The 144179-nt window shown below is 40.3% G+C and overlaps 1 protein-coding gene across 1 annotated transcript; it reads right to left on the reverse strand.

Moving 5' to 3' along the window:
- Nucleotides 1-31941: 31941 nt before the first annotated feature.
- Nucleotides 31942-110567, reverse strand: syt9a (synaptotagmin IXa). Its single transcript, XM_052152651.1, has 7 exons — nucleotides 110246-110567; nucleotides 69345-69795; nucleotides 61333-61885; nucleotides 50909-51029; nucleotides 47990-48161; nucleotides 44505-44634; nucleotides 31942-32497 (listed from the first exon to the last, which is right to left on the reverse strand). The coding sequence occupies exons 1-7, from the start codon at nucleotides 110391-110393 to the stop codon at nucleotides 32429-32431; spliced, it is 1644 nt and encodes a 547-aa protein (XP_052008611.1). The 5' UTR covers nucleotides 110394-110567; the 3' UTR covers nucleotides 31942-32428.
- Between the last annotated feature and the right edge of the window lie 33612 nt (nucleotides 110568-144179).

Genomic DNA, 144179 nt, shown 5'->3' on the forward strand with positions numbered 1-144179 from the left:
CTCTATTTGAGGGGCTGCATGATGTTAACCAATCAGAACAGTGGGCGTTTACATTGAAGATTTAAGGAGGTGCTTAGGGTAAAACCGAGCATTTTAGACAGAGGGTCAGTGGAACATGGATCATATATTAATAAATTATGACTGTTTTGGTGCAAAAAAAAAAAAAAAAACTTTACTAACATTGTCTCAGGTAAGATAAAACTATAAAAAAAAGAGCATTTCATGACCCCTTTAAAGTTAGGTGCTGATAATCCTCCTTGGTCTCTAATGTTTTGTAGTGTATGTAGACTTATTCTAGGGATCTTTCTTTTCCAGTTCAATGTAGTTATTATGCTGTTTAGTGAGTGAAACCATTTTTAGTGTGTTGTATTGGAATCACTGTGAATAAATAATTAATTTTGTGAAGTACTGACATTTTAACTGTAGCAATACGTCCTATGATGGAAAGTGGTAAATTCATCCAGCGTTTTAAATCATTATCTACAGTTTTTAAAGCAGGAATGAAGTTGAGGCTGAATAATTCTGAAAAGGTAGGTGAGATATGTAATATGTAATATTCCCTATGTTGAATTTGGTGTTTTGAAGTTTATAGTCCATGTCTTTTCTAATCAATGGTGGTTTTATTGGATGAGATTCCAATAATATTTTCATTATGTCTCACCGATGCAGCTTAAGGTTCTATGAATAGTGCAAAGAGTAATGGAGAGAGTCAACATCCTTGACTCATTCTGTGCTTCATTGGAATGATGACTATATGTTAACATTTGTAAAGACAGATGCCTTAGAAGTATTATATAATATTCTAATCCAATGAATGAATGATTTACCAAAGCCACATTTTTTGAAAAGGATGTTCCTGTTTAACTTATCAATGCTGTTTGTGCATCAAGTTAAATAATAATTGTGTTTGTGTATTGTGTTGTATGCATATATTCATGATATTGAAGTAGTGCCATGTGTTATATAAAGAGTGATATTCTCTGATGAAGCCTGTCTGGGCTGGATGAACAAGACAAGAGATTACAGATTCTAAGCACATCGCTATTGCTTTACTAATTATTTTCATGTCTGTGTTGATGAGAGATATTGGACGATAACTTGTACATAGTGATGGGTCTTTATGTGGTTTTAGTAGGACTGAAATTAGGGCTGTATTTATATGTTGTGGGACAGAGGCAGTATGTTCGATTTCTGATATAATTTTCATACAAAATAAGGGTGAAATAGTTCTCCAGAAATGTTTTTAAAATTCCAGTGGGTATCCATCTAAACCTGGAGCTTTATTGTTTGGCAGTGAAAACAGGGAATTCTTATAATCTTCTGCTTTAAATGGTTTCTCTAGCATTTCAATTTGAGATTGGCTTAATTTTGGTAGGATTATATTATTTTAAAAAAACTGCTGATTTATTTTTCATTTCACTGTTTCACATTAGTATATACATTTTTGTAAAATATTTGAAAGGTGTAATCTATGTCTTTTGCAGTATGTAGTATATTGCCTTCTGATTTTGTTTTGGTGGGTATGACTTTTTTTATTGTGTTTAAGTAAATTGGCTAGATATTTATTAGATTTTTCATTATAACATACTCTTAATCACTCTTTCTGAAATGGTATCTTTTTATGTATAATATTTTCCAATTGGTCCTAAGGATTATTTAATTCATATAATATTTGCTCATTCGGATTTTGTGCATAGGTGTTATGTTGTGTTTGGCGTTCACTTTCAAGTTTGCATTCTAATTCCTGTTCTTTCCTATATTTATGAGTATGATATAAATGTTCCTCTAATACTACCTGAGCTGTCTCCCAAAGTGTTGATGCCGAGATATCTGGTGGAGTGTTTTTTAGCATGTAATGGTGGTAACATGGGATGTGGTACCCGTGAGTTCCCTATTCATTTTGGGACAGGGAACATGGCACAAGGCGCCTACACGGGTTGCCAAGTTGAGGACACGCAACAGGAACGAGCAAACTGACAATGGCAAGCAATGAGTCTTACACTGTAAGTTGATCAGCTAATGTTTGAAAATTATAATTTTTATAACTCATGTCAATGTTAGTCGGGTCACGGGGGCAGCAGCTCCAGGATAAGCGGTTGAAGATGGATGGATGGATGTCAGTGTTAGCTAGATGTATTGCAGGCTTCCATTGCTGCAGCGTGACGTGTTTTCCCACTAACTTGTTTCAAATCTGGCAGCCCGTGGTGTCGAAATACTTTTAAGAAATTGGCAGTGATCACACAGGCCAAAACACAAACAGATATTCCAGCCCGGAACGGACATTTCAAAGTAGAAATGGCTGTAGCATTGTTTTCAGAGAAGCCAGTATTTCAAGTTAGCATGTTTCCTAATTCTCTGATAAAATATTATGATAATTGTATGCTTTAGTACAGTAAATGTGTGAGTACATCTTGCTCCTTTAAAACATACAAAACTTTTTTAAACTTTAAATACTACATAGTGATAAATCATGCAACATTTGATCTTTGAGAGTAAGATAAAAATTAGTGGGACCTTGTATTGTTAGTTTCAACAACAATAAATATCAAATATATAAATAACACCTCTTTGATGTAACATTAATAACCGGTGTCTTTAACTTCTATATACTAACATTAAAATACATAGAATACCAATGTATTTATTGTGTAACTACATTTTGCTCAGCAAAATTCTTGCAAGATTCAGATTTGCTGTAAATGAGGTTGAGGTATGGGTAGAGTTAGAGATTAGGGTAAGAGTTAGGTTTAGGATTAGGGGTAAAAGCATCTACAGATTAAATTAAATGTAGGTACTTTAAATGTAAGAGCAAATCAACAACACAAAATGTACATAATAAATGCAATGTATCTTAAGTGCACAGTAGTTAAAGACATCTAATATAAAGTGGGTCCCCAAAAACATTATGTTAAAACATTCACAACAGTAAATGTATTAATTCATTAATATTGCAGGGATCAAGATCAAAATTAAAAGTGCCTACCGCTCAAATTAAATCACACACACACACACACACACACACACACACACACACACACACACACACACACACACACACACACACACACACACACAGTGTGCAGTTTTTTTGCAGTTCTGTTTTCAAACAGCAGAGGGAAGAAGAATAAAGGAGAAAAACTCAAATGGAAGGGCCGTGCAAGTCAGTCCCTTAGATCAGTGTTTCCCCAACCTTTTTGCCATAAGTTCCTCCACATTATCATTCTTATTAATTAATTGATGATAATAATCAATTATATTTCAGGTATATCTTAGTTATAATGTACATTTTGCTTACATAGTAAATAAATGGCCTCTTATCAAATGCTGTTAATAATACACGAGGACCTTCTATTTTAGTAGATTACGAAAAAGGCTTGGCTCCACAGGGGGGCCACCCATTCACGAGTCCGGTACACCCTGACGGACCAGACACGTTTCATCCAGCCTGTGAGACATGTTGACGAAAAGTGCTGCAAGCAAATGACACTCCTGTTATAATGAACAGAGCTTTACACTGCAAGTACTCATGTGTAGAGATAACTCTGGGCTTTTGGGGCTATATATATCCTCTACATTTCAACAAACTGTGCTTTTGTTTGTTGTTGATAAATCCTAAAATTAAGGAGATTATATGGTAAATTGTCCAATTAGACTCTAATGGGATGCCCCAAACAGTATCTATCATCAGCCACAATGCCTTCTTTGCCTCATACATTATCTAAATGTAAAATATAGTGTCTAAACAAAGTCTTTAAATGCAATCAAACTCAAGGCTTTGTATAATTTTGGTCATATTTTTGCTTTTTAAAAATTACAAATTCTATGTATTCCATTAATAAAAATGTTGTCTTGGAATTGCATATATTTCATTGTATATATCTGTTTTATTATTGTTTACATGCATATTTTATATTATTTACAAGTATTCACATTGACATGAAGAACAAGAGCTAAAACGATACTGTCTCTTTAAGACTAATGATGGCAGTTCAGCTGGTGAGCTCATATTAACAAGAGAGATTGCACATGATTTCTTTGGCACATCCCTGCTGTTTGATTAGAAATAATGCTTCTTGTTTTTGAAAACAAATGCATATCAAATGGATTGCGTGTATCTTATCTTCGGACACAAGGAACGAGTCAATATAAACTTAGTCATTTAACTTTTGTAAAACACTTTTATTGTTAGAAAGGTCAAATGCGAGGAGACATGAATTGTCATGAATGTTGATGTAATTCACACCTGAGGAGTCAAAAGACATTCCCCTGGGCCTATCACTGAGGAATGTGACAGAAAGAGAATGAATATGAGGAGACTTAATGATCAAAATCAAGTTTTAAGTTAATAGAAGTAATCTGACTATACGTTTTCTTTACATAAAGACTTTACTTAATTTTAGACCTACACTACCGTTTAAAAGAAGTCTCTTCTGCTCACCAAGACTGCATTTATTTGATCCAAAATGCAGTAAAAACATTGTGTGAACTCATTTTACAATTTAAAAGAACAGTTTTCTATTTTAATATATTGTAAAATGCATTTTGTGATCAAAGCTGAATTTTCAGCATCCTTACTGCAGTCTTCAGTGTCACATGATCCTTCAGAAATCATTATAAGATGGTGATTTTCTAATATGGGCATATTTAAAAGTGCATTTTACTCATTTAACCTGAACACATGTTTGCAAGCACAAGCTTTGTTGATGATAATGAGGCAGCATAAACACTAGATAAAATATAATCTAAACATTCATATTATTTTTATACAGCATACAATTTAAATACCTGCTTTAGTATAAACAACATTTAAATGTAACTAAAACTTGCTTATTAGGACATATTTCAAATTTCAAAACTCAGAATCCTGGCTGGCAAGTCTGGAAACAGTCCCACAAGTAAAATATGTACATGTTTATATAAAATAGCATGTCAACTAATGAAAGCTAAATGACATACTCAACCATCCAGGAATTTCCTCGCCTGTGTATCATGCTGTCTTTCAAACGCACAGAAAAGTGAATGAACTTGATGTTTTTACGGCACAGTCGGGGGCGTTTACCATTTGCATTGATCGTCTCAGCACATTAGCGTATGAATGGCGCACTCTGCTGGTGGGAGTGATCACATTACAGATAATTAGATAGCCAAGTAAAAACTGTACATTGCTTAGTTTCAAACAGATTACATTGCAGTAGAATATTTGTTTTAAATTTGAATTGTTTTATTTAAAAGTAGATATTTTAAGCTTTCTTTAGACATATGTTTCATGTTTGTGTGATAAGTATTCGCGGAGTAAACAGTTCATTTTTGTGACGTTTCAGATATATGCTCGTGAACACAGAGACTGCTGAATTTTTCTTTATTTTACAAAAGCACAAGGATTTGTTGTTATTGTGAGTGTACACAAATAAATGTAGACCCTTTATAGTCTCTAATGATGTCTTACACTTATCTGTATGCCCCAAAAATTACAGAAAATGTTATCTTGTTTTCACTGTAATGACAAAATAAATCCAGCGGGACGTGCCGGCGCATCCGTCGATCCCAGAGGGTTAAAGTCATAATAATTTGCTGTAATTGTGATTTGTGTGAAAGTGAATAAATTGAACAGTTGTTGTAGAACCTGGACCAGTGACCAGGAAACTGCAGTAAAACAGAACAGGGCACGTAATACTTAGTTTGCAAAATGTAGTTATAGTAACGTTCATTCTAGGTGACTAGGTTGCATATGATTGGCACTGTCATGTGGGGCTCAAACAGTAGATTGGGATATTTTGCAGCTAGGATTAGGGGTGGGTCACACTTTCTTGTGCTTAGAGAGCCAAGCCTCAAAAAACTCCTGGAAATAACCACCAAGAATATTGGTGAGATTCTTAACATTGCACGCTTGTAACTGACAACATGAGAATAATGACGGTGGCAGGTGTGAGAAGCAGACTAATGGTAGCGTCTACTGGTGCTGAAGAAATATGCTAAATACCACTCAAAACAATAGAGATCTGTCACTTTGGGGTGTCTGTGAAATGTACAGCATAATGAAAGCTTTCAGTCGATTGTCAATAAATATCATATATGCATGATTTCAGATGGAAACAGGGACATGCACAGGGGGGTGGCTGCAGTGGCCCTTGCCACTGCCCCATTACCCATAAGGAGTTGCCCCTCTGAGAAAAAGAAATAATTTTACATGTATTTATCAAATGCTTCTAAAGTGACTTAGACATTAGAAATGTATCATATGCAATTGTTTTGTGTAATTATAGTCTATGTAAAATTTCGCTTTTTATTTTGTAGTACTGTTGCACATTAATCAGGTCTCCAGGCACATTTCTCTGTTTGCACCTTTGCCAATTAACTTATATATATATATATATATATATAAAATCCAGACCAGATTTTCATTTCAGTTATATTTCAGTTCATATTTCCTTTAAACAACCCATCAAACATTTATAGCAAGGATTAATCACATGGCCTGAGTCCAATCTGGCTCGTAGAAAGTTATTTTGTGCATTCACATAGATACAAACATCAGCCATAGAGACAATAGTAGTGTTTTAAAGAAGCTTAGTCAGAGTAGACGTCTGCAAGGGACTGCTGAATTTAGATCCCGTTCCTGCAATACTTGTTTCTCTAACTATTTTGTTGGCAACATAGTAATGTCAAAGAGAGAGAGATATAAGTCCTCTTTGTTACTCAAATGTAAGCCTAGAAATAAGAGTGTTAAATGAAAAATATAGGCTGAACTGATTAATAATTAACTGTTTAACACGTAAAAAAAAAAAAACACACACACACCAAAAAAAATGGAGACTTCACCCGCAAGCGGTGAGCCAGGTGTGGGAGAGATACTGGCAAGCTCTCGTGTCTCTTCGCATCAACCAAAATCGCTTACGCACTGTCATCTGAACCAGCATTTTTGGCATTCAAATTGTTTAATAGCTTTTTGAACAGTGTCTAATGACACACTGTCATTATACACTTAAGATTATATTATTAAAAAAAAGTCCACTGGAAAATGGCAGAATATTTTCAACAGCGTTTAATTACATAATTTCCATTGATGGTGAAGTCTATGGCATGTTATGACTCATAGCTCGTCATGCTGGTCAGACTGGTTTTAGAAGGGTTTTGAATACTTTCATTTGCTGGTCAGAGTGGTCTTAGCTGGTTTACCAAGCCTGGCCAAGCTTGTTCAAGATGGAAGGTTAGCTTGTCTCCCAGCCTGACCAGCTAAAACGTGTTAAAAGCCCATAAAACCAGCCAAATGACCAGTCTGTTTTGGCTCGGAAACCAGATATAAACCAGCCAACCAGCTGAGACAAGAGACATTTTTTTTTCTTCAGCAGGGACATGTGCTTCTTCGGTATTATCTTCACATCCACAAATTTACAGAAAGCAGTTGGCCTCTTGGCAGGCATTTGATTGAACATCCCCATAATCTAAATCAAAATGTAAATTTGCAATCATATCCTTGACTGCTTGTATCACCTCCTGTTGACATCTTTTATCCATCATCTTCAAACCTCGCAGATTTGGTGTAAGAAAGGTTGCTATTATGTATAGAAGTGTTGTCTTTTGTCTGATTTCTTCAGCTGTAACGCATAGACAGATGCAATTTCAGAGAGCAAAGAGACTATTGTTGCTCAATTAACCTCACTGACCAAGGAAGAACCAATGATGCACTTGGGGCTGCTTTAATAGTTTCCAAGTCGTCAGTTGCCTCTGGAAATGGATTAAGGAATGATATGAGAGATCTAACAGTGTTGATATTGCTGCACCCAATCTTCTGCTGAATTCGGTTTTGGAGCATTTGAGTTTTAAGCTTGCCCTGTTGCCTTGAATGTTTCAAATATGTTACCAACTTTTTGACATCAACGAGCAGCTGGCATTTCCATGAAGGCAGGACCAAACGTACTTGAAAACATCACATTGAATATGTGCACTGTTCAACTTAGTATTGTGAATTCTCATAGGGTAGAAACATTGTTGGCGTTCACGATCTGTGATTAAACTGAATTTTCTCAAATGGAGAAACAAAAAGCACTTTTAATTTAAGCTTGGATTGCTCATTAATGTAATGAAAAGTTGCAGACAAACAAGACTTTTTGCGATAGTTTTATGTCCCAATGTCTGCATTGCACATATGAACTTGAATATTATTGCTGTGGTTTTGTCAACATCCTTTCTACATAGATTTTAAGCCCTCACTCCAATATGTCTTAATCTTGTTGCTGGGTGTGGTAGTACCAAATGTTGGGCTAGCTGAAAAAAACCTTTTCCAGACACAGTATCGAATGGTCGAATGTTCTGTCGAAAGTCAACCAATTTTTCTGTGGTCTCTTTTTTGAGCTGCTCTGGTTCCTTAATGGGCTTTGTAAATGTCAGTTTAATTTGTCACTTTGTGAATAGGCACAAGTGGGTCATAAAGAGGGTCAAATAGACCTGATAGGGTGTGATTTATTTAATATTTTATCAAGAAAAAAAAACATCTAATTCCTTGATGTAATACTCAAAAATCTTGTTTGTCCAGTACTGGGGTAGTAACGAATTACATTTAATGTGGATTAGATATCCTCGTGCGATCCTGCGGCCTCATCCGAGGACTTGCAAGTTTGGATTCACTATACGCAATGGATCATTTAAATGAATTTAAATCTATTGCATACTGTTCAGGACACTCTACGGAGTAATTAAAAATTTTGGCGCACATAGTCACGTGACAAAAAACTATGCGCGTTGATTTCCGTGAACTTCTTCTATAGGCGCAGCACCAACAAAAGAAACCTCATAAAATGTTTTCACTGAAACCTGTTTGGTTGTAAAGAGTAGCGTCTCTAGTTTTGCTTGATATGCTGCTTGAAATATTTCAAAAATGTAAACATGAAGTACTCAGATGAGTGCTGTGGAGTGGTTTTCTTACAGACATTTAAAAAACTTTTTTACTTTTTTAATAACTTTTCACAGTAACAAATCTGTGGGTCATTTTGCTAAAAAAATTAATAAAATTCCTTTAACACTGTACAATAAGATGCAATTGCTTAACATTAGTAAATGCATTCCTATATATTTACTGTGCATTTTCACATTGAGAATAAATCTATTCATCCAAAAACTTAAATTTTTTTATTTAAATTGAATTAGGATGAAAATTAGGTTTAATTTCAAACTGTTCTGAGACCAGTGCAGGCAAATAGCACACTAGAGGTTAAGTCATTCACTAAATAGGGAGCAAGGGTGCATCCTATCAATTTCTTATGAAGCTAAGTGCATTCACTCCTAAAATCTGACCAGATTGCAGATGATGTATAGACCACTCAACATGTTTGGCAGACATGGAAAATGATAATCAGTACATTGATAATGTATCATTTTATTTTAGCACAGTGAATGGATGATTCTGGTCATTACTTTTAATCAGAATTATGTATTCATCATTCTAGGCAATCAGCTGTGATGTCTATAACATCTCAAAAACATGAATAACCAAAAATATTTTGCTTGTTTATTAGGTGCTACTAGTTACAAATCAAAAAATAAAATGAAAAATGCACACAGAATTCACACGGGCATCTCAGAAGAATAATCCAATTATCAAGTATTTGTAATTAAAATACATTACACTTTAAAATACTCATAATCAGATTACAGTTACTTTTGTATGTATTACATGATTATTGTTAAAATTGTAAAAAATGTTCATTCAAAATCAGCCTACTGCTGATATACATTTGGAAGTCTTTGAGTGTTTTCGGAAGTGAGGGGGAGGGTTGTAAAATTGCACACAGAAACCTGATACTAACCACTAGACATGTGTCTATAATTTCACAAAAGATGGAGCTGTCTAACTCAGCATGTGACCACTAAATTTACCAAATAATTTGACTTTTAAAGAGACACAGGGCCAAAACATTACTGTTATGTTAAACCTGCTTTCCAAACGTAATATCTTGTCCACTGCAAATGATTCCACATCAAATCTAAAGAAGCATTTTAAGGTGTGCTTGCATGTTTTCTCAACTTTACATCACATACAGTTTCAAACCAAATCCTGAAGAACACATTTTAATAATTTAAATGATCACTATGTGTGTCATATAAACATGCTTGCACTTGGCTTCAAAAATAAATATGCTTTTGCGATAACTTTTTAGACATTGTGTTTTTGTGACATTGATTCCCAAATATAACTGGTCTGGTTTTCCTGAAGCACTAAGTAGAACGTTAGTAGCACTTATGTAGTACTTAATCTCTTTGGCGTGTTTCACAAAAGCATTGTTATACAAGTAGTACATAAAATAGTTTGTAAATTATCGAGAGCTTTTAACCGCACGTAAATCGTAAACGTAAATTTAAAGTGTGATTTAAAGGAGTCTTTCCCTCTTATTCATCCTATTGCTGTGACGAGGCAGGCGAGGAATGAAGATCTATACGCAGCCTTATTAAAGAAAACACAGAATAAATCAAAACACAGGGAACCTAGCACCGAGCATAACAAAACATGCAAGAACTGACAACAGAAACAGGGAAACCAAGGGCTTAAACACAAGGGAACAAACAGGGGAATGAGGAACACCTGGGGAAACAATCAGGGAATGAGAAATAATCAGGGAGAAGCAATCAAGGACTAAAACTACAAAGGACTACAAATCTAACAGGAAACATGAACTAAACAAGAATTTCAACATAAAAGTACAAAAACAAAAGACAGCAGGGAATATGTGAAAAATTCTGAGGACAAAAAAATTACAGACGCGGTCTTAAACACTTACAAATATTAAGTGAATAAATGGGACAAAGAAAAGTGTTCAATGACAAAATTAAAAAATAAAGTAAAAAAGCAATGCATCTCAATGCAAGCTATAAACACTTACCCCAACATTAATATTTGGAGAATAATAAAATGTGTAAGCAATGAGGTTCTGTAGAACTTCCAAACCAGCATTATACTGCAGGTGCCTTGCTTCTGCAGCATCCTCTTGGCCCTGTTCCTGCTCATCCTGCTGTTCATTTTCCTCTTACTCCAGAGGAAGGTCCAGGTCTGCCCCATCCTGCAGTGCAATGTTGTGCAGCATTGCAGTTAGAACTATAACTGCACAGCAATTGGAAGGGGCAAACCTTAGTCCTCCAGAGGACTAATGAATGCATCAAAAGCACATTTTTCAACTTCTTATTGTGCACTCAAACACGCTGCGAGTACGGTGGAACTAAAGCGTCTAAAGCTCAGCGTCATTTTGTGGGTGGGTAACGGGGGTAAGTAGGTACATTCTAAGGGGGAAGCCGCTGTAACCTAGCAGCCACCTACCATGAAAGTCACCTCTCGCTGGTGTTGATGGCAGTGAATCCTTTCCTGCAGATGAAATGTTTTCTGTCAACAGGAGGCTTGATGATGATAGAGTGCCATCTATAGCGCCAACAACAACAAGGGATTTGGCCGATTGCATGGAAGCCTTCCACGACATCTGTCATTGCTTGACGTGTGCTAGGGAGCTTTATGTGTTCCCTGGCATGTTGCAAAAATCGTCATTCCCTGAGGGAAGGAACGAGACGTTGTGTATAATAAGTGGAGCCTCCACTCTCCGCTGGGTGAAACCTGTCGCAACAGCATGTCCGCCGTCGTGTTGCGGTTGCCAGGGATGTGAGTGGCGCGCAGCGACCTGAGTCGCGGCTGACTCCAAAGGAGGATATGGCGGGCCAGACATATGACAAGAGCTGCCTTGGCGATTTATGAACGCTACCGTCGCGGTGTTGTCTGAAGGGATCAAGACATGCTTGCCACGAATTAGTGGGAAGTTCAGTCTATAGGCATGAACTTCGAGAACTTCGTCCTTACCTCCAGGGTGAACAGACCAACATTAGTCCAGTTGGAGTCCTTAAAAGTGCTTTCTAGTTCAGGGTCACTTGTAGAAATAAAGCAACCTCATAGCCTGTCCGGACAAAATTGCTCGATGCTTTCACCATCTTAATTTTTTGTATTCAATGCTCTATGGAAGAATGCTTATGTTTCTTTACAAAGTGACATCGCCAACTATGGGATCACTTTATTTTGATGGTCCCAAGTAGATATTTAATGACTTATCAACTGGCTTGCTATAGCTAGTCAACAGTGTTTCAACAAACATTCAGTAGAATTTCAGTAGCCTGTATATCAATCTTTATTAGTGACCTTATAATGAACTGATGTTCTCAGCAATTATGTAATTAGGTCATTAATAGAGATCTATATACAGGCTACTGAAAGTCTACTGAATGTTTGTTGAAACACTGTTTACTAGCTATAGCAAGCCAGTTGATCTCACTTATAGTCAGTTAAATATCTATTTGGGACCATCAAAATAAAGTGTTACCCCAACACCTACAGCGTTTTTAGTAGTTTTCGCAGATCCGTGTGAACGGGGATCGTTTTGACAACGTTGTCGTCTGTATGCAAACATTTTCAAAAGCGCATTTCCATTTTTAGTACATTGGCGTTGTGTAAGCGTACCCTAAAACGGTGAATTTTTTAATAAATTACATTACTGAATGTGTGCTGTTAATGTCAATTCTAACCTTGGTGAGGAATTATTACGGGCACACTTATGTTACTGAAACTGTATTTGTGCCAGGGTAAGCTGCTGTTTGATAAGCCTCTTTTTTTAGCCAAGACATTTGTGGCCCCTTTATTTTTGGAAGATAAAATTGGCTTTTGGGCTTTGTACTGCCTTAATAAGAGCTAGTATTTATTCCCCCTAAAACCTACTTTTTTCTCCCCATGGTGTGACCAAAAGTAATTTTCAGAGGTCATGTTTTATACTTGTCAATGGCAAATGACATTGCAGCATGTCTTAATAGGATAAATGGACAATGTTCCAACCCCACTGTTTAATTCTCAGATGTGTATTACTTTTTTCTTCTGCAGACAGAAAACGAAGATTTTTTGAAGAATATCTCAGATCTGTTGTTCCTTAAAATGCAACTGAATGGTGATCAGACATTTGAAGCTTCAAAAATCAAGCTTAAACGCAATCTGGGAATAGTTTACCCAAAAATGAATATTTGCTCTTAATTTATTCACCCTAAGGCCAAGAGTTTCTCTCTTCATCAAAACATAATTAAAAAATTTTAGGATTTCATTTCAGGCCTCCTCCTTTAAACAATGCAAGTGAATATACTCCATTTTTTGACAGTCCAAAATGTATATTTAGGGAGCATCAAAAGAATCCACACGAAACCAGTCGATAAATAAAGTTCTTCTGAACCCAAACAATTGATTATTTTTAGAAACAAAACAATACTTATAAAATGTTTAACTACAAATGTTCACTTCCATACATCTCTGTGAAGCGCACTCATGAGAGGGATGACTTAAGCTTACTGCAGAGAACTGCACTGGTGCGACCTCAGCCACCGCTCCCCACCATGACCCACTTCAGGCTCGCCAAGTTGGGGCCAGAGGACGACCCAGAGGCGTTCGTGGAGCTCTTTGAGTGTGTGGTGGAAGCAGCGGGATGTCCAGAGTCCCAGTGGGTGGTCTGCCTGCTGCCGCTGCTGTAACAAACCCTGCTGCCATACCTCAGGTTCACCACTAGAGTTCATCATCACACGAATACTGACTGCTTCTGATTCCACACACCTGTTGCTCATACTCTCATTACCAACTGTGTATATAAACTCTGAACAACTCTGTATTCATTGCAAAGACTTGCCTTTCTTTGAAACTGCATTTCTGAGCATTTTATATGTGTATGTATATGGATATGGAATATAAATGTAAAAAAAAAAGGATCTTTGTGTATTGGTGTGGGTTAACTTAAAGGTGTAATTTATTATATGTATTTGGGCTGCTGTATATGTAATGTTTTTCTCTTTTCTGTATTCATATGTGTTTTCTAGATGTTCTTTATTTTATTGATTGACATTGGTTGGCATGGTCATCGGATGTGCTGATTGGTCGTGACATATTTAAAATTTGGTGCTGTTGCACTCTGTTGTAAATGACTGATGAAGGTCGAGTAAATTCTGATACTCTTTGCAAGACAGGATAGCGTGCAGGATTTTTTCCATTTCATTGACTTTGCTAAAGCTTGTGTCCAACACACCTATCAATTACTTCTCAGGTGTGCAAGGTTAGTTGTTCATTGAAGTTATTAAATATTGAAAATGCACAAAGAGTCATTTGTAATTTATTTAGATTATTTGGACATATACTGTATTAAACTCATCAATGCCTCAATTTTTGGGGAAGCCGTGCTTCCCGTGTAGTCTTCAAGCAATCACCACTGCTCATTACAAAGTAAATTTTTTGCATCAATATGAGGGCTAAGTCCAATCTTTACTACAAAATTCCACCAGTGTTCTCTTCCCTTCCCCCATGTCAGGCAAACTTAGGTTTCAGTTCCCTGGCAACAGCGAGGCTGAGCACATGCTGACACACACACACAGACACACACACACACATACACACACATACGAACACAACAAGGATGGTATCTGTTAGCCAAGGCAAGACACTGTGAATGTACCGGCATCACAGCCGTATCAAGAGCAGTGCTCAATAACCTACATCTCTGCATATAAAAGCAATCACAATACTGTTTCAAAGCCTAAATATATTCAGTATAAAGCTGTAGTAAAATATAAAGATTTTCTCATAAGAAAAATTCATTTGTTAAAACAGTGTTCTTACTCTTTCATTAAACAACCCTTTTTCAGCTGATACCAAGCCCTCTTATTTTTAAACCCCTCTCCTCCAACCACCTGTTGTATAGAGACTCCTTTTCATGATCCAATTATTTGGGGGTTGTCTCAATCAGCTCCCCATTTCAGTCAGTGCAAAGGCCAGGGTATTGGTCATTTCTACGGCTGTCCCATCGTCAAAATTATTGCAGTGCACTGAAAATTGTACTGTTATTAGTGATGGGAAGATCGGATAATTCTACTCACTTGGATCTTTGAATCTTGTTCAGCAAAATGTACAAATCTTTAAGTCATCTCATTTATTTGTCACGAGACAGCCACATAAGCTTTACAGGAAACAGATATTATTAGTTCTCATCCGGACTGGGTCTTCAGATCTGAGTTTTTTGTTTATTTATCATTTGTTCATTAGTCATACTAGGCTCAACATAGAAGACAAACAATTTGTTCACCAGTGACAATTACTGGTCTTTCATTAAATTATTCTCATTAGACCTTCAAGTTAGTATGTTGCAGTTGTTTATATCATGATCAAAATGTGATGATCAGTTACAATAAATGGCATTTATTATTATTATTATTTTTTTTTCCATGTATTTAAAGCAGGAAGTGTTTTCAAGATGATCTCTATACTCTATGTATAAAATTACATTAAAATGATCTTAGATGACTATAAGTAATTTCAAAGGGACATTCTGTAAGGCATACTTGATTTTGTTCTAGAGTTCAGACCAAGGACACAAGAAGGACATATATCAAACAACAATGGGAAGCATCATGAGGGGTGGAAAAAAATTATATTTATCCAAAAATCAATTCAATAGTCAAGTCAATAATATGCAGTTTCCTCATAGAAGATAAATGTTGTAAATGTATTATAAACGGTTTAGAACTGGGTTTGAATTGAATCTTGCTTTATGAATATGATACATGTGTAAGTATTCATTAATTTATTATCAATGAATTAAGGAATGGACTAATTAAGAACTAATGAAGAGCTAACGGTATCTATGACTGGAGTCCTATGGATTAATGTATGAATAATGACAACCTTAATTACATTTCCATACATGTTTAATATGGTAATGTTTAATATGGGAGTAAACTCAATTAAACAGGCATAAAAAGAATGGGAAGTACTTCAACCTTGAATTGAACAGGAATAATTATATATTTTAATACTTTAAAATACTTTTAGCTTTTTCCATATGTAGTTTCACCACAAACATTATTGGATGGCACAGTATTATTCCGCCATTATTTGCATGGATCATCCTTTTCAAACATAAACAAACATATTAATAACTGGTTGTGTACAAAGCTGATATATATATATATATATATATATATATATATATATATATATATATATATATATATATATATATATATAAATCTGATTAAATCTGCCAAGCATCCTGTTACAAAGCATATAAAGAAGAATGTAGTCACCTAACTAGTGTCATGCAGAACTAGTAATAGTAATAATATTATTACTTTCATTGGGCATGGGGAGCCTCCATGGTGCTTCGGCCTCTCAGTTCTTAACCGTCATTGAGCATTACCATGAAAGATCTGCAAGCAGCCAATGCCCAGAGTGCGCCTCTAATAAGTGCCCTGCCAGAAACAAACCCTCCACATTCTGGACAGAAAGTTAGCAAATTATATGCACTTGCTTTGGATGAAGTTCACACAACAAATTATTGAGTGTTTATGTCAACAAATGTCCAATAACAATAATCTTCATCATCATCATCATCATCATAATTTTTTTGATTTTTTTATGAAACTCATCAAGTAATCATGAAAAATAATTAAAAATGACCAAAAGTTCAGCATTGAAACCAGCTGATTTGAATAATATCTGTTTTGCCAACTGGCTCACTCACATGTGACATGGTGTTAGCTGATTGGTCCTTTGATGTGAAATCAGTTAGCCAATCAACTTGCGTCTCTCTCTATTTGAGTAACATTTACATCGCTTAGTTTTGCAAATAAGCAAGTTTCACTCCAGCGCACAGCAATATTTTTTTCTCTGAAAAATGCTATTTGCTCATTTGGTTACTTTTATCAGCTTGCATGGTAAGGCCTGCTTTTGGCCATGTCACATAGAAGCACATCTTCTAAAAGTAAGCCTTAGCCAAATCTGGCTGGCACACATATCTAGTCTAAGTCATTAGTTAAATAAGCTCTGGGCTTTCTTGGTTCAGCTACACATTATGGGTTAGGTCACTAGCTGTTTTAGCACACAGAAATGTAGTTCTTTAGCATTACACCATTTGGCCAGTGGGCAAGGCACACCTCCAATGACACTTTCCAATGACACAGTCAATCGCAGAATCAGTGTTATAGCCAATGATACCAGGAGTACTATATTAGAGCACATTAAAATGAGAAGGTGCTTTTCACTGCAGTTCACTGGATGTCGCAGATTAGCCAATTTGCTTGTTTACGTTCAATACTAGTTTGAGGGCGCATCACGTGAGGATTTTTTGTTTTGTAAGCCCTTTTCAAAAAGAGCAACAGGAGAGCACACATTTGAGTTTATAAATGACTTTATTAAAGAAAATGGAATTGACTGGAAGAAATGCTGCTGAGTTTGTACAGATGGCACCAGAAAAATGTCAGATCGACACAGCGGTAATTGCAAGTTTTAAAGAAGATGCCCCAGATATTAAGTGGACCCACTTCAGCATCCACCGCGAAGCCTTGGCAGTTCAGAAAATGCCAACTGATTTAAACTCTAGATTCCGCAGTCAAAGTTGTGAATTTGATCAAGGCTCGACCCATGAATTCACGTCTGTTTGGTGTGCTCTGTAATGAAATGGGCTAATGAAATTGCTACATATGGAAGTGAGATGGTTATCAAGAGGTAAAGTGCTCATGTGGCTCTATGAACTTCATTCCGAGGTGCACATATTTTTGCATCAGCTGCAGTCTCTGCTAGCAGGTCTGATTGATGACTCAGTGTGGTTGACAAAATTAGCCTATTTGGCTGAAGTATTACCACTTTGAATGAACTGAATTTGGGACTACAGGGGCTCAGTATAACTGTTTTTGATGTGCAAGATAAAATCATGCATATATGTACAAAGTTTGGTGATGGTAGCTCAAAAAGAATGTGCTTGATAGACCCTGAAAATGCCCATCTTCTAGGTGGCGCTACAGAGCCTCCCCTGCACGCCCTCTTGTCTCAAGCTAGCTGAGATCATTCCCAACATTGCAAGGCTTTACTCATCTAAACAGGCTCACCCCTCCCACTGAAATGGTGAGTGACCTTTAACTGTATTTTTATTGGTGTGTAAAAAGAAGATGGTTTATATTGTGCGGGCCCCTTTTATTTTTGTAATGTTTGTAATTGTTGGCAAAGTAATACATAAAAAAACACAACAATAATTATAATTATAAAATGTACCTGCAAGCAGCGCTGACGGTCCCAAGCACTACGGCACCATCGCCACCTGGTGGCTCTAGGAAAACAAAGCATGGTGGCCAAATGCATTTTAGAGGGTAAATATAAGAGGACTATTTCAAAGTCACACAAAGTGTCACACTTCCTGTTGTCAGTTGATAGCGCTATAGCATGAGTTATAAGGAACTTCCTGCTTCACATTTTTTCCCCTAAATTTATTGTCACCATGGCAACAATGTTTGCAATTTAGCATCTTGAATGTCTTGGCATAATGTTGCCTAAATTTGGTGACAGTCACATTTGGTATTTAAAAGTTCATGGCCTGTAATTTTCCAAAAATGCACATTCAGTCCAAAATGACTGACTTCCTGTTTGGAGCTAATGACTGTAATTTTGAAAGTTGTCTGGCTTGATGAGAACATTATACGTAGCAAGTTTGGTGATCATAAGAGAAACTGACCCCGCCACTTTTGTCAAAATGTGGCACTACAGAGCTCCTCAGCAACGCCCATGTGTTAACATTTGCCCAGGCGTAATGGCCGACAACTCTGATGTGTGTGCAAAATATCATGAAAATTAAGGCATAACAAGTACACCAAAAACATGTGAATATACATATAAAGGAATAATGACATTTAATGCATTGCCATGGCAACACTATTTAAGATATCAAGAATCCTTTCAAAATTTTAAATCTGCACTGTCTTGACATTATTGTAAATTTTTTTGAAGCAATTCAGGTTAACATAAGAGGGATATTTCAAAGTCTTTTAAAGGTGCCACACTTCCTTCCGACAGTTGGTGGTGCTACGACCATGACCCAAAATAGCCACATTGATGTGATCAGCATATGAGGCCAAACATTTGGCTAAATTTTTATGTAAATCACACGATGCAAACAGAAGATATGAGACACTTCGTTTTAACAAGAAATACTCTATTTCAAATTCCAGAGCATGCATTTTTCAAACAATCCAAAATGGCCAACTTCCTGTTAGGCAGAGCTTATGACAGTCAGTGAGAAAGTTGTCCAGCTTGATGAGATCCATATATGTACAAAGTTTGGTGATGGTAGTTCAAAAGGGATGTGCTAGATAACCCCCCGAACATGCCCATCTTCTAGGTGGCGCTACAGAGCCTCCCCTGCACACCCCCTCTCCCTCCACAACTTTGCCCAGCCCTAATGGCCGACCGCTCTGATGTCTGTGCAAACTTTCAAGAGTTTTCATGCATGTTAAGTACCCCAAAAGTACCAAAAACCTTGAAAAGAAGAAGAAGAATCCTTAGAAGAACAATAGGGTCTCCGCACTTTCAGTTTTCACTTTTCAGTCTCGGTTCAAAGTCCTGACCTTAACCCCATTGAAAGTCTTTGGGATGTGCTGGAGAAGACTTTACGGAGAGGTTTGACTCTCCCGTCATCAATACAAGATCTTGGCCAAAATTTAATGCAACTCTGGATGGAAATAAATGTTGTGACGTTGCATAAGTTTGTTGAAACATTGCCACGATGAATGTACATCATAATCAAAGACAAAGTGGTCCAATTTTTCTGATGTCAAACAAAAGTTAGTCCACTTGAGCCTTCTCCCACTCTGTCCATCACTCATTCTCACCTTTCTAGGGCTACAAGTGACATGGTGAGTTTTTTAGAACTATCTACAACAGGGATGGGCAACTGTGGCCACGTAACACCCACAGTATCTTTGAGTACAGCCCGTCAGACAATATTATATTGATTTTAGTACACTGAAAAAGTGTTCATGTGTAAATTGCATTCAAGCAGTGTGTTATTTTTGCTCTCTACCAGTACAAGTTGTTTGTTCCTGCAGTTAATTTTCGCCAAAACATGTTTTCCCAGTCGATATGAGAAACAATTTTTCTGTTTACTGAATTCACGGGGATACCCATGTTTGGGGTGTTTGGAGAAGACATCTGTCATTATAGCTTTAAATTTGAATCACTATTACACCAATGCTCACAACGAGAAATATGAGAGAGATATACTCTGTGACAGAAGAGCTGCTCTCATCACAGAATTAAATGGGAATTTACATTGGCAGTTAAACTTTATAACAAATCTGTGACTGTGCGATTTGATTAGGCTTGTTAAATATGAAATAAGTTAGAAACCGCAAAGACATTTACGATTGAGGTCTGTCAGATTATCGAAAATTCTTGTGAACAGTGAGAATGTGTTTTGCATTGAAACTGACTGTGCATATGTGTTGTGGAAGTGCTTTGTATTTAAGGTCTATTCACACCAAGACTGAATTTTCGGTGCAAATGTTCATTCCAAACAAGCTTTTGAATAGGACCAATAGTGCTATTCACACCGCATCTGACAAATGTCAAGTCAATTTGATTTGTATAGTGCTTTTCACAACACACATAATTTCAAAGCAGCTTTACAGAAGATCAGGCATTAACAGAAGATAAAACTGTAATGTCTATAATGGCTTAAAGTCATTGATAAAATATAATTGAGAATTGTGTTTAAAAATAAGTAATTAAATAATAATTGTATTAATAACCCCAGTGAGCAAGCTGCAAAACACAAAACTCCATAAGATGTTGGTTAATGGAGAAAAATAACCAGTTCTGACCCCCAGTGGGGCCCAGTTCTCCTCTGGCTAACAGCATGAATATAATGTAAATATTACTTATGTATAGTGCAATTCATAGTTTAAAATTATTAAACTAAGTAAATGTTAAGGGTCAGTGTTTAAACATCGATTTTGTAAGAACTATAATATTAATGGCCAATGTCTTTGAAGTCCATCCTGGATTAACTGCAGAAGTTCACATAGATGCAGTTGTCCTTGTTAATTGGCAAATCATCCGTGTGAGATCACTCGGTGCTTCCTGTTTTGTTTTTCTTGTGTGCTCACTCTTGGCGAGTTCAGACCAGAGGCGTCTAGAGTGACAAATCGACCGGAAGTCATTCATTTTCTATGGCAGCCAGCGTCTCGCAGCGGTGCGGCGCGTCTTGGGTGGTGTGGGCATCAGAGGATAGTTGAAGTGCGGGCGACATTATGGTAACGAGCTTTGACACGGTTCGCCGGCAACCTATTGGAATATAGAAGTGCTCCGCTCTAGCGAAGTCTAGAGAACACATCTGTGTAAACTTTGGTTCCCACCAAACATTAGTTCCGAAGACAAAATGGAGGTGAAACGGATTATTGGCATGGTGGGTTTTCCCATAATATATGATCACAAAACCAAGCATTCAGAACGAATATTGCCGCCTATTTCAACTACGTCAGAGCCTCCACGAATCTTCGATAGTGTTGTTGGCAGGGCAGTCGGCAGGGCAGTCAGAGTGAATTTTTATGCTCTCGCCACCTCTGGTCTGAACACACGGTCTGCCTCGTGGCCGACACGGTTTGCATTTCCTTGGAAAGGCTCATTCGCGCCACTCACAGCTGATTGTCTTCACGTGTGTCTCCTATGTATCTCTCTCATGTTTATTGTCAGAGTGTTCGTTTAGTTGGCGTTCTAGTCTTGCCTTTCTGTCTGTCTGTCTTGTCTTATCCTCTCCCAGTTTACCAGTCTGGACATTCATGTGCCTTCCTCCTCTCTGGAATTATTTCCTCATATTTATTTATATTGGACTGGATCCTAGTGCGATTTTTCCATTTGCCAACCGAGTTGTCAACAATAAACTCAATCATAGACTGAATAAAGAAAAGAAATTGGAAAATGGAAGAAGAAAAGCCAAAGTAAAATGAAAAAGAAAACCCATTGGAAAACAGATAAAGAAAAGAAATTGCCAAATTATTTTTTTAAAAGCAAAATAAAGGTGCATTTAAAAATGACTAACTAATGAGCTATTTTATTGTTACATTTAATTGGATTTTAAACATGAATTAAAAACATGATTTATTGATGCAAAATTAAACAATACATTTTTGCATGAATAAATCATGTTTTTAAATATTAATTAAATAAACACATTTGAATGTGTCTATTTAATTGTCCATTTATAAATTGGTTTATTCACATTTTTATTTTCAAATGATATATATTTCTTCATTCTTTTTTAATCTGCACTCCACACAAATTGTTTAAATGTTTCCACACACACGTAGACAATACATCATTTGTTTACTTGTTACCATATCAACACTGTCTGTTAAAATTCAAAAACCATTGGAAGATATTGCCAAAAAATTATTTTACATTAGCATATGTAAAATTTCCCCATAAGTTAATTTTCAACTCTGTTTATTTAAAATGAAGCAAACTTGGTAACATTTTAATTAACAATCTGTTAGCTCTTTAATTCTTACCTAACCAACAGAAGTGACTAGTCAAGTTTAAATCCCTGTTGTGCTGATGGGGCACATTTAACACTGCGTTACAATATACCCCAATTACAACAAACTATATGTAATTCAATGCAGATATGTAATTTACATAATTTTCCTTTATGCGTTTCTCTCTGTGTGTGTGTGTGTGTGTTCAATCCATGCATTATTTGGCCAAAACTGAGGCTTTGTTTTGTATTCAATATCATGTGTCAAATATAGAATAGCTATATATACATGACAAATTGAAAGGGTTTGTTCACCCAAAAATGGATGAATGGTTAAAAAATGTACGGATGTAACCTCTGTTCCCTGATGGAGGGGAACGGAGCTGCGTACCTGTTGCACACGTTGCCCCAACCCAATCTGGAGGCGTCAGTCGTGACCCCTGCTGCAAGAGTACTCCTGCCCGTAGAAAGCAGAGGTCTGTCCAGGGTTTGAATGTCTGGCGGCAGGCGGGGGTGATCATTACGCAACGCTATGCTCGTCTCGAGACTCGAGTCTGAAGCCAGTGCTGAAGAGGTCTCATATGCATCAACCCCAGTGGCACGACCACTGCGGAGGATGCCATATGCCCCAGGAGCCTCTGGAAGAGTTTTAAAGGGACCATTGTGCTTGGCCTGAAACTGGTGAGGCATCTCACCTCAGTTGGTGAGGCGTGCTGACATTGAGACTGATTCTAACGCCATCCCGAGAAAAGAGATGCTCTGAACAGGGGCGAGCTTGCTCTTGTCCCAGTTGACTTGAAGCCCCAGGCAGAATTGAGACGTGGAAGTACGCGTCCTTCAGGTCTACCGCTGCGAACCAATCTAGATGCCGGACGCATGTTAAGATGTGTTTTTGTGTGAGCATTTTGAACAGGAGTTTGAGAAAAGCCCGGTTGAAAACTCGCAAGTCCAAGATCGGTCAAAGCAGCCGCCTTTCTTGGGTACAATGAAGTAACTGCGTAGAAACCCTTCTTCATTTCGGTTGGAGGGACAGGCTCTTTCGCGACTTTGAGAAAAAGAGTAGCGATTTCCGCACGCAGGGATTTGACATGTTTGCCGTGTACTGCAGTGAAGCGGACGCCCGCGAAGGGGGGCGGGGGCCTGTCAAACTGAATTGCGTAACCGAGTCGAATGGTCCGGGCCAGCCAGCGTGACGGGTTGGGGAGTGAAATCCACGCATCCAATCTCCGTGCTAGGGGCACCAAGGGAACGAGTATTTTTGACGTATCCGGCGGGGCTTCGCAGCAGGGCGGAGCAGGTAGTATGGCATCAGGAGGCAAGGGTGCGTCCCAAGGCTGTAGTGCTGACAAAAGACTCAAAGCACTTACCTTGCTCTGCACACCTGGCAGGGGGTGGGTTAGTGACTGAGGAGGAGGTCCGGTGTAGGCGTTCTCCGAACTCGTCGGAACCGGCCGACTGGGGGACAGTCGTGGGGCTTAAGGCAGGGGGTCCACGTCCAGCATGCCGGGACTGTTGAGATCTGGCGGCAGAGTGCCGTGAGAACAGCATCTGCGGGCCAGGTGACCCAGAGACAAAAGAAAATGGCTCTGTTATTGAGAATTTGGGTACCACAGCCCCGTCTGGGGAGACAAATTAAACACATTTAAGAAAAGATTCACCTCCCGGCCCTCCACTGGGGGATGGAGTGGTCTTACCATCTCCGGAGCTAACATCTTGGGCTCTGGGTCTTAAAATATTTCAGAACGTCTCAGGTGCGCCTGGGAGCCTTCCGGGAGCCTTCCCATGGCGGCAGACTTGCGGCGGGGCAGGATGTGAGAGATGGCCTCCACCTGGGGCATTGAGAAAGCGAGCTTTGTCGGTTTCACGCATCTTGACCAAGTTCAGCCACAGATGACGTTCCTGGAACACGAGCGTGGCCATCGCCTGCCCGAGTGACTGCGCTGTGACCTTCGTGGCTCTGAGGGTGAGGTCGGTCGCTGAGTGCAGTTTCTGCAGCACATCGGGATCAGGGCTACCCATGTGCAGTTCTTTGAGCGCCTTGGCCTGGTGGACTTGTAGGAGGGCCATGGCGTGCAGGGCAGTAGCGGCATGTCCGGCGGCGCTGTAGGCCTTCACGGTCAGCGAGGATGTTGTCCTGCAGGTCTTGGAGGGGAGTACAGAGCGACCCCGCCAGGTGGTAGGGTTTCCAGTGCACAAGTGGAGGGCAACAACCTTATCCACCAGTGGAATCGTCGTGTAACCATGGGCCACTGTGCCGTCGAGGGTAGCGAGAGCGGACGAGCGAGTGGCTTTGTGACGAGTGGAGAGGGGTGCTCTCCACAATGTCAGGTCATCATGTACCTCCGGGAAAAACAGGACCGGGGGGGGAGGGCGAGGCTGTGAGCAGCGCCCAGACTCCAGAAACCAGTCATCCAACTGCGATGGCTGTGGGGTGGATGGAAGTTTCCAGTCCAACCCCACGCTGGCGGCGGCCCAGGAAAGCATATCGGTCATCTGTGTGTCAGCCTCAGCCTGGGCATGCTGGCCCGAAAGTGGCAGCCCAGGGGAGTCATCCGCGTCAGATACCGCGCTCTCCGATGCAGCGGTGAGCTCATCCACCTTGAGCTCCAGAGGATAAGCAGGCTGGCTGTGAGGTGAGCCGCTGTTGCCTCGAGCACAAACTGGATGTTTTTTTGAGTGTGCTGTGGGGATGGGTGGTCCGAGGGGGCGTACCTGGCGGAGCTGCACCCGCTGCCATCCCCAGATCGCCTACATCGCCAGCAGCATCGCCCTCAATCCCGTGGGAAGAAGGAGCAATGCGGGGGGCGGCTGGAGTGGATCGCTTTCTATTGAAAGCGAGCCACGACCGCAATGTTGCCATGGTCATGCCCTCGCAGTGAGAGCATGAACCATCCACAAACGCAGCCTCGGTGTGATCGCTGCCCAGACACACGAGACAACGCCTGTGGCCGTCTGAAGCGGAGAGCACTCTACCGAAGTGGAGTCCTTCATAAATTGACTGTAGATGGCAAAAAAGTACACGCTGTATTCATAAACCAAGACCACATATTTGTACCAGACATGTGTAAAATGAATGTGAAAAAAGAAAAATACTTTGAACCCTAAGTGAATTTACACAAACTTAATAGTTTGTGCCCCGCTCTCCCCTATATGATGATGTTGATATTTAAACTTGTTTATATTTACAAGAGAGAATATTATGTAAAAAACAAAACAAAAAAAAACAACTTAGCTGCTCTTCAGCATGAAACCGATCTAATGGTGTACTTTGTGGGGTGTGTCGCCAGTGTCAAGTTTCAACAAAAATAAATTATATATAGGATATTAAATTAATGTAAATATTTCCAGGCTATTGTATTAGTATTTATTGATTACCCCTTATTAATTTGAAATGTATTCTTAGCAGTCATCACTAAAAGTACATTTATGCCAAATTTTGCTCTGTTGCTGGATAAGGCCTGTGTTCCAGTCGAGGCTTGACTCAACCTTGGAGAAAAGATAGCCTATGTTTTGTTATCTAATGGTGTCATTGTAGGATTTATTTTTTGAGGCATATGACTAAGTCAGAGAAACTGTATGCCAAGTGAATCTAAAAGGAGAAAAGCCCTCTTGATCCACGACTCACCTTTGACCATTATCTGCGAACCAACTGAGATTCTGTGGTTCCAGCTAATCAGTGTCATGTTTCTAAATAACTTCTGCGTAGATCAACAGTTTACCATGTTTGGATAGTTTCTGTAAATATCTGTATGGTTAACCTATCAGACGCCTGTAAAGAATCATTTGCATTTGCCTATAATTGTTAGCCTTTTTTGTATTGAAAGTTAGTTCGAGTTTAGATCCTCAACTAATTTTCTCTTTCTGTCTTTCGGCTTTGGAAATGTGGAGAACTTTGTCTTCAGAAAACTCTCTATTGATGGTCTATTGATTGAGACATAAACATTGACTCCTGGTCTTCATTTTTCATACTGGTCTCTTTACTGGGTATAACTGTATTACCTTACAGATAAACACAGGTAAACGTCATATTACGCAACTACGCATTACATTACGGACAGCTTTTGGCCTAATAGCTAAGTAGTTCATTTAGAACTGATTTAAGCACTGACTTAGTTACAAACTAACTAGTAGTTACTAAGCCCTCAGTGTGAACTTTGCATCCCAAATTAAGTGAGACCTTACACAAACACTTTTTCTTTGGTGACTAAACAAAACGGAATAATTCCACATTTGTTTTATTAGCAACATTATCAGCAACTACACAGTTTAAATTGAACTATAAGAACAATAATATGACCCTTGTTAAATAAAGAGATGTGCACAAACCAAACTGTCCATTAAAGGAAACGTCTGTCGCCACTCACGCATCTTACAGATTTCATCAGAAGTTTTAACAGATGTTTATCTACAGTATGATGTCTAAAGGTTTTTTCTCCCCTCCAAAACTCCATAATATACATGTGGAATATTGCTCACATTAATCCACCAAAAGAATATGTGATAAAAAATGAAGTGCAGGGTCCACTCTCGTGCCACCAAAACAGCACCAACCCGCATCTCAGAATAGCATTCTGAGATGATATTCTTCTCACCACAATTGTACAGAGTGGTTATCTGAGTTATTGTAGACTTTGTCAGTTCAAATCAGTCTGGTCATTCTCTGTTGACCTCTCTCATCAACAATGAATATCCGTCCACAGAACTGCCGCTCACTGGATGTTTTTTGTTTTTGGCACCATTCAGAGTAAATTCTAGACACTGTTGCGTGTGAAAATCCCATGAGATCAACAGTTACAGAAATACTCAAACCAGCCCATCTGACACCAACAATCATGCCACGCTCTAAATCAATGAGATACAATTTTCCCCATTCTGATGGTTGATGTGAACATTAACTGAAACTCCTGACCCATATCTGCATGATTGTATCCACTGCACTGCTGCTACACGACTGGCTGATTAGATAATCACATGGGTGATTGTTGGTGCCATACTAGCTATGTGCACGGAAGGTCAACATCTGGTTTAACCGTTCGATGTGCCACTATTGAAATAGCAAAATCACTATTCGGTTATTCTACACGTGTAATAAAGGTCTTCAACCTGAACTTGATGAGTTCCGACAAACCATCGGGTTTTCCGGCCAGGTTTGGATCAGTTTTTAAAGCATAGGGCGAGTTAGGGGCTGTTCAAACATGCTTTTGTGTGCATCTGCACTCTTTTTCTATATACTGTTAACAAGCGCTGGACGGACGTCTTTAACACGGCTCTTTTTTTCTTTCAGCATCTTGTGCAGGATCGCCACATTTTTAGACAACAAGGAATGTTAAAAAGAACATACATTTTTATCAACACATCTCAAAACAGGTTGTTTTTCACAGAGCAAAGTTTCAGCACTTGATAAACTATAAGATAATATTTTTCTCCCTCTTTTACTCTGGTGCATATTTACATACATGTTCAATGCCATTTTATACGAAACCATTTAAAAATCAAAGCACCCAGAGGAGGCTGTTTAACCACAGCAGTGTTAACTCCACTCGCATGACAATACTTGTGTTCACTGCCTCACAGATATGTGAATATGCCAGGACAGATACAGGCAGTGACAGTTTCATTGTTTTTGTTTGACGTTGATGTGAGATTTAATCTTTTGAGGATCTATGTATTGTGCTATTTAGGCTCATAGATCACAATATAGATCACTGTATTTGCTGCAATTTTGAGTTGTGTTTGAGGAAATTCCATTGCAATAAACATTCTTTATTCCCACATCACGACAAAAAACTGATTAACCGTTTGTGAAACCACATGGTTCACTGAAAATTTAAAATAGTAACCGTGCACATCCCTATGTGTTATGCCTCATGCTCCTGAATAATTTTAAGTTAGTATTTCTAATTCTAATATTAGTTTAGTATTATCTACTTCCCAACACTGCTCGTGATTCTGTCTACCCTTAGCTAGACTATAATGAGGCTGTAACAAGATTCTGGTCAGCTCTTGTATGTTTGACCCCTGACCTTTTAATGTCACAGACATGATCAAAGGGCTTTGGGTGGGGGCAGAGTCACTGCTTGCACAAGTACTAAGCACAAGTACTAAGTACAGTTCCATAAGTTCCTAACAGACCTTTTAATAATTTACACAGTTTTATAGAACACAAAGCCATCACAAAACGAAACAAGCAATCTGACATTTAAGCTCAGTTTTGCTGGTGATGCTGTGTAGCATCTGTATGTGAGAAAAGATCACCATCACATTATAATGTGGGGGGCTATTTGTGCTCAGGAGTGTGTGCTTGTCATTTTATTTTATTCAATTTGTTTGAAATTATGACTTGATTAGTAAAAGCTGCATGCATGGAAAGTAACACATTTTCCAGCAATGCATTAAACACTATTTTTTTTACTTCCTAGTTTAGAATTTTCCATGCGATTTATGATGATATAATCTATAATGATATACAGTATGATGCAATATGTAAGGGATACTGTACAGCAAGAGTTCTCCAGAAAAGCTAAGTGTGCAACCGCAGTGTGCGTTGCAGTTCTGTTGGTATTTATTTTGCTGCCTGCTCATTATCCAGCTTATTACAAGCCTAATTGCCAAATAAATGGACATGAACATTGATTTGAGTTGAAACTGTTTTATTACCTTACTTGTAAAGATTGAAGAGTGATAAGAAGAACGAAAGATGAGTCGCACTCCCTGGTTGTTGGGTTTTATTTTGAAATATCAGACTGCTAGATGGTGGAATTGACCAATCAGAATCAGGTATTTCAAAGAGACATTTACTAAGAGGTAATATGATATGTTAAAAAAGTTTAGTCAATCCTGCTCTTTTTGTGATTCTCTAAAGTGCGCTCTATCTGGAGAAAACAGGCACAGCTGCTGAACACAAGCTCTCTGAACTCTGACAGGAACAAATGGAGTGTGACTGGCAACAAAACACAAATCAATGAACCCCCAAAATTAATCTGCACCAATCAGAGCCATCTGACATCAGCTGGAGCATCTCTCAGACAGAGAACACTGTGTTTTCAACACATCTGTTGCTCTGTTCATAATGAGAGCAATTGTTTAGCATTGAATGAGCGCAAATAATATCTGTCAGACTCGGCTTATTGTGAACATTAGACAAGTCTGGATAGTCTCTGAAATCATTAGAGGGCAAATCAATTTGAAAATCCATTATCAGTTCCTGCAGTGACATACTGACATCAATTTACTGATGTACCAGGAAGATCTCATTTATATTCATAGGTATTTGTACTTAAGTTTTTGTACGTTTGGATTGAAACATGCATACAACATCAACGCAATGACAGCTTCTAAAAAGTAAACCATTTTACATAACCTTAGACACACAAATCTGTACAAATCCTTTGATGACTGGTTGCAAATGTGGGCATTCCAACATTTCTCCTAATGATGGAATGCCCAATTCCCACTACTTACTAGATCCTCGTGGTGGTGCGGATACTCACCTCAATCCGGGTGGCGGAGGAAAAGACTCGGTTGCCTCCGCTTCTGAGACCATCAATCCATGCATCTTATCACATGGCTCGTTGTGCATGACATCGCGGATGCTCCTAGCATGAGAAGGGTCATGCTACTCTCCGCGATCCACTCACAACTTACCACACGCCCCATTGAGAGCGAGAACCACTTAATCACGACCACAAGGAGGTTACCCCATGTGACTCTACCCTCTCTAGCAACCGGGCCATTTTGGTTGCTTAGGAGATCTGGCTGGAGTCACTCAGCACAACCTGGATTCAAACTTATGACTTCAGGGGTGTTAGTCAGTGTCTATACTCGATGAGCTACCCAGGCCCCCAGTTTTCATGTTTTTCTTGAGAAAAATATGTCTGTCTACATTCAAGTCATTTGAATTTAAATAGCACTTTTCACAATGAACATTGTTTAAAAGCTGCTTTGTAGAAAATCATGCCTTAAAGTCTTAAAGCCCCCAGCGAGCAAGCTAAAGGTGACCGCGGCAAAGAAAAAACACATTTCAATAGTTAGTGGAGAAAAAAAAAGCCTTGAGAAGAACCTGACCTCTGGCTTTATGTTATATGTACAATATACAATATTATTTACAACGTGGACCAAAAAATAAATAAATAAATAAATAAATGGGCCCACAAAGTTTGATTGTTCAATTGTTATCAATGCATAAATGTGTTCACACGATTTTTGGCAAACTTCCACAACTTTTTGTAAACAAAAAAATTACGTCACTGTGACATCTTCGTGAGCAAAAAGTTGAAAGTTTTGAAAGTTATGAGCACCTTGCTGTACATGTGATTATGCTCAATTTAGGCTGGGAGAGGCTGACTGTTAATTGCAACTTCTACTGCTTTTTTTTGCATCTCAAATCCACCTATTTGCACAGTGATGTTGGCGTAAATAAAACAACATGTTTAATGTGCTGTGAACATGACACTGCTATTTGGCAAATTCAAAAAGCTGTAACTCTACAATCTACTTGCCGTTTGCCATTGGTCTTTGGGCTCTCAACTCACATAGGTAGACTAGTTGCTCTGTTTTCCTGTGAGCGCTCAGTGCCGCCTATCCAGGGAGGAGACTTTTTCGCAGCTCACAATGTTGCATTGCTTGGTTTTTATCACACTTATGTGGTCTGTATTTATAGTGTACGATACACATAATATTGAATTGAGAGCATTGTATCATACGATACAATATGATTTTTACACCCCAAATATATACATAGAAAGTGATGTGGAAGGCCAGATGTTCAAACAAGACAATAAACAACTAAACAAGAGGATAAGTACATCAGAGTCTCTAGTTTGAGAAATAAACGTCTCACATGTCCTCCGCTGACAGCTTCATTGAATTCTACCCGCTCAACACTAGTTTCATGTTCAACAGTAAAGAAAAGACTCAGGGGTGCAGGCATTATGGGAATAATTGCAAAGAAAAAGCCACTTTTGAAACAGAAAAACAAAAAGAAACACAGATAACAACAGATAATTGGAAAAGAGTGTTATGGATCTTAAATCCCATTGATCCCATTGAGCTTTTGTGGGATCAGCTAGACTGTAAGGTGCGTGAGAAGTGTCCGACAAGACAGTCACATCTATGGCAAGTGCTATCCCTTTGTTTTATATAGAAAACATCATGAGCTCATTATAAACAAAATAGAAGTCAATGGAAATCCCCACCGTGATAGAAAAACACATGTAGGTGTGAGTGTGTGCTGTGATAATTTTTTTCTCACCAGTCTTATTTATTTATTAGAAATCCAATAAAATCTATCTACCTGTAAATTCCATGAATTCAATATTCTTTGAACCTCAAAGGTTTCGTAAATAACTTGTACACCTTTTGTACATCTCTAAAGTTTAAGATGCTGTAAAATAAGTTAATATTGTACTTCTCCATCAAAATGTATGAAAACGTTCTATCTAAAAAGTGCTACAACCACATTTTACACACAAATTCCTAAAACAACTAATGAGATCACGTTGGATATACAGAGTATTAATTGAAAAATGCTGCAATGGTTTTGTAAGAAATAGTTGTTTAATAATATGAAGTAACATTTTACTTGCAAGTCTGTAAACAGTTCATCACCATAACGCTTTATGACAAAATCCACAGAGTATTTCAAAACAGAAACAGAGAACATCTTGAACTGTACCACACCAAAACACACACATGCACAGTGGGAGGGAATAAAAAAAGGAAAATCGACAATCTGACCATAAGAGCTTTGAGTGACACGTCGACACTCCGTTTAAAAACAAGTACCAAGACTGATTTAGAAAACATTGACTTTGAATGGAAACTTGGAGAATGACATTTTTTCCCCACAATTTTTCTTTCCAATTTCACCATGAGTCACACAGAATAACCATACAGTATGTGACCATTCAACATGCATCTGAAACAATCAAGTGTCCCCATGCAGTGGAACAGATTCCAAGTGCACAGGTCGAAGAAAACAGTGTGCCATCTGTGGAACTCTCTGTACTTCTGGATCCCAGAGCAGGCCATAAACAGGAATTCTCTCCTCCTGCTGTTGGTCTGAAGATGAGAATGTGGACCTCAGGCTAAGGAGATGGAGGAGCCTTCAGTGAATTGCAGGAGCCCCCCTGGCTTCCCCCTCCGGTACTGTGATACTACAGAGAGCAAAGAAGAACATTGTCCTAATCATCCTGGTTCTCTCAAAGCTTCATACAGTCATTCTTTTGATATTCTTTGCTTTGATGTTTTAGAATTGGACATGTAAGCACACAAATGCAATGGCACACAGACTGTGCACTTGTTAAAACAAAATTAGAAATATGCAGAACGCCGTCTTTAAAGGGGTCATATAACGGTACATGCACTTTTTCATGTTGATTGTACTGAAATGTGTGTTGGCTGTGCCTGTACACAACCATCCTATTATGATAAAAATCCATCCAGTGTTTTTGTTTTAATCTCCTTATATATTTTCCCCTGCCTCAAATCGAGCTGTTCGACCTTGTGACGTCCCAGGATTGTTGATTGACAGCAGTGTTTCAACACAGACCCGCCCTCGCTCGTGAGCGAGCTGTCAATCATAGTCCGTCATCATTGTTGATACACTGGAGCAGAATGGCGCTTAAGCGATTGTGGTGTCCTGTTCTTCGGTGTAATAAGGAACACAGCAGTCATTTTGATGTTCCTAAATCTGAACCGCTGAAGACGCAGTGGCTGAGTTTTGTTTACGATGGGAATATTCCCCACGAGCAACGTCAATGCGTTCATGTTTGCGCGAATCATTTTTCACCAGACTGCTTTATAAACGAGGGTCAGTATAAAGCTGGTTTTGCTAAGAAGCTGCTGCTGAAAAAAGATTCGGTACCAACTATTTATATTCCCTCTGCACCTCCAGAAGTAAGTGTAACGTTTTATTAACCTTTATATTAATCTTTGCAAATCGCTTGCACGCTTCACAATGAATGTGGCTAATGTTTACACTCAGGGTACATTACGGCATGTTTTCCATAATGTTACGACGTTCTCAATATAATTCATAATCCCACGTTTATAATGAACAACGCGTTATGGTTATTGTGTTATTAAAAACTGTGTACGCAGGTGTTACAGTTAACATGGTCAAGTCAAGTCAAGTCAAGTGGTTTTTATTGTCGTTTCAACCATATACAGTTAGTACAGTACACAGCAAAACGAGACAACGTTCCTCCAGGACCATGGTGCTACATAAAAACAACAAAGGACCAACACAGGACCACATGAGACAACACAACAAAATAAAATACCTATATAAAAAACCTATATATACCTATATAAAGTGCACGTGCAAACATGTGCAAAAAGTACGGGACAGTACAACACATTTCTGACAATGAACAGGACAATAGACAGTGCAGCGCCGACCAGTACTCAGTAGTGCAAAAAGATGACAGTTTCTAAAAATTTAAACATAACATACTATGAGATAGTGTTCTATGCACATAGCAGTTATTGAGGTAGCAGACAGTTATAAAGTGACAGTAATTAAAGTGCAACTCAGGACACGTGTGTGTCAAACCAGTCTCCGAGTATTGAGGAGTCTGATGGCTTGGGGGAAGAAGCTGTTACACAGTCTGGCTGTGAGGGCCCGAATGCTTCGGTACCTCTTGCCAGACGGGAGGAGGGTAAAGAGTTTGTGTGAGGGGTGTGTGGGGTCGTCCACAATGCTGGTTGCTTTGCGGATACAGTGTTTTTTGTAAATGTCTTTGATGGAGGGAAGAGAGACCCCAATGATCTTCTCAGCTGTCCTCACTATCCTCTGCAGGGCTTTGCGGTCCGAAACGGTGCAAGTCCCAAACCAGGCAGTGATGCAGCTACTCAGGATGCTCTCAAAAGTCCCTCTATAGAATGTAGTGAGGATGGGGGATGGGAGATGTGCTTTCCTCAGCCTTCGAAGAAAGTAGAGACGCTGCTGGGCTTTCTTGGTGATAGAGCTGGTGTTGAGGGACCAGGTGAGGTTCTCCGCCAAGTGAACACCAAGGAATTTGGTGCTTATGACGATCTCCACAGAGGAGCCGTCGATGTTCAGCGGAGTGTGTTCACCTTGTGCTCTCCTAAAGTCAACAACTATCTCTTTTGTTTTGTCGACATTCAGGGACAGGTTGTTGGCTCTACACCAGTTCGTCAGCCGCTGCACCTCCTCTCTGTATGCTGACTCGTCGTTCTTGCTGATGAGACCCACCACGGTCGTGTCATCGGCGAACTTGATGATGTGATTCGAGCTGTGCATTGCTGCACAGTCGTGAGTCAGCAGAGTGAACAGCAGTGGACTGAGCACACAGCCCTGGGGGCCCCAGTGCTCAGTGTGGTGGTGGTGGAGATGCTGTTCCCGATCCGGACTGACTGAGGTCTCCCAGTCAGGAAGTCCAGGATCCAGTTGCAGAGGGAGGTGTCCAGGCCCAGCAGGTTCAGCTTTCCAATCAGGTGCTGGGGAATGATTGTGTTGAATGCTGAGCTGAAATCTATGAACAGCATTCGAACGTATGAGTCCTTATTGTTTAGGTGGGTGAGGGCCAGATGGAGGGTTGTGGTGATGGCATCGTCCGTTGAACGGTTTGAACGATACGCAAACTGCAGTGGGTCTAGTGAGGGGGGCAGCTGGGTCTTAATCTGCCTCATGACGAGCCTCTCGAAGCACTTCATGATGATGGGTGTAAGTGCGACGGGACGGTATTCGTTGAGGCAGGACACTGAAGAAATCTTTGGCATGGGGATGATGGTGGTGGCCTTGAAGCACGTTGGAACGACGGTGCTGCTCAGAGAGATGTTGAAGATGTCGGTAAGAACATCTGCTAGCTGGTCTGCACATCCTCTGAGCACTCAACATTCTGAGCCAGGAATGTTGTCTGGTCCAGCAGCCTTCCGTGGGTTGACTCTACGTAGAGTTTTCCTCATATCTGCCGTGGTAAGACAGAGCACCTGGTCGTTGGGAGGAGGGGTGGACTTCCTCGCCATCACGTCGTTCTGCACTTCAAACCGAGCGTAGAAGTCGTTCAGCGCATCTGGAAGGGAGGCATCTTTGTCACAGGCAACTGATGTTGTCCTGTAGTTGGTGATGGCCTGGATGCCCTGCCACATGCGCCGCGTGTCACCGCTGTCCTGGAAGTGACTGTGGTTCTCTGGGCGTGTGCGCGCTTTGCCTCTCTGATTGCCCGTGACAGTTTGGCCCTAGCTGTTCTTAGGGCTGCCTTATCGCCTGCTCTGAAGGCGGAGTCTCGGGACCTCAGCAGCGTGCGCACCTCCGCAGTCATCCACGGCTTCTGGTTGGAGCGTGTGGTGATGGTCTTCGAGAAAGTGACATCATCAATGCACTTGCTGATGTAGCTGGTCACTGATGCTGTGTATTCCTCCAAGTTGGTAGAATCGCCATATGTTGCAGCCTCCCTGAACTTGTGCCAGTCAGTACACTCAAAACAGTCCTGAAGAGCAGAGATGGCTCCTGCTGGCCAGGTTTTCACCTGCTTCTGAAGCGGTTTTGTGCATCTGACGAGCGGTCTGTATGCTGGAATTAACATAACAGAGATGTGGTCTGAGTAGCCGAGGTGTGGGCGGGGCTCCGCCCGATGCAGCGCCTGGGATGTTTGTGTAAACAAGATCAAGCCGTTCGCCCCTCTCGTTGCAAAGTCCACATACTGATGAAATTTAGGGAGCACTGTCTTGAGATTTGCATGGTTGAAATCTCCGGCGACAATAAACAGTCCGTCGGGGTGAGCGTTCTGCAGTTCGCTCATAGCCCCATACAGTTCACAGAGCGCTTCCTTAGCGTTAGCGCTGGGGGGAATGTAAACTCCGGTTATGCAAACAGTGGTGAATTCCCGTGGTAGATAAAAAGGTCTGCATCTAACAGTCACAAGCTCCAACAGCGATGACCAGTAACTAGAGACTAGCATAGAGTTCTTGCACCATTCCGTGTTGATGTAAACACACAAGCCACCACCGCGAGTCTTACCGCAGAGAGCTGTATTTCTGTCGGCACGAAACGAGGCGAGCCCGTCTAGCTGAATGGCGGCATCCAGAAAAACAAAGACACAGCAGTCTCTAAACTCACGCTGCGTAGCCTGCTGGAGTCGGATATAGTCCAGTTTATTGTCCAGGGAGCAAACATTTGAGAGCAGGATAGACGGGAGAGCCGGCCGGCTAGGGTTTGTTTTAGCCTAGCATGGACCCCCGCCCTCTTTCCGCGCTTCCGCTTTCTCGCACACTGCTTACGACGTCCTCTCCCCCGGCCACCGGCATCAGGCGACGCCGAGGGCTGGAGGCCTGGTCTCCGCAGCAAGCCGAGTACGCGTAGCGCCTACTGCAGGTCATCATGCAGCTTGGTTTTTGCATGAGTCTTATATTTCAGTAGTGTCTGGCGATGGTAGACACGAACACCGGTTGCTCCGATGTCCATGTGTTGCAAAAGTCGGGCTTTTTTAACAAAAATAGCACCATTGTGGATCCGGAGTGGCCGCTGCGTGCTACCGCGCCGCCATCTTGGATCATCATGGTAACACTAAGTTACACCTGGTTTACTTGTATGTTACTGATTAAGAAGTAATGTCAAAAAAACGGAGAATAACTCCAGAACGGAGGGGCGGGGTGACCAAAGCTCATTATCATTTAAAGTCATATGCACTGAAACGGCGTGCTGAAAACAGAGCTGTTTTGGAGTAGGTAAAATTAGTGTTTTCTTAAAATACTAATGAGAATTTTTAATAAAAGTATACTACAAAGTTTTCATTTAGACCCTAAAGATTCATATTAACTTGTACAAAAATGGCATTATATGACCCCTTTAAGAGAACGGCTTTGAAAGAGCACATTTAAAAGAACAAAATATGTCAAGACATTTTGTAACTGTTTGGGCCAGAAATATCTAACCACCACCGAAGCTTTCGTTTTTTGGTGACTTACAAGCTACACTATGTAAGATTTTTTTGGTTAAAATGAACAAATTGACTTTAATGATTGAGTCCATAAACAATCAGTGTTCAAAACACCATGTTTGCCAAGGTAAGCCTATACAAATAATCTGTATTTTGAGCTGTTGGGTCGGATTTGGAGCGAAATCGCTGGCTTATGTCGTTACTCTTCAGAAAAGAAGTACCGGCTGTCACGTGTTCTGTCTGAGGACGCTGTTCAGTTCAGTCAGTCACTGTCACACAGTCCAGAACAGCATCGCTGCAGTACGGATGAATGTTTATCTGTTATCTGTTTGGCGAAGTTGTTTACCTGCTATAATGCTTGGAATTGAATACAGTATGTTGTCTGTAAGGGGCAATGCTTTGATGAATTTACTGATCACGATTCGTTGTCAGGGGAAGTTACTGTGCATGTTTACTAATACGTATATCTTCTGAAACTGACTTCTTGAACATATTATTTTCATGTTTAATGAAGTATATTTTATCCCCATTATTGCTCGTTTTATGTTTTTAATTTACAGTGTTATTAGGCCTACTTCACTTTGCTTTATCAACTGCCGTGTTCATTTTTTAATTTTAGTCACAGTTTTAGTCTTGTAACAAAAATGTCCGTTATAAATAGTCAATATATAGTCAAGTTATATTCATTCATTTTAGTCAGTTTTACTCTGACAATAATACCTTTTACTTGATGATGACGTGCAAAATGGACTAAAAATTGTCCAACTGTAACCAACCAACTTTTGATCAAATATTCAAATATTTAGAAAACAAATTATAAATATTTTCTAATGTAAACATGTATCGACCATACAGTATAAATGTACATACTGTTGTTGTTGTGAAAAACCTGAGCTCCTGAAATAATAATGAAAACACTGAAGTATTAGCTAATTTTGAGAAGTAGCCTGTATTCTGAATTTCGTCAATAATTTAATAATCTTCATGATGCACCTTTTCGTCTCATCTTCGTTATCGTTGATGAAATCAAAAAAACATTTAATCAACAAACGTTTTCATCGATTTAGTTGATGAGATTAATAGTGTAAAAATAATGAAGTCTTACATTGAACTCGAAATAGGCAGAATCATGAGTTTCACTTCTTATGTGAATATACTTAAATCTGGTGATGATTCAGATGAGTCCCCTGTTCTCTATGTAAAAGCACTTTGAGTGTAGTGTCAGAAAAGTGTACAATTCATTCATTCAAAATATGTAAATAAGTGTGTTGTTTATCTTCATCAAAGCAAGTAATATTTCATATTTAAATGTTTAATTGTATAACATAATAATATCAACATGAAAATAGCATGTTAGGCTTTGAATTTCTCCCAGTCATGATCACACAACAGGTGATGTCCAGGTAACCTCAAATCATGAGATTCATCCACATGAGCAGTAGTGTCCAAACACGACTGACGTAAAGTGTTCTTCCGCAAATTTCTTGCAATTTTAAACTTCAACCACAGATGTCACTAGAGAGCACAAAGTAACGTAATGCAGCCTTTTCTTTTTTTTATCCCCTTTTCTTTCCAATTGGGAATGCCCAATTCCCAATGCGCTCTAAGTTCTCATGGTAGCGTAATGACAAATCTCAGTTGGCTACACATCTGAGACTGTCAATCCGTGCATCTTATCATGTGGCTTGTTGAGTGTGTTACCGCAGAGATCTAGCGTGTGTGGAGGCTTCAGGCTATTCTACGTGGCATCCACGCACAACTCACCACGCGCCCCACTGAGAGCAGGAACCACATTATAGTGACCACAAGGAGGTTACCCCATGTGACTCTACCCACCCTACCCACCCTAGCAACCAGGTCAATTTGTTGCTTAGGAAGCCTGGCTGCAGTCACTCAGCATGCCCTGGATTCGAACTTGTAAAGGTGTGGCATCTTTACTTGCTGAGCTATCCAGACTCCCCGTAGTGCAGCTTTAAGAGAAACATTTCAACATTTTCTTGAGTATGTGTATGTGCATTTTTTCATTGGCTACAAAACACTTCTATTTATATGACTTATTCACTACACAATACTAGTTGAGGTTTCTCAAAGTTATATAAAAAAAACAGCCTTTTGTTTTAATTGATTGTAGGTAAATATTCCACTACATCCAGTGCTCTTTTGTTCTCTGTGTTCTAAAGTATCCCAATACTGTTTTACCAGTGTTGGGGAAGCTACTTTAAGACTGTAGCTTCCCAAGCTACAAGCTACTCATCAGTTAAAGTAGTTAACTACAGACAAGCTACTTATTAACCATGGTTACGACAATCATGGTTACTACAATATTACTATAGTAAATCCATGGTTACCCTATGGATCCTATAATATTACCATAGTAAGTTTTGAAAGGGTTATACAAATAGGGTGACAACATTTAAATGAACATATTTATACCTATATACTTAATATAGACTAACAAACTAGAAAATACTCTATTTTATAAAACTTATTTGAAATATAGTGATAAACAACAGAAATTAAAGAAATATTTCACTTAAAAAAGAAGGCAATGTCCCTTTAAGGCAGCATGGAGCTCATGTGAATCATTGAATAATTTATGTGAACTAGTTAATTTACATGAGAGAGAGGACAGTTTAGGTGGGTGTGTTTGATTCTTTCCTCATGTGGCATCATCCTGGTCTTCAGCCCTATATGCATCTGAGTATCTGATGCATTCTTTTGGTTTGTCTTTGCTGTATAGCAGACTTAAATCCAGAGTGCCATTTAGGTATCTCATGATGTGCTTGACACCCATCCAGTCTTGCTTTATAGGTTTAGCACAAAATCGTGTAATATTGTTAACTGCTTAAGTCATCAGAGGATTTGACAAGCTTTGCATTGGTGTGTGCTGATTGGTTTTGAGTTTTTCCAACACATTTCTGGCAAATATTGTCTGACTCATCCATATTTCCCCTATTTCTGGTTTCTGATCAATCCTCACTCCAAGAAAGTAATTCAGCTCACCCATGTGTGAGCATTTTCTTCACTTCCATCATTACATTTACATTTATGCATTTGGCAGATGCTTTTATCCAAAGCAACTTACAGTGCACTTAATACAGGGACAATCCCCCTGGAGCAACCTGGAGTTAAGTGCCTTGCTCAAGGGCCCAACAGTGGCATCTTGGTGGTGCTGGGGCTTGAATCCCCAACCTTCTGGTCAGTAACACTGAGCCTCAACCACTGAGCCACCACTGCCCCCATCATTCGCTTATCTCTGCATCCAGCCAAGAGAATGTCATCCATATACATGGAAATGATGAACATCTCGCCTCTGGTAGTGCTGTATGTGCATGGATCACATGTGGTTTTCAAAAATCCCATTTTCTTCTGATGGTCAACTAGGACAATGTTCCCTCATTTTGGCGACTGTTTCAGGCCATTAATACTGCGATTTGGTTTGCACACTATATGTTCCTTGCAAACTCCTCCTTTCTTCAGGAATGCTTCAAACTCAGTTGATGTATATTCTCCTCCGATGTTTGTGTGCAAGACTCACAGCCATTGCTTTCCATTCCAGAATCTTCTGAAAAAAGTAATCTTTGCGCTTCAGTTCACACACCCACACATAGCAAGTCTTTTCATCAAAAAATGACAAAGTATTCTGCTCCACTTAAGGACTTTGTGTTCATTTTCCCACATAAACATCACAGTGCACTAAACGAAGTGGTTCAACTGATAGCCTTTGGTTGTCAGTAGATGCGATGATGCTTTCTCACAGCACATGACTCACGGAAGTCAATGTCTTTTCAAACATCAAAGTCAAACCAGCAACTAGACAGTCTACAACTTCAAGTTTTGCACTCCTAACTGGCCATAACATAGATCCCAGATGTCTTCTTTGCATTCTTTATACATGTTCTCATTTTCTGCTACGCACACCTATTCACTCTCTTTACATTCCAGGTATTAGAGGACTGCAGTCACAAACAGCTTTTCTCAGAGTCTCTACCTTTCCATTGTAATGAATAAAGTTTGCACATCAGTGCTATCTTATTTGCCCATGTTTTCTTCTGGAACTGATCCAGTAGCTTTTTCCATACCATTGCAGGATCTTCAGGCTCTCCAGTTAAATAGAGTAGAGATGATTCTAACTTTTCCAACAGTTATAACAAGTGGCACAATGGCATGCAATATTTTACAAACAGTGATTCATTATTAACTCACGTTTAATGAACAATTATTCATACATATTTTATCATAAACTCAATATAAGTTCCGAAGCCCTCCTGAGACGGGCGACCCAGGCAGTCAGATGTTCGCTCCGGAGCTGGTACCAAGACCACTCCGTCCCACGGTGGAGGGCCGGGAGGAGAATCCTTTTTTTCATTACTTTCATTTGCCGCACTGCCTTTGCGCTGCGGTACCCACATTCTCAATAAGAGAACGATTTCCTCACTCCCTGGGTCATCTGTCCGGTGCCCCAGCCAGTCCCGGCTCCCTGGACACAGTTTTCTCGCCTCAGGCCCCACGACTGCTCAGCCCCGGCAGGCGAGTTCTTAAGACGCCTCTCTAGGACCTCTTCCTCAGTCTCTAACCCGCCCCCTGCCCCTGCCTGGTGCCTGGTTGGAGGTAAGTGCTTTGAGTCTTATCTCAGCACCCGATAGTGCCCCTCGTGCGGATCTTGGATGCGTGACTTTTACTTCCCAATCCGTTGCGCTGGCTGGCCAGGACCATCTGTCTCGGCTACACGATTCAGTTCGCCTGGCTCCCACCTCGTTTCAGCGGTGTTCGCTCCACTTCCGAGATCACGACCCTGCTCCTCAAGGATGAAATAGAGCCCTACAGCCGAGATGGAGAAGGTTTTCTACAGCCCTTACTTCATCGTACCCAAAAAAAGCAGCGGGTTGCGACCAATCTTAGACCTGCGAGTTCTCAACCGGGCCTTACATAGACTCCCGTTCAAAATCCTCACACAGAAACAGATTCTTACCTGCGTTTGACAGCTAAATTGGTTTGCGGAGGTAGACCTGAAGGACACGACCCTTCTTACGGTTTGAATTCAACGGCCAGGCGTATCAGTACAAGGTCCTCCCCTTCGGCCTGTTCCTGTCCCCTCACGTCTTCACGAATATCGCAGAGGCAGCTCTTGCCCCACTAAGGGAATTGGGCAGCCACATACTCAAATACCTAGACGACTGGCTCAACCTGGCTCACTCTCTTACTGTGCGCTCACAGGAACCAGGTGCTCAGGCACCTCAGCCGTCTAGGGCTTCAGGTCAACTGGGAAAAGAGCAAGCTCGTCCCGGTTCAGAGCATCTCTTTTCTCGGCATGGAGTTAGACTCAGTCTCAATGACAGCGCGTTTCACAAACGAGCGCGCTCAGTCAGTGCTCAGGTGCCTCGCTCTCTTCGAGCCCAGCACAGCAGTTCCTCTAAAACAATTCCAGAGGCTCCTGGGGCATATGGCATCCTCAGCCATGTCTGCGCCGCTCGGGTTGATGCATATGAGACCGCTTTAGCACAGGTTACAGACTCGAGTTCCGAGATGGGCATGGCGCCACGGCACATGCGGACCGGAGTCCCCTTGCAGCAGGTGTCCAGACGTGTCATGGTGACCACAGACGCCTCTCGACAGGGTTGGGGTGCCGTTTGCAATGGGAACGCTGCCGCTGGCCCCTGGACAGGACCCCGGTAGCATTGGCACATCAACTGCCTAGAGTTGTTGGCTGTATCTCTTGCCCTACAGAGGTTTCTCCCACTAATCTGGGGCAAGCACGTCTTGATCTGTTCAGACGGTATGTGCTTTCCGTATCTATTTGGACCGCATGAAGAGCTATAGATGTTCTGAATAGCAGAACACCCTTGCGGGTTCGAGCACACTCTATGGGATGTGTGGCATCCTCGTGGGCACTGGCCCATGGCACCTCCTTAACAGACATCTGCAGAGCAGCGGGATGGGCAACACCCAATACCTTTGCCAGATTTTACAATCTCAGGGTTGAGTCGGTCTCGTCCCGTTTTGTCAGGTCCGAGCCGGTTGAACTTAGTAAAGCGCACAACCGACCAGGTGTCCTATCCCAGGTTAGCCACTAAGTGTCGCTCCCTGGATGTTCTCCTCCCTAGCATTCTGGCCTGCGAATTCAGGTGAGCAATTCGCGTCCAGACCCACTACGAGTCACAGGTGCTCTATACTTGTGTCGGGCTCCACAGACTTAGTTCCATTTTCAGGCAAACTCCCCGTGATGTATTTGTTGATCAAAACATCAGGTTAGCAAGCCAAACCGAATCAGTGGCTATGGCAAACGTCAGGTAGAAGAGAAAAACATGATAAAAACAAAATGAGGATTATTTGGTTTTACTTATCTATTCATTATTTATTAATATTTATGTGGATTTTGAATGTTAAAAGAGGAGTCCCCTGGAAAAAAGGTCGGGAACCACTGATGTAGCAGATGGATTAAGGTTCCTCGAACATGAAGATGAATCTTTCTCATTGTGGCTCCCAGCTAATAGACTGAATCACTTCCTCAGCTGCTGGCCAATATTGATGACATCTTCAGTCAACAGAGTATTTTTACACATTTAACACATTTAGGAGTAATGGATATTACATGTAGAATGCATTTCCTTTATTTTATTTAGGGCCTTTATTACACTCAGTACAACATTTTGGACATTAAACAGACAAAAAAAAAAAAAAAAAAAAAAATCTCACATACTCTTCAGCCCAGCCTTTAACACAATCTGCTGCTTCTTGCTACCCACAGTGTCATATATGACAGCGTTACATACACTAGGGTTCATTTTTATTTGTTCATTTTACACTAATCTTTTTTAAGGTCAGCTATTGTATATTTCTAAACTGTTTGAATCTGAATCTGTTTACTAAAAAAAAATCTGTATCTTTGATATTTTCAGTGTGATTTTTGCCTGTGCTGGATGGTATGACCTTGAGTCACATGTCCAGGGAAACATGTTGCTAAATAGTAGATTAACTTTGCTTTCGTCACATTTTTAACCATAGCAATCAAGACATGAACCTTATCTCAAAACATTTTAGAGCTTAGTTCTCTTTTTTATACCGTATTTCTAAACAAAATCTATTCTAGGACAGCAACTTTGAACTTTTGCCATTTTCATAAGTGTTTCCTCTTTTTATAATTTTTTTTTAATTGGATAATCCATGCTGTCTTTATATATAAAAGGAGGATTCAAACAGAATCTTTTAAAAAAACATTTTAAGAGCTAGTATTTAAAAGACATCCATGCGGTCTTACCTCGACGAGAGGGTGCCAGTGTGCGATGGGTTTGCGTGGGTAAGTCAACATCTCATTCCAGTGTTCTCTGCCCAAACCCTCGCCGTCATTACCTACTCGACACACACCTATGACTTCATTGTGACCTACACTGTGAAAAGAGGCAGCAAAATACTCTCTTTACTTCATAACAATATACTGTACATAAATATCCCACTAAAATATTAAAATCTTTTAATGGAATAGTACACCCATAATTCATCATCATGCCGATTCAAACCTGTATGACTTAAAGCTGGTTAACACTTCAGCTTTAATGTTCCCTTTGTCAAGGGTTTCTAAATGACTAATATATCATTTGCAAATGCATTATAAATCACTGATGCAGTTATAACAACATAAATAAAAAGGGCGTCTTTCATGCTATACTTGCAAAATAGTAAGGCATTTTAACTTGCTATAAAAGCTTATATAGAATACTTTTTTACCTCTTTTCTCGTCAATTTGGAATGCCCAATTCCCAATGCGCTCTAAGTCCTGGTGGTGGTGTAGTGACTCACCTCAAGGCAGAGGACAAATCTCAGCTGCCAGAGACAGTTAATCCACGCATCTAATCACGTGACTTATTGAGCATGTTACCGTGGTGACATAGTGCGTGTGGAGGCTTCATGCTATTCTCTGCGGCATCCACGCACAACTCACCACACATCCCACCAACTTATCTGCATGTTGTAATTATTGCATATCAATCATTTATAATGCATTTGCAACCTCTTTATAAACCCTTAACAAAGGGAAAATTATTTTAAAGTGTTACTGTGAAGTGTGTATGTAATTTCAAAATATAACAATATATAACCAGACTGTTTTTAAACAGCTTTTCTGAACACTCCTTCTGTCTGCCATGGGTGAAACAAAGAAATAGTGCCACCCAAACTCATACGATTGGTTGAGTCAATGTTGCTACAATATGTCCAGTTGGTCTGGAACCTCAAACAAACTGAGCAATGTTATGATAGCACCAATGAGCCACTATCTTTACACTTTTCATGGACATTAACATATGAATGAGATAGTTATAGTTGTCTCTGCAACATCTAACAAATGACATACTAAATCAGCTTTAAAGCTGAAGTGTGTCATCCCTGCGTGACTAGAACCACCAAACAGAAAGGCAAAAATAAAATACAAATTTAAAACAGCATTCTGAATATGCCCCCGACTTTGGTTGATCAATCAAAAAGATAGTTACCAATTCACTCCATTGGTCGAGTCAATGTTGTTGTTTTTAATGAGACGGGATGTTCAAACAAACAATTTACAAAACAAAAATGACCTATGAATGGCTTAATACAGCTGTCTCTTCATATTAAGCTGAGATAGGAGTATTTTAACACTGAAAACATTACACACTTAGCTTTAAAGAATCTCTGAACTTCACTTTCTATGAAAGCACATAATGAACAAAGGATGTCAAGCTCCAAAAAAGGACAAAAACTAAAAGAATTATGACATAAAATATATGACTCTGAAGTCTTCAGAGGCAATACCAGCATCATACTGTCACCTTGCAGTCCGCTGAAGCTTTTAATTGTCATTTTCAACCTTTGCAACACTGATGTATCAAAATGAAACCAAATGTCATCAGTTCTAGCATGTCTTGTAACCACATACAAGTTATTAAGTTTGAATATGTGGATGCATGAATGAGAATTGAGATTTATAGTTTAATTGTATTGAAAAGAGCAGCATGAACGTGTTAGGAGTGAAATCAGGGTAAATAAATGATGAAAAAATGTCTGTTTTGATTGAACTATTCTTCGACAATGTAGCAGTTTTGTTAAAACTATTCACCCTCTAGTTTGAAAGTGTTTCTTGGGGTTTAAGTAAACTTAACTTATATTAAAAATTATTACTATTATGATACTCTTTCCATGAAGTAATGAGTATCAATTTTACTCTAATTAATAGGGCTGTCGAATTAACACGTTAAATCAGTGTGATTGATTATATTAAAAAAATATAAGCAATCAATCATGCCATCGGACCTTAATAAAAAATGTTCCTACCATCGGAGCAATTCAAGCTTGAAGTACCACCTTCGTGTTTTTGTGAGTCCCAGTTAGCGGGGCAGTCAGCGCAACTCCAGCTGTACAGTAAATGTTGCGCTGTCTAGGCATCAAACCACACTTTACTGACAGCAGACAAGTAATGACACGTTCTTACATTTAAACACAGCTGGACGGAGTGCAACTCAGAATGCAAGGATCTCAAAATGTGTTTTTATTTTTTTAAGTTTCAAACAACATTTAACTTGACACAGCATCCTAAACATGCTGTTTATGATACAACACAATCAAAATGAGACACTCTAATGCATAACGTACATAGACGTGTCCTTAGAAAATCCATAATAATAAGTCTACCTCGGTCTGTCAGGTTTTACGGAAAGCAAAGCAAAATAAAAACTAGATAGAGATACCACACAAGGGGTATAGCAAAAGAAAATCCAGCAACATACAAACGAACAAGACAAGTATACTTGTCTTGTTTCGTTTGTATGTTGCTGGATTTTCTCTCTGCGCCTTCAGGGGGGCTGCAGCGGACAGGGTGGGCACCACCAGGGGAGCTGCAGCACCGAGGACAGGCACCTCAGGTAAAGCAACCCCGGGGGGAACTTCAGACCTCCTCCACCTTTTCTTGGTAGTATTAGAGAGTATTGGAAGGAGGACTCCATCTCCAGAAGAAGGAAGCAGTCCCCCAATACATAATCCTCAGCTGTAAGGTCTCCTAAACAGGTGGCGATAAAAATTAACTCTATAAGGCTCCAGCTCATGGTTCCCCAAAGCATCTGAGACCTGATGGCTTATTAAGACCAGCGCTGAAGATATCCATGAGCACCACTTCACCAAAATCGACTATTGAGGAGATCTCTAAGAGCTCCTGGACAAACTCCTCAATCGAACTCTCCCCCTGCTGAAGAGAGAGGAGTCTGTCCATGATGGAATCGGTGTAGGGAGCTGACGGCCTCCGAACGAGAGCTTCCCTCAAAATAATTCCTATCTAGTCCTGACTGGATTGATTGTAATGTCAGGTTTAGCGTAAGGGAAAAGGACTCAATAGCAGGGCATTTGAGTCCAGGCTAATGAATAAAAATTCAAATAACCAAAACAGAGTAAAAATAACCAACAGCAAAATACAAACTTGACAGGAGATCAGACATGACAGATATACCAAATAAGTGGTATAATTTTTGAATAATTTTAAGTAAATAATTATTTTTATTTGGGCCTTTTCTTTACTAATATTGACACGTGGGAATAATTGTGATTAATAAATCAACATATAATATAATTAATTGTATTAAACATGTTAATCTATTGACAGCCCTAGTAATTAGTAATCTGTAGTAGATTAATTTACTCATCACTGCTTTTGAGCCAAGTAGCTAAGCTGGACAGAAAAGGACACATATACATAATTCAAGACAAGTGCGGCGCTCTCACCGGTCATAGTCCATAACAGCTACCAGAAGGCCGATTTGGTCAATGTTTTCTGGAGGAACATCAAACACTATGGCCTCATTGTACACTGGGTTTAATGTGTTCCTCTTGGTAGAAGTTTTTCTCTTCTTCAATCTTCTCCCTTCACACATCAGAGAAACCTTCACATAAGGATCTGAGAAAGAGTCCAAGTTAAAAATAAACATTATATTATGAATATGAAACATATATCACGTTTTATGTTCTGGACAACCAGAATATTACAGATAAATGTAATTACTGAAAGGAATAGTTGACACACACACAAAAAAATAATCATTTATTTACCCCAATGATGTTCCAACCACTATTTATTTATTTATTTTTCTTAAAGGGTAACTAAACCCTAAACCAACTTTTTTTAGTTAATGATCTGTAAGCATGGGGCTTTATTAGTACTGGTCATTGATTCAAGTAATTTTTTTGACATTTGTGTATAAAGTGTTTTAATTCTACAATATATGGTGTAAAAACGTCTGAGTGCTGCCCTCTTCAGGTTGAACGGTGGCTACTGCAGTTGAATTTTCCTATTGGCTGTTTGCGGTACTTCGTGACGTAAGCGGTGACAGCTGACGTAAGCAGGTTCCAGCTCACCACGCCAGATTCATGTACATGTCGTCTTGCGACCGTGTGAGGAATAATAATAACATAAGAGTCTGACAGCAGCTGTCAATTAATCCGTCACTACGAGTCTCAGGTGCACCCCCGCTCAGCCCTCAGACTCGGTTCGTTCCCTCTATCCCCGCCGGGGTCTGCCCATTTTCCAGCATTTTCAAATATTTCTAGTGGGTGGAGTCAGACTCTGAGCAGGTGTTTAGTTACCCTTTAAGTGAAGCACAAAATGAGAGCTGATGTGGCCATTGCTCCCACAAATTTTTATTTTATTTAGTCATTTTTATTTGTATGGTGCTTTTCACAACACAGCTTTACAGAAAATCATGCATTTACAGAAAATGAAACTGTAATATTTATAAAGTCTTAAGAGTCATCATTGTGTAGTTTGATATATGATGGTAAATAGATTGTAAAATAGATAATTACATAATAATTTTATTTAGAAACCCAGTGAGGAAGCTGAAGGCGACTGTGGCAAGGAACACAAAACTCCATAAGATGTTGATTAATGGAGAAAAATAACCTTGGGAGAAACCAGACTCACTGTGGGGGCCAGTTCTCCTCTGGCTAACATCATGAATATAATGTAAATCTTACTTATGTGTAGTTAAAGTCATGGTTTAAAATGATTAAACTAAGTAAGTGTTAAGGGTCAGTGTTTAAACATCGATTTTGTTTGAACTGTAAGATTAATGACTAATGTCTCTGAAGTCCATCCTGGATTAACTGCAGAAGTTCACATAGATGCAATTGCCCTTGTTAATTGGCTGATGAAGGCTTTTGTTGGCAATTAACTGATAGTCTATGTATCTCACTTCAATAGTGTAGTCCATCAATAAACAAAGGTGACGCAGGCAGAGATCAGTGTGTTGAATTGCAGTTCAACCGGCCGAAGTTCAGGCAATGGCATATGAAGTATCCCATGTCTTAGAGTTGGAGATGGCATCAGTTCATCCTCTGAAGTTCATCGTAATAGATTGAAGTGATGTTTGGCTGGCACTGGCATTTGTTATCATCCAATTATGCTTAAAGGGTTAGTTCACCCAAAAACGAAAAATATCTCCTTATTCACGTACTTTGATGCCCCCACTTCTTCAGCAGAACACAAATGAAAATTTTTAGAAGACAGAGCTCTGTCAGGTCCTTAAAAGGGAAGTACATGGATGCCACCAATTTGACTGTCCAAAAATCATATTTAGGCAGCAATAAAGCAATCCAGTTTGTTAATGAATGTCTTCTGAAGCAAAACAATACGTTTGAGTAAAAAATAAATAAATAATTACAAAAAATTCTCCCCAATTTGGAATGCCCAATTCCCAATGCGCTCTAGGTCCTCATGGTGGCATAGTGACTCACCTCAATCCGGGTAGCAGAGGATGAATCTCAGCTGCCTCCGCATCTGACACCGTCAATCCGCACATCTTATCACGTGGCTTGTTGAGCGCATTACTGCAGAGACGTAGCCTGTGTGGAGGCTTCACGCTATTCTCCACAGCATCCACGCACAACACACCACACGCCCCACCGAGAGAGAGAACCACATTATAGTGACCACAAGGAGGTTACCCCATGTGATTCTACCCTCCCTAGCAACCGGGCCAATTTGGTTGCTCAAGAGACTTGGCAGGATTCACTCAGCAGCTCCAGGGGTGATAGTCAGCATCTTTACTCACTAGGTTACCTTGGCCCCTACGTTATTAACTTTTAAAAAGCGCTTCCTGCCAGCAGCTGATGTGAAGCATGACGTTCATGCGAGAATTCGGAGCAACGCTTATTTACAACAGAAGAACGAATGTGACACAAGAGTTTGGCCATTTCAAGCCGCATCAGAGCCCTGGATGGAAGTGCCGATTTCAAGTTTAAAACATTTTAATTATCGATTCATTTTTTACACAAGCCTATTGATTCACTTCAGAAGACATTCATTGATCGACTGGAGTCGCATGGATTACTTTTATTGCTGCCTAAATGTGACTTTTGGACCATCAAAGTGCTGGCACCCGTGTACTTCCATTATAAGGACCTGACAGAGCTCTATCTTCTTCTAAAAATCAGTCATACACATCTGGGATGGCATCAGGGTAAGTGAACAATGAGAAAATGTTTATGTTTGGCTGAACCGTTCCTTTAATTGCCCACTTCCAAAGTGGGCAATTAAATGAAGTAAAAAATTTTGTTAGTGTGAATATCAACATTTTGAACTGTCACTATGTTCAAATTCAGGTATCATATAACAATTACTAATCAAATCTGAGAGTGAGGTCACACCTGAAGCTCCAGTGATGTCCATGGCTTTCAGATTTCGTGCTTTGATCATGGTGATGGTCAGACGTCCAGCAGTAGGCAGGTAGCACAGAGAAAACATCAAATCGCCCAGATCCACATTATCCTGATGTAACAGGGTTAAAAAAGAAATTGTTACGAAATGTGCCAAAATGGTTATTCAGTCTGTTGAATATTTGTACTATGCTCATTGTAAGGGGGATTATGTGCATCTGAGTGGGGATATGGGGACGCCTACAGGCAATGTTGAGTGTTGTGAGTGAGTGAGGTTGGCCGTTTTCTCTTCAGTTTTTTGCAAGCTGTTGAGGTGAATGGCAGGTAAATATCTCTCCGTTCAGATGGGAAATAAAAACCTTTATTTTGCTTTCAAATTAAAATAATTCATTTGAAATAACATTTTATTCAACTCAATCCACATTAGGGGCATAGAAAACACAAAGTTAAGTACCAATTACAGCCTTAGTTTGATGCCGAGCACATGGCGAGTGCACAGAATACATTGTGTCTCTTCAATTGTGTATATGTTTTATTTATTTAGACTTGTATACTTTTATTTACAGTTTTGTGACTGGATGAGTAGCATTTTATGTCTGTATCAGTGTTTTCTCATGTATTCTCAGTAAATGCGCTGCATGAATGAGTCCAACATATCGTATCCGTGTGACCCTTTGAGAGAGGCCAGAGAGAAAGAACCAAATGGGGTTAACACTGACAACACAAACAAGATTAATTTAATTTCATGTGGCATTCTATTTTCAATCACCCTTAGCATTGCGCTTGCCTGTGCATCACGTTTTACACAGGCAAGTGCTCAAATTCTTTCAGCAACTCTAGTTTATATTATAAAAAACACTTTATGCATTTTATATATATATATATATATATATATATTGCATATTTATAATCATGCATACACAATGGAGTTGACACAATTGAGGAGCAAATGCTCATCATGGGATCGCACATCACTTCAGGACAGCACTAACGTCAGCAGCACTAAAAAGTAACAGTCGTGTTATCACTCGCTCTGTAAAAATAGCTCCGCTAAGAATGTGAGATGAGCTTTTCTTACACTTATTCATCTAACTTCACAATAAAGGCTCCAGTCCAAAATGCTAAAAAGTAAAATAAAATAAGGATTGTGCAGAGAACTCATTGGCATGCTGAGACAAATCTACACCTGACCTCAACTTCAATATAAACCGTGACCCATCCCAGAAATGGCAAGATGCAGATGTTATGTTGATTGAATCCTCACAGAAATTCAAACTGACAAAAGAAAACTCATTTCTGTGCCATTTCTTTTTTTCCATCTCAAAAGTTGTGAGGATTCTTGCAATGTTGAATAAATTAAAACAATTCTTAAAATGAACTGTATTTATGTCTAGCCTCGTTAAGTCAGACTTTTGACTATTATTGGCATCAAATCTGGTTCACTTTGCAGCTTTTTTGGGCCAAGAATTTCAACTTAGACTGGAAGAAACATCTAACATGTAAAGTAACCTACTGCAGTTTAGTTGAGATTTTAGCAAAGATTTCTTGAAATCTTCAAAGATTTTAAACCCAGCAACTAAAAAGCACTATTAGCAGCCCATTACCTTCCATCCACTATGACTGGGAAAAACACTGTTCACCTAAACTGATAATGTGCATAAAGTCAGCCAATCAGATCAGAGTTTGTGATATGATGGTCAGTGGGTCAGCAGAGTCTGAGACTAGCATGTCTTGTGATGGCATTTACTTTTCACATGCTAAAAGCCAATTGCTAAAACAAAAATGCCATGGTGGAATACATTATATTTGAGTTGAATCCACACTCTATTTTCTGCCCGAGGGCTCATGCACAGATAACCAGAGGTTTTTACTGGTCGTGACAGGAAAAAGGTCATTCTAGCATTTGATTAGTTTTGTACAGATAGAATCCCTGCCATTTAGAAAATATTAACAAATATGGAAGAGTAAAGTCTGCCCTGTATAATCTGACATTTCATAAACAACGTCCCTGGTTTACTAAAGCTGTTATAGCATGTAGGGGAGACCGGGGCTAGTTGCCAAATAAGGAAGTTGTCAGGGCTATATATCAGTAACTAAGGTCATGAGTCAAAAGTACAATGTGTAATAAAAAATATGTATTTTCTCTAGCAAAGGTTTGTATGCTCGTTCAAAACTATGGGTGCAACGGTTCTCTCTTCTGTAAAAAAAAAAATGTACCATACGGTTCGCCAAGCATGGTTTGGTAAGTATTTGCACCGTGATTTAACTTAAGTTTGATGACGATGCGTGACGAGCACAAGCTTTGCCGATAAAAACAAAGAGTCAAATAAACACGCACAATTACAACCTCCGCTAATGCACCTGAATGGTTCTGTAGATGGATACGCCCTCCCTGTGTTTCACGTGGGTCAACTAGACGACATCACTGTTCTGTACGTATTGTGTGTAGATGAAAATGCCAAGCGGAAAAAAACAAGCCACTGCTAGAGAAGCCCCCTGCGTTATACAATCTCCTGTCTGGTAACATTTTCTTTTTGTAGTCAATAAAAATGGCGATGGTCAAAAAAAAAAAAGTTTACAATACAGTAACTATTTGCAAACATTGATTTATGATTAATCATTTACACCGACAGATCCACAAGCCGAGATGATCCACACTCCCCAGCTTCGCTCACCATGAGTTAGACCCCGCAGCACATTTGCAATGTTCTTTTCACATTGTTCATAAAATGCATAATTATATATGGATTGAATTATAATATATTCCCAAGTAATAATAAAAAATATATATCTTCATGTATATTTTGGTTTGTGTGGTATTTTTTACATTGAAATTTTAAATAAAAGTGAGTTTTGAACCACTTTTGTCAATGGTTTACAGAGTTAATACAAGTGGTCTATTGATGCCTCCAAGTGGCCTTTCTTTGGAAGTACACTTACATAAATCATTATGGAACAAAGAGTTTTAGTCATATCCAATTCAAAATTGTGTCAGACCTTCATCAGATATGTGACTTTGTTTCAGATGTGTTTGGGGGCACTGCGCATAGTCATACGTATTTAAAAATAAAATGTTTTTTTATAAATAATATTTATGGCCACTATTCAAAATATTTGAATAGCTGTAACACATTTTTTTATACTACAATGATACATTTTTACTCTTGAATATCAAATGTCTAAGTGCCTACTTTCAAACGAGCCCCAGTTTGTGTTTGTAGACCAAAAGGTTAAAAAACTGGAAGACTTTTACTTTGGGTATGTTTTTAAAGCTCATCCACAAAAAAGAGGCCGGATGTTAAGAGGTTAAAGAGTGGCATAGATTTAGTTTTTTGGCGGTGTTGTAGGATGTTGAGATGGAAACCTATGCCACTGGTTTAATGGCAGTTTGTAAAAATATAAAAATAAATACCCCATGTAGTGCAAACTTAATTTATGATATATTCTCTGAAAACAAGTCTAGAGCACATTTTGCTTCTTACAATTTTCTTCTTTTAAGCATGTTCACATATTTTTACTGTAAATACAATTATAATTGCATTTACTTCCATCAGCAATCTGTTGCCAACAAATCCAGTGGGCACTAGTGTTACTACATCGACACAACGTCGAGTGAGTGACAGAAGGGGGAATGTCTTGGTTACTGTCATAACCTCCGTTCCCTGATGGAGGGAACGAGATGTTGTGTCGATGTAGTGACACTAGGGGTCGCTCTTGAGAGCCCTGAACACCTCTATTCTTTTGAGAAAAGGCCAATGTGAATTGGCTAGTGGAATTTGCATGCCACTCCACGGACATACGGGTATAAAAGGAGAAGGAATGCCCACTCTCATTCAGGTTTTGTGCTGAGGAGCTGAGACAAGGTCCAGCCATTTCAGTGGCATGTATAGCATTGTGGCAAGAGGGACACAACGACTCGTTCCCTCCATCAGGGAACGGCGGTTATGACAGTAACCAAGGTGTTCCCCTTCTGTCACTCAATCAACGTTGTGTCGATGTAGTAACACTAGTGCCCACTGGATTTGTTGGCAACAGCTCACATCTGATGATGTGTCAGGCAGTTCGCACCACCCTTTTCAGGGCTTTGTGGTTGAGGGCGGTGCTGTTGCCGTACCAGGCAGTGATGCAGCCAGTCAGGATGCTCTCTACAGTTCTGGTGTAGAACCGTGTGAGGATGTAGTGGTTCAATCCATACTTCCTTGGCTTTCTTCACAACGGCCTCAGTGTGGATGTACCATGTGAGTTCCTCAGTGATGTGGACACCGAGGAACTTGAAGCTGCTGACTCTCTCCACAAGTACTCCAATGATGGTGATGGTATTTTCTTCTGAAGTCCACCACAAGCTCCTTGGTTTTGCTGACGTTAGTGGAGAGGTTGTAATCCTGACACCAGCATGTCAGAGTGTGCACCTCCTCTTCATCATTGTCAGTGATCAGACCATCCATCGTCGTATCATCAGCAAACTTAATGATGTCCTTGGAGCTATGTGTTGCCACACAGTCATGTGTGTACAGGGAATGCAGGAGTGGGCTGAGAACACAGCCCCATGGGGCTCCAGTGTTGAGGGTCAGTGATGAGGAGATGTTGCTGCTCATTCTAACCACCTGGCGTCTGCTTGACAAGAAGTCCAGGATCCAGCTGCACAGCAAGCTGTTAAGCAACAGAGCCCAGAGTTTCTCATCAAGCTTTGAGGGCACTATGGTGTTGAATGCTGAGCAGAGAGTGAACTAACCTCTGTAGCTTCGGCCGCAGGAGTTCTCTCCAATAGGGTGGTGTTATTTCCCTCAAAACGAGCATAAAAAGTATTTAGCTCATCCGGGAGAGAGGCAGCAGTGTTCATGGTTTTCCCTTTGAAGTCTGTGATGATATTAATTCCCTGCCACATGTTTCTAGAGTAGGTGGTGTTGAACTGTTCTTCAATTTTGTCCCTGTACTGGCGTTTGGCACTCTGATAGTTTTGCTGAGGGCATAACTGGTTTGTTTATGCTCCACTGTGTTCCCAGAATCAAAAGCGGAGGTCCACGCATTAAGTGCCACACGAACATCACAATAAATTTATGGTTTCTGGATGGGGTAGATCCGTACTATTTTGGTCGGCACTATATCATATATGCACTTCCTGATGAAATACATTATGGTATCGACGTCTTAGTCTGACGAGAACACCGGCTCTCCTTCCCCTTTACCGGCTACGTTTCCGCGGCCAGGCTGCCCAGACAAATGGCTCCGCTGTCATGTTTGTAAACAGCGGGTCAGCATTCAGGTATTTAAAGTCTAGTTTTCATGTGCTATTGAAGGACCAATGTCCAAAATTGTTTGTCTAACGTAGGCAATAAAGTAGACAACTTCCAAGACAAAAAAATACAAGCCATCTTAATAGCTTAATGCATAGTTCCGATCTTTTGACCGTACCCACTTTTTGTATCGACTGTTTACATCAACTAATGACACAACTAATATTTGGTATCTGTGTTTACATTAATCTCCTGCCCAAACTAGAATGATTCCATTGCTGATCACTTTCACTTATGAGCACAATGGTTCACCTTAGGTTTTGAATTGCCTTGTGCTATTTCATATTTTCAAAAGTAGGCAAAATTACACACAACTGCAATTAATTAAGGAAAAAAGGCGAAAATGACTTTACTGCTGCCACAGTTTTAATGATTTTTAACATCAGTCAGATGAGAAGCGTGTCTATGACCAAGAAGTCAGGAGTGGTGGGACCAAGTCCACAAGTTTGACGAAAGGAAGTGGGTACATAATGTCCTCCTCCTGGCTCCACTGACTGTCATGCATTCTTGGACATTAAATATAGCTAACTATCTTGCTGCCGTCTCCAACTCGTGTTTGCTACACTCCTTGCAACATGCATAAAAATATGATGGTCAATGCAATCTGTCAGTGATGACATTGCCAAGAGGAATCGGATATATGTTTAGAAGTCGGTCAGATGTCTGATTTAAACACAATTTTGAAAGTGGCTCAGATTGGATGCAAAAAAATGCGATCTTGTGCAGATTTTTCTGTTTACAATATCCGATCTGTGTCAATGGGAGTAAAAAATCTGATTTTTTTTGTGATAGTGCAAACAGCCTCAGTCCCTTGGAATAATGAATACAAAGCGGCATACAACATTTGCACAACAACTGTCCAGTAAAAATATATAATTGCTATCCCTCGATTTACAAATAAATGTTGTTTGCGAAGTAATCATTAATTGGGTTTGTTTGTTGTAGCTGGATTTTGCTCTCTGTGCTTTGTGATGCTAATTGATAACATATCTTGTTTACACTAATTAGATAAAGATTTCCTGCATATAACCCACACCAGCTTACCATTTGCCTCATCACAGACTGTAATCAATTTATCAGATGCCTCTAGGAATTCATTTTTTAAGAAATACAGATCAAAATAAGCTGATAAACAACATTTATGGATCCTCTGGCTCACTGAAAGAGAAAACAGTATTAATTCACTCTATTGTTGAGTGTTCACTGAGCTACTGTACACCCCAATGAGGCCCTTTGGGACTACCCTCTCATTTTCTCCAGCACTCTGCATTAAGTGTTTGTGGATTGTTATGACAGATCACAGCAGATATGTCTCATTAGCTGGAGTATATTAAATGAGCTCTACTTATTCTGTTTGAATTATAAAAAGAAAATGTAGGGTTTTGAACATCAGAGCACTTCCTGTGTACTGTCACTAAATGAAAAATGTTTCATGCTACACTGCTACTCGATGGAATAAGCTACACTGTTTTGAAAAAAAGAAAAAGAAAACACAACTGGAAAATGTAGTCAAGTTAGATGTGTAGCTACTTTTTTTAGTTAGTTATTTCCCAACACTGGTGGTTTCTTGAACATAAAAGCAGAATCAGAAACATAAAATACTGTTGATAACTGTTCACCTATAAATCCAAAAGCATGTACAGTATATTACACTATACACTACACTACAGACTCATACATTTTACATTTATGATGTATATTGAATTTCACATGACCACACGATTCAGCTTTGGTTTTTCAAGAGTGCTTGTGTGTATATAAGTGGATACAGCTGTGTGTGAAGTGTTGGTGTCAGTTATGGTTTCAAGATCTTACAGGAATGGCTTTGCAGGTGCCTAGAACAAATTAATTTCAGTTATTCTTTGGAGCAGAAGGATTTGATTAATTTGTTCCTCGCAATAAATGCATTTTGCAGTTACCATCATTTTTAACCGCCATGTTGTCTTTAATTTTTTTTTTTACTTAATTTGGTCTTCCCAGTCAAAAATGACCGGCCTATTAAAATAGCTTATAAATCTCTCATTAAGATATATTATCACCAAAAATTGGATTAAATCTTTTTGTCAACACGTTTTATTTCAATTAGGACAGGTTTTGCATTTTGTTTGGATCTTATTGATCGTAGGCCTCATTAATCTGAGTTTATGAACCTAATTTAGGTGAAAAGTGAAAAATTATGAGTGGATAATTTTGGCAATATTAAATATGAAAACATACTGTACTACCGTAATTTCCGGACTATTGAGCACACCTGAATATAAGCCGCACCCACTGAATTAAAAAAAAATATATTATTTTGAACATAAATAAGCCGCACTTGTCTATAAGCCGCAGGTGCCTACCGGTACATTGAAACAAATGAACTTTACACAGGCTTTAACGAAACACGGCTTGTAACAAAAATAAATAGGCTTTAACGAAACACGGTGTGGCAGCGGGGGCGTGGTCAAGCGCCCGTCCGGGAGAGAAAAGCGGTAAGGGCGCTTACATCAAGAGTAGAAAACTGTCACACTGGTGCCAGTGTGACAGTTTTCCCAGAAGGACACGTGAAGCAGGGCACTTGACGTTCCAGGTAAATCTTTTAATGGCCACAGCAATGTTTACAATCAATTTGATAAAGTTTCTCAATTCTTGGTCTTCTATGCGCCAACACTAGACTGACGTGTGTCTGTCTGTCACTCACTCACTCACTCTCTCTGCTGCCTTTTTATGCCGCTCTCCCCACGCTTACTGAAATTAGACACAGGTGTTAGACATTAGCTCAGGTGTAAGCGCCCTTACCGCTTTTCTCTCCCGGACGGGCGCTTGACCACGCCCCCGCTGCCACACACGGCTTGTAACAAAAAATAAAAAATTAGCAGTAAACCGTAGCCTAGCAAGAAAGTCATTGGTCACTATCTTCCTCCTCTTTTGCACATGAAACCACTGAAGTCATCTCCTTCGGTGTCAGAGTTGAATAGACTCAGAATAGCCTCAGCTTTAGTTGTCTTTTTGCACTTCAATTCCCACGCTGCTGTTTCCAACGTCTCCAGTGCAGCAGCTCTATTTCCTTTTCCAACAGCCAGATCAATCGCCTTCAACTTGAAAGCTGCATCATATGCAGTTCTCCGTGTCTTGAGGGTGACAAAATGACTACCGTAATCAGAATGATGGGAAGTTTGAGCGTGCTCGATTTAATCTAAACCGCCAAAAAACTGAGCACGTCACAGAATGTTTTTTTTTTTTTTTTAAATAAAATTTGAAAGCGGGAAAAATCCATATATTAGCCGCGTCGTTGTTTAAGCCGCGAGGTTCAAAGCGTGGGAAAAAAGTTGCGGCTTATAGTCCGGAAATTACGGTATATACCACACTAGTGTGCTTTAATGTTTAAACAGGAAGTTTTTTTATAAACACTTTTATTTAGTATATAATTGCACAAAGTCACACTTGTGGTGTTCCCGGCCTTTTAAAATTGCTTATAAATCTCTCATTATGCTATATTATCACCAAAAATTTGATTATTTGTCCACATTGATCATATGCCTCATTGACCTGAGCTAATGCACCCAAAAATTCTTTATGGGATATTTTGACAAAATTAATTACCATAAGAAAATATCTGTGCTATAAAAATTACACACTAGTTTGTTTTAATGTTTAACAGGGAAGTTGTTTTGAAGCACTTTTATTTTGTAAAACAAAATGGCAGAAAGTCACACTTGTGATGTTCCCAGTCAAAAATGACTAACCATTGAAAATGAATGGGGAATATCACAAAAAACAAGACTTTCATTTTGAAAATGGACCAGGGCAATTGGTCTAGTGTCATGATCAAGGATGTGATTATTGATCTGCTTGGGTATTGTGAAGATCAAGGCCCTATGAGGCTTTAAACAGATTAGCTGTGGGAAAGCTTCAGTATATTAGTAAACATTAGTCATGAGATTAATGTTTACTAATATACAGAAGCTACCCCATTAATTTTCCACTATCGGGCTAAATGAAGGCATGCTAGTGTGTGCCAGGGCCAGTTGCGTTCCCACCAACACTTCCAGGGCTTCATTGTACCACTTGGGGGCTTTCTCTGGGCCAACGGCCAATGGCCTTTTGCCCACCGATTACCCTTGGGCCAAACAAGGCCAACCGGGGCTTGAGGCGGGTATAATGTCAAAGGCAGAGTTTCACCGAACTTGACAGGATATATATCCACAGCACAACTATACAGATTCGGGACAAAAATTTATGAAACAATGTGGGAACCAACAAATCTGTTAAAATGCACAATGGGCAAAGCAGTGCCCAAAGAAATTACTTTCGATGGTTCGGTAAAATTTCATAGATGGTGTGCTGGTACATCGTCCCGCTGTTAGTGGAGAGACCACTCAGGACATCATGGCATGTTTCACTAATTTATCTTGCTATATAATGTTTACATTTTATATAATCTCAATTCTAGATAACTTGACACCTCTGCTTGTCCTCCCCTTTTGCTTGTGAAATGGGTGAGGTGTGTGACATTGGCACCAGCTTTTGGCCCAGCAGGCCAGTTAATAGCCCTGGCTTGCACTGGCCAGATAGTGGAAAAGTGGCTATTGATCTGCTTCTTTGTGAGAGCATAAACTTTCCAAAACACACTGTCATAATATTTTGTCTGAAAGGTGTGATGAAAGAAAGATCATGAAAGAGAAATTCTATAGGAGAGGGTCACTGTGGGGCAAAGAAAGTTCAGGTGTGTGGGTGTGTGATAATGTGGATAAATGGATGTTGGATAAAGTTCAGTGTATGATAAAAATCCTCTGGGAAGAATAAAGCATGTACAACTCCAGAGTTTCACAAACTGGGGTACTCGTACCCCTGAGGGTACGTGAGGTAACAATGGGGGTACGTGAATTAAATTCTGTGATTTAACATTCTTAAATCGCTAATTAGGTTAGTTGCTTTGGGTTAGGTTTATGTGTGTTTAGCTAGGTTTAGGTTAGGTGTTTCAGGTCAAGGTTGGGTTAGATTAGATTAGGTGTTTGGGTTAGGGTTATGTGTTTTGGGTAAAAGCTGGCTTAGCTTTTTTTTGCATTAGAATTGGGTTGGGTTAGAGGTGTTGTTCAAATGAGCCATAAGAATATATTTTCTCAAAAAGATACTCACCGAAGAAACATACTGGATGTCCATGCAGAGCTTGGTCTCCCTGGGAAAGTCGACAAGGTCCAGAAAGTTGTCAACCGCCACCTGCCCAATAATATCGTGGCGTGAAAAACGGTCAAAATCGTACACACTGAAGTGCAGCTTTCTTGTGGGCAGATCTGCGTATGCCACAGGAAAGAGGAACACCTCATCAAACACAGGGTTTAAAGTCTTACGGTGCACCTTGGTTTGGTGCTTGGTTTTGCGGTCTGGGAGAAGGTAGATTTTTACATATGGGTCAGAGGTCCCAGAGAAGTCCTTGGCTGGGAGGTCTTGGGCTCGGTGGATCTTGACAATGAGCTGCTCCAGGTCACAGTCATATTTAAGAATAAAGTGTAGGCGTCCACAGCTGCCCACTCGACTGCTTCGGTTGTCTTCGCCGTCCATGGATCGCTGTTTGTAGAGTTCTGGTTTTAGCTGGCCCAGACTCATGCCCGTCAGAGAGTCCTGCCTCTGGAACTGAGTCACTGTGAAGTCAGGGTTAGACTGATTCATCTGACGCCTAATTGAACTTTGCCTGTTGACAAATAAAATGAGGAGTTAGAGATAATTTAAGGTTGATTGAAGAAATATATGTGAATATATTATTGAATGGCATGTTAATGACCAGAGCCACTGATAAGATGGACTTTTTGTCTGGGCCCATCCTTGAGGGTGGCCCAGACTAGAGGAGTGGTCCACAGAAAAGCTATTCCGTATTGTAGAGCGCTTATAAACGTGTTTAGCGGGAGACACGGTTATAAACATGGAGATAGCGCACAACTATGAAAGCCGTCCAGGTAGTGCACATTGATGGGATAACTGTTGGACAATGGACTGGAGGGGGGCCCGCTGTACACAACCTAGTCCGAGCCTAACAATTCCTAACTGCAGCACTGTTAATGTATTTTTTGCTATTAATAGAAATGTCTAAAACCAACCAGTTTTTTTAGACAGGCCTTTGATACAGGTACTTTTATAAATATTCTATATAACAAACTGCAGCACTGACAGCTATTTGTTGATCAATGGGCACATAACTCTTATCATTGTTTTTAAAGTTTAAATGAGCTTAGATTGTACTTGATAGATTGTAAATTGAAGTTCTTTAAGACGGGACTTGCAAAATTAGGTTTCTATGTCATGTTGCTACCAATGTTCTGGTACCCTGACTAGAGGTCGACCAATTAATCGGACGATTTTTTTGCATTTTTTAACATAATTGGCATCGGCCAATATCCAAGTATATCAAGCCGATTATTAGGCAGGCGCATCTGTGGGCAGCCTAGTGTTGTTGTGGAACACGTGTTCGACGCACGCTGCCCCTAGAGTCATTTTCCAGCAGAGTGATCAGACCTCATCCAGTGCCTAAGGAAGGAGCTAAGTTCCTTGGAGAAAACGGTAAGGATTAAATTTGTGTAACTCCTTTATATTTAATTAAAAACTTTTGATATGTTACTGCCAACTTCAAGAAAAAACGCGATAGGCGACATGACGTTCGGCTACTTTGGATATTGATAGCGTAGTTGAAGTTGCATTATCACAGCAGAAGGGTTGCTATCATGTCACAATATGTAAGCAAGAATTTTGCAATTACAGACAGTAAATCTGAGACTTTTATTTGTTCTGTTTGTGTGTCTTATATTTGAGAGGGTTGTCACTCAATGCAGAGAAATAAGTAATAAAAAAGATACCAACGCACCATAGGCTATTGAAGGACTGGCTTTGGTTGTCTTAGACGTTATCAGTTCTGCTGTCGGTACTGGAGAAATTAAGAAAATACATTTATTATTGCTATAAAGAGAAAGTTATTTTATCTCGCCAGCCATTTCTATGTATAATAATATAAAACCATTTGTCTGTGATGCAATTTAGCTATTCGCAGTCAGAGAGAGAGAGAGAGAGAGAGAGAGAGAGAGAGAGAGAGAGAGAGATCTCTCACGCGGTGCCACAGCGAGCACAACACGAGCCCTGCTTAATGAGTGACAGAACTAAACATTCAAACATAGCCTGGTTACACATTAGATCTGTGATATTAGTCTGATTTTATTTTAGATTTCGCTTCCAAAGATTATAAAAAGAATATTTATACATAAGCCGCATTCTGTCTAGCACAACTTCCTTCCCTTCACAGCGGAGCACTGACATTTCTCCCTAAAACTCAAACTTAACGTCAGAATCAGCACGATCAGTGATTGTTGTAAAATGCAGTCTAGCTACTGTTGCTAAATTGCGGGACGCGTTTAATAATAAAAAGAGATACCGTTCCCAAGGAGGCGCGCTCGGAAACAGATCGCAACAAAACAAGCAAAGTATAGGCTACTTTGGGTTTCATGTGCGTGTCTAAACTATCAAATATACACAAAAATATGTCAAAACGACCGGCTTGGAGATTCACTTAAACACAGTTTATGTCTTAAATGAACATAGATATGGAAATAGTTGGGAGAAAATATGGCGCATCAGGAGCCTATTAGATCTGAACTCGGTCTTAAAGGGGAAGCAGTCTAATAAACATGCTGACGATTGAGCCATTACTGCGAATCAAACAACAAAACGCAAAGAGAAAATCACTTACAGCTCTTGAATGAATAACTTCTGCATTAATAAGCATTAATCTATCTATGATAAACTATGCAGTGTTATTTTACAATTGATTACTTTATTAGATTTCTTTTTAGACCACACCTGAACAGTAATGTTAGTAGACCTTCCTGAAATTAAATCACTGTGCCTATATAATGTTTATCTTTGTTTATGAATATATATATATATATATATATATATATATATATATATATATATATATATAAAACAAAAAGAACCGTTAAGAATACAGTTGAAGTACCGGATCGATATGCAGTATCGGTAAGAGTTGTAATACCATTAAAACATTAACGATACCCATCCCTAGTTATACCTGTGCTTCTCTTGGATGCTCTGAATATTGAATTACCCCTTAATTAAAGCTGCATTTGGATCTCAACCTTCGTGTCTCGGAGCAGTTCGTAACACCTGCTTTGTTTATTTAATATATTTGTTATACATTATTTATACAATATGTTTTTACATTATACATTTTTAATTGAAGTGTACAAGTGCAGATTGGTCAAATGTTCAATAAATGTAATTGTTGAGAAATTTTGTCTATCTTAAGTAATTATTTGTGTTACATTCATACTTTCAAATAAAAGGTTCAAATAAGAGGTTAAAAACAAGCACATATCGGCCAATATCGGCCCAAAAAAATCGGCCTGAAAAAAAAAAAAAAATCATTAATCCGCCATCGGCCGACCTGGATTTCAAAAGATCGGCATCGGCCTGAAAAAAACCATATCAAAAAAAAAAATCATTAATCCGCCATCGGCCGACCTGGATTTCAAAAGATCGGCATCGGCCTGAAAAAAACCATATCGGTCGACCTCTAACCCTGACATCAACCCCATTCTGTGGTGCGACTGAGCACTAAGAAACTGGAAACAAGGGAGTAATCATGTTCACATCAATGATGAGCAAGATTCAGAGGTTGAATATTCCCTCTAAGATTACATTTTACTCTACTGGTTTAGGGTTGGGATTAGGGATATGGCATAGAGTTAATAAAATATGCATCTATGTTGAATGTATTACGTAATTAAAAAAAAACTCACTAGGAAACTGGAGCTCACTTCCAGCTTCGGCCACTGGAGGCAGTGGTTTGACTTTTGGTAAGCATAGTTCGATTTCAGCTGAAGAACTTTCAAACTACTGTCACCGAATTCATAGTGAGATAAGTATGATGATACAGGTCTATTATGACTTATAAAATGGGATAAAAAGAAATATGATAAGAGACACTCATGTAAAATTTTTTATAAATAATGTTAAATAATAAGTATTGAAATGAACAATTATTTTACCCAGCAAAGTAGTTAATTGGCCTAATCTAATACAAGTAAAAGTCTGAATGAAGCAGTGGAGGATGGAGTTCCTGAACACATTTTGTATTGGGTATGTACTGTAGAAGTTATTGCATAAGGAATGGGGCCCTCCATTCATTTATAATTGTTTGCTTAATTGTAGTCTGTAGATGGCACTGTGTGATTTGTTCTGCTTGTTTACTTTACTGACAAGTGTTGGGTTGGTGATAGGAAAGATTATAGCACAGGAAGTTATCAAGACTATTTTAAGATATCAGGGAGAGGAGATCATCTGGGTAGGGTTCATAATTACCAGCAGAAACATATAGGCTAATTAAACCCACTGCAATGTCATGTTCTCTGTTGTCTTTTGTTTTTGTGCTGTTATTTTGAAGTTTAGTTTAGTTCCTGTTACCTGTTTGGTTTTTGTAGTCCTTTGTAGTTTCATTTTATGATTGGTTTTCCCCTGATTAGTTCTCCTTCCCTGATTATTTCCCCAGGTGTTCCTTATTCCCTTGTTTGTTTCTTTTTGTATATAAGCCCTTTTAGTTTCTTTGTTTCTTTGTTAGTTCTTGCATGTTTTTGAATAAACTGCTGCGCCTAGATCCTCATTCTCCGCCTGCTTCGTCACAGAAGAACTAACCAACCATTATGGATCTAGCAGCTGTCAGAATTCTCCTCCTCAGGCAAGAGGACCGTCCAGTTGAGGTTCATGTTTGTGAGTTTTTAGATCTGGCAAATTTGGTGGACTAGCCAGAATTTTCCTTGGTGGTTTTCTTCAGAGCAGGTCTCTGTAGTACACTAAAGGAGCTGTTGGGTTCACTGTGGGTGTAGAGGAGGAGGGTTTATCATCTCCTCCCGCTGAGGTCACTCCCCAGACTTCCATGGCTCGTCCCCCTATGCCTGCCACGGCCAACGAGCCAACGCCCACGCCTGCCACGGTCAGCGAGCCAGAGCCCACAGCCACCGAGCCAGAATTGCCAGCTCCATTCGCTCGGAGGAGGAGGAGGAGAGGAAAAACTTCTGCTCCCCAGTCTCCGCCTGCCACGGTCAGCAAGCCAGAGCCTACGCCTGCCACGGTCAGCGAGCCAGCGCCTGCAGCCTCGACCGTCCCAGAGCCAGCGCCTGCAGCCTCGACCGTCCCAGAGCCAGCGCCTTCCAGGGCTCCTCCTCTCGAGCCTCCCGAGCCTTCCAGGGCTCCTCCTCTCGAGCCTCCCGAGCCTTCCAGGGCTCCTCCTCTCGAGCCTCCCGAGCCTTCCAGGGCTCCTCCTCCTGAGCCTCCCAGGGCTCCTCCTCTCGAGCCTCCCAGGGCTCCTCCTCTCGAGCCTCCCGAGCCTTCCAGGGCTCCGCCTCGAGCCTTCCAGGGCTCCACCTCTCGAGCCTCCTAGGGCTCCGCTCCTCAAGTCACTCGAGCCTTCCAGGGCTCTGCCTCCCGAGCCACCCAGAGCTCCGCCTCCCAGGGCTCCACCTCCCGAGCCTCCCAGGGCTCCGCCCCTCGAGCCTCCCATGGCTTCAATTCCTGAGCCTTCCACGGCTCCACCTCCTACGGCTCCGCCTCCCGAGCCTCCCAGGGCTCCGCCCCTCGAGCCTCCCATGGCTTCAATTCCTGAGCCTTCCACGTCTCCTACGGCTCCGCCTCCAGAGCCTTCCAGGGCTCCGCCTCTAGAGCCTTCCATGGCTCTACCTACCAGGGCTCCACCCCTCGAGCCTCCCAGGGCTCCTCCCCTCAAGCCTCCCATGGCTTCAATTCCTGAGCCTTCCATGGCACCACCTCCCTCAGCTCTGCCTCCCGAGCCTTCCAGGGCTCCGCCTCCCTCAGCTCTGCCTCCCGAGCCTTCCACGGCTCCGCCTCTAGAGCCTCCTATGGCGCCACCTCCCTCGGCTCCGCCTCCCTCGGCTCCGCCTCCAGGGCCTTCCATGGTTCCGCCTCCCAGGCCCCCTGACCCAGTCCCCGTCCTGTGTCCTCCTCCCAGAGCCCCGTCCTGTGTCCTCCTCCCAGAGCCCCGTCCTGTGTCCTCCTCCCAGGCCTCCTGACCCGGTCCCTGTCCGGTGGCCTCCTCCCAGGCCTCCTGACCCGGTCCCTGTCCGGTGGCCTCCTCCCAGGCCTCCTGACCCGGTCCCTGTCCGGTGGCCTCCTCCCAGGCCTCCTGACCCGGTCCCTGTCCTGTGGCCTCCTCCCAGGCCCCCTGACCCAGTCCCCGTCCTGTGGCCGCCTCCCAGCCCCTTGTGCCCCCTTGGGCTGCTCTGTCAGCCCCTTGTGCCCCCTTGGACTACCTGTTTGCCCCCTGTGCCCCTTGGACTACCTGTTTGACCCTGTGCCCCCTTGGTTGCCTGTTTGCCCCCTTGGACAATTTGTTTTTTGTTTTTCTTGTTTTATTTTGCTTTTTTGGAGCGTCTGGAATCCGCTCCTTAAAGCGGGGGCTCTGTCATGTTCTCTGTCTTTTGTTTTTGTGCTGTTATTTTGAAGTTTAGTTTAGTTCCTGTTTCCTGTTTGGTTTTTGTAGTTTCATTTTATGATTGGTTTTCCCGATTAGTTCTCCTTCCCTGATTATTTCCCCAGGTGTTCCTTATTCCCTTGTTTGTTCCTTTTTGTATATAAGCCCTTTTAGTTTCTTTGTTTCCTTGTTAGTTCTTGCATGTTTTTGATGCTCTGTGCCAGGTCTCCCCCTGTTTGCTTGTTTCTGAGTTTTTCTTTATGTTTTTGAATAAACTGCTGCGTCTAGATCCTCATTCTCCGCCTGCTTCGTCACAAGTATATTGCTTTGATTTTTTCATACTGATTTACATATTTGCCTCCCTGGAAAATTTCCTCACAGACCACAACTGCTCTATTTATCTCAATAAGCTACTTAGTTTAGTAGTAAGGGCACTGAGCAGGGTGTAACCCATTTCTATTGGTGTCCCATTTGCAAAATCTGCACTAAAATGTTCGCTCCCAAAAAATCCCACAATGCACCGTTAAAATCAGATAGCATCCTTGCACACTATAAACCCTTATTGGAAACGTCATCATGTCAAGTGTCTCAAGTCATTAGAAGACGAGCACAAATGTAAAACTGAAGTCAAAGCCTTATTTTGTCTTTAAAAGAGACGTTGTTTGTAATATTTTTCATCCATAATGTGCAAGAAAGGGAAAGAGTTTTTAGAAGAAGATTAAAAATACACTACTTTGTATTTGTATTTCTTTCATTTATGTGATTTCACAGTAACACAGCATGTTTTAACATCCCCAATAAAAATGCACAACAGTGTCATTTATACAGGGATGTTGTTGATCGCAATCGTTATGCAGGTAATTGATTTAGAAGTATCCCAATGTTGGATCAACACCCACAGTGGATCAACACCCTTGCCAGTGCCCAAATTCGTTTTCACTACACACTAATTAACAACATAGGGATCCAGGGAGCGAGATGAACTGTCCCCTAGAGAACGATGCTACTCGAGAATAGGCCACATTTAACAGCATTTTAACTGACTAGAGAATCATTCAGTAATGGAAAGTATTTTTTTTTGAGCAACAACACTTACTAAACAGAGACAGAATGTGTTAAATTGATCAAACAAAAACTAGAACATACAAGAAGTGGCATGGTTTAAAAACAAACGGCCTCTGTTTTGTTTTTTAATCGAAGGTGCTGGAATGCCATTCCAGGCCAAGTTTACCCCTGACCGTGGTAGATATAAATCCAGGACTATCAGTGGGCAGGACTGCTTTTATGTTATTTACACATTCAGAACTGATGTGTGGTCACAGGTGTGCGTATATCGGCTTTTACATTGCCTTTAAATGTGGCATTTTACTGAGTTTAGAGTCAGAATTATCCACTTTCACATGTGAAGTCATGTTTGCACTGATGCAACACTTGTTATTCATTTGTTAGGAAAAATCTTATAAAAAGAATACATAATCAAAGGAGATGAAGTGCCTTTCTCATAATGTAATATAACATTTTGGTCATACCACCCACCCCTGACCCCTCAGTACTAAGTGAATACCCCTGATTAGAAGCAATATTGACCTCTGAGACAGTGCTATTGTTGAGAGACCTACCTTTCGCCAGAATCCATTAAAGGAATTATTGAAGGTTGACTTACCTGACACAGGTCAAGGAGGGATCCGTGATTTGCCTCTGCATGCGTGTGTTGCCATGGACACCATTCTCTTGAGTCTTGGACTCAACCTCCATTGGAATATCAGGGGATGTGTGGCTTATCTTGAGTGCTGCCTCAGGCACAGGCACGGCAGTTGGAGATGCCGGAACTGCTGGAGAAACTGGAGTGGGCGGCACAGTAGTCTCCTTAGCTACAGAACCCCGTGCATTATTCCGGCGGTCGAGGGTGGCATTCACCTCGGTGTATATGGTCTGGGGTTGGAGGGGTGGAGGAGGAGGGTGTGGTGGGCCTGGATGTCCCTCCTTGATCCCGGGAGTGAGGCCTCGCTCGCGCCATGGAATCCAGCACAATTTCCATGAGACGAAGAGAGAGACTCCAAACAGGGCCAGGCCACAGGCAGTCACCACCAATGACAGGAGGCTCACAGATATTTCTAAAAGAAAAGTTGAGAGTGTACACAGAGAGGGTGAGAAAGATACAACAGGCCACAAACTCACTGAAAGTTTTAGAGCATGACAAAATATTTAAATACTGCAGTAAACCAAGTAAATCAATTGGTTTTGCTTCAGGACCCAGATTTTAAATAGAACAATTAGATGTTCGTAGACGGACATGTCGGTAAACGATCTCTCTCTCCCGCACGATCCCCTGCAGTCAACCTTTAACCCTCATGGAGGCATAATTAGCCTAATACGGGACCAGGCGTGTAGGATCACGACCCAGCCCCGCCCTCCGCCCTGCCACGAAGTTTAATTAATAAGAGTATTTGTAATCAGTGTTTCATTTAGTAATCCTGCACTTCAAAAGTTTTGTACCTAAAGCTCCCAATACAGACACTCTTGTGCTGATCTTGGTCTGTTCTTAACAACATTTTGAACTACTGCCCCCAGTGGCCATAGCGAGAAGTGTGAAAAGTGTTTCCAAACCAGTTTTTCCTGACATTTGAAGTATTGACAAATTATGCGCTAGAGTTAAACTGAAAAACATTATGTCAACACTTGTGACCCTTGAGAGATAATTTGCTTTTCCATCATCTATATCGTCTGTAAAAAAAGTATGAAAACTTTTTGATGCGCTACACCTTTTGTCACAAAAAAATCCTTAGATGGAAACATAGTTACTCTAATGATACTGCAGGCCTTAACCAACAGTGAAACCCTGGACTTTAATTCAAAGCAGTTACTGTTGTAACCTCCATTCCCCGAGAGAAGGAACGAGATTTTGTATGGATCCTTGTTGGATTCAAGAATGAAGTGACACAAGGGGTCTTCCTGGGACGCCAAACGTATCTCTGAACCTGAGAAAAGGCCAATGTCAAGTTGGCAGACAGAATTTGCATGCTCCGCCCCGGACATACTTGCCGGGAATTTGCACCGGTGCAAGAAGGCTCACTGGGGGAAATGCGTACTTATGCAGCGCCCGGGGCCAGCTGTGTGCCAGCGCGTCCGTCCCGAGAGGAGCTCCAGACAGGGAGTCCCAGAGCGGGCAGTGGGAGTTGTCTTGGGAGGCAAAGAGATCTATCTGTGCCTTGCCGAATTGGTCCCAAATCAGCTGGACCACCTGGGGGTGGAGCCTCCACTCTCCGCTTGGCGAAACCTGCCACGATAGCGTGTCTGCCATTGTGTTGCGGTTGCCAGGGATGTGAGTGGCGCGCAGCAACCAGAGCGATTTATGTACGCTACCATCGCGGTGCTGTCTGAATGGATCAAGACGTGCTTGCCCCGGATTAGTGGGAGAAACCTCCGTAGGGCAAGAGATACAGCCAACAACTCTAGGCAGTTGTTGTGCCAATGCTGCCGGGGTCCTGTCCAGAGGCCATTGCACACTGCACCCCAACTCTGTCGAGAGGCATCTGTGGTCACCACCACACGTCTGGACACTTGCTGCAAGGGGACTCCGGTCCGCAGAAAGCAGAGGTCTAAGGGTTGAAAGTCTGACAGCAAGAAGGGGTGATTGTCACATGGTATGTGTGCACCTGAGCGGTGCAGCCGCGGCTGAGGATGCCATATGCCCCAGGAGCCTCTAGTATCGTTTTAGAGGAACCGCTGTGCCGAGCTCGAAGAGAGTGAAGCACCTGATCACTGACTGAGTGCGCTCGTTGGTGAGACGCACTGTCATTGAGACTGAGTCTAACTCCATACAGAGAAAAGAGATGCTCTAAACCGAGACGAGCTTGCTCTTTTCCCAGTTGACCTGAAGCCTTAGACGGCTGAGGTGCCTGAGCACCTGGTCCCTTTGAGCGCACAGTAACTCTAGAGAGTGAGCCAGTATGAGACAGTCGTTGAGGTAGTTGAGTATGCGGATGCCCACTTCCCTTAATGGGGCAAGAGCTGCCTGTGCGATCTTCGTGAAGACGAGAGGGGACAGGGACAGGCCGAAGAAGAGGACCTTGTACTGATACGCCTGGCGTAGGGCGATACGAGGCGTCGTCGGAACTCGTCAGCGCTGGCCAGCCGGGCCTGAGCATTCGCAGGGCCGGAGGCGAGGGAACTGCGTCCGGGGAGCCGGTACTGTAGAGTTTTGGGGCTGAGGTGCCGTGAGAATGGCGCGCACCGGCTGGATCACCCAGGGAGTAGAAACACTCTTTCAGGCAATGAAAGCCCTGTCGAAGCACCCAGGGGTGTGGACTGCACAGCGTGCAGACAGAGAGAACGCCAGCTGGAAAGGCGCCGTAGGTCCAACAGCAGTGCTTATTGCCAGTAGAGGTGAGTGGAACAGTGGTGAACTCAGCTTGCTGTTGCACAACCCTTTGGCTCGGAAGAAAAATTCTGACTGGCACTCGCTGCCCCTCTTCCCTTTATACCCGTATGTCCGAGGCAGGGCATGCAAATTCTGTTTGCTAACTTGACATTGGCCATTTCTCAGGTTCAGAGGTACGTTTGGCGTCCCAGGAAAACTCCTTGTGTCACTTCATTCGACACAACGTCGAGTGAGTGACAGAAGTGGAACTTAAGTTAACAAAGATTGAGCTGTAAAGATGAGAACTCTCACTGTTTACTCAAAGCAAGTGATATGTTGCTTAATTCTTTATTTTAACCCTGTTTTGATATATTTTGATCATCTCACAGGGCAGAAAAAGTACACAAAGAAAGCAATATTCAAATATGTTCCAAAATAAATTCACAAAACATGTCATTGCTACATTGGTTTTGTTGCTAAAATAATTAAAATCTTGTGTGACTAAAGCTACTTAACATAATTGTGTGGAACCACAATAAATCTTACATTTTATTTTAAGTTATTTGTATTTATTTTATTGAGTGCAAGGTCTAGCTTTAAATGATAATTGGCAAAACAAAAATACAATGTACAGTACTTGTATATTACAGGTATGCAATATCTGAAAACTACAGATCTCACAGAATGGTACATTATACATGTTTTAAAATAACACAATCCTAGCCCCACTGTCACAGAGGAAATCAAGAAATGTTCCCCGATCTTCAACTGAAATGCTGCTAGAATTTTAGGTAACAAGCTAATTTCCACATATAGCTTGAGCAAATAGTTAGAAAATGATAAGGAAATAACAATAATGTATTTTATTTTTCAAAAATGTAAGCAGAATCCAACAAGAATCACTGAATTATAAATGTGATGGAAGTCATACAGCCATAAAATGTGCAAAGGCAGAGAATGCATGACAATTTAAGAAATGAAAGAATAGTCTTTTAGATTTATAAAGTGTGAGAATCAAAGCACAGAAAATGAAAGACAGCTACATCATGACCTACTTTGAAAAAGGATTTGGGGAAGGAACAGTTTGCTTTGGTATTATAAGTGTGTGGATTGAAAATAGAGAGTGGTATCAGTGCTGATTCACTTCAAAGAGTTTGATCCAAAGAACAAGAGCAAAACAGATTTGCATTTCCTTAAGGAAAAAGAAGTGCTTGAAAGGTAGCAAATGAATTGTGTAACAATGTAAGGTAAGCCTAAAGGAATAGTTCATCCAAAATGAAAATTCTCTCATCATTTACTCACTCGCTTGTTATACCAGATGTGAATTACTTTCTTTCTTCTGCTGATCACAGACAATTTTTAGAAGACTATTTTAGCTCTGTAGGTCCATACAATGCAATTGAATGGTGACCAAAACCACATAAATGGTGACCAAACTCCAAAAACCACATAAAGGCAGCATAAAAGTAATCATCATAATAAGACTCCAGTGGTTAAATCAATATCTTTATTGTGAGGTTTTCCAGAGCTGAGATATAAAATCTTTGTGTTCAGCATTAGAAAGAAAGTCATGCAAATTTGGGATGGCATGAGAGTGAGTAATTGAGAGAATTAAATTTTTGGGTGAACTATCCCTTTAATATACACTCACTGAGCACTTTATGTAGGTACACCTGTACCCTGTTTATTCACACAATTATCTAATTAGCCAATTGTGTGGCAGCAGTGCAATGCATAAAATCATGCAGATACAGGTCAGGAGCTTCAGTTAATGTTCTCATCAACAATCAGAATGGGGAAAAATTGTGATCTCGGCCGTGGTATGAGTGTTGTTGTCAGATCAGCTGGTTTGAGTATTTCTGTAACTGTTGATCTCCTGGGATTTTCACACACAACAGTCTCTAGAATTTACTCAGAATGGTGCCAAAAACAAAAACTTCCTCTTAACTGCCCACTCCAGCTGTGATTCTCTGAGATGCCATTAGGTGAGATCCTCCATCAGTATTATACTGATCCATTGGTATATACATGTACTAAAAGCCCCAAGATTTCACTTGGGACTCCCATATGCACAGAAATGGCCCTGAATACCATGGTTAAATGAGACCTATTATGCCCCTTTTTACAAGATGTAATATAACTCTCAGATTTCCCCAGAATGTGTCTGTGAAGTTTCAGCTCAAAATAACACACGGATCATTTATTGTACCATGTTGTAAATGCCTCTTTTTAGGTGGAATCAAAAACACGCTGTTTCCGTGTGTCGCTTTAAATGCAAATGAGCTGCTGCTCCCTGCCACGACATAGCTCTGGTCTCCGTTAATACAATCAGAGACAATGGTAACTTTAGCTGCATTAGCCGTGGAATCAGCTAACAAGCACATTCAAAAAGGCGATTTGCAAACATTCACAAAATATAAAGTTTGATACTTACATCTTCCAGATATAAAGCTGGAGCACGAAAAGTTGGTACTAATCCATGCTTGAGAATCCAATTTTTGGAAAATCCTGCTTTATATTGACACTCATTCACAAAGCAGTCCGGTGTAAAATTATTTGCACAAACATACACACATTTTTGTGTATATATATATATATATATATATATATATATATATATATATATATATATATATAAATTTTAATACTTAAATTAAATAGTTTTTTGTTGTTTAAATGTAGTGTAGCTTGACTATAGTGTAACTACTTTCAGTTACGTGTAGTTTATAGCTTCTGAAGCTACAGTTTCAAAGTAGCTTTCCCAACATTGTAATAAATTAATGATAGTCCAGTCTGGACTTTTTTTTATTTTGTTTATGAAAATCCCCTTACATTATAGACATGCAAATATATGTATTTATTTTTTTATTTATGTTTATTTATTTACATTTTTGTACTACTACTACTACTACTAATAATAATAATAACAATATATTAATTTATTTGAAATATTGTATGACCCTGGCATGTTATCTTGAGATTAACCAAATAAAAGAGGGGATTCAATATGGGAAATTATGTGCCCAATACTCTTTTATTGCGATGTGATCAGTAGTATAGGTTTACTTTAGCCATCCAAAGGCAAAACACAGTTACTAGACATTTTGTCCCAATTAAAGTCTCTTAGACTTAGTCCTGTGACAGATGGGTAACTATGTTCAGATTCAGAGAAAACAGAAGGTGAAATATCAGTAACTACAAAACCCACACTTCTTTACATGGACAACTGGATACATCCTGAGCTTTCTTTAACTAAAACCACAAACCAAAACTGCTCAGATTACTCTATAACTGCATCAATAGAGTTTTTATGTGAACTAGACTGAATTACACCTTAACTGTTTAATGGACTGGCCTTTTTCTCCCCTCATGTTCTTTTGTACACTGCATCTCTCCACCGTTCGACAGAAACAGCTACAGCCAAACTCTATTTGATTTGAAATCATTTCAGTCCATCGAGTGTGTCAGTTACACTTTAAAGTAAAAGCTCCACAAAGGCTCATATCTAGTAACCCATAGAAACATTCCAGCACACAATGAGCTTCAAAGTGCCTTGTTCCTGAGATTGCAGCTGCACTGCATCTGCCTGAATGAATGCATTATGTGCATGAACATACAGGAAATAGCAATGACTTAAATTAAATGTAGAAGTCTTTGACTAATCTGACCGTCTATTGTGAATATGAAACTGTATACAGTGGAAAACTGGCTGTTTGAGGTTGCATAACATGTGATGTTTTAAAGATGGGGAACATAATTTGAATATAAAATTATAAAAAGAGAATGAACATGTTTGTCTGAACGCAATGTACTTGTGGCTGATATGGTCCTTTCGGGCCCAGTTTGCTTAAAATAGTCTAAAGAAGCATCATTATATCTTCAGTTATGGACCGATTGTATTTTCCTCTTGAGGAATTTGCCAGAGGCATCTCATTGGGATCCCAGGGAATGTCGAAGAAATGGCTTTTTATTTAGCTACAGAAAACTACTCGGTTACTAACGTAACCTCGGTTCCCTGAGAGGAGGGAACGAGTATTGCGTAAGTAGCTTACGCTATGGGAAAACTCAGTTTCTCGAGAAATATTGCAGTCTTTATGTAAAACGCATTGCAGCTGCACAGCAGACAGTGATGAGCAAGGCAGCTCGGTCATTGGCTGTGCTGCGGCAACTGCTCGAACCAATGACGGGGCGACTCTGAACGCGCGACCAATGGGCGCCACGCTGCATTCACGGCTCAGAGCCCGCCGAAATTAGCATAGCCAGGCTATATAATGGGCACCCGTCATACGAAGTTCCTTTAGGTTCAATCGACTGAAGCTGAACTGACCAAGCACAAGCACGGCAGCTTACGCAATACTCGTTCCCTCCTCTCAGGGAACCGAGGTTACGTTAGTAACCGAGTAGTTCCCTATCGAGAGGTCTCTCCTATTGCTTAAGTAGCTTACGCTATGGGAACACCATGTAAAACGCAGTGCGTGCTGACTTTGCTCTATAAAGCCAGAGGCAGATGCCTGAGCCTTAAAGCAAAGTGATTATTCCACGAGCCGGCCAACGGCGAGCTACATAATGGGATAGTATAGAGCCCTTCCAAGGTGGTCCATGGTGGGCGCTCATAGTACAAACACAAGCACATATCTTATGTACTGAGTTTTCTATGTGCTGATATGCATAAAAATCCTTTAAGTCAGTCAGAGACGGACCTTGTAAGGGAGGAGATAATGCTCAGCATATACATACTCCAGTCCATTCTACAGTCAGGCTGATAGAATGTTGGAATGCATTTTTCTATGTACTGATATGCATAAAAAATCCTCTAAGTTGGTCAGGGACGGACCTTATAAGGGAGGAGATAATGCTCAGCATATACATACTCCGGTCCATTCTACAGTCAGGCTGATAGAATGTTGGAATGCAATGAGGGGACCTGTAGGTTATAAAACCTGATAAATGTCGAGGCGAGGCCCAGCCCGCCACGCACAAATATCTTATATGGGTATCCCACTCGACCAAGCCCACGAGGAGGCCATGCTCCTCGTAGAGTGAGCTCTGACGCCTAAGGGGCATTGAAGGCCCTTGGCTTCATAAGCTAGCGCTATAGCATCCACTATCCAGCTGATATTCTTTGCTTTGAGACTGCGAGACCTTTAGTGCGCCGCCAAAGCATACTGAATAATTGTTCCGTCTGTCTGAACAGGGCAGAACGCTCCAAATATACTGAGCGCCTGACGGGCAGAGTAAATTAGCGTCGCTTCGCCTGCTGGGGACGATAGCGCTGTCAGAGATATCACCTGTGCTCTGAAGGGTGTGGAGAGCACTTTAGGAATATACCCGTGCTTTGGCCTAAGGACAACTCTGCAGTCGTTAGGTCCAAATTCCAGGCAAGCAGCGCTTGATGACAGCGCGTGCAGGTCGCCCACTCTCTTGACTGAAGCGAAGCCAGCAAGAGCGCAGTTTTGCTGTTTAAGGTGCACGGTTCGGAGAGGTTCTAACGGGCACTCTTGAGTGCGTCCAGGACCGTGGCCAGGTCCCAGATCGGCACCGAGGGGGCGAGGAGGGTTCATCCTCCTAGCCTCTTACGGAAACGAATGATTAGATCATTTTTCCCTAATGAATGTCCTTTATCAGGATTGTGCGACGCGCTATGGCAGCCACATAGACTTTGAGCATGGAGGGTGTGCGGCCCGCCTCCAGCAGCTCTTGCAAAAGGCGAGTACACTTGGTATCTCACACGATTTGGGGTTCAAGCTCTTGGTATCACACCAGTCACTGAACACTTTCCACTTTTGGGCATATAAGCCTCGTAGAGGGTGCTCGCGCCTCAGTGATGGTTCTCAAAACTCCACTGGGGAGGTTCTCGGGAACCCGTTGAGGGGCCATGCATGGAGGGCCCTCCATAGAGTGCAGGGAGCTCAACCTAAGTCCACCCTGGCGATTTATATACGAAACTACCGTCATGTTGTCTGTTCGGACCAGGACGTGTTCATTTTTCAGGTACGGAAGCAGGGCTCTGAGAGCCAAGGCGACCGCCTTCATTTCCAGACAGTTTATATGTAGGTGCTTTTCCGGGTTTGACCAAAAGCCGGAGACAGGCCTGCCCCCGTACAGGGCCCCCCATCCTATTTTGGAGGCATCTGTCGTGATAATTTTTCTCCGCGTGTTCACGCCCAGACTCACGCCGGTTTGATACCAGTTGACGGCTTTCCAGGGCGTCAGGGCTTTTATACAGCCGTGATTCGCTCTGATCAAAAAGTGGCCCGAGCGCCACGCGTGAGTGGGGACACGGCTTTTGAGCCAGCACTGGAGAGGACGCATGTGCAACAATCCTAGCTGGAGTACAGCTGATGCCGAGGCCATGAGACCGAGCATTCTTTGAAGTCGTTTGACGGGGGCGTGCGCGCCCTTTCTGAATGATGTTGCAAGGCGTCGAATAGAGAGCGCGCGCTCTGATGAGAGGCGCGCTGTCATCTGCACTGAGTCTAGCACTATTCCCAGAAGAGATATTCTGGCTGGGGGATAGCACGCTCTTTGCAAAATTGATTCTCAGACCCAGGCATTCTAGATGGCTGATAATCCAAGATCTGTGTGTCGTTAACTGACCCTCTGATTGTGCTATGATTAGCCAATCGTCGAGGTAATTCATTATTCGCACTCCCGCTGTCTCAGGGGAAAGTGCCGCGTCCATACATTTCGTGAATGTACGGGGGCCAATGATAGGTCGAATGGTAGTACTGTGTACTGGTATGACTGTCCCTCGAAGCTGAATCTCAGAAAAGGCCTGTGATGAGGCGCTATCGAATGTGAAAGTAAGCGTCTTTCAAATCCACTGATAGAAACCAACCCCGGGCTGAACTTGCGCGAGGATATGTTTGGTTGTTAACATTCTGAACGAGTGAATCATAAAAGCTTTGTTCAGATGTCTGAGATCTAGGATGGGGCGGAGGCCACCGTCCTTTTTCGGGATGAGAAAATAGCGGCTGTAAAAACCCGCCTCGCTCATAGAGGGAGGAACAGTTTCTATAACGCCCTTCTCTATCAGTTCGAGCACCTCGGTGCGTAGAACATGTGACACATCTTTCCTCACTTTCGTCTCGACCACCGCTGAAAAGCGGGGTGGTGTGCGAGCGAATTGAAGTGAGTAACCGTGTTTTATTATGTTCAAAACCCATTTTGGCATGTCGGGGATTTTTTCCCAGGCTTTTGCTCGCACAGATATGGGCTGAATGTTGGCTGGGGGCGTGTCGCAGTGACGTATGGGCCCCACCGGCAAATTGCCTTGTGCTAACACTGAGTTTACAGCTCCCAGAGGCGCAGGTGCGTGCTGAGCAGCCGTGTTGAGTGCCGAGTGCAGGGGTGCGTGTGAGCTTACAGGCACGCACGCTATCTCCGTAATGCTCGCATCGTGAGCTGGAGAAATGTTTGAAACTGTATAGACAGTGTTTACAGGTGGGGGTGCATACACTGTAATAGGCACCTGCGCATCTGTGATGCTTGCGGCATGAGACAGAGAACTGTTTGAAACTGTATGTGCAGCGCTTATGGGTGGGGGTGCATCTACTGTAGTAGGCACGCGCCACTTTCATAAAGCCTCCGCCATGGGCGGGTGTTTTTGGCCATGCATACAGTGTTTGTAACTGTGGGAATGCGCACTTTAGTGTGGACACGTGACCCTTAGTAACACAGGCAGAAAATGTGCTAACACTGAGCTTACAGCTCTCAGAGGCGGGGCGCGCTGAGCAGCTGTGTTGAGTGCCGAGTGCAGGGGTGCGTGTGAGATTACAGGCACGCGCGCTATCTCCGTAATGCTCGCAGCCGGAGAAATGTTTGAAACTGTATAGACAGTGTTTACAGGTGGGGGTGCATACATTGTAATAGGCACGCACACCACTTCCATAAAGCTTCCCGCTCTTAGCGGGGAGTTTCTTGGCTCGCAGCGTGAGCCAGAGATCTGTTTGGAACTGTATGGGCAGCACTTATGGGTGGGGGTGCATCTACTGTGGTAGGCATGCGCGCCACTTTCATAAAGCCTCCCGCTAGCGGCGGGGTTTTTGGCCATGCATACAGTGTTTGTGTGTAGGGGTGCGTGCAGGACAGCAGGCACGCGCGCTACATTTATAGTATTTCCCGCTTTTACTGGGGAAGTGTTTATAACTGTGGGAACAGTGCTTGTGTGTAGTGGTGCATACATGACAATAGGCACACGATCTACATTTATGGGGCGTCCAGCTCGAGCTGGGAAAGTATTCGGCACTGTTTGGACAGTATTGATATGTGGAGTGCGACTTTAGTGTGGACACGTGACCTCTTAGTGACACAGGCAGAAAATGACTCTTTTGTGATTTCTGTGTGTTGCCGTGAAAACGGCGTTTGATTGCAGGTGAGCGAAGTTCTGTGACTGGCCCATTGACTGCTGTACAGACATTTCCAGCCGCCTGTAAGGGGACTGGGTAATGTTTTACACGCTTTGCTCGCTGCAGTGAAGCGTTCAGCTGAACTCTCTTACCGTGCTGGTGCCCGTGCTCGTGTCCGCTAATGTCGACGGCGCGGGTCGAAGGCCGAGCCCGGCCAGTCGCCGGATGCAGCGCCAATTGGAAAGGCTGTCATCCTTTTCACCGTCGTCCCCTGGCGCCGAACGAGATGAGACCCACCGCTCTGTTGGAGGGGTGCTGGTCCGTCTGCGTGAACTGGATTGGCGGCGGGAGTTCTCGGTGGTGGTGAAGCACGCGGGACTGGCCCGGCGTGACGCCACTGAAGTCCGCGATGCTCTGGCGGCCTCCGTGAGCGGCGCTTTTCTTGCGCTGCTCGAACAGAGGGACGGCAGCACGGTGGTAGCAGGCTCGTTTGCGGCGAAGGCGGCGAGCGCAGCAGCTCGTTGAGGCCCAGGGAGTCACATTCGGGCATCCGCCTCGAGTGAAAGCAGATTCTGCGTGGTCAGGTCCCAGGCAGCGAGTGCAGATAATGTGACGGTCCCTGTCAGGAAGAAGGCCTCTGCACGAGGCGCAGGTCGAAGGCATTTGGAACAACGCCTGAATTTGCTCTTTACTAAATACAAAAAGTGTTGCAAAGGCTGAACACTTGCAAAGTAGCTTAGTAAAAGGATATAGTGATGCGCTGCCGGATGGCGTAGCAGAAGGCTTCGAAGGCAGCTGAAGGCACCGGCGTCCTCTTAGCAGTCCTGCTGTAGGCTTGTCAACGGCGGCTGAAAGACTCCAACAATCCGGAGGATCCAGCGAAGAGGAGGTCTTCGCTGAAGGAGATTAAATCTAAAGGAACTCGTATGACGGGTGCCCATTATATAGCCTGGCTATGCTAATTTCGGGCGGCTCTGAGCGCTGCGACGCAGTGCGCCATGACCAATTCAGAGTCGCCCCGTCATTGGTTCGAGCAGTTGCCGCAGCACAGCCAATGACCGAGCTGCCTCGCTCATTACTGTCTGCTGTGCAGCTGCAATGCGTTTTACATAAAGACTTCAATATTTCTCGAGAAACGGAGCTTTCCCATAGCGTAAGCTACTTACGCAATAGGAGAGACCTCTCGATAGGGAACCAGATTATTGGAATACCTCTAAGGTGTAATAATTACATCTAAAAGTGAGTTCTTGGTGGGCATTCATCTTTAAAGGAGTAGTTCACCCAAAAACGAATTTTCTGCCATCCTATACTCATCCACATGTTGTTTAAACGTGATATTATTTTCTTCCGTGAACCAGAATGCCAGAGTAGCTCTTCCATATAATGAAAGTGAATGGTGATTTGCGCGTTATATTCCTCTACGTCTTCTAAAGTCAGCTCTCAAATCTCATACACATAGAAACACATTTAAAAATTACGCTTGAACACATATCGTGACAGGTTTGACGTCAATTATGCCAAATGGAATTGGTTCTCTCGTGTCATGTTACCGATTGATTGTGGCAAGTTTGAAAATAACAGAACAGTAATGCCATTTAAGAGCAAAGAGTATGTCCTCAGAAGAGTAGTGGTGGTGGCGGCGTAGTGGGCTAAAGCACATAACTGTTAATCAGAAGGTCACTGGTTTGATCCCCAACACCGTTGTGTCCTTGAGCAAGGCAATGAACTCCAGGTTGCTCTGGGGGGATTGTCCCTGTAATAAATGCACTGTAAGTCGCTTTGGATAAAAGCGTCTGCCAAATGCATAAATGTAAATGGAACATCTTCAAAGTTTCATTGCATTCAGTCCATTTACACAAGCAAATTCTTATGAATGTGCTGGCTTTGTTTATATGAGGGAATGGACTATATAATAGGATGCAGACAGAGGAATAAACAGAGAAGAACCTCAGAATTAATTTGCACTTGTTTCAGCCCATCTGCGCTTTGCACATGCAATTACGCAAAACCCACTTGTGCCTACACTTCGTACATGATTAAACGAAAATCCAAAACTACATGGCCATTTCTGCTTATGACTACTTTACACTTAAAATTAGCGCTTTTAAAATAGGGCCCCAAAGCTCAAAGAGTATGAGTGGTTATGCTGTAGCCCCTGACCCCATTCCTCAGTTTTCCTGGACAAAGTGAGATTGCAAAGATTAAATGGATTTTCTAATTAGAGTTAATTAAGCAATGAAGGAAGTCCAGACTGTGATGTTCACACTGCAGCCCTTTCTTTGAACATTTGATATATGTCATACAGTAAAACAATGGCACTAAAGAATTTCAAATAGGCCCCTATGCCTATCCAGTGCTTTCATTTACATAAGAGAGAGGGAAAATCATATCTCTGAAAATACTGAATGATGCAAATGCAAAATTATTGAAGCACTACTTGGTACTCAATATTGCACCTTGCGTAATCAAGAATATTGTTTGATTGTCTGACCTACAAAAAAATGAACAATTCTGGTTACCGTGGCACTAACATAAAGGTAACCATTCCAGCGCAGTAAGACTCTGGGTAATGATTGTTTTGCCTCTTTTCTGTTTGGCTTCATGCTGCTGATTATTTAATTATAGTTTACACACTTGGTCGGGATGGTCTAATCTCCCACTGAGTAGTGCAAGACAAAATGTGTCATTTGCTTATTCAATCTCAGATGTGTCCAGCTGTGGAAAAAACATGATCTGTGGTGCATTAAAGTTTTTATATCCACTGAAAACATGTAAAGTAGGGAACAGAGTTGTGACTAGATTGAGAACTGTCTAGAACAGGGGTTAAATATTGATTTATGACAGCATCTTTAATCTTTAGAGAAAGCAAACCTAAACCACTGAGTGGCATGTAAAGAACTATTGATTTTTTTAAGTTACTTGGAAATCCAAGCTCAATCCAAGTTAAGCTCATTCGATAGCATTTGTGGCATAATGCTGACATAATGTTGTACCACAAAAATAATTTTGACTCATCCTTCATTTATTTAAACTAAAACAAATAGCTGGGTTACATTGAGGCAGTGAAAGACAATGGAGCCAATCCATACAAGTAAATAAAACAAAAAAAAATTAAAATATTTGTGTGAACATGATTGTAGCATGACAAAATGAAGTTCAAGTTTGGTGAACTTTGACAGACAAATTTGTGGTGCTTTGTACACATCTTCACTGAATATTCACAATGGACAAGAATATAATTTAGTGGCAAGTTTATTTTTAACTTCCCTCTCCCAGAGTACATATAAAGTGCAGCATTAAATAGAGGCTGCTTGGTAATTAGTTTTTTGCTGGTTTCCCACACCCTCAACATCCGCCCACGAGTATTTCGCTGTGTGAAGGTAAATGTGACCACGCATTTAAGGTTAGGGGTTTGTAGAAATCCATATCCCTAAGCAATTATAGTGATGCTGGCCTTGGCAAGAACCTCTTATTACATTCACTGCTTGGAAAAAAAAATTAAATGTTGCTGTTTGGATTTAACACTTGTGCAACCTTCAGAAATAATTTTAAATTTTTGTTATTTCAATCATTTTGGCTATGTTAATGCCAACGGCATACATTTTGCCAAAGGTGTGCATTTTTGGGGGAATTTGTTTATATTTCGACCTCATTTCCTATAATACATCTATAATACACTGTGTAAACAAAATATCTACACTCAGGACCTTAAGGACTAAAATATCCCCATTGAAACTCAATAAAATGTCTAGGTTACGTATGTAACCTCAGTTCCCTGATGGAGGGAACAAGACATTGTGTCGAAGAAGCGACACTAGGGGTTTCTCTTGAGCGCCGAATATACCTCTGATCTATGAAAAAAGGCCAATGAGAAGTTGGCGGACAGAATTTGCATGTCTCGCCGCCGGACATACTAGGGATGGGCAATTGTACTCGAGTACTCGAATGTGACAGCGATGATCGATCATAAAAACAATGATTGTGAGTTTAAAAAAAGACCGATTTTTTTATTTTTTCTGATTGGTTATAGCAGAGTTTTGGGCAGCACCTTGAGCTCTGATTGGTTGCCAGAGCGTGTGGTCCAAAGTCCAGACCAAAGAACAGAGAGAAACATGGCTTCAAAGATGCACAGTGATGTCTGGCTTCAATTCGACCAAATAGATGCAAATACAATTCAATGCAAGATGTGCAGCACCAAACGGTAACACAAATGTACCACAAGTACAATGCGTTATCATCTAGTATTTGTACATAAAATGTCTTGCGATACCAGCGAGGCAACTCAGACGAGCATCGCATCTTTTACCGCCAGACAGAAATGCAACGTAGCCAGAGCCAGAAACAACAACAGCAGAAAGTACCTGAACACAAACTTATCCAGTACTGTCGCAACATTGGATCCAAGACACAAACATCTGAAGTTTCTTGAGACAGAGCGAGTAAATGAGCATCTGAAACAGTTTTACAAAACGGTTACAAATTTTGTTACACCCATAAAAAGTGACTATCAGCCTGATCGAGCAGCAATTACGGCACTCAACACACTTTTTGATGAGGATTACGGCGCGAGTAATTTTTGTTCGCGTGACAACGAAATCTAAAGTTACTTCAGTGAGCCATGAATCTCTGTATACCAGGATCATTTTCTGTGGTGGAAGGTAAATGAGAATCGGTTTACAAAGATAAGCATTGTACTTTGCTGTTCCTGCGACATCTGTTCCATCGGAGCATGTTTTTTCAACCGCCGGCCTAATTGTGAATAGAACCCGCACACGCCTCTCAACTGTGCAGGTAGACCGACTCCTCTTTTTGAACAAAAATATGTAGGATGTAGCCTATGTTTACGTTTCATCAGTCGTGGTAAATATACAGGATATTTTTGTTTTGAGTTTTATAAATCATCCTGTTTGTTTTATTTACAATTAGCAGTCATTTGTTTAAACTTGTTAAACCTTTTTTCTGTAGCTTTGAAAATAAAAACAAAGCTGTTCGTTTTTGATGTTGTTGTTTCAAAAGCACAGTTGAAATATGCTGCTAAAGTAATACTGAAGACAACGTTTAATTCAAAAATTACAGTTGAATAAAGTAGCCTAAAACAATCATGTGTGTTCATTTTTAAATCTATTTCAGGTTTCTTTTTCGATAACATGCGATAACATTCGATAATATGCAGCATAAGCAGTGTTATTTTTTTATAGTCATATGCTCATGTTTTCATAGACATGTTTTCATGTTATTTTATTTATTTAACATTTTCATAACAATCTTATATTTTCATTATCTCCATGACGGACACGCCCTGCCCCTCGCTCACGCCCCGCCCCTCGAGTACTCGTTTTTTGAGACCTATCAATGATCGAAATAAGAAATCGACAAAAATACCCATCCATAGGACATACGGGTACAAAGGCGGGGAAATGCGTCTGTTTCATTCAGGATTTTTCTGAGGAGTCTGCTACAGACACGGCGACCGGGGGGCAGTGGGAACTGCCCAAGGGAGACACGGGTCCGCTCGTGAGGGGAAATACACACAGGGGGGAAGTCCACGTAGGAGCCCTGAACTGTGGAGCACCTATTCCAGTACAGGGTAGATTTGAGTACCCGCAGTGGATTGGGTCGGCCAATTCCACCGCCGAATTGCGGACCCACAGAGCTATGGAGGAGTCAGCTAGGGAGCAGAGTGAGTGGGCTCTCCTGGGGGAAAAAGTGCACGGTATTACCTCAGCCGAGGGAAAAGGCGCTAGGTGCAAGCGATTCACCCGGTCAATCCATCAGCGTGTTACCGAGTTCTAGCGGCTCGGACCTGAGAAAACACGGGACGAGACTGACTCTACCCTGAGATCTCGCAAAGGTATTAGGTGTTGCCCAACCCGCTGCTCTGCATATGTCTGCCAGGGAGATGCCTCTAGCCAGTGCCCATGAGGACACAACACTCCTTGTTGAGTGTGCTCGGACCCGCAAGGGGGGGATCCCTGGATCACCTCCATCGCCAGCCGCGCCATAACCCCAGGATGAAGGAGCGACGCAGGTAGCGGCTGGAGTGATGTTCCTTCGGTTGAAGGAAAGCCGTGACCGCAACGTTGCCATGCTCATGTTCTCGCAATGAGAACATGAACCATCCACAAACGCTGCCTCGGTGTGATCGCAGCCCAGACACATGAGACAGCACCTGTGGCCGTCCTAAGCGGAGAGCACTGTACCGCATCCAGGAACTACACAGAGGCGGAAAGGCATCTTTACAAAGACGTGTCCTGAAAAGGACATTCAACACCGCTGTGTATTGCTCTTTTAGAGAAAATCACTCTTTCATACAACACTCTTTTTAGTATTGTGCTGTCGAAGCGCCCAGGGGCAAACTGCACTGCCGTGCAGAGAAGGAGAAGCCGCTGAAGTGCACCGTAGATCCAACAGCAGTAATTGCTCAGAGGTAGAGAAACAGGTGTGTGACTCGCAGCTCACTGCATACATGAACATCGGCTCCGAAGAAAATTTCTGAATGGAACAGACACATTTCCCCGCATTTACACCCGTATGTCCGGGGCGGGACATGCAAATTCTGTCCGCCAACTTCTCATTGGCATTTTTCATTGATCAGAGGTATATTCGGCGCTCAAGAGAGACCCCTAGTGTCGCTTCCTTGACACAACGTCGAAGTGAGCAACAGACTTTCATTCCAGATCCCTGGCTTCAAAATGTATTTATTTTATATTTTCCACCAGATGCTGCCATTTTACTCATATTTAGCCTATGCCATTTTACTCATATTTAGCCTACATGCTTTTTCCCATTTTCCGTTTGCTGTATTATAGAGCACTGCAGACAAAATGAATAAATTATGCAGCTAAAATTGTGTGGATGTTGGTATGGATGTCAGAGTGTGTTTTGTATAAATGTGTGTGTGTGTGTGTGTGTGTGTGTGTGTGTGTGTGTGTGTGTGTGTGTGTGTGTGTGTGTGTGTGTAAAAACAGTATGTATACATTATGTAAACAAACTGACATTTAAAGAGTTAAAATCCTGAAAATGAATGAATATTTGGTTGTTATGATCAGGACTGATGTTGGTTAAAAAAATCGGAAACACTGGAACATAATTAGGGCTGGGCGATAAAACTATATCAATATTTATCACGAGAAAAATGGTCCATTCAGACTTTTACATTTTCAAAAATGTCTCTCTGGATATACCCCTGAACCCCCATATAGTACCATTCCTCAGTCACAAGGGATTCTATGCCCCCATACTTGGATATATGTATGTATATATGTAAATATTTTTATATATATACACACACACCTTCATTATGATTCAAAATGAACAGATCATCTTATAACATTCATATCCAACCGCACTCAATTGATAAACTCTATAAAATATTGTAATATTTTCATAGAAGATCCCTCAGACACCACTGCATTGGCTGTGTCTGGGCCTCCAACGCAGTTTTGTAAAGACTATTTAGACTGTTAGGATTTAGTTTTCTCTTCTTTTTTTGGAAATTCAAAAAAATTTGCGATGTGCAAATGTGATTGAATATCGTGATATATTGATATCGAATGATATGAAAAAGAATATCGTGATAATATTTTTTGCCATATCGCCCAGCATATGTTTTACAGAACCTACGTAAGAACTTACATTTGTAAATGCCACAATAAACCAGAAACATAATTACACAGAATAAAGTAACAAGTAATAAGATCCAGCACTGTTTCAGTTGTGCACTTGATAAATCAAGACCTGTCAATCTAAGCGATCAGTCCAATCCAAGCTGTAAAACAGTGGCCAGTTGGTCTCTACACATTGTCCCTTCCCACCATACCTGAGATCAGAGATTATCGTATTATCAGTTTAAGAGTTTAATCAAGTTTGCTTTTTGTTAACTATAAAAAAACACACACATTAGCTGATAAGTTGTATTTAACTTAATGTTGAACAGATTAGCTTTTTTAATTAAATGTGCTATGTGCAAATGTATCAGCCAATTATTAGAACACCTAAAATATGTTGCTTGTAAGTGTTTGCTTCAGCCAGTGGAAGGCATGGTACAAGTGTATGTGTGCACATGACCTGGATGGTACCAGCTCTGCCTCATTTTGAGCCAGGAAAAACCCTGCCTTAGCATTTAGTTTTGTCACGAAGAAACTCATGGCAGCAGGGATATGGACTTAACCGCAGGGTTTATTGAACAGGTGAATGAAGCAGTGATGTAAACAACAGGTGAGTCAATCCAGATACAGTAGAGATACAAACAGCAGGTGAGTAATGTCCAGACAGGGAAATAATGCAACGCACAGATGAATGGTTAACTTCCAAAAGTCTTTTGATATTTGCATAAATTTGCAGGACAGTCCAAACATTGGAGGATAAATGGAGAATAAACCAACAAGAAACACAGACGAGGAGAACAATAACAAGATAAGTATATTAACAGGTACGTTAGACAAAACTAGGGAGTCCATAGTCTCAGGAAATACATTGACGAGAACAGACAAAGTGTCTGTGTGAAGGCTAGTTATAAATGCAGTCCTTGATTATTCACTAAATGATGTGCAGGTGCGTGTGATCAAAACTTCAGGGGAGAGTGAACACTGTGTCAGCATTGAGTGAGAGAGAGCAGAGTGTGGAGTGTGGAGTGAGAGAGGGAGAGAGGGAGTCCGGTGGATCCGTGACAAGTATATGTAAAATAGTTTATTTTTGATAAAAAGTGGAATTATATAAACAAACTGGCATTTAATGGGTTAAAATACTGAAAATTAATGAATATTTGGTCAGGACCGATAGTTGTTAATATTAATTGAAAGTGGAAAATAATATTAATATATAATATTATTATGGCAGGTTTTTTGACGCTTTTGTCTTCTAAGGACCTCTGAGCAACTTTTTTTAATTGATGCACAAGGGTTAAATAAGATGAAAGATCATTACTGCAGTGATTAATATGTTTCAGCAGGCAACAATTCTTTTAACCGCAGTGTGTAGCTTCTTATTTCTTAAACAACCATGCCGGAAGACGTATCCTGTGGCCGTGGAAAATAGATGTTACTGTGTTTCAGAAGGGGCAAATTATTGGTCTGCATCAGGCAAATAAAAGAACTAAGGAGATTGCTTAAAGAATTGGGACTAAACAGCTGTGTGGCCACAAGAAAGCCACTTGTTACTGATTCCAATCAGAAAAAAACTTCTTGAATTAGCTAAGGAGCATAAATATTGGACTGTGGAGCAATGGAAAAGGGTAATGTGGTCTGATGAGTCCAGATTTACCCTATTACAAAGAGATGAGGGCATCAGGGTACGAAGGGAAGTGCATGAAGTGCACTTTGCTAGTTTTATTACTATGTGTGTCCTAAACCAGTGAGATTCGATACACTCTGTTTTATAACTGTTCTATTAAGTCAGTATGTCAAAGAATTCAAATTCCTCGGGTTCTGAAGACATTAAAAGACACTTACGTGCTCAAGCTGATACCCCTGACAGGGCCACAGACCAGGGACTCAAATTGGATGGTGCAGCGGTAGAAATTCAGTGTCATCTGTTGAGTATGTTGGCAATGCTGGCGAAGGTCATGGCTGACTTAAAGGATCTTGCAGTAATTAGTCAATTGATTACGCCCCTGGAGACGAAATTCTGAGATGTTACAAGAATCAGGGATGTCGAGAAATGGATTGATTATCTGGAGTCATCAGAAAGGTAATTAGCTGCTAATCCGCTAGCAACCAAGGCAGATTTACAGTGAGTCTGGGAAAAGTTGGAAGATATAGAGAATCGTAATCGGCGAAACAATGTCTGAATTGTTGGAATTACTGAGAACAGGCTGAGATATGGTGAAATCCTAGATGAGCTCTTCCCGAGTCTGCTCGACATAACAGGCCATAGGTTGGAAATCGAGCAAGCTCAAAGAGTCCTGGCTCGGAGATCCGCTAAAGGGAGACAATCACCAATCAATTCTAGACACATTACTGAGATCATCCGATAAAGATCTTGTGTTACGCGAGGCTGTAGGGCCTTGCCCCACTGAAAATGGCAGCAGAGACAGCATAGCCTTTGTTCTATGATCAAAGGTGAGACTTTGAACTCCATTTCCCAGAATGCATCGCAACCGGACGGAAGTCCCGCCCATGGACTCCATCTCAGACGTCATTGGTCAAAAGCGGCCGATGACCGATGACGTCATCGTCTTAACAAAACCAGCGCGCGCATTTGAGGGGCTCTCTCTGCATCTACCCTGACTGTAACATCTACAGCTTCGCTTTGCTCTAAAGAGACATATCTACACCAAGGAATCCCTCCTTCTGGACGTAGAAAGACCACGTTTTTTTAAACCTCACCATTTGGCCACGGTAGAGTAAGATTAACTTCGCTTTGTTCCAGTCGTGTAGTGTACAACCGGTTCACGTCATTTTCACTGCGAGACAACAGTGAATATATATAGGAAACGAAAAAGGCGACCAGCTTCCCTTCTCAATCGTTTTCTCTCAACGTTGGCTACCTCTCGCGCTTCTCGCGATCACCGGACCCGAGAAACAACGCACAGACGCGTCTTTTCGCTGACGAGCGCAAGACAAAAGAACCGAATCCAGATTGCTTTCTCCTGACTGCTCAATGCAACAGGAATCCAGCAGACCCGGCTTAAATCACACAGGATTTCACAAGTAAGGCTTGATATCTGGGCAGATTTAGTTTAGGAACTGTGACTTTCCTTAAAAACCTAAATCATATACAGTGAGGAAAATAAGTATTTGAACACCCTGCTATTTTGCAAGTTCTCCCACTTGGAAATCATGGAGGGGTCTGAAATTGTCATCGTAGGTGCATGTCCACTGTGAGAAACATAATCTAAAAAAAAAAATCCAGAAATCACAATATATGATTTTTTAACTATTTATTTGTATGATACAGCTGCAAATAAGTATTTGAACACCTGTCTATCAGCTAGAATTCTGACCCTCAAAGACCTGTTAGTCTGCCTTTAAAATGTCCACCTCCACTCCATTTATTATCCTAAATTAGATGCACCTGTTTGAGGTCGTTAGCTGCATAAAGACACCTGTCCACCCCATACAATCAGTAAGAATCCAACTACTAACATGGCCAAGACCAAAGAGCTGTCCAAGGACACTAGAGACAAAATTGTACACCTCCACAAGGCTGGAAAGGGCTACGGGAAATTGCCAAGCAGCTTGGTGAAAAAAGGTCCACTGTTGGAGCAATCATTAGAAAATGGAAGAAGCTAAACATGACTGTCAATCTCCCTCGGACTGGGGCTCCATGCAAGATCTCACCTCGTGGGGTCTCAATGATCCTAAGAAAGGTGAGAAATCAGCCCAGAACTACACGGGAGGAGCTGGTCAATGAACTGAAAAGAGCTGGGACCACCGTTTCCAAGGTTACTGTTGGTAATACACTAAGACGTCATGGTTTGAAATCATGCATGGCATGGAAGGTTCCCCAGCTTAAACCAGCACATGTCAAGGCCCGTCTTAAGTTTGCCAATGACCATTTGGATGATCCAGAGGAGTCATGGGAGAAAGTCATGTGGTCAGATGAGACCAAAATATAACTTTTTGGTCATAATTCCACTAACCGTGTTTGGAGGAAGAAGAATGATGAGTACCATCCCAAGAACACCATCCCTACTGTGAAGCATGGGGGTGGTAGCATCATGCTTTGGGGGTGTTTTTCTGCACATGGGACAGGGCGACTGCACTGTATTAAGGAGAGGATGACCGGGGCCATGTATTGTGAGATTTTGGGGAACAACCTCCTTCCCTCAGTTAGAGCATTGAAGATGGGTCGAGGCTGGGTCTTCCAACATGACAATGACCCAAAGCACACAGCCAGGATAACCAAGGAGTGGCTCTGTAAGAAGCATATCAAGGTTCTGGCGTGGCCTAGCCAGTCTCCAGACCTAAACCCAATAGAGAATCTTTGGAGGGAGCTCAAACTCCGTGTTTCTCAGTGACAGCCCAGAAACCTGACTGATCTAGAGAAGATCTGTGTGGAGGAGTGGGCCAAAATCCCTCCTGCAGTGTGTGCAAACCTGGTGAAAAACTACAGGAAACATTTGACCTCTGTAATTGCAAACAAAGGCTACTGTACCAAATATTAACATTGATTTTCTCAGGTGTTCAAATACTTATTTGCTGCTGTCTCATACAAATAAATAGTTAAAAAATCATACATTGTGATTTCTGGATTTTTTTTTTTTAGATTATGTCTCTCACAGTGGACATGCACCTACGATGACAATTTCAGACCCCTCCATGATTTCTAAGTGGGAGAACTTGCAAAATAGCAGGGTGTTCAAATACTTATTTTCCTCACTGTATATTTGATTGCTGAATGTGTTAACTACGATCGCTGAACGTTTAATGTTTTGTTTACACTGTACATTTAACTACGATCGCTGATTGCTGTCTGAGTTATGAGATCGTCATTTTTGGGGAAATGTTTATTTATTGAGTGATCTGAATCAACGATTCAATCGTGCTGTTACCAGTGTGTCTCTATTAAATTGCATGAACCCCTGTTTGTTCGTTCTCTCTCTCTCTCTCTCTCTCTCTCTCACACACACACACACACACACTGAAATTCACGGAGCAAGCAGCACCACGGTTTATGAATGAATCAGGCTTGTGTTTTTCAAATTCTCCCGCCTGTTTCTTTCAGTTCCTTTGTGTGTCTGCTCATTACCACCCGCACGTGGTATTAGCTCTATTGTGCTGGATCTGATCCAGCCATCTTGCTTTCCCTACACCTTCACGTAATCGTTGGCTCCGCCCTTTCCGGCCTAGCCCTCCATTTTGACTAGTTCCTCACGAGGATTTTAGTCCGCCATTTTGTGTCTTGGTTACCGACTCGAGACACACACCCACACACACATACACTAGCATATAGCTCCACCATTTAGATAGGATTTCCATCTTATGTTTTTGTGTTATATTCATTTAGTATTGGCACTGTTCATTACTGTTTGATTATAATAAATCTTGTTATTTTATAGTAAGTATTCCTGGTTTGTTTATCTGAATATTGTGTTGAGGCCAGCCTCTGCCACGTCAAGAACTCCTACATTACTTCAGATTGTTAATTGTTGTTGTTAGAAGCCAACTGTAACCAGATTACTGTTGGGTTCATATGGCAACAGTTTGACTAACTTCTTCCCCTTTTGATTTATTTTGATTCTCAATCAAAATACTCAATCTGCAGGGTAGAATTTTATGAGACTTGATCAGTCACTTACTATCATTTTTCTCTTTATCAAAGAGTGGTGCCCCGAGGATAGAATTTAACTAACTAAATTTTATTATTTAATTAAATTATTAATTAATAATTAATAAACATTAATTATTAATTAATATTTGATAGTAAAACTGATCTAACCAACCTGTCAGCCTACATAATTTGGTGCCCGTGTAACATTGATTCTAATAAATTTTCTATTAATTAATGATTGATGGTTGTCTATGATAACTATTATTTATTGCAAATAAACACACCCGCTCCAAAACTTGTGAGCCCTACAAGGCGAGGAGTAATGGAAGGCTTTCTTGGAAGAACCACAACATTTTCTTGTTACCAGACATTGCGAATTTGACGAGAAAAACGTGATCGATTCAAGGAATGCAAGAAACTCTTGCATCAACGGAAGTTCGCTTTTGCACTGATGTTTCCAGCCAAATTGAGAATAGATCCTAAGGATGGCCACAAATATTTACTTGTCTCTAACAAGCATTATCCTTTATAAATTCGAGGGAATGTGTAAGTCTTTGTGTGGTGCTCGCTGGAGTTTGTTTTGTGGAATAACACTTTGGGTCAGTTGTGAATGAATCTGCTTGTTCTTTGTGCTTATGCCTCCTATTGGATGGAGTTTGTTTTGTGGAATATTTTTGCAGGACATTGGAAGGATTAAATCATCTGCTGCACTTATGAAACAGCCGGCTCACCCGACAATTTACTTGACTGCCCAAAGAAAACTGATTTGTTTTTTTTGTTTTTTTTTTGTATTTATTTATTTATTTATTTATCGGTGTGTGTTTGTGTGTGTTGGTTCCACTTGAGGCTGGAGCTTGATTTGGGGAGGAACACACCTTCGGGACAGTATGTGGATGTATCTCCACGTTCTTTGTGTTTATTCTGCCTATTGGCTGGAGTTTGTTTTTATAGATTTTCTTCTGTTATGTAATTCTATCTCACAAAATCTTTACAAAAAACACCGGACTTGAGCAATCTGAAGGCAAATATGTCACGGGGGCTCTCATAGGCGTACATGGACTGTTTAAGTTTAGAGGAATGGACGCCAATTGGCACTGTCATGCACGTTTTTCTTTTTTTCATTTTGTTTGGTTCTGGGGGAAGTTCGGGGTTTGATTGTTGCACTAATGTTGAAATGTGTTCTTTATAATCTTGTTTTTGACACACAATCTATATTTTCTAATATGTCAAAATGTCAAATGTTAATATGAGTGGATTGTCTCTCTCCATGTGGAATGTGAATGGGTTGGGGCACCCCATAACAAGTAGGAAAGTTATTATTTTCTTACATAATAGAAATATGATATTGTGTTTCTTCAAGAAACTTATCTTTCCCCACAAGAAGCTGAACATTTGGGAAGATATGGGGTGGACATGTTTTCTTTGTGCTGGCAACACAAAGTTATTTGTTTCAAGTAAGAGCAGGAGAGTCATTACACTGATAAGTAAGCATCAACAATTTAAATGTCTCAAACAGAGGAAAGATAAATAATTAGTCATTATTGTTTTAGCAGAAATTCAGGGACAAAGGTTGATATTGGTGAATATTTATGCACCCACCCTTTTTTATAGATCTTGAAGGGATGTTGCACGCCCCTGGCACTCCTCATGATATAATATTGGGAGGAGACTTTAATCTTTTGATGGACTCAGTCCTTGATCATAGTGAAGCAAAAGTGTGTAAGCCCACTTCACAGGATGTGTACAAATTTTGGTCTTACAGATATTTGGAGACTTTTGAACCAATCTGGTAGGGACTATAACAAAAATTCATCAGTCCATAAGATTTATTCTAGAACAGATTTTTTTATTTCTAAATCCCTCATTTCATCTGTTGTGGATTGCTCAAATGTTATGAGGTGCAGTCACATACAAAGAAGAAGCAATCATATAGTTGGTGCTTTAATGTCTTTAACATAAGACATTTCTTATGTTAAAAATGTCACAAAATCCTGAATTTCAACAAATGTTAAAGGCTGACATTAATGTTTATATGGAAACCAACTGGTCCTCAGTATCCTCTGTGGGTGTGGTATGGGAGGCACTTAAGGCGGTTCTTAGGTGCAGGATCATACAGTATGACTCATTCACCAAAAAATCCAAAGCACGAGAACTCGTGGAGTTGGAAGGGAATATTAAAAGTGGCGAGGCAGAGCTGAAGTGCGAATGTGGTCTGATTGACCCGACTGAAATACAGATATAATACTATTTTGTCAAGGAAGATGGAGTTTTGGTTATTCAGGGCAAGACAGTCATACTGTCTTGCCCTGCAAGAGTCTTTTCTACCATTCCCTCAGTGAAATCTGCTGGTGGTGAATTATTTAACTCGGCCACTGATACTAATAGTGCTTTTAAAGAATTCAAAGTCTTCATCTACTGATGAAGATATTAGGAACTTTTTAGAACCATTAGAACTCCCTAAACTGACGATTGAGCAAAAAATTCTCTTTGTTCAAAGATAACCTTGGAGGAGCTTGGTGAGTTTATTAAGGCCTTGCCTATAGGCAAGGCTCTGGGGCCAGATGGCATTGCCCACTGAATTTTTTAGATCTTATGCTGCAGAACACTTTTGTTAGATGTTTATACAGAATCATTAAAGAATGGAAAGCTTCCACCAACCATGAAGCAAGCCTGGATCAGTCTGATTCTTAAAAAGGACAAAGATCCAAGCGAGTGTAAGAGTTACCATCCAATTTCCCTGATCCAGCTAGACGTAAAAATATTGTCCAAAATTCTGTCTAACCGATTAAGAAAAGTTATGACATCTCTTATACATATAGATCAGGTGGGGTTTATTCAGGGCCGCAGCTCTTCTGACAACATTAGGCGTTTCATCAATATCATGTGGTCAGTGGAAAATTATCAGTCTCCGGTCACGGCCATTTCACTTGATGCCGAAAAGACATTTGATATGGTAGAATGGGATTATTTTAAGATTCTGGAATTATACTGGTTCAGGAAAACTTTTATTGGATAGATTAAGTTACTTAATAGACACCCGGTAGTGGCTGTACAAACAAATAGATTAATTTCAGATTATTTTACTCTGGATAGGGGCACCCGGCAAACCTTCTGTCCCCATTATTGTTCTGTCTTGCCCTGGATCCATAAGCAGCCGCGATAAGAAGGGAAGTTGATTTTCCAAGGGTGGTGGCGGGAGGTATGGTGCATAAACTTGTGCTTCACGCAGATTATATTTTATTATTTGTCTCCGACCCTACTAGATCTATGCCTTGCCTCCACAGAATTATTCATTCCTTTTCTAAATTCTCAGGGTACAGAGTCAATTGGTCTAAATCCGAAGCTTTGGCTCTAAAAGCATACTGCCAAGTAACAGCTCGCCAGCCCAAACAGGGCATTAAGTATTAGTGCATTTTATTCCCAGCAAATCTGTCTGATTTAGTTACAGTTAATTTTGACCCCTTAATTAAAAGGTTTTCGAGTGATGTGGGCAGGTGGGCTTCATTATATTTATCTATGATTGGGAAGGTTAATGTTATTTAAGTGAAATGTATTCCAAAATTTAACAACTTGTTACAGTCTCTCCCTGTAGATATCCCCCTCTCTTATTTCAAGCAATTTGATAGTATAGCGAAGCTCTAATTTGGAATGGTAAACATCACAGTTTACATTTTAATAAGTTGCATAGGCCGATTGACAAAGGTGGGTTAGGCCTACCCAAGATTTTGTTTTATTATTATGCATTCCTTCTCAGACATTTGGCTCATTTGTCGCTTCAACCTGAGAGAGCCCTCCCTGGTTTTTTATTGAACAGGAAGTTATTGCCCCTATTTTAACCTATTTTTACAAAGCCTTTCTATTAAACTAACTGGAGAAGTTAAGTCAGACCCCATTATCTAGAATTTTCACTCGGTATGGACAAAAGTATCAGAGTGTTTAATTCTGACATTTATTTAAATGTTGCCTCGAGAATATGGAAACCCTAAATTGTGTATTGATAGGTCCCCTTTCTGCTGGTCAGAGTGGATTGTGAGGGGGGTTACTACACTCTGTGACCTAAATGAGAGTGGAGTACTGAGATCTTCTGAAAATTTGGTTCAACACTTTGAAATTCCGGGATCTCAGCTCTATAGGTATTTACAGCTGCATCACCTGCTCTTTACTATTTTTGGGAGTAGCGCACACCCCCCTAAAGCGGCAGGTAATCTGGGAGAGGTTAATACTGCTTTTGAAAAAGGAAATGAGGCATTAGTATATTACTCCCTGCTAATTCAGAGTCTGGGGGATGGAGCTTTAACTTCTATGAAAACATTTTGAGAGAAATATTTAAACTTGGTATTGGAGGAGAAAGTGTGGGCAAGAGATGCAAGAGTGTGCCTTATGCAATTCAAGATATTACATAGATTCTATAGGACCCAGGCTTGGTCCTAAAGATACATCCACCTGCTGGCAATGCCAATCAGAAGATGGAGACACAATCCATATTTTTTGGGCATGTGTTAAGATCCAAGAATGAAGGTTCAGAGTTGGAAGTCGGATAGAGGACCCTCATTTCTGGAGTGATGTGTGGAAATTGGGAGGGTGGCAGCTTTCAAGGAGGTGGCAAGTAGAAGGCTGGGGTTTTGGTAAATGGGCAATTATTTTGCATTTTTGGAAGATTCTTGGGGAGGGGATGTGGAGAGTGTAGTTTAGATTAATATGTATGTTTATTATATTTTCTTTTTGTTGTTCTTGTTGTGTGTGTGTTTGTTATTATGTGTGATCACAGGGATGTTCGTTGGGGTCGGGGTGGGGTTGGTGAATGGGGAGGGATATTAGTGGGGGTTGAATGTGAAATGTTGATTTGTTGTATATGTGTTGGGATTTCTTTGTTGTTTGTACATATGAATCAATAAAATAATGTAATTAAATAAAGGTATAATAGTTGCCTTATGAAGAGTTTGTGACCCATGATAAATGAACCTAAATAACGCATTGAAAGCTAGATGTTCTTTACCAACGTATATAATTTCACAGGCAGCAAAGTACTCGCACTGACAGAAGACGTTTAATTGCAGAGAGCAAATATAATGTGCCAAATATAATGTCTCGGATTCAGAATGACACAAGAAATGCTTTTAGACATAGTCTTGTGGGAAGCATGCAGTCTTGTTTTGTCTTATGAATTTTTTTGAAAGAATAGTATAATCTATGAGAATGCTGCAAATGGCCTCAGGCCATCTCAGCTCCGGAGGTGCTCTGAGTGCAGTTCGCTTTATTTCCACAGAGCAGTTCGTTGTGAGCACAACTCTGCAGGGTCACTTTATATACACCCTATAAATACATCTGATTAAATCACAAGTTACTACTATACACGTTCACCTCGAACCATGATTTATATTTCAGTGATTATTGTCATCATTATAATTATTAAGTTTACATTTATAATTGTTTTTAGGTCTTAATATGTATTAGTAATTTCCTGCCTGTTGTCATAATGGATACTTACGTGACCGTAAATTGAAAGTTGGTTATATATGTTTAGTTTTTTTTATCGTGAACATGTTTCTTGCATATCGCAAGACATCAAAATACCAGACAGGTTGTCCATCATGATGGCGAGAATACATGGATGAAGTAGGTTCATTGCCAAAGAGATGTTGCCCTTCACAACTGTTGAAAAGCCATCTTTAAAAAAGCTTAACAACACACATTTTAATTGCACTACATTTTTTTCTGTTTCATTTGAAATTTTAGCTAAAATAAATAAAACAATAAAGATAAAGGTTTGAAATCAAGCTGCCTTGCATTATTGTGTAGGCTATTGCTTAATGAAAATTACCCCATATTACCACTTAGCATCTAACCAGCGGTAATACTGGTGTTAGTCGGTTTGAACTTGAAAACCGCATCAGTGTGAAAATTAGGATACGGTGGCAAGTCTAAAAGTTGCCATTCATCACTCATAATTCCTTGTTGTTTTCACCCCTACCACCTCATCCCCACAAGTTTACAGTATGTCCCATCCTGCCATGGGGGTAAGCTCCTCCTCCAGTGAGAGCTAACGGTTTGAGCAAGTATTAGATCACTGAACTGTAGGATGAGGTTCACGACAAATTATCTAAATATCTCTGCATCTGTATTCATTTAAATCTTCCTGAGTTTTTCTAATACAAAATGGCTTCTTTGAAAGCTTATATACAAATTCCTGAGTTGAGTATAAAGTGTGTTGTTGGGGGAGGAGATAAAATTTTTTACTACATGTTTAATACTAATTTCCTGTGTAGCAATGCATTTAAGAATATGTATTTCATGTGTATATGTGTGTGTGTATATATATATATATATATATATATATATATATATATATATATATATATATATATATACACACACACACATACACATGAAATACATATATATATATATATATATATATATATACACACAGTTGAAATCAGAAGTTTACATACACTTAGGCTGAAGTCATTAAAAACAATTTTGCCCTCCACAGATTTAATATTAGCAAAATAGTTTTCTGGCAAGTCGTTTAGGACATCTACTTTGTGCATGACACACTTTGTGCAATTTTCCAACAATTGATTACAGACAGATTGTTTCACTTTTAACTGAATATATTCCAGTGGGTCAGAAGTTTACATACACTAAGTTAACTTTGCCTTTAAGTAGCTTGGAAAGTTACAGAAAATGATGTCAAGCTTTTAGACAATTAGCCAATTAGCTTCTGATAGGAGATGTACTGAATTGGAGGTGTACCTGTGGATGTATTTTAAGGCCTACCTTCAAACTAAGTGCCTGTTTGCTTGACATCATGAGAAAATCAAAAGAAATCAGCCAAGACCTCAGAAAATAAATTGTGTACCTCCACAAGTCTGGTTCATCCTTGGGAGCAATTTCCAAGCACAATGGGACCACGCAGCCATCATACCGCTCAGGAAGGAGACACAATCTGTTTCTCAGAGATACATGTAGTTTGGTGTGAAAAGTGCAAGTCAATCCCAGAACAACAGCAAAGGAACTTGTGAAGATGCTGTTCAGAAATGGAAGAAGCCACTGCTCCTAAAAAGCCAGTCTACAATGTGCAAGTGCACATAGTGTTTGGCCATAATTACCATTGTTATGTTTGGAGGAAAAAGGGTGTGGCTTGCAAGCCAAAGAACACCATCCCAACCATGTAGCATGGGGGTGGCTGCATCATATTGTGGATGTGCTTTGCTGCAAGAGGTACTGGTGCACTTTGCAATATAGATGGCATCATGAGGAAGGGAAATATATTGAAGTAACACCTCAAGACATCAGCCAGGAAGTTAAAGCTTAGTCACAATGGGTATCCAAATGGACAATGACTGGCAAAATGGCTTAAGAACAACAAAGTCATGGTACTGGAGTGGCCATCTGACCTCAATCTGATAGAAAATGTATGGGCAGAACTGAAAAGCATGCGCAAGCAAGGAGGCCTACAAACCTGACTCAGTTACACCAGTTCTGTCAGGAGGAATGGGCCAAAATTCCAGCAACTTATTGTGAGAAGCTTATGGAAGGGTACCCAAAATGTTTTGACCCAAATACAAACAATTTAAAGGCAATGCTACCAAATACTAACAAAGTGTATGCAAAATTCTGACCCATTAAGACAGGGAATGTTTTCTACGATTAAATGTCAATTTGGCAGGGTGGAGGGTGGAGCCGGGTTGTGATTATACACACCCGGTCCCTTATCAGGCTAATTAAGCCTCCGAGAGGGATAAAGGCTGATGGCAGATGGTGGTGCGACGAGAGAGAGATAGTTTACGGACATGTCCGTCATGTGTGGGTGTTTTGTCTTTTGCTTCAGTTTTATATTAAACTATTATTTATACTATCAAGCCGGTTCTCTGGGATGCCCATCGCGGAGTGCTCGACACTGCCGTCCACCCAGGGGAGCGCCGCAGCCATCCACCAGGGGAGGGAGTAGACTGACCACCCGGACGCGGTGAACGGCCGCTGTACGCGAGGCGAGTGGGGACTGGACTGCCGAACACCTGGAGCGATGGAGCCGCTGCCAGGGGCAGAGGAGAGCCCTGCCATCCCCCAGAAACGTGGAGGGGTCGAAGGAATACCGCCATCTGCAAGGGGAGGAGGGATGTGTCTCCCCGACCGCCTGGAGCGGTAGGGCCGCTGCCAGGGGCGGAGGAGTGTCCCCACGAGTCGCAGAGAATGCGGAGGGGCATTCTGACTGCTGGGGGTCATGAGTCTGACTCCGGTCCGCCCGGGGAGAAGCGGCTGTCGTCCGCCTGAGAGGGTGGAGAAGTGATCGAGGAACATGCGACGGTGCATCGGAGAACCGGCGAGTAGGTTTTTTTTTCATCTCTCCTCTCTCTCTCTCACTGCCACTCTGCATTGGCCTTTTCCCTCTCTTTAAATTTTACAGTGTTTTTTGGGGGATTACTACACTGTTATAGGAAGTACCCCCCCATTTTAATTATTTCTGTTTCCCTCCCCTTCTCCCCTCCCTCGTCCAGGTAGATGGGGATGACCTGCCGGCAGACCGGACTTAAAGCACGCCCTCCCCCAGGGAAAAGGGGGTGTACGTCAGGCCAGGGGCTCCCCAGCCTGAGAGAACGAGGGAGGAATGTGGCACACGCCCGGTCCCTTATCAGGCTAATTAAGCCTCCGAGAGGGATAAAGGCCAGGGGCTCCCCAGCCTGAGAGAACGAGGGAGGAATGTGGCACACACCCAGTCCCTTATCAGGCTAATTAAGCCTCCGAGAGGGATAAAGGCCGATGGTGGTGCGACGAGAGAGAGATAGTTTACATATACATATATATATAGTTTAACTTGAATCAAATATTTTGTGTAGCTTTCCACAAGCTTCTCACAATAATTTGCTGAACTTTTGGCCCATTCCTCCAGACAGAACTGGTGTAACTGAGTCAGGTTTGTAAGCCTCCTTCACAACTTCCTTTTTCAGTTTTGCCCACAAATTTACCCTGCCCATCTCTATGCACCACTCCTGAAATGAGGGCGCTCCAGCCGACTTCCATCCCCTGAGGATGAGCTGCCTGCCAATCACAACACTGGCTAGGAACACATTTTTAATATATTAATCCCCTATATTAATGACTGCCCCATCTTTATGTATAAGACAGCGTTTCTCAACGGGGCGGTACCGCCCCCTAGGGGGCGTTTGGACAGTGTTGGGGGTGGTGAGGCACAAATGGGGGGCGTTACTCAGAGGTACTCAACAGGCGGCCTGCGCAAAAATCTTTTCAGCTCTTCTCCTTAGCCCATGTCTTCGTCTTGCTCGGATTACTGCTGCCACTTCACCAGGAGGATATGCCAGGAGAGCCGCTTCCTAAGTTACACATGCTTTTAAGAGGCGTGCTTTCACCGGCTTTTTCTGTACATAACGCGGAATACATAATTAGGCGCATAATTAGTGCTCAGGGCTCACACTAATGACCGTAATTAATAAAAAAAAAGTGGCTGTTTTTGACGTCGTTTTTTCTTTGGTTCAGTTCAGGAGGCCGAGCTGTTGTCGTCTTTGTTCGTCATTTGAAATCAAATGACCGTTTGTAGGCTATTCAAATTTGAAGCCTAGTATATATTGCCTAATTGAGTGCGCGAACGACCGCTGCTTTTTCATTGGCCATTTAGGTTAGTTACGTTATTGTTCGCGTAATTGGTTCATCTTAAAAAAATTTGTGTGTGAGCCTGAATTGTGTGTGAGCCTGAATATACAGTATTTGGCTGTAATAGTATTTCTGAAGTGTTTTTGGTTTTTTTGGTTTTGTTTTTAAGGGGGGGGGGAGCGTTACGAGGATCATGAAGAGGTCAGGGGGGCGTTTGTTCAAAAAAGGTTGAGAACCACTGGTATAAGAGATGTCATAGCATTACTTAATTGTTTAAGCCAAATTTTTTACAATATTTTAACGTCTAGCTGGATCAGGGAAATTGGACAGTAACTCTTCCACTTATTTGGATCTTTGTCCTTTTTAAGAATCAGACTGATCCAGGCTTGTGTCATAGTTGGTGGAAGCTTTCATTCTTTAATGACTCAGTATAAACTTCTAGCAAAAGTGGAGCCAGTTCTGTGGCATAAAATCTAAAAAAATTCAGTGGCAAAGCCATCTGGCCCTGGAGCCTTGTCTGTAGGCAAGGCCTTAATTACCTCGTCAAGCTCCTCAAATGTAATCTCAGAATCAAGGTAATTTCTTTGCTCAGTTGTCAGTTCAGGAAGTTCTAATGGTTCCACAAAGTATCTAATATCTTTATCAGTAGACGGAGACGTGAAAATATAGAGATCAAAATAGAACTCTTTATAAGCATTATTAATATCAATGGCCGAGGTAAATATTTCACCACCGGCAGATTTTACTGAGGGAATGGTAGAAAAAGACTCTCTCTGTTTTATATATCTGGCCAAAATTATCCCTGCTTTGTCCCCCGACTCAATGTATGACTGTTTTGCCCTGAATAGCCAAAACTTCACCTTCTGCAACAAAATAGAATGATATCTGTATTTCAATCGGGTCAATTCTCTGAGGCCATTAGAGGATATTTCAGTGCTTCACATCTGCCTCTGTACTTGTAATATTCCCTTCCAATTCCAGTTCTTGTGCTTTGGATTTGTTGGTAAATGAGGCATACTACATGATCTCGCCCCTAAGAACCGCCTTAAGGCCTCCCAAGCCATGCCCACAGAGGATACCGAGGGCCAGTTGGTCTCCACACAGACATTGATTCCAGCCTTTAGCATTTGCTGGAATTCAGGATTTTGCTAAATTGATACATTAAAGCAACGACTATATGATTTATTTTTCTCCATATGTGGCAACACATCTGAACACAACAGGGCGTGATCTGAGACTAAAATGTTTCCAATTGAGCAATCAACAACAGATGTAATGAGGGACTTAGATATATATATATATATATATATATATATATATATATATATATATATATATATATATATATATATATATTCTAGAGTAAATCTTATGGACACAAGAAAAAAAAATATAGTCCCTACCAGATGGGTTCAAAAGTCTCCAAATATCTGTAAGACAAAGATTTTTACGCATCCTGTGAAGCATCACTGTTGCTCTAGGGGGCTTGCACACTTTTGCTTCACTATGATCAAGGACTGAGTCCATCAAAAAATGTAAATCTCCTCCCAATATTCTATCATGAGTGGTGCCAGCGGCTTGCAACATCCTTTCAATATCTATAAAAAAGTCCTGATCATCAACGTTATAGTAGGTGCATAAATATTCACCAATATAAGACTTTGTCCCTGAATTTCAGCTAAAACAATAATGAGTCTTCCTAATTTATGTTTACTCTGTTTGAGACATTTGAATTGTAGATGCCTACTTATAAGTGTAATGACTTCTCTGCTCTTACTCGATCCAGCACTATAAAAAAAATGCCCACCCCATATTTTTACAGCTTCCTACGGGGAAAGGTGTGTTTCTTGAAGAACACTATATCATATTTCTTTCACTTAAGAAAAGAAACAACCTTCCTTCTTTTTATGGGGTGCCCCAACCCATACACATTCCACATGGAGAGAGACAATCCACTCATTACCATTTTACATTTTTACATATTAGAACCTTTGTTGTCCTTAAGCCATTTTGCCACAACTTTGGAGGTCTGCTTGGGGTAATTATCCATTTGGTAGACCCATTTGCGACCGAGCTGTTGAGATGTTGCTTCAAAAAATCCACATAATTTTCCTTCCTCATGATGCCATCAATTTTGTAATGTGCACCAGTCCCTCCTGCAGCAAAGCACCCCCACAACATGATGCTGCCACCCCCATGATTCACGGTTGAGATGGTGTTCTTAGGCTTGCAAGCAGTTTAGTGCCTTTTTCCTCCAAACAAACAATGGTAATTATGGCCAAACAGTTAAATTTTTGTTTCATTAGGCCAGAGGACATTTCTCCAAAAAGTAAGATCTTTGTCCCCATGTGCACTTGCAAACTGTAGACAGGCTTTTTTATGGTCGGTTTGGAGCAGTGGCTTCTTCCTTGCTGAGCAGCCTTTCTGGTTATGTCGATATAGGTCTCGTTTTACTGTGGATATAGATACTTGTCTTCCTGTTTCCTCCAGCATCTTCACAAGGTCCTTTGCTTTTGTTCTGGGATTGATTTGCAATTTTCGCACTAAACTAAACGTTATCTCTAGGAGACAGAATAAGATCCTTCCTGAGTGGTATAATGGCTGTGTGGTCCCACGGTGTTTATACTTGCGTGCTATTGTTTGTACAGATGAACGTGATACCTTCAGGCATTTGGAAATGAATCCCAAGGATGAACCAGACTTGTGGAGGTCCACAATTTATTTTCTGAGGTCTTGGCTGATTTCTTTAGATTTTTCCATGATGTCAAGCAAACAGGCACTGAATCTGAAATACATCCACAAGTACACCTCCAATTCAGAACACCTCCTATCAGAAGCTAATTGGCTGATTTTCTAAAGGCTTGATATAATTTTCTGGAATTTTCCAAACTGTTTAAAGTCACAGTAATCTTAGTTTACGTAAACTTCTGACCCAATGGAATTGTGATATAGTCAATTAAAAGCCACATGAATGGCTGATAAGATATATGCATGGATGATTGCTGGTGCCAGACGTGCTGGTTTGAGTACTTCTGTACCTGCTAATCTCCTGGGATTTTCGCACATTTTATTTATATATACACAGTACATATATTGGATTATTGGATCATCCTTATAACCAAAGTGGAATGTCTTTACATGTCAAATGTCACTGGTTGGTGTTGATTACTTGCTTTTTTGGGGGGATTTACACCTTAGAACAGCTCAAAAGATGTTTTTTGTTAAGGGTTTATAAAAGGGTTCATTAATGAGTCATGTACAAACATTATAAATAACTGATATGCAGTTATAACAATAAATACGAAGGGAGACTTTCATGCACTACTTGCCAAATATTTAACATTTTAACTTACATGTTATAAATGCTTAATAAATACTTATTCATACATATTAATAAAAAAACACACTTTGATTTATGTTAAAATACAGCAAAAAAAGAAAGGCGGGATTATGGAATTTTGCTACAGTCCGCTTTGTGTTAATATTCATTACTGTAATATCTTGACTCACTTGTGTTGTCACTTTCCTTGTCACATTAATGTCAAAAGAATGGAGTGCTGTTCCAACTTACCTAAAGTCCTCTGCAAAAACACTGTTTAGCTCTTCATGCTCATTTACAGCATTTATCATATAATAAAGCCTGATGACCATTAAGCCATACTGAACTTTTTGTACAGGTTTATAATTCTGCTAACTTCAATTAATACTTAGTATGTGTCCACTTTACATTAAGGTACATTTTAATATGTAACTAATGTTGAAAAAGTGTTATTATAGCATTTACAGTATAACATGTGAGGTAAAATGGCTCACTGTTGGGCAGGATTTGCATAAAATCTCCATGTGTATGCCTGTGGTTATAACCGCTTATCATTGATTTATAACATATTTGTATATTTATAAACCATTAACAAATGGATCATTAATGTAAAGTGCTACCCAAAAGACTCTTGCCCTCTTGGTCAGCAGGTGGTTTAAGCTTCTGAATCCAAATAGTCAAATTTCAGTATTGCAATCTTAAAGTTGGCCTATGCAGTGGATTTGTTTGTATATAATATTGTGTATTGAGTTAAGTTTATAATTAAATATTTAAATGGAAAGTTGTGCTACAGTGAGCATTATAAAGTGAAAAGAACATCCCATATTCAATCAAATTGCAATGGGTTTTACACGTCACTGTAGCTTTAGATAGCATCTAAAGACAAAACAAATGATGAAACATGAGCATTGTTGGGATTATTAAATTAAATATACAGCCAAGCCTAAGTCTGCTCTATACCATGTCACAGCCACATCTGAGTCTACTCCATGTTACAGCCACGCCTGAGTCAGCTCCATGCCATGTCACTGCCACATCTGAGTCTACTCCACGGCATGTCACAGCCACGCCTTAGTCTGCTCCATTCCATGTCACAGCCAAGCTACAGTCTGCTCCATGCCATGTCACAGGCTCGCCTCTATGAGCCCAAGCCCACGCCTGCCACAGCCAATGAACCAGCAGTACAAGACTCATCCGTCCCAGAGCCTGCGTTGCAAGCCTTGTCCGTCCCAGAGCCAACATTGCAAGCCTCGTCTGTCCGAGAGCCAGCTCTCACTGAGCCATTAGATCTGGAGTTGGATCCCACCCTTTTGTCCACCCTGAGTCTTCCTGATCATTCGGTTCCCCCAAGTCACCGGCTCGACCATCACCACCTGTGACATCTCAGTCAAGAACAACATCCTACCCTCCGACTCACCTCGGTTCTACGTTCCCTCGGCTCTACCGTGGTTCTCCAGCCTATCGGCTTCACCAGTGTTCCTTGATCTCCAGCTCCTCCTTGGTCTGTCGTCATCTGGCTCTGCCTTGGCTCTCCGATCATCCGGCTATGCCTTCGGTCTCTGATCCTTCGACTCCACCGGGGACCTCCATCCCTACAGCTCCACCTTGGTCCTCAGTCCCACCAGCTCCGCCTCAGTCTTCCAATCCCCAGCTCCACCTTGGTCCTCCAAACCATCCGGAGCTGCCTTTGTCCTCCGAGCCTCTGGCTCCACCCTGGCCCTTCGAGCCTTCAGCTAATCTCAGGGCTCCAAGTTCTCCAGTATCGCCCCTCGAGCCTCTCACGGCTCCACCTTCCATGGCTCCTCCCCTCGAGCCTCTCACGGATCCACCTTCCATGGCTCCACCCTGGTCTAGTGCTCCACGCCCTATCTCGCCAGGCCATGCCTTTTTTGAATATTTTTTTTATTTAAACAATCAATGCGTGAAAACAAAAAAGCATTTACGCTCATGCAAAGCGAAGAAAAAGAAACCACTAATGAAGTAGACTGATGCAGTTAACATACAGGACGAGTATAAACACTCAGCATATAATAGTTATCATGTTTATATTGTATCTCATGTCATGTTTTTGTTGAGAAAAACAAGCATATCCACGTGCTCAGTAAACTTTACTCATTTATACACACCAGTTTAATGATAGAATGTCCCTTACCTCCCCTAGCATAGTCTTTCTCGGATGCCATGTTTGTTGCTTACAGAAGCTTCGCTGGGATTACTTTGCAATGGGGAAGCTGCTTTCTGATGAGCTGCACATATATGAGAGTAAAGTGTACACCGCTTATCCAGTACATTTAAACAGGAACCCAGCTTTCTCACAGTGAGCCACATTCTCACAATAACCTGCTTTTTGTTGTCCATCTGAACATACTCACGGAACCATTTGCTCAACAAATGTGATCAACTTGTATCCAAACTCAACAGCGCCACCCAGTGTATTCTGTTATAACTGCCAGTTTTAGTTGGTGTGTTCAAGATTTAACACGCATCTCATTGTATATAAGGCCAGCAAATTAAAACTTTGCACAATTATTATTGCAGAACAAATATTCGACTACTTGTGCACGTCCCTAATAGATTGACATACAGAAAGGATATTCTATCATTACATTTGGACCGAATGCAACGATTGGTCGATCATTTTTTTTTTATTATTAAAAAATAATTTACAAATGATTGATTGCTATTAGGATGTGAAGAGACTTTCAACCAGTATAACAAAAAATGTTTCTGGAAAAGATTGCACACCCTAGCTTTAATATCAAGTTTATGACGTTTTATTTTTACTGTAAATTTAACAGTTTTTCATTTAATTTTCAATTTCAGTTATTCATTGCCAGAGTTCATATAAATGATATCAGTCTTAAACTGTAAAATTACAGGCTGTTCTGTAAAGTTGTTTTCATTCTTACTGTGAGTGATTTTTACATAATTATTCTGGAAACCACAGCTGCCAGTTGTGTGGCAATTATTGTGTCACCTTCACTGTAATATTTAATATAAAGTTAAAAGTGCTCCAAAGGCCACATAATTAGTTTATGGGCTTTTGGCTTTTTATCTGTGTTGTGGTGTGAGAGAGAGAAAGAGTGTGTGTGTGTGTGTGTGTGTGTGTGTGTGTGTGTGTGCGTGTGTGTGTGTGTGTGTGTGTGAGAGAGAGTGTGAGTGAGTGTGTGAGTGAGAGAGAGAGAGAGAGAGTCTGTGTGAGAGAGAGAGCGTGTGTATGTGTGTGAGAGTGTGTATGTGTGTGTGAGAGAGAGTGTATGTGTGTGTGTGAGAGAGAGAGTGTATGTGTATGTGTGTGTGTGTGTGTATCTATATATCTATATATATATATATATATATATATATATATATATATAGATAGATATATATATATATATATATATATATATATAGATAGATAGATAGATAGATAGATAGATAGATAGATAGATATAAATAAATAGATATGCTAATGGCATGTTACATGTTACACCAATTCAACTGACACACCAGGATATTTTGAAGATATTACTGGAAATGTAGTCAATATTCCTACACGATGGAAAATATCGAGCAACAAGTCAAAACTGATTCATATGAAAAAGTACCTCTACAAAGTAAAAATTTATGAATAAAGTAGAGAATGATAATGAAGTCCATTCACCACAGTTCATGATCCTGAGGAAAAAAAGCGCATGCAAAGATTAACCGTTTCGTGAGCGAGTGTCACATACCTGAGTCCGGATACCTGGGTCTGGCAAGGTCTCGAAAATAATAAATGAAATCCAAACAGTTTTCGTTCTGCACCTCCCCCTTAGAACAAAGATCCGACAAGAGTTCTAGCGCTTTTTGACAAATCTCGTCCTCTCTGTCGACAGGCATTTCCCACCAGCATTCTTCTGGATTGATGAGCTTCTAAAGCGCAAATCCACTCACAGATGAAACATCATCTCGCGAACGATATCCCACTTCAAAACACGCTCTCAATAAGAGGACATTTTCTCTCAGTCCCCATAAGGATTCACTCGACGCGGTGTAGATCAGACGCGATACGAATCCCATTCGCGGCGAGAGTGTAGTGAGAAATGAAGCGCCACCGGTTGAATCCTCACACACACACACGCTCACCGTGGTACTGAAGCCAGCGCGCATGCGCACAACGTGATTTTGCTTCATCTCGAGCCTAATTACTCTTTACGGTGCTTCTTCCAGAGCAATATTCAATTGCTCTATGTTCAATTATGTAATCGAAATTAGTTATACATTCTTTATAAACGAGTTATGAAGTAACAAATTGTTACTAACTGAAGTGACAAATAAATGATTATAGCTGTACCAAAGGCAAAGTTTCTTGACTTTCTGTCACCCTCCTTTTACGGTGGATTGTTTCAGAGTGATAGCGGGGTAGATGCACACTGAAGTGCACAGACCTTGTCGAGCACCAATAATGAAGATTCATGTAGCCTACCTTCCTGAAAAGCACTGCCTAAGAGATCAGAGCACACTCCCTGTGATGAGAAGATTTCACCTCTCATACTGAGGTTAACTTTATAGAGCAGACAGTGCAAAATTAATAAAACCATAAAATGTAAACAGTATAACACAAATGATGACTAAAACTGTTTGCCCTTGGTTATTTGTTGTAATAAACACTATTCATAATTCATCAAGTAATCTTGTGCCCAGCCAGTTCAAAAGTGTCACATACAATACAAACAAAACTGTATTTAAACAGTTCAATTGCCTCAACAGAATTGTAACTGAATACTGATCTTGTTAAAAATATGATGTGAATACTAGATACAGTCTAAGGAGTTTTAAATGTGTTTTTTTTAGCAATTTAACGCAGTCACCTGATAAGAGATTATGTACAGTAGGTTTTAATAGTTTGTGCCTCATAGGCTGAACACTAATCTGAATCTTATGAAGTAAAGAAGCAACTTGAAGTGAACTTCTGAGTGTCTGTTTACATATTTAGAATTGACCAATACCCGAGCTTCAGTTTAATCATGGGGCAGAAGGAAAGTGAACATGCTTGTTTCTTAACCCCCTAAAGCTTGACATGAAATAATAGTCACATTTATTTTTATTGGAACTATTTTTTGAAAGTGTAGGCAAAAACTTAAAATAAATAAATAATTGTTTGAATGTATTTTTTTTATCATATTTGATACATGTGCCTTTGAAGCTCATTATCCTCCTGAGACCAAGCAATCCATTTCTTTTTCCTATAGGACTTTTGTTATTTATGTTTATCTTAGCCCATACATGCCACAGTGGTATATCTTGAGGTATTTTAAGAGGACTCAAGAGATACCAAATATTTGGGAGTTTGGCCATGAAAAACACCTCTCGAGAAATGTATGACATTACAATTCAGCACATCAAATCAAGCTATATATAAGGGCTGTCAGTCGATTACATTTTTTAATCACGATTAATTGCATATCTTATATATATATATATATATATATATATATATATATATATATATATATATATATATATATATATATATAAATAATTTTTTTTTTTTTTTGTTTTTGCAGTTAATCACGATTAATCACATATTTGGAAAATGCTGAAATATATATATAAAAATGCATTTATTTCCATCTTAGGAAATAAAACAATATGTAACAATATAATGCTTTATTGATATTTTCCAAACAAAGCCTTTCACAGTATAAAGATAGAAATGTATTAAATAGCACCCAATGTCTAATTGGGAGGTTGACTTAATGAAATAATTACTCCCCATAGGTTGAGTATTGAGGAGGCAGTAGATATGTAAAATATTGCATCCAATAGGGTTTTCAACAAAGTATTGATCATTTTGATGATGTAAAGGCTTCGTTAAATCAATTATCATACAGCATATAATATGCTAGGCATTACAACCCATGGGCACCTCCATGTTGGTTCCCTACTTCATTTGTTTGTGTTCTCTTTCTAGTTTAATCAATGTAGAAGCTACACACTAAGGCAAGCTTTATACACACACACACACACACACATATATACACACATATATATATATATATATATATATATATATATATATATATACATATGGCAAGGGTTAGGTTAGTCATGATGTGCAAGATTCAATAAAGGAGGCTCATTTAAGTTCTTTTGAAAGATTTGTTAAAAAATGAGTTCCATTTTCCACAATTAACCTGCTGGATTGTGCCGCTGGCAGCTTTGCAAAGAGGTCAGTGATTCAGATTGAATTCACCAGTATACATTGGAGGTATTGTCATTAGTCAGAGCATTTTCCTTTGGGATAGCAATGACACCAAATTTGAGCTGAAAAGCTGAAAACCTCAGTGAAGGATTCCAATGACTAAACTGCCCTTAAGGCTTTATTAACCCATTTACAAAAATGTAAAAATATTAGACATATTCTAGATAGCTATTTGGGGTTCTTTTAGTTTTAGTGCCTTTTTAATGCAAATGTCTTTAGTCATAAGTTTTAATTGGCATTTTGAGGCTCCATCAAATTGCTAAATAAATCAGGTTACTCTTGTATCCTATGATAGCTTCCAGAATAAGTCAGAAATAAAGAAAAGGACAGCACTGGCTTTTCTGCTAATGTACACCGATGAGCCAAAACATTATGACTGTGAAGCGAATAACACTGATCATCTCCTAACAAGCCCACATGTCAAGGTCTGTGTAGATTAGATTGTAAGTGAACAATCAGTTCTCGTAGTCAACTTTTTTAAGGCAGGAGAAATGGTAGGAGTAAGACCTGAGTGACATTGACAAGGGCCAAATTGTTATGGCCAGAAGACTGGGTCAGAATATCTCTGAAACTGCAAGGCTTGTGGAGTAATCCAGATCAGAAGTGACGAGAACCTACTGACAATGGTCAGAAGAGGGACAAACCACAAACCGCCGACAGAGTGTTGGGCGCCCAAGGCTCATCGATGTGCTAGGGCAAGAAAGGCTATCCCATCTAGTCCGAACTGACAGAAGGTCTACTGTGACACAAGCCACAGTAAATTCTAATGATGGTTACGGGAAGAATGTATACACACAGTGCATCACACCCAGCAATGTATTGGGCTGCGTAGCCGCAGATCAGTCAGAATGCCCATGATGACCCCTGTCCACTGTCAAAAGCACCTACAATGGGCACGTGGGGATTGAAACTGGACCTTGGATCAGTGGAAGAAAGTTGCCTGGTCTGATGAGTCCAGTTTTCTTTTACAACTCATCTACAGCCATGTACATGTGCTCCGTTTGGAATTTCCTTATGGCAGTGGCCTCTTTCAGCAGGATTTTCAGCATTTTTCGGGAATGGTTTGTGGAACACGATAAAGAGTTCAATGTGTTGTCCTGGCCTCCAAATTCCCCAGATCTTAATCCGATTGAGCACCTGTGGGATGTTCTGGACAAACAAGTCCGATTCATGGCAGCTCCACCTCGCAACTTACAGGACTTGAAGGATCTTCTGCTAATATTTTGGTGCCAGATACCACAGGACACCTTCAGGGGTCTTGTAGAGTCCATGCCTCAGCGGGTTGGTGCTGTTTGGCGGCATGCTGAGGACCAACAGCATATTAGGCAGGTGGTCATAATGTTTTGGCTCAACAGTGTAATTTTATAACAGATACCGGACTATTATAGGAATAGTCAGCCTGATCTCATGAATGAATAGTTCACTAAAATATATATAAAAAAATCATTATTTAATACCACCAAGGATCACAAAAGGACATATGTTGAAAATTTTTCACTCTCCTTTTTTTCTCAAAACATAAGTTAATGGGTGATGGTTAGCTCTACAAATGACAAAAACACTATAAAAATGGTGTAAATGTATCATAAAATAGTCCATATGGCTCATTCATTACATTCCAAGTGTTCTTAAACCATAAAGTACAATAAGCTTTGTGTATTAGGAATAGACCGAAATTAAAGTCATTATTTGTTTTTCCCTTTCCTTTGAGGTCTCCCATCCCATCACATTACAATATTTACATTATTCACACTTTGTGAATAATGTGAAACACTATCGATTTTTAATTTATATTAAAATGAGCAGGGAGAGAGTTTATGCTAGTGGGGATTACCGTGTTTATACATGGGAATATTTTTTTTTCAATGCCAGTGGATCAACTTCACCCCCTATCCGTATTCAGTATTAATATTAGCACATGAACATCTATTTTAAACACCCAGTATAACCCTGCAATGATTAAATCTAACATATATATATATATATATATATATCTTTTTATTTTTTATTTTATTATTATAATTTTTTTTTATAGACACTAGTGATCTCAACCAGATATTAAATTACCAGGCTGAATTTGAACCTGTGTGAGCACAACAGCTTTTTTTAAATGGTGTAAGCAACATATGACCTTCTGTGCCATTACTCAGACCACTTTGGTAGTTTATAATGAAAGCTTTTATAGTGTTGTAAAAACTTATTTAAAACCTTCCCAAATTTCCCCTTGAATCTGAGGCAAATTGTCTGCATCACATTAACATCTCCTTAAATGCTGAACCTAAATGATCAATATAATGTGCAGCATATTGCATTAACTGATAAATGCTTGGCATTCAGTTAATGCCTGGGAGCTATAAATAAATATCTAATGCTATTTAATATTGCTTTACAACATTTCACTCCCAGATAAATCCCAGGTTACTCTGCAGTTTTTGAATATATATAGGCTTTCATACTTAAGTGGTGTGGTAATCTCTTCCAGTATCTCTCTGAAGCTTGTAAGACATTGTTTGATAAAACTGAGATGTAGAAGCGCAATAGATGCAGGGTTGCAGAGAGGAATTTCCCTTAGAAATTTCAGTCCACATGTATGTATAAATTAACTGGAGCTATAACGTCTTGGTTACTAATGTAACCTCTGTTCCCTGATGGAGGGAACAAGACCTTGTGTCAATGTAGTGACACTAGGGGTTAGCTCTTGAGAGCTCCAATCACCTTTGATTTATTCAGAAAAAGCCAATGAAAAATGGCGAGCAGAATTTGCATGCCGCTCTCCGCCCGGACATACGGGTACAAAAGGAGATAGCGTGCACCACTCATTCAGATTTGTGCTGAGGAGCTGAGAGAGTCCTGGCTATGTCAGCAGTCGGTTAAGCGCTGTGGCAGGAGGGACACAACGTCTCATTCCCTCCATCAGGAAACAGAGGTTACATCAGTAACCAAGACGTTCCCTGTCTGTCACTCTTGTTGTGTCGATGTAGTGACACTAGGGGTTCTTATACAATATGCCACAGGTGCTGAACTGTGTCACAAGGTATGAAGGAGCGGACACAGGCAAGCTGCTGCGTGCCTCTCAGTGAGCGATCGACCATGTCGTGACCTTCCAGAAAGTTAGGTAAGGCATCTCCTGTCTCCCGTTAAGGATGGGAGGAAGCACTTACCCAAGGAGGCTATAGGCGGTTGCCTTTCCTGATTTTGTATTAAGCAATTTAGTGTGTTTGATTAGGGTTGGAGCTAAACTCTGCAGGACAGTGGCCCTCCAGGAGCAGGGTTCCCTACCACTGGTCTAGAGTATACCCCGAGTCTGAAGTTGCAATTACCCATAGTTTAAAACCCAACCGAGTAGTCTTGTCCATCATGCATTTTTTAAATCCTGACCTAGCTTTAGACTTGACCATACGTTCATCTATTTCGAGATTTTGTTTAAGCTGAGAGAGCTGCTGGCATTTTTGTTTGATGTGGTCCATAAGATAAAGCAACTTCCCAAAGCGATCCTGATTATCCTCTGTGGTTGGGTCTACAACATGTAGAACTGCTAAAAAAAGCCTTGTAACAGTCACACAACATAAATCCCCTCGCCCACGAGCCCTGAAGTGTTTTGGTTCCCCAATGACAATGGGAATCAGGGAGAATAGAAAACCCCATGCAACCCAAGGAATTTGTAAAATTCATCGAGGATCACCTCCATCCAAGCTCCTTGGTAGCTATAATATGACGGACAGTTGAGTACGAGCTCCCACCCCTAACGGTACGTAAAGTTGCATATCTCAGCAACTACAGTCCAAGTAAAAAACAGCATGAAAAAGTAAATTCCTCACAACATCATATTGGAGGTTGTCTGCACAGCATTTACATACGCTATCTAAGTCAATACTGAATGGATGGCTAGGCTTAAATGGGAGAGGTTTTGGTACCTGTGAATCGATGTCAGAGTACGAGGGATAAGAAACAGTGTCAGGAAAGCGTTTACGATTTCTAGCTGACTTGGGACCTGTGCGAGAATGGCTAGCCATACCTATAATAATAATAAGAGCAACAGTGTTAGTGTTGCTGTGAGTATCAGTATCCTCCTTTGCTATGAACCTTAGCTCATCAGCAGCCTCCTCTTGAGGGTGCTGAGCAGGGAGCCAGAGGCGTTTCCAGCATTGAAGGACATCCGAGGCTTAGCCCAGACAATTTTATTTTCACACTAGCAACCACTTCTCTGTAGTCCAAAGCTGGTGAGAGGGTATTCTTTGAGTTTTGCTCTTGCTGGGCCTGTTTCTACAGTTCCTAAATCTTCCACTCTAGTACTATCCTCGACTAACTCATCCTCTCTCCTCCCTGAATCATCTGTGATGCAAAAGAACAGATACAGCACATAACTTATTGCAAATCAGCTTCAAACAACTAATTTATCAAGTGCTACATATTTCAAATTGTAGACCAATACCATTGAAGTAAAGGTATTGGGAAGAGCAGATCAGTGGGATTGCCCTAAGATCTATCATGATTCTTGAATTTTCATGTACATTACCATAAATTCATCACAAAAGAGTTATATTATAGTGAGTAAAGTGAGGTAAAAACATATTGAATATAAATAATTAATATTTTTTGACATAAATAGTCAAAATGATGTATAAGATCCTAAGTTAAAGCAATACATGAATAATTTTAGTCTAAGTTCATTGACACACCATGGCATCGAACTGTATATAATTCTCCATGTTCATCTGTCAAAATCCTTTCATTAGGATCATTGGGATAAACAATGTTTCACTTTTAACTTTCTCTAAAGTAAAGTGACTGATTAATTGTTACCAGTTTCCATGCCTGATTCTGGCATAGCTGCTGCTGCTGCTCCTCAGTCTGTTGCTCATCTTTGCTACACTCTACAAAACCATTTAATCAAATCAAAGTGTATATTTACTACAAACTAATATCACAAAACAAGTCACACATACATTTTAAGCTAATGCTTATTGGTTATCCTTAGCGAAAACAACACTTGATAAACACGAAAAGTACACTCCGATTGGGACTCGAACCGCAGTCTCCAGCATGAGAGGCAAATGCGCTAACAAGGAGCTACCAAGATGCATCAGTCTATACAAGAAGGCTACAACATCTAATGGCAGTCTGTAGTAGACCTCTTGAGGTTTAGCCTACTGTGGGTGAAAGCCAGCCAGATGATGATCTTCAGACTTTAAGGACAAAAACAAATGTGAATTCTTACCCACTGACTTCTTTCGGAAAAATCCCCAAAGCCTCATTTGCTTCATTTTTGCGGTCTTTCCTGCTAACTGCTGTTAACTCGCCACTAATTAACGTTAGTTGATGTCAACGACTGTGCAAGCTCCTCCCTACCTGCTGCATATTCAACAGAGAGGAAGAAACGGAGTCGCCCATAGGCTACCGACAGCAAAGAAACTTATTCTATAGGCTAGATTATGCCTATGTCTGTTTTTACAGGCTGTATGCAGTATGTGCAAAGCCAAAGCACAATGAAATAAGAGAACTTGTGATTTCGGAGGTTTACATAGGCACAGTTGCAATGACTTTCTAAATAAAAATAGAGCCATTTGAGTTTTTGTCCCATACAAGACAGTAGTTTGTGGTGGCTTCATATTTCATTTGTTCATTTATTTTTATGTTGCCAATTTATTATTTTTGGGATGCTGTTATATAATATTAACATTATGATTTTTGTAAGGATTTATACCAAACAAAAAATGTTTTCTTGAGTCTGTAGAATATGATATGTGGGCAGGACATCTCTGCAGCACAACAATAATGTAAAATGGTATTTAAACTAATTTCTATAACAAACTCACCTCTTCTGCAATCCTTTCACGCTCTTCTGAACTGAGCACCCGGCGCATCTTTATTGGCCGAGAACCACTGCTCTGCTCACCAGTGGAATGGAGAGAGTTTCCTTTTTTTCTTCCTCCAGCGAACGCCTTGTGAAAGGGTTTTTTGTAAATCAATGACTGAGTTTGGTTTAACTGCTGCCATTATCATGCGAAAGTGATCAGCCTAGCAAAGTTTTGGTGGAGTCGCCTGCACACTCGCAGTAGTGGCCAAGAGCGTAAAGTTGAATGACAGGTGACGAGAACCAATCAGATTGGATAAAATAACATTTATCCAATTCTGATTCGCCAGGGACGCAGCGACCTGTGCCCGGAGGAGAATCTTTAAGAAACCAATTAGAGACCAGCTTCAGGTCACATGCTGCCCGAAAATTTAAGGACTCAGATAGACATCCATTTGTCCGGCGTCCCTCGCCCATTAAACCGCATGAAACATATGGAAAAACATAGAAAATAGTTAACCGATTAAAGACAGTTTTTATTAAATGCTGAGGCTCTTACTACCAGCCTGCACATCGTATGAGTAAACTATTTAATTTTTTTATTTATATTTCATTTTTATATCATTTTTGTATTCATGTATATTTCTGGAATTTTGATGAGGGCGGCGCCCCAGCGCCCTCTATTGACAAGCCGCCACTGATAGCATTGCTAGCTAATGTTTATTTAGCAAGTTTCACAGAAATTCGCTTAAAAATAGAGGCTAGCTGCCTGTCCGATGAATGTCCATTTATTATTCAAGTCCAATAACCCCATAACTAGTCATATGGCTTTAAGCATATATTGTCATGAGTATCTGGAAGATTTCAGAAATAAAATCAGTGATCGGACGGCAAAGATACTGAGACAGAAACCATGGGAATAATTGTTCCCAAATTTGAATGCTCTGGTAAGGGTTAGTGTTACCATCGACCATCAGAATGTGGGAAAAAAGGTGATCTCAGTGATTTGGAGCGTGGCATGATTGTTTGTGCCAGATGGGCTGGTTTGAGTATTTCTGTAACTGCTGATCTCCTGGGATTTTAACACACAACAGTCTCTGGAATTGCATCCAGTGAGGGGCAGTTCTGCAGATGGAAACGCCTTGTTGATGAGAGGTCAACAGAAAATGGCCAGACTACTTCAAACTGACAAAGTCTACGGTAACTCAGATAACCACTCTGTACAATTGTGGTGAGAAGAATATAATCTCAGAATGCCTTTCTGATATACGGGTTGGCGCTGTTTTGGCAGCATGAGGGGGACCTACACAATATTAGGCAGGTGGTTTTAATGTTGTGACTGATCAGTGTATACTGACCATTGCACAGCTGCATAATTCATTAGTATGATTTCAAAATAACAGCCTGATCTCATGAAAATTATGTGACTGTGGTGATATTTCTCGCAAAATTATACTGTGTGGCTCCTTACACGTATCGCAGCAGTTCTGAGGTGAAATTTTCACTGTGTGGTGCTAAAACAGATTTAAATGAGTTTTAAATCAACAAACCTTCCTCCCTACCCTAAAACATAAGTGTAAACCTAACCGAAAGTTTCATAAAAGCAAATGCAAGATCACATCTAACGTATCGACTCGCATGCTCTTCAGGACTTGAACCCCGGTCCTTTACATCACAAGTGCAATTGTCTATCAGTTCAGCTAATGCTAATACTTTATAATAATAATAATAACTGCTGCTCACTCTTAAGGCATGGTGTTCACACATCTGTGTGTGAGGTGGCATTTCTTCTGGTTCTTATACACTTGTTTCATAGCAACAATCATTGCCGCATTGATGAATGCCTGCAAAGGCTTTATCTTATACTGATACAATTAGCATTGAGATACAGATTGGTACACAAAATATGTTAGTGTAACGCTGCCTTTTATAAGGTGAGTACCTCTTGAGAGTCACAAAATGCCACATTATTACATTTACTGAATGGCAATTTGTCTTCCTACTCACATAGACTCTTTTACGCTCAAACCTAAAAGGATCTGTCTGGAGCTTTCCAACAAAGCAATGACTTTTCTGCAGAAGCCTAATTTCTAAGAAGTCCTATTTCACTTAAATACCAAACTCTCTTTTGATAATTGAAAGAATGAATTGACCATTACAGAGTGGGAGTCCTGGTAAGGATATTTAATGATTTTAATAAGCCACTGATGTGCAGGTGTAAGCCCTCAGGTGAAAGGATCTTGCATTGGTTTGCTGGTCTGGTGGCGCAACCGGTAGCGTGTTGCCTTAATCATGTGAGAGACCAGGGTTATCGTCCTGTGTTAAAACCAGGAAATAATTGTGCTCAGATGATTTGGAGATTCCATTTTCCCTCTAAGATTACATTGTGTACTCCACAGAGAATTAGGTCTAGGTTGAGACTTTGGGTTAGGGTTATATGGTTAATAAACTATGCATTCCTATTCTCTGTATTATATCATTTACAACTAAATACAACTCACTTTTCAACATGTATTTGGTGCCACTATGTGGACATTTAACTACGAAATTAGAGCTCACATGTACCCTTATGTTCAAAAACACTATTCTGCTTTGGCCACTGGGGGCAGTGCTACAATTTCCGGTATGCACTGACCAAGTGTTGCTCAAGAAATGTCAACCAACTGTTTCCGAATTCACTGTGAGACCATCCTGAATTTCTAAGCCATTCATATTACTCGTGCACTTTATTGTAAATATACTGAAGTCATGCAATATCATTGTATAAGGAACAAACTGAAATTTAAGTTGTTCAGTTGTGACACATGAGAAACAATGGCATTTGGTGATTTGTCTAAAGGAGCCATGAACTGAACACAAGTCTGAATAATAACTGAGAGTTAGAGCAGACAGGAAGATTTTTAATGAATAATGCCTGAAATTTTGTTCTGTTCCTCACTCAAAGCTATTAAAGGATCTGTGCGCACTGAAATTTAAACCACTGCCCCTAATGGCCGAAGCTGGAAGATGAGATTAAGTTTTAGTTGTAAAATATGCAATACCCTCAATAGGAATGCATCAACTGCCTGGACATAAAAACAAAAATCGTGGTTTGGATTTAAAAATTATTGTATCATTATTGCAGTGATTAATATGTTTCAGCTGGCAACAATTCTTTTAACCCTAACTGATGCAGTGTGTAGCTTCACATTTCTTAAACAAAAATGTTGGAAGATGTATCCCGTGGTCGTGGAAAAGATGTTACTGTGTTTCAAAAGAGGACAATTATTGGACTGCATCAAGCAAAGAAAACTACTAAGAAGATTGCTGAAATCACTGGAATTGGGTTAAGAATTGTCCAACGCAAAAAATATTGAATGACATTGATCGGAGATCACTAAAACGCTTGGTGAAGTCATATCACAAAAAATTGACATTAGAATTGATGGCTATGTTTAGTAAGTAAGAGCATTTCCACATGCACAATGTGATCAGAACTCACAGGATTGGGACTAAACAGTTGTGTGGCCACAAGAAAGACACTTGTTAGTGAGGCTAATTGGAAAAAAAAAACTTCAATTTGCTAAGGAGTATAAAGATTAGACTGTGGAACAATGTAAAAAGTTAATGTGGTCTGATGAGTCCAGATTTACCCTATTCCAAAGCGATGGGCATGTCAGGGTAAGAAGGGAATTGCATGAAGTGATGCACCTGTCATGCATAGTGCCCAATGCACAAGCATCTGGAGGCAGTGTTATAATCAGGGGTTGCTTCAATTGGTCAGGTCTAGGCTCAGCAATGTTATGCGGCAATAAAATGAAGAATGACCAGGTTATCCCATCAATGGATTTTTTTCTTCCCTGATGGCATAGGCATATTCCAGGATGACAATAGCAAGATTTATCGAGCTCAAATTGTGAAAGAAGTGGTTCAGGGAGCATGAGGAATATTTTTCGCACATGAATGTGCCAGGCAATGTATTTTATTTACTCTAATCCTTTACCCAAACCCTAAACCTAACCATCGCTGCCGTTCAAATTTAATTTGACAGCAAAAATGCAACCTCACCATTGTTTATGTTAACACTACTTTCTGGTTTCATTGGGACCAGAACCCGAGTCCTGGAGATAGCTCGTGCAACATGCCATCAGTAACGCCACAGTGAAAGACTAACACATTTGAATTGATGCCAAGATGTCTGATGAGAGATGGCATTTGACAGTATTTCGGCTGAATGGGATTGATTTTCAGTCTCTAGGGAGTCGTTATTTACTTTCATTGCGTCACTGTATCACATTTTATTCCATACAATGAACGTAATTGATGACAAAGGCTGTCATTCTGCCTAGCAACTTTTATGTTCAACAGATGGAAGAAAGCCACATGGTTTCGGAAAGCCACGATGGCATGAAAATTATGACAGAATTGTCATTTTTGGGTGAACTATCCCTTTAATTTAAGTTATGCACAATCCCATGTTTAAAAGAGCAGTATTCCAACAAACACAGATTGCCAATACACACTGAGCAGAATTCCACAGTGAGCGGTTATTACCTCCCCTTTCCTTTTCAAAACACTAGCCAAAATCTTACTGGAAGTGCAAACACTTGCACGAGGCACATCCATGTTAACAAATGAATAAATAATTCACAAATGGCTCATAACTTATTTAAAAACTCTTGTTGTACTCACTGCTGTAAGGACTTGGCAGGTTGAAGGGTTTCTCATTTTAGAAAATGTATGCCTATAAAAAAACATTTTGAAATGGTTCATTTGCACTATATAACGGCTACTGAGTCTGGTTGGTTACAAATTATTAAAGATGTGTGTGTATGTGTGTGTGTGTGTTGGATACATTCAGCAATGGCTTTGCCAGATCCCCTTCCTTTTGCGTTTGTGTACAAAATAGGGTAACTTTTTTCTCAGAAATATTTCAAAAGCTGATGTATTTTATGCAATGCTATTTAAGATTGATATGCATTTATAGTCCACTAGTTCAGTTGTTCAATATTAGGCTGTTCAAAGGCAGCTGTATGAGGCCACCAGAGGGAATGAAATGAGGCTACTGACTCCGCTGTAAATATAGGGCTTACAGGGCACATACTGTATGTGTTACTGTGGCAACAGCAATCTTTATTCCACGTGTTTCATGTAGAGAAGCTTCATTCAGTTCAAGTCATAATTAAATGTTGGACTACAGCTCAAGGGTCATGCTGATTTAATGAGATTTGTTTTTTAATCACCATTTGTAATGAACCACATATTAAATTTGTTTGGGGGATTGGTGCCATTGTGTTCCCATTCTGAAGTGCTCATCCCTGTTCCCTTATCCCTTAGAAGGCTTTACCCTCGAGAGTGAGAGCTTCAGCAGGGTTGAAGTGTGTAAGGCTAAAAAATAACAGAAATTTGGAATGCACTTTAATATCATCTTACAAAAAAAAAGGAACAGCTTTTACCGACACAAAAGCAGATCCGTTCAACCCTATGAAAAATTTCATTTTGAAGGGCCCATCGATGCAGCTATTTTTTAGCACTTCAGTCATACAGCATGGTGGTCATAATTGTTCTCCATTCAAAGTGCCATTCGAAGACTGATTTATCCCCCTTGGAACACAGGGACAGTCTAAAGAGACTAAACCTAGATGCTGACACTGATATTGAAAATGAAATGCTTAATTGTTCTCAAAAATCATTTAAAAACAAGACCTACTTTCACCATTATTTTTTAATACATACTTTTTACATTAGAGGCTTTATTTTCATGAGTGCTCAAAGCGAATGTGCGTAAAGTGCAATTTTCGTGCCAGTGCAAAGTGCAACTGGGCATGAGTGGGAGTGTTTGTGCTACTGTGAGTGTATTGTATGTTAATAAAGTGGCACAAAACCAGGGGTGTAAAGTAACAAATTACAAATACTCATGTTACAGTAATTATCTACTTTTTCCCAAGAATTGTACTTTTTTAAGTAGTTTAAGTAGTTTTATACTTTTACTTGAGTAAATTGTAAGTGCTGTAACTGTACTTTTACTGCGCTATTTTCCCACCATCTGTGTTCGCTCCAGCAGGGGGCCCCAAACTTCCCTATCCCGAGCCACATTAACCAGCTCTGACTGGGGGACCCCGAGGCGTTCCCAGGCCAGTGTGGACATGTAAACTCTCCACCTAGTCCTGGGTCTTCCCCGAGGCCTCCTCCCAGCTGGATGTGCCTGAAACACCTCACTAGGGGGGCAGCCAAGGGGCATCCTTACCAGATGCCCAAACCACCTCAACTGACTCCTTTTGACGCAAAGGAGCAGCGGCTCTACTCCGAGCTCCTCACGGATGACTGAGCTCCTCACCCTATCTCTAAGGGAGAACCCGCCACCCTTCTGAGGAAGCCCATTTCGGCCGCTTGTACTCGCGACCTAGTTCTTTCGGTCATGACCCAGCCTTTATGACCATAGGTGAGGGTAGGAACCAAAATTGACCGGTAGATCGAGAGCTTTGCCTTCCGGCTCAGCTCTCTTTTCGTGACAACGGTGCGATAGAGCGAGTGCAATACCACCCCCGCTGCCCTGATTCTCCGGCCAACCTCCCGCTCCATTGTCCCCTCACTCGTGAACAAGACCCAGAGGTACTTGAACTCCTTCACTTGGGGCAATACCTCCTTCCCTACCCGGAGTATGCGCTCCACTAGAAAGATAATTATATAAATATAATTTTGGAAACAGAAATATTTTTCTGTATTTCAATAACTTAATGAATGAAATCAAACAGAATAATCTAAACTGTAAAACTACACGTCCATCAAGCCTCTAATCCAACCAGGTTTAGTGAAGTGTGATGTTGGAGCTGAGGAGATGGGTGGGGCTAAAACCTGACGAAGAGTGCGGTTCTGCTTGCGCCACTCTGTCTGAGCATCTCTATGAGCAACTAAACACATGTGAGCATTTAATACATAATTTGTACTCGAAAGTATTTCTGAAACACTATTGAGTGGACTAACTGTTCTGGGCAGAAGCACATAGACAGGTGGAATCAGCCTCGGAGCAGCAACTTTTTCATTAGTAAACAACTTTATTCATGAATATTTCAAATGCCATGACTGTTTAATATTTTATGGTGCTGCTTGTGTGAACAGTTTAATATATTCAGACGAAATGCATTGGGTGTATGTTATCTGTTAACCCTGAAATTTAGTGTAGAGTCTGTTCATTTTATTTGAATTGCGTTTCAAATATAGCTGTATATAGCACTATGTTAGCCAATCAGAACAGTGAGTGTTTACATTGAAGTCTTAAAGGGCCAGACAGCAGACAGAGGGCCAGAGACACGGTGGAAAATGACTAGAAATGACTAAATTATGCCTGATTTGGTGAAAGAAAAAAAAAAACTACAATAAAATGATAAGAAAAGAGAATGCCATGACCCCTTTAAGTTCACACAGGCATCCTTGCAGAGTAACCACATGTGTAGTTCAGCAACTTGAACATGTTCCACTAATGTTTGACAACCAGAAAGTGAACGCGTTTACATACACAATCTGACACGATTATGCTTAAATGAGCCGACAACATGTGTGACCATGTAAACATCTTAAACAGCATTGCTTTATCGGGATAAACTGTTTAAGCCAAAAACTATCAACACACCTTTCTTCTTTAAATAAAGTATATGTTTTTACCTATGCATTAAGTGCCCTAATAGTTTTTGGGGGTCACTGTATAGTCCTCATTCAACACTCTTCAAGAATTCACACTTGAAAATATAAACACTTATACATATAGTAGTGTATGTTTGGAAATGTGTTCAAAATTTTTGCCAGTGCTTATTTCTGCTTTGCAGACGATTAGACCAATGTTCAGCACTAAATTATTTAGCATTACGTTTACTGTGATTATGCCCCTGGTCTGTAGTACTCATGTTAACGTGGAGTCAGAAACAAGCCTTTTACCTTGATTAACTTGAAATCTCCACTGATTCTTGTGTTTGGAAAAGGCCACCGTTGCTTACAATGTGCATTATTTTTGCATGTAGTATGTTTGTAATGTTCAGTTAGCATTCTCTCAGGCAGGCCCTCTGAATTATTCAAGATATTGTCAAGAAGTTCCTGTCCTCCAAGAGCAGTAATATCTGCCTTTCACATGCATCACTTCCACATCACTGTTTCCTGTCTGCAAATAACCACCAACCCTCACTGAACACTTTTCATTAATTATTTGGAACTTCTGAATAGCATTCCTCAGACATCATCGCTGGCTTTGACAACCTTGTGCAATTAAACACAGCAAATAAAAGCCATACAAAAATTGTCCTTACATTTTTCATGAATGGAATTTGTAACAGTAATCATTTCTCCACAATATTGTGGCATACAGGAAATTAAAGTGGAGGGCCCTTTTATTACCCTGAAGAGGTTTATTTTGTAATGATGACCAGCTGACATAATCCTGAAATTATTTTGTAAATTTTAGTCCCTGTGTTTAGGACAACAACGACTGTCCTGTGCAAGTCTGCCCTTACGAAAACCGTGAGTTCATGGCAAATTTGCCACAAACTTGCCGCAGATTTGCCACTGACAATTTTCACATGCAAATGAGATTTGCAGCAAATTTGCAGAAAATTGTCCATTGTTGCCAAAGGTTTGCCGGAGATTTGCAGAAAATCATAAGCTCATTTGCATGTGAAAATAACGAGCTGCAAATTAGCAGCCAGTTTTTATTTTTTTGTAAGGGTGACAAAATCGCTCTTTTGGTCTCCCACAAACATAAGCATGCAGAAAGACAGAAAAATAAGCCGAATAATGCAATTTCTTCGCCTCTTGCGCCACCAAACAGAATTGCAAAAATACTCTTTGTTTTTTTTAAACAGCTTTCTGAATATGCCCTCTTTCTGCTGTTGGTCAAACAAAGAGATAGTCCCATCACCAACTTGTGCCATTGGTTGAGTCAATATGTATGTGTTTGTATAGACACTTTCAACAAACAGTTTCATAGCGCTACATAGACCGTGCTTACAGTTTTTGAGAACATTAACCTATGAATGGCTTACTTATAGTTGTCTCTGCTTATTAAACGGGGATAGGAGAAAGTATTTACCACAGAAAAAAAGTGTATTCGGTAATTTGGGGCTCCTTTAAAAACTTTTACACATTACCAAATAAATTGTGTTTTTGTGAAGAGTGATCTGAATGATATACACTCACATGAGTGTAGGGTTTCTTGGTTCAGGTTTGGGGAATGCACAATTAATATTAATGATTGTAATCAATGATTAATCATACTGTTTGAACGAGATACCAATACATTCTAAATTGCCCCAAAACAGGGGTTATATAGCCCAAAAGTCTGCTTCAGATATATATAGATAATTAAACACAACGAATTATAATTAATTAGGAATATACATCATATGCAGACAAGCTGTATTAATTTTCAGAACACCTTAATGGAATTAACCCGTACCGCAACCAATCATTTCGTCCACCGAACCAATTTGCTCGACACTCTTGATCAATTCTCCAGAAGGTTTATTCTTAGTATAAGCTTACTTAATCAAAGCACGTTAACTTACTTTGATAATATCAGCTCGTAGCTTTAGATCGCACATTAAAGAGGCTTTGCTTTATGACCAACAAACACAGAAAATCAACCGTATAATTGGGTTTAATACAAGGAACTAGGATATAACACTACACTTAAACAAACATAGAACACATTTAACAACAAACATTTAACATAGAACAAACAAAGTAAAACAGTAAGGAAAATGATAGCAAACTTGTTACAACAGTTAAACCTTAAGAGCCAGCAAGGGACTTACACACTTTAACGCATTTGAATTTAGATGGGATAATACTTGCAAAATGGACCTTTGTGTCGCTGAACACGACTGCGTGTGTGCGTGAATGTCCTCGTTGTGTCCGTTGAGTCACGCCTCCTTTGGGAGGAATGACCCAATGAGGCTCCTCAATTTTGGTGCGTGAAGGTTCCCTTTGTCTTGTCACGGCTAGTCATTTGCCTAATTTATGACAGGGTCCGGATGTGGTTTGAATCACTCAAAAGATGGTAAAACATAGCAGAATACATTTTAATGTAACCTTATATATATATATATATTCAGCTAGGGCGAGTCGTAAGGTTTAATTTGATACCAAGAAACTTGTATTTGGTACACTTAAAAGTGAATATATATTCTTAGACTCTTTATATAAGCCCTCAGAGTTTAACCACACAACTAAACAATCTTAACTAGATTGATATAACAGCAGAAATACCCAAGCCTATGGGAATAAAACATATTTCCTTAAAAATAAGCCATTTCTTGGTTTTAAATGGTATGAACGTGTGTGTGTATAGATTTTCAGTGTGTAGATGGCGATATCACGAGTGTCTCTGGAGAGGCTCTTTGGGTTGTAAAAACGTCAAGAAGCATTCTAACTCCCAGACTTGCTGGCACTACCTCGTGATTTAGATGGGGAGTCACAGGGTGTGGGTTTAGGAGCCTTCGCATAAATGTGTGCATTGCATTCAGAGTTAATGAGTTCATGATTTTCCGTTCATACTCTACATGAGCTTAATACTGTACTCATAATAGTTTTCTATTAAAAGTGTTTTATTATACATGGTGCAGGTCTCCCTCTTCAGTATGATTCGCCATGTTGAAATGACATGACCCGTGGTGTTTCACTAAACGTCCTCATGCTAACTGGTTGCCGCCTATGTAGATTCGCTTGACTATGATTTGTGCAGTGTTGTTTGGTGATACGAATAGCAAAAATAACACAATGGAACATACATATTATCATGCTTTAGAAGCGGAGACAACTGGAGATTCAGTAGCTGTACTGCTGAAGATGCAAAAAAGGTCAAAATCAAGAACACAGAAAGAACGGCAAAGGCAATAATAACCTGGAGTAAACATCGGCATGGCATACACAAGATGGAAAGATTTGATGACAGAGAAAAATTTGAGAAGTGATGCGGATGTTGCTTCTTTTTTGTTGGACAGGTAAGGAATTATTAATAGTTAAGATCATTCTCTAAAATAGTATCAGTGAATTTGACAGAAAACTCATACAAGTTTCCCTCGAACTTTTTAAAATGAAAAGTCACGTGACGCTATGTGAGGGTTGGTCACTTTAAGGCAAGCTCCTCTTAAATTGTGCTACAATTATCCTTTTTAAGCAATATTAACCAGTGAGAACTGTAATAGTTTTGTTTGTTAACTGTGCTGGGAGGTCAGGATGTCGTAAAATTCGAAATCGTCAGCCTGTGGGGACATTCAAAAGCTCTTACGTTCTCATGCGTTGGACGCCTCGCAAGATCAGGATGGCGGAGGGCCAGTCGATGGTGGTAGCAAGCTTCGTGAAGTAGGTCGGGAGATCTCAAACATTTATGCAGCACTTAAAAAAATCTCGATTGACTTGGAGGTCCTCATAGAAACACGTCGAGCGATCTCATCTATGGAGGCAATACTTTCCACCCTGATCACAGAAATGGACGATGTTGAAAAACGTTTGAGTTTCCGGAGTCAGCTGAAAGAGAGCTACAGGCAATCATGCCTGCTTCCAAGGTTGACGTGGAACGCATGTGGGAAAAACTAGAGGATGTAGAAAATTGGAGCAGGCATAATAATGTTTTGTTGGAATCCCAGAGAGAAAGGAAGGTCAAGATATGGTGAAGTTTTTGGATGGGCTTATTCCGAATTTGATGGAAACAATAAAAAATGCATTTGTGAGGTTGCATTTGTGCTTTACTCAACTGATGGTTACCCTTACAAAAAAAATCTAAACTTGCCACAAATTTGCCGCTCGTTATTTTCAAATGTTTGCCATAAAATTGCAGCAAATTTGCAACAAGTTTGCAGAACTCTTGATTTTCGTAAGGGTAGTTTTAGGTTTAGGGGTTGGGGATCAGGTTAATAAAATATGCATTCATGTTGACTGTATTAAATCATTTACAACTAAAAATACAACTCACTTTTGACAAAACCCGGTGCACGTTTCACCCCAACAACACTTCCAGCTCCGGCCACTGGGGTCATGGTTATAATTTCTGTAATCACAGACCGATTTCAGCAGCAGAACTTTGAAACGCCTGTCGCCATCTGCAAAAGTTCCACAAAAGAGCATTAATTGAAACTAAGCTGCCACAACTTGTGAAATCAGACAGATATAATAACATAACTACCCACATTTACACACTAACAAAGCCTAATCAGTGTCCATGAATTCAAAACATCTTACCTGTGCTGTTTTACTATAAGACTTATTTCCTTGCCTGACCTAATGAGTCTTCCTCTCACAAATATATAAAACATGACACCGTTGGGGTGTGTATGACCAGATGAACTGAGGAAGAGTTACATATATTATGTAGATAACACCCTTGAGGTCACCCAGCACTCTCGTTAGAGTGGTCTTCCATTTCTTACTTATAAGTAATTAATGAAGTTTCTTAAATTAAGTAAATAATATGGCAAAATAGCACAATAGTGATATACTAAGATGTTACAAATTAGTAAGGCTGTCTCTTTAGGAATGGATAAGTTGTCTTATATGACTAATAACAAAGTAGTATATGCATATATTTGCAAAGTAGAATGAATTGTAGTCATAAAGAGGGCCCAAAAAAAGCATTTGGACACTGAAGCCACACTTAAAGGGGCCTGGCCTACGAAAAAAGTCGCAATTTGGATTTAAATAAGATGATTGGATCATTATTGCAGTTACTGAAACAATACCACGACGAATGCTCTCCGTAATCAAAGATAAAGGCGGTCCAACAAAATATTAGAGTATGCAACTTTTTTTTTTAACCAGGCAGTGTATCTTCCCTGAGGTCCACTGATAAAGTCAGTAAAGTTGTTTTGCACCAAAACAGTCATAATGTAGTAATATATGATCATTTTCCACCCAGTCTCTGGACCTCTGTCTGAAACACTCAGTTTTGGCATAAGTGCCTCCTTTAAACTTCAAAGTAAACACCTGATGTTATGATTTGCTAACATCGGGTAGCCCATCCAATACAGCCATATTTGAAGCTCAATCAGAAGAGAATAAACAAGCTCCACAACATGAAATTAATTATCAGGGTTTACACATAAGGCACATTCAACACATTGCATCAGAAATGATTAAACTCTTAATCTCAAGAACAACTCTAAAAATGTACACTCTGTCTACACAGGATGCAAGAGGCGTGTCACATCACTTCAAACAACACATAGAACACATTATTGTATTCACTGGAAGCGTCCGTTGTAGAGTGTCACACTAACAGTAAACGGGTGTCCCGGTCCATTTTGTGTTGCATGTGTAACATTAGCTGCTGGTAAGTAGATGTGCAGTGTGTAAACATCACTTCCTTGGCTCCAAGAGACGTACTAGCGAATTACACTAAGGGCTGTAGGGCTTTAGCCTCCTCGTGAGAACGCCCACCTCCCATGCCGGAGACGCCAGTTCTATTCCTTTTGGAATGGGTCAAGTAGGACCGGTTAAAGTGGTGCCATAACCCAGATGGGAGTGAGGTTTGGGGGGGTGAGTGTAACGGTAGCCAGCTGGGAGTTAGCAGTGCAGTGTGTAAACCTCACACCCCTGGCCTCAAGAGGCGCATTAGCGACTGATGCTAGAGGCTGTAGCCTCCTTGTTAGTGCGCCCGCCTCCCATGCCGGAGACGCCGGTTCTATTCCTTTTGGAATGGGTCAAGTAGGACCGGTTAAAGTGGTGCCATGACCCAGATGGGAGTGAGGTTTGGGGGGGTGAGTGTAACGGTAGCCAGCTGGGAGTTAGCAGTGCAGTGTGTAAACCTCACACCCCTGGCCTCAAGAGGCGCATTAGCGACTGACGCTAGAGGCTGTAGCCTCCTTGTTGGTGCGCACGCCTCCCCTCCCAGAGACGCCGTTTTGAATCCTGCTTGGTGCGGGCCGTGCTTTTACTACCAACAACACAAATAACAGTTTAGAATGTTTGTGATGACATGTCCATTGTAGACAGCCTCAAGCCGTTGCATCACATCATGGTATAGACAGGGTTTCAACACCATAAAGAAATATATATATATATATACATAATCAAACAGTCATGACATTTGAAATATTCATGAATGGAACCGTTTACTTATGGTTTTGCAATCGGGTCCAAGTGTTTTTAACTGCCACAACCCTTAATAGCAGTTCTTTTTCAGCCATTCAAATTAAATACGCTGAAGACACAGCCAAATGACACACATACATATTATAAAGCATGGTGTAAAAAAGAAACACACACATCCTGCACTGAAATGCACATTGCCAGAAACACATCAAGACGGTCAAGTATGTCAATCTAGTGCATGTTTACGGCAACAATTAAAAAATACCACAGATGTGCGGGAGAACGTGTACATGATGCGTTTGTGCTCAAAACAACAAGCAATAGGCAGCAACTGAATAAAACTGAATGACTTATCAATTTCAGAGTTGTAACTTGACAACATGTCTTTTACAAGCGGCCCGAGATACATGACAATGGCGAAAGATGTCTGTCTAGTGCATTTTTAAAAACAAATTTTTTTTTTGAAATAGTCCAGAGCGGTCTTCTTTTGTGTTCAGAAATAGTGAGGCCACACTATGACTGTCTGTCATGCTCTCTCTTAGTTTACGAACTGAAGCAGCTGTGGGTGGGGCCAAGGGTGTGATAACATAAAGAAGGCGTTGATATTGATGCTGTTGAGGCGGTCATGAATTAATGATAAATATCAATGAAAATGTGATTCCTCATGACTTGAACCCCTTTAAATGAATAGAACATTCTGGCATGTCGTTACAAATCATATGCTATTATTTTGGCTTCACAGATCTGATGTTTTGATCACATCCGTTTGTTTATTTGTTTCTTTTTTGTCCTGCCTGTTTGCATTCACTTAAGACAGTGTTTCCCAACCACTGTAACGCGGCACACTAGTGTTATTATAATTATAATAATTTAAGGGATCCAAAGTCCTCGCCTTTAGGTGAAATTCGCCATTTTAAACCATAATCGGTCACTTTTGTGATTGTTAAAGCAATGATTAATGTGCAAACGTGAGTGATATTTATAGTGTTAAGGGTCATCACATGACTCGTGTCAGCGCTGCAGAATACATTGCAGTCTATGAAGTGACGTCACACCAAAGTGTTTTTCACACACATGTTTTTGCTTCACCAGTAATGTCTTTGAGATATTAAGCAACAAGAAATATTTAAAAACTGTCCAAATTTGTGAAGAAACATTGAATGTCTCAAAATTTCTTTTAATTAAATACTACCATTTATGAATGTCAGAGACCCCAGTTATTGAACTCATTTAAATTCATGCTTCGACCTAAACATAAACAATTCCTTTTATTACTTTCTGCTATTTTCTCTATTCCAAATACATGTTTTCATGTCTGTCAATATGATTATTATTAGCTCATTAGCATTTTTGGAGTTGACACGCATGCAACAAAATCTGTTCCGTGCTAGAACTGTGAAAAAAACTAAATTGGTTGAAAGTGTAAATGCAGCATTTGTCAATGGAACACAAAAATAAAACATTTGCAGAACCATATATAAATAAATAAATAAATAAATAATATATATATATATATACACATACACTCACCTAAAGGATTATTAGGAACACCATACTAATACTGTGTTTGACCCCCTTTCAGCCTTCAGAACTGCCTTAATTCTACGTGGCATTGATTCAACAAGGTGCTGAAAGCATTCTTTAGAAATGTTGGCCCATATTGATAGGATAGCATCTTGCAGTTGATGGAGATTTGTGGGATGCACATCCAGGCCACGAAGCTCCCGTTCCACCACATCCCAAAGATGCTCTATTGGGTTGAGATCTGGTGACTGTGGGGGCCATTTTAGTACAGTGAACTCATTGTCATGTTCAAGAAACCAATTTGAAATGATTCGAGCTTTGTGACATGGTGCAATATCCTGCTGGAATTAGCCATCAGAGGATGGGTACATGGTGGCCATAAAGGGATGGACATGGTCAGAAACAATGCTCAGGTAGGCCGTGGCATTTAAATGATGCCCAATTGGCACTAAGGGGCCTAAAGTGTGCCAAGAAAACATCCCCACACCATTACACGCCACCACCAGCCTGCACAGTGGTAACAAGGCATGATGGATCCATGTTCTCATTCTGTTTACGCCAAATTCTGACTCTACCATCTGAATGTCTCAACAGAAATCGAGACTCATCAGACCAAGCAACATTTTTCCAGTCTTCAACTGTCCAATTTTGGTGAGCTCTTGCAAATTGTAGCCTCTTTTTCCTATTTGTAGTGGAGATGAGTGGTACCCGGTGGGGTCTTCTGCTGTTGTAGCCCATCCGCCTCAAGGTTGTGCGTGTTGTGGCTTCACAAATGCTTTGCTGCATACCTCGGTTGTAACGAGTGGTTATTTCAGGCAAAGTTGCTCTTCTATCAGCTTGAATCAGTTGGCCCATTCTCCTCTGACCTCTAGCATCAACAAGGCATTTTCGCCCACAGGACTGCCGCATACTGGATGTTTTTCCTTTTCACACCATTCTTTGTAAACCCTAGAAATGGCTGTGCGTGAAAATCCCAGTAACTGAGCAGATTGTGAAATACTCAGACCGGCCCGTCTGGCACCAGCAACCATGCCACGCTCAAAATTGCTTAAATCACCTTTCTTTCCCATTCTGACATTCAGTTTGGAGTTCAGGAGATTGTCTTGACCAGGACCACACCCCAAAATGCATTGAAGCAACTGCCATGTGATTGGTTGATTAGATAATTGCATTAATGAGAAATTGAACAGGTGTTCCTAATAATCCTTTAGGTGAGTGTGTATATATATACACAGTATATAGTTGTTATATCTGATGTAACTACATTCATACATTTTAAGTGTAATTTGGGAGTCAGAATACATTTGGGGGCAGCTATATAATTCCTCTGCAAAACATGCATATCTCTTAAACTCATTCACTCAGGAATGCGAGCACTAGTAAACCCGTGGCCTTGAACAGGAAAAGGCACTGATTAACTGAGGTAAATGGATCATATCCAGACTGAGTGTTTCTCTTTGACTTTGATTGAATCTTCTCCTCAACAGCTCATGCTCATCCCTTGGGAGATTAAGCCCACTGCCTGCAAGGAAACCTGAATGGAATTCCGGATAAAGCACATTAAAACTCCCCTCCATTTCATCCTATGAATCTTTAATCTCTGAATAGCCGGTTCGAACCAGTGAATGTTTGTGTGCTTAAACTGCACACACTAGTGCACACTTACCTTAAATTGTAATTTAAAGCATGAGTGTAACACTGTCACATTGTACAGTAACATTCAGCAGTGCATTTTCCACATTTAACATCTAAAGCAACAGCATATCAAACACATTTCATCCTCTGCCTGAATTGAATATTATATCAGTTTCATGGTGTGTGTTTGAGCTATGGAGCTTGGATTTAACATGGAAGCAGTTATGACAAGTAGTTTACACATGAAATGTGGAGACTGTGAGTGTTACGGAGAAGATGCAACTATTCTGTCCTTTCCAGAAATAAAGATGTAAACCCCAAACTGTCCAACCTACGCTACTCAACAATGACTGCATTATGAATGTATTTCCTTCTAAATTTTGGACTGAAAGATAATGTTTTTTTCGCACTGTAGATTCAAAAGAACAGGCTCTTCAGAGATTTTAGACTGAGAATGAATCAGATTGAAAGAACCAGCTCATCAGAGTTTTTTGTTTGGGAATCAGACTGTAACTAGTCACGCGGTATGTTTCACGCTGTAGATTTAAAAGAACCAGCTCATCAGAGTCATTCGTTTGGGAATCAGACTGCACTAGTTGCGAGGTATGTTTCACACTGTAGATTTAAAAGAACTGGCTCAAAAGAGTCATTTGTTTGGGAATCAGACTGCACTAGTTGCACGGTATGTTTCACACTCTAGATTTAAAAGAATCGGCTCATCAGTGTCATTTGTTTGGGAATCATGCTTCATAAATCCTGATAAGTATGAGGGAATCACCTGATGAGTTGTTAGCGATGCTGAGAGCTCCTTACCACTCCTCCTGCCAGTTCAGAGAAGAATAGATAAGTGGTCACCTACTCGTCTTCTGTGTGGGATTTCAACATCCCACTTTGTGTTTTAGCTGGTGTGTGTGTGTGTGCGTTCTCAGAAATTTGTCACAGTTCAAGGAAAGCTGTTGCCACAGAAACAGACATACTGATGCAAGCCATAGATGAGAACATTTGATCAAGATACTCAACAATGCAGCCAAACCCTGGAACACTGTGTGAATGCCTGCTTGTGCTTCATGAAGCCAGAAATAGAATCCTGTTATGCATGCTTCAATTTCACCTAAAACATAATTTTGGAGCAGTTTGGTGTTCTGCATGAAATTGGTTTGTTAATATTCCTTGCAAAATGACACCTCACGTGTATTGTTGTCAAGATGTCAAATGGGTCACGTTTCTGATTGGACTCTAATATACAGCTCTGCTATGTATCTTCACCTCTGTGGTACACACATAAGCTACTAGAGCTGGATGTTGTTGCCATGGTGATGTGAGGCTTGATGAATGGCAGTACAGCTATGAGCTCTTATTTTTAATTGAACCCAGTCTCTCTCTCTTTCCATCTTCATTCCACATGAGCTCCAATTTATTATGAAATGATGACATGTGTTTTCCTCTCAGCCAAGCTCTTGTGATGAATGAATGCATCGAGACGACTCATGGTGTTTCCTAATAGTATTCAGCCACAGACACATGAGAGTTCATATATTTATAACCAGAATTCACTAATACCTGTAAAATGTGGCTCAGTTGGATTGCCTTGTCTCTTTCAGTATTGCCTGACATTAGAGTCTCATATTCATATTGGAATCGTTTATTATGACAGTTGAAGGATTACACAGTAATCCTTCTTCATCTTCATGTAGAGCATCAGGCACCGAAAAAAGACACTGCCAGTCACCTGCATGTGTTGTGTTTTCAACACAGGACCCTGACATCGACCCCATTCTGCCCAGTTACTGACAAGCAGCATTGTCCATCACATATTTTTGCATCAGGTCAAGTGTAATGAAAATGCATTACATGGGTTCTCGCCCTACACTAAAACCAGGCAATAACTTCTACATAATCAGTAGCTGGGTTTGCATCAATATGGTTCGCATTAATGAGCATTTCTGAAAATTCGACTACAGAAAATGCTAAACATTGTGTGTTTCCATTAACACATTATCTTGAGGGAGCCCTCTTTTTGTCATGGAGCAGCTGAACGATTTCTTTGCTTCGGTGTGTGTTGTATTTGTTGTAATGAAGTAATGGTACATTGTTTTTAAATGCTAACAGGAGGCGTTGCAGAATCAGGGATGGATTATCCCCCCAATTCGTTTCCATTGTTGGTGGGTTTTCGAGCGAAGGGATTGGCAAACTTGACTGCGCAACCCCATTGGCCCTGTTCTGGTGGATTGTGAGGACACACTTTAACAACGATATGAGGTTAAGCACTTTCGACTAACCAGGGCTACGTTTGAAGAATGTCAAGCTCTCGCACACCTATACCATCAGACGAGTGCAATGCCATCGCACTTGACAAATGATCATGACGCATCATGCGAATAAACCGCTTCCATCACTTTAATGTGCATTTTAACTAATGCGAAAATCTAGAAAATCCACCTCCTCCTAGCACATTATATTTTATGTGAACATTTAAGTCACATTTGACTATAAATTGTCCTCCCTTCCCAGTAGGTGGCAATATGCACAAAGAATGTGAATCACTAAAAACAAAAGAAGAAGAATGTGAAAGTGAAAGTAGAGATTTATAGCAAAAAGGACTTTTTTCAGGACTTTTTTTTCAGTATTGATCTGTTTCTCACCCACACCTCTCATATCGCTTCTGAAGATAAGGATTTAAGCACTGAAATTGTATGGATTACTTTTTTGCTGTTCTTTATATAACTCCAGTGGTTAACTTATGTCTTCATAAGCAATATGACGGATATGGGTGTGAACCAGATCAATATTTTAAGGTAGCATAGACAAAGTCCAACTTTGATATTGCAAATGGGTAATTGCGCCCCAGGTTTTCCAAATGATGTTGTTCTTAAGAGCGTTTTTGTATTATTTTTAATGGAGGAAAACACTTTTCCAGTGTGGATGATTGGTGTAAATGTGACCAATTCGAAGCGTTTTCAACCAAAAATATAACAGTGTGGAAGTGACCTCAGAAGGTAGCTGCCTACGTACACAGCAGACAGCATGGTAGCATGGTAGTTCACTAGGGTATGGTGAACAAATTATTCTGAAATTAAATATACAACATATATTGAGTGGTTAAAAAAAAGGACATTGACCAATAATTCATGAAATGCAGAATATGTTATGTAAAAAGGAGTACGCCTATGCAGAATTTCCAAACACTGATAAGAAAGCATTATAAAAGCTCTCAACAATATACATTCAGTGTCATTTACTGTAGAGCAGCTATCAGGTCACAATGACACCTGCAACAGTACAGGGAGAAGATGAGTAAGACTGATTTCCACTCTTTCTAGCTACCTAACACATTTCTCTGACTCCACTGACTGAAAAAAACAAAACTCTAGAAATCTCTCACACTTAAAATACTGTATTAATTCTCCAATTTCATAGAACATTCTTACGCTTATAAAAACATCTTATCATATCTGCTCTCCTATGCTCTGGTCCTTATGAATGTCAGTTATAGTCAGTTAACACTATCCTCTCCTTTCTATCAGGATACTAAAATTATTTATGCAATTATCCTTGACTTTTAGGGACAGAGAGACAGAGATGGGGACAGATATTGATAGAAAGAGAGTCAGAGACTGACACAGAAAAAGAATGCCATTATCAAGATACCAGGTCTGAACATTTATATAATGCATTAGTCTAGACACAATTGTTTCCAGAACAGAATAAATTTCACTGAATAAACACTGGAAAATTAGCATCGATATATCTGACTTGTATACACTATTAAAAGCATGTTTAAATACCAAAATTATTGTGATTAATATTTTAAGTTCTTACACGAAATCCAGAGCAACAGTATGTTCTATCAATGCAATAAATAAAACATACTAACTTGCTCTTGCACTTACATGTGAACATAAACATACAAACTTATATAACATACATGAAACTGAAAATGAGCACGACTTCATTCTAGCGTTCAAAATTGTCCTTTAGAGCATTTATTTCAGAACCTGGTGTTTTTTCCCCCCTTATTTTGATTAGGTTAGGGATATACAGTATATAACATATTTTTAACATACTGTAAAGATATCTGTAATTTTAAACTTAAAAAACATACAAAATGTAAATTGGTTAATGAGTAGTCACCGTAAAATGTACATATTATTTGTATATATATTTAAAAAGACAATAAATGTAGTTTTATGTAAAATGTTATAAAAAATAATTTTTTTAGATGTAAAACGTCTAGGTTACGGATGTAACCTCTGTTCCCTGATGGAGGGAATGAGACATTTTCTCAATTTATTGCATTATTTTAATTTCACGTGTGTTACTCTGATGGTGTTTAGTGTTTGTGTGAGTGACACTGAGCACTGTCTCTACATGTTTATTGCATTATTTTAATTTCACGTGTGTTTCTCTGATGGTGTTTAGTGTTTGTGTGAGTGACACTGAACACCGTCTCTACATGTTTATTGCATTATTTTAATTTCACGTGTGTTAATCTGATGGTGTTTAGTGTTTGTGTGAGTGACACTGAGCACTGTCTCTACATGTTTATTGCATTATTTTAATTTCACGTGTGTTACTCTGATGGTGTTTAGTGTTTGTGTGAGTGACACTGAGCACTGTCTCTACATGTTTATTGCATTATTTTAATTTCACGTGTGTTACTCTGATGGTGTTTAGTGTTTGTGTGAGTGACACTGAGCACTGTCTCTACATGTTTATTGCATTATTTTAATTTCACGTGTGTTACTCTGATGGTGTTTAGTGTTTGTGTAAGTGACACTGAACACCGTCTCTACATGTTTATTGCATTATTTTAATTTCACGTGTGTTACTCTGATGGTGTTTAGTGTTTGTGTAAGTGACACTGAACACCGTCTCTACATGTTTATTGCATTATTTTAATTTCACATGTGTTACTCTGATGGTGTTTAGTGTTTGTGTAAGTGACACTGAACACCGTCTCTACATGTTTATTGCATTATTTTAATTTCACGTGTGTTTCTCTGATGGTGTTTAGTGTTTGTGTGAGTGATACTGAGCACCGTCTCTACATGTTTATTGCATTATTTTAATTTCACATGAGTTTCTCTGATGGTGTTTAGTGTTTGTGTGAGTGACACTAAACACCGTCTCTACATGTTTATTGCATTATTTTAATTTCACATGTGTTACTCTGATGGTGTTTAGTGTTTGTGTAAGTGACACTGAGCACTGTCTCCACATGTTTATTGCATTATTTTAATTTCACAAGTGTTACTCTGATGGTGTTTAGTGTTTGTGTGAGTGACACTGAACATCGTCTCTACATGTTTATTGCATTATTTTAATTTCACGTGTGTTACTCTGATGGTGTTTAGTGTTTGTGTAAGTGACACTGAGCACTGTCTCCACATGTTTATTGCATTATTTTAATTTCACGTGTGTTACTCTGATGGTGTTTAGTGTTTGTGTGAGTGACACTGAACACCGTCTCTACATGTTTACTGCATTATTTTAATTTCACAAGTGTTACTCTGATGGTGTTTAGTGTTTGTGTGAGTGACACTGAGCACCGTCTCTACATGTTTATTGCATTATTTTAATTTCACGTGTGTTACTCTGATGGTGTTTAGTATTTGTGTGAGTGACACTGAGCACTGTCTCTACATGTTTATTGCATTATTTTAATTTCACATTTGTTACTTTGATGGTGTTTAGTGTTTGTGTGAGTGACACTGAGCACTGTCTCTACATGTTTATTGCATTATTTTAATTTCACATTTGTTACTTTGATGGTGTTTAGTGTTTGTGTGAGTGACACTGAGCACTGTCTCCACATGTTTATTGCATTATTTTAATTTCACACGTGTTTCTCTGATGGTGTTTAGTGTTTGTGTGAGTGACACTGAGCACTGTCTCTACATGTTTATTGCATTATTTTAATTTCACATTTGTTACTTTGATGGTGTTTAGTGTTTGTGTGAGTGACACTGAGCACTGTCTCTACATGTTTATTGCATTATTTTAATTTCACATGTGTTTCTCTGATGGTGTTTAATGTTTGTGTGAGTGACACTGAGCACTGTCTCTACATGTTTATTGCATTATTTTAATTTCACGTGTGTTACTCTGATGGTGTTTAGTGTTTGCCTGAGTGACACTGAGCGCTGTCTCTACATGTATATTGCATTATTTTAATTTCACGTGTGTTAATCTGATGGTGTTTAATGTTTGTGTGAGTGACACTGAACACTGTCTCTACATGTTTACTGCATTATTTTAATTTCACGTGTGTTACTCTGATGGTGTTTAATGTTTGTGTGAGTTACACTGAACACTGTCTCTATATGTTTACTGCATTATTTTAATTTCACATGTGTTTCTCTGATGGTGTTTAATGTTTGTGTGAGTTACACTGAACACCGTCTCTACATGTTTACTGCATTATTTTAATTTCACAAGTGTTTCTCTGATGGTGTTTAGTGTTTGTGTGAGTGACACTGAACACCGTCTCTACATGTTTATTGCATTATTTTAATTTCACATGCGTTTCTCTGATGGTGTTTAGTGTTTGTGTGAGTGACACTGAGCACTGTCTCTAAATGTTTATAGCATTATTTTAATTTCACATGTGTTACACTGATGGCGTTTACTTTCACTCACTCAACGTTGTGTCGATGTAGTGACACTAGGGGTTCAATGTTGAGAGCCCCAATCACCTTTGCTTAAAATAGAAAAGGCCAATAATCCATGAGATGGCAGCCGTGCTTGCCCGTGCGGCTGCGAACATCAGTCTAAAGTGTAACGCTCCACCTTGCACTGAGCGCTCACGTCTGGATAATTGGTTTCTGGGATAAGAGCGCGACTCTGATCCCAGCGGTCTCGTCCATCCTAACTACTATCAACGGTGGTGCGGCTAAGGGATACATCGAGCTTCCCCATTTAGAGTGCGCAGTGCATTTAGGGCACAGCCACCTGGATGGACAGATACAAGGCTCCTTTCCAAGGCTTGAAAGTTATCTTCCTCATTGGTGACGAAGGCTTATGAGGCCGCTTATCATTTGCTCAGTATATATATATATATATATATATATATATATATATATATATATATATATATATATATATATATATATATATATATATGTTTTTTTTTTTGTTTGTTTTTTAAATAAAAAATATTCAGATAATTAAAATGCATTACATTCTTGTGGCAGAAGAGTTAATCATTAATAAGACAATACAAAAAGCGGCTTTAGAATGCAATGTATTGTTTACTACCATATTATTCATCATAAGTCAATCATTGGCATACAGTTCACAGCAATCCATTTCGCAAGTGAATTTGTCAATCAGTTTGAGATTTATTATGAGTGCTTGTTTAAGGACCCATCAATGTACACCTGCATCAGACATGCTTGTGTAGTGTCTCGGGTGCGTTGCATCATAAACATACATTTTTAGGTCACTGGGTCAAGTTAAATATAGTTTAAAACTTCTATTTAATACACATCTTGAGATCCCTTAGTTCAAATTTGCGCTCCATCAAGTGTTTTGAATGCAATAATGTAACGCATGTTTGTGTTGTGCTGTCTGCTGAAGTGTTGTTTTGTTCACTGTATAAACTGCACGTTGCCCATGCAGCTGAAGGTCAAGGTCAAGGTCAATTTACACTAGTGTATACCAAAGTGCTGTACATATGCAAATGAAACAATACTAGGGCACAGAGGAATAAAAGACTAATTTGAAAAATAACACAAAACAAGAAATTACCCATATAATCTACAATAAACATTAATGTAAAAGCCAAGGAATACAGATACGTCTTCAGGAGTGATTTAAAAACAGGAATGCAAGGGGCAGACCTAACGTCCAGAGGTATACTGTTCCATAGTCTAGGGCCAGCAACAGAAAAAGCACGATCCCCTTTAAACTTTAGGCGAGAGCGAGGTATTTGTAGGAGAAATTTGTCAGAAGATCTGAGGCTTCTAGTGGTTTGTTGATAGCTCAGAAGTTCTGACAGATAAGAAGGGGCCACACCATTAAAGGCTTCATAAACAAATAACAAGATTTTAAAATGGATCCTATAATGCACCGGTAACCAGTGGAGAGATGCTAAAGCCGGTGAAATGTGTTCCCTCTTCTTAGCACCAGTAAGCAACCTAGCAGCTGCGTTTTGGACCAACTGTAGGCAATACAGAGATGAGTGATTTAGCCCCATATACAGTGCATTTGAATAGTCAAGTCTAGATGAGATAAAGGCATGGATAACTGTCTCCAGATCCTTAAATGAGAGCAGAGGTTTTTATTTGGCTATTTGCCTTAATTGAAAAAAGCTACTTCTCACCACAGCGTTTATCTGTTTTCTAAAATGTAGCTCGGAGTCATAAATCACACCTAGGTTTTTTGCAAAAGGATAAACATTTGAAGACAGTGTGTC

The sequence above is a fragment of the Xyrauchen texanus genome, chromosome 21, assembly GCF_025860055.1.
Source record: "Xyrauchen texanus isolate HMW12.3.18 chromosome 21, RBS_HiC_50CHRs, whole genome shotgun sequence".
NCBI lineage: Eukaryota > Metazoa > Chordata > Actinopteri > Cypriniformes > Catostomidae > Xyrauchen > Xyrauchen texanus.

What these genes read in the sequence shown, in the direction of transcription:
- syt9a (XM_052152651.1), bottom strand. Translation starts at nt 110,393, where the DNA reads ATGCCTGTCGACAGAGAGGACGAGATTTGTCAAAAAGCGCTAGAACTC. An exon ending in CCCTCCTTGACCTGTGTCAG is followed by an intron (nt 61,886 to 69,344) that starts GTAAGTCAACCT and finishes ATTTGTCAACAG; the next exon opens with GCAAAGTTCAATTAGGCGTC. An exon ending in GGACATCACTGGAGCTTCAG is followed by an intron (nt 48,162 to 50,908) that starts GTGTGACCTCAC and finishes ACTCTTTCTCAG; the next exon opens with ATCCTTATGTGAAGGTTTCT.